Consider the following 137,325-nt stretch of genomic DNA (forward strand, 5'->3'; position numbering starts at 1 on the left):
CGTGTGCAGGGAGTCTCAGTGGGATACTGGAGGTGCCAGTGGGGAGGGATGTGGGTGTTGGGGGTCTGTTGGGAGGTACTGGGGTGGTTGGGAGTCCTGAGGGATGTTTGGGGTACCGGGAGGCCCTTGGGCTGGCCTGGGTGTTGGGGGGGGTCCCGGGACAGTGTTGGGGGTCCCAGGGCAGTGTTGGGGTGTCCTGAGGAGTGCTTGGGGCAGCAGAGGGGTGGGTGTTGGTAGGGTCCCGGGGGGCGTTGAGGCCTCGGGCTGAGCAGGATGTTGGGAGTCCCGGGCGGTGTTGGAGGTCCCAGGCAGGGCCAGGCCGGGTGTCGAGTGTCTCGGGCAGTGTTGGGCTCCCCAGGCGGTGTTGGGGGTCCCGGGACAGTGTTGGGGATCCCGGAGCAGTGTTGGGCTCCCCAGGCGGTGTTGGGGATCCCGGGCGGTACTGTGGGCCGCGGGCGGTGTTGTGGGTGCTGGACAGTGTTCCCGGGGCGGTGTTTGGGGTCCCCGGGCAGTGTTCCCGGGCGGTGTTGGGGGTCTCGGGCGGGTGTTAGGGCTCCTCGGGAGGTGTTAGGGCTCCCCGGGCGGTGTTAGGGCTCCTCGGGAGCTGTTCCCGGGCGATGTGACGGTCCCAGCTCGGGCCGAGCCGTTGCGGAAGCCGGAAGCGGGGCCGGGCCCGCCCCGCCGCGGGAGGAGCCGCAGCCGCAGCCGGAGCCGGAGCCGGAGCCGGAGCGGGGCGGGCGGGGCCGCAGCCGGAGCGGGAGGAGCCGCAGCCGGAGCCGGAGCCGGAGCCGGAGCGGGGCGGGCGGGGCCGCAGCCGGAGCGGGAGGAGCCGCCGGGCGGGACGCGAGCGGGGTGAGGCCGCGGGCGGGGGTCGCGGGGGGCCCGGAGCGGGGGCCGCTCGCCGCGGGCTCGGCCTGGGGGGGCTCCCCGGCTTATGGAGGCCGGGGCCGGGGCCGGGGTGGGGGTTGGGGGTGTCCTGCTGCAGTTTATTGATTTATTTTTAAGAATAACCTCCTGGCTGGGGCTCCTCTGCCTCAGAGGAACGCGGGCGAGGCCGTGGGGCTGTGGCCGGGTGAGGGTCCCTCCGGAGGGATTTCAGCGCAAGGCTGGGACCTGACCCCCGGGCAGGGTGAGGGAGGCGGCATTAAGGGTGTTAAAGCAGATGGGAATATATTTTTATATCTGTGCACATCATTATATGTTCACCAGCAAGGCGAAAGCTTTCCCTTTTAAAGACTCCTCCAGCAGCGTTTCTGTCTAAATATTTACCTTCTGAAGCCTTGGACTAACCACCCTGGGGTGTGTGGGCAGAACTGGGCACTTGGGTGCAAACCCTGCAGGCCAGGTGCCATCACTGTTTGTGGAGAGAGCTGCTGATTCCTCACAGTGTGGTGGAGTTCATTAAAAAACCAGAATAACAGATGGGTTCCTCGTTTAAAGGCCTCTCTCTAAGGGGTTTGCAAGGGATGAGCCCTGCTCAGTGTGTGTGGTGGCAAAGAGGGTACAGTAGCCTGTTGTTATTGTTTTGTCGGTTGTATTGCAGGAATAGGAAGGAAAATAATGGGTTGTTATTTGTTTTTTAAGGCCTCATCTGTTCTCCCAACAGTGTAGGAGCATAATGTAATGCCTTATTTCCTAGCTGGAGGATTGAGTTACCCTTGAATTTGTCAAGGAGCTGGATTGGGTTTTTAGTGTCTGTGATTTACAAGGGTTGTCTGCAAAGGTGTTTGCTCAGAGTGGAGTGTAAATAGAGACGGGTGGGAGCTGGGATATATCTCAGCTGTTGTATCTCAGTAGGATTCTTCTGCTGTTTGGAAAAGGGGAAACCACTGTGTTTGACAGCATTTCTGTGGGGATGTTCGTCATAAGTGGTTCCAGGCAGATCATGCAAGCAGGAGAAGCTTGCTGAATCTGCTGGAATTCTGCACGGGGCAGCTTCACAGGGGAAAGCTTTGGCACTTGGGGGCCAGAGAACACTAGATAATCTTTCAGACCACTTAGCACACCAGTTATAGTGTCCAGGCAACTAGAGTAACCAGAAAAGCTGGAGGGGGAGAAAAAAGGGCCTTTAATATCCTGCAGATGTGCTGGCTCTTGCTTGTTCTATGAATCAGGATATTGCATGAATGAGTTAGGAAAGCAATGGCTTGTTTTTATCATCACGTGCATGGCAGGTGCTTTACAGATGAGAAGAAAAAGTCCTTGTCTTGGAGAGGTTAATATGAGATATTATTGATCCAACCTGCTTTGCTTGCCCATGGGGCTGCTCAGGTGGCAAGATCTGGGACAAATATTTGCATGGAATGCAAGGAATGTCGGTAGAAGAGGGCCAGGAGCTAATTAATCTGGCAATGTAGTGCAGCATGTTCTCCGTTGCACACTCGGGGTTGGGTTGTAATTTGGCATTTTTACCTTTCTGGTGTTTCCGTGGCTGTGGCTAGAAATTTGGCACTAATGTTAATATAACATCTGACATTAACTGCTGGAGTTGAATGCTTAGGCAGCTGCTGACCAAACATATCGGGGTTATTTTTCAGCCAGATAATTTTCCTGATCTGATGCTCCATGTGACCACGTAAACAAGTGTGCAAGGGCAGAACAGGGATCTTGCAGGAAGAGGAGCAGTTGCTGAAGCTGGTAGTCCTGTGAAGCATGGGGGTTTTTAAAATACACCCCAGTGTTGCATTAAAAAGAAGATATTAAAATTGCCATTGCTTGGGGTGTGACTTATAGGAGCCCATGGTTTAGGAGGAGAGCTGTCAGCCAGTTCTTTACAGGCAGATCAGAGTCCAAAGCTGAACTTTATAATGTCTCTTGCTCAATCCATACATTACAGTTGTGGCTGATTTGTGCTGTGGGAGCAGCCAGAACAAATTACAGCTGAGCAAATCTGAGTTTAGGTGCCTTGTTACTCACGGCTGGTCAGGGTGTGCTCAGGTGAGCCAGCAGGTCTGTGCTGGGAGGTGTGTGCAGAGCCCTGTGAACAGTTAGAGTTCTCACAGTGCAGTGGCAGAATTGTGGAGCACAGTGGAGAATTGGGTGGATTCGTGAGCTGGTTCCTGGGGCCAGGAAACTGTAGAGCAAAATGGGGACGGGAGCCTGATTGCCATTTTCAGCTGCGATTATCTGATTATCCATCGTGCTTCATGTGTTTTTATGTGGTGGTCCTTGGGCTGTGCTCTCAGGGCAGAGCACTGCCAAACTCTCTCCCAGCTGGCCCGGTTTGATCAGGTTAGTGTTACCCAGCTCAGAAACAGGAGGCAAAGCAAACCTTTAGAGATTCTTTCCCCCAGGCAGTGCCAGTGTATTTCCCAGGCGAAATCTCTCTTTTACATGAGAGATACGTGATTCTCACATTGGCAGTTTGTACCTTGGCCAGCAATTTCTTTGCATCTTTTCTTGAGCCTGTCAGCTGCTCTCCTAGAGGCCTTTGTGGCAGAGCAGGAGTGGTAGAGGAAATTTTTTTTTTTTTTTTTTTGGCAACTTAATGTTGATCTCTCATGGGTGTGTTCTTATAAGTGAGAAATAATTTGCTGTCAAATGCCATTTTGTCACCCGGCGCAATGCAGTTCTTGCTGGGATATTTAGGTCTGTGGCATCTCTGACCTGCAGGCAGACTTGGAGAGGAAGGTGGGGGCTTTGTTCCTTGCAGAGCAGCTGCTCTCACGTTGCTGTTACTCAATAATCAGTTGGCCTGGACATTAGGTTGCGAAAATTTAAACACGTTGTAAACTGCTGAACTTTGCCCCACACATTCTGCTTGTTTCTCTGTCCTGTCCCTATTGCTGACGGGGGATTTAATGAAAACAAATCTGGGTTAAAATAAGCGACTGAAATTACAGCGCGGGAGGGCTTAGCTGGGCTGCTGCGTGTGATGATCAGCTTTGTATTGTTGGCTTTTGTATTTAGTGAGCAATCGCTTTATGGGATGGATTCATTTGGAATAGATGAATAAATGGAGTTTCATTGATTTCTGGGAAGCTTTGTTCATTTACATAAGCTGCGAATCTCAGCCGGTTCTGCTCTTGTCAGGAAATTTCACGGCTTCTTTGAGTCGGCGGGAGATCCTGAACCAGCAGAGACTATTAGGAGTGCAGCTCAGTGTTGTGCTGTTGGCTGGGAACAGGTTTGCTCCAGAGGAGCCTTCCTTCTTTCCCGGGCACTGCCACATTCCTGGGATCACTGTGCACACGCTGCTCTTGGGTTGTATGGCCGCAGTTGATTCCTGTTAACACACCCAACCTCTCCACAGGGATTTCTCCTCGGGGGCCATGGAGCTTTCAGCCAACGAGCTCAGCATCTATGACAAGCTCTCCGAGACCATTGATCTGGTGAGACAGACTGGCCACCAGTGTGGCATGTCAGAAAAAGCCATTGAGAAGTTTATCAAGCAACTCTTGGAAAGAAACGAACCCCAGAGGGGCCCTCCACGGTACCCTGTCTTAGTGGCTCTCTACAAGGTAAGATGACTTTTGTGCATGAACACAACATTTAAGGGTCAGGGTTCTCCTTTGCACCTGAGCTTTTTATTTCCCATTGCATTTTCTTGATGAATTTTCCAAAATCTTTGTTTAAAAAGCTGTGAAGTGTAGCTTCCTTCCTTCATGCCATGAGCTGCTTTGAGAACAGGAGGTAGCTGACCAAGATTTGAAATTGCTCATGTGTGCTGTAGATTTACCATGTCAACACCTTCCTCTCCCATAAATTATTAAATAATGAGATTTGGATTGATTTTTCAGACTAAGATTCCTAGTGTTGGCATCCTGAGTGGAAATGTGGGAAGGAAAGACACTCTTGAAGTCCAGATTTGAGTAATGAAGTGAACATGGCTCTGTTTCTGACCCTGCCACAAACTTGTACATGTCTTTATTCTCCTTCTGGTCTATGAAATAAACCTATTATCATCATGCTTGATGGTAAAAAAATGTTTTAAAAGCCTTAACTAAAAGATTTTGTAAAAAGTTTCGCAAAGTGGGTGAAGGGATGCTATTATTAGGTAGGTTTGAGATCCCAGACTGGTTTGGGTTGGAAGAGATCTTAAAGATCATCTAGTTCCAAGTCCCTGCCATGGGCAGGGCACCTTCCACTAGACCAGATGTTTGCTACAAGTCTGAAAAGCTTCCCACTGACATAATGTTCAGTAATACTTTAGTGTCATCTTTACAAATCCATTGCAATGAGTTTTATTTGGAAAAAAATTCAAGCTCTCTTCCTCATGTCCTATAAAAAGCTGTAAAATGAGGCAGGAGAACAGGAAACTGCAAATTTGAACTTTCAGCTTCTGTTCTTGTTTTTGCTGTTGATTCAGTTTGACTTTGGCCAGGGGGAGAAATGCGTCATGTCATCTCTTTAAGGCTTATTTGGGATTCTGGTATGGAGGAGGGAGCTGGTGCCAACTCTGCCAAAGTGTTTCGAGGCTTGACGGATGTTTGCAAAAGCCACAGGGTTTTCCTTGTGTAAGAGGCATGGCAGGAGTGCAAGCTTTTATTTGATTAGGTAGGGAGGAAAAGGAACTATCTGTAGATAATCCTGATTGATCTCATGCTGGATTATTTGCAGTGCTAAAATACAGGAACAGAGTTGTTTGTGTGGCTTGGGTTTGAAGGCTGCTTAATTTCATCCTTGGACAGCCCTAATAATAAAACTGGGTGACAACTCTGCGTACATAAATAGCATTGCAGCTGAACAAGGAGACCCAGCAAAAGAGTGTTCATATTGTGGTGCACAGCCACAGCCCTTTGATGGCAGCAGAAGGTGTGTCCCGCTCTGAGGACACCTCAGCTCCCTGCAGTGTGATTAATTCCATGCCTGTTTTCCCTCGCAGGGTCTGCTCACCCTGGGCTTGGTGTTGCTGACTGTTTACTTGGTGATCCAGCCCTACAACCCGCTGCCGCCCGAAGCGCCGCTCTCCAGAGCCCAGGCCTGGGGCTCCCTCGTTGGGCACATCCGGCTGCTGTCCCTGCCCATTGCCAAGAAGTACATGTTGGAGAGTAAGGAAATGATTTCCCTGCTGTAAATTAAGCCTAGCAAGAAATACCAACTTAAATACCAGCCACGCGAGTCACTTGAGCGTCTCCAGGGCACCACAAATGTGTTGCTGGCTTGGCATCATGGTTTTCTCTTTTCCTACCACTGTGCTTAAAAATAGTATCCTGAATTCTAGCTTCACTGGGACTGAAGCATATTTTATCTCTAACTTGATAATTTTGTTCTTGCGTATTCTCTTTTCCTTGCTTTTAATGCCTTGGGTTTTTCTTCCACAAGAGTTCCATTTCCTCTAGAAGTCTTTGCACTTCTGAGAACCAGAACTGAGATGGCTCTGCTGGGGAAATGTCACCTTTGCTTATTTTTTCTGAGTAAGGCAAAACCAGTTCCTCAACCAAATCTTGATATCTGTGAGCAAAGTGTAAAAACCTCAACTTGTGGCCTGGTTTAAGGAAAATGAGTTTTTGCCAAGTGGCATATTGGGAAGGGCCTGGGGGATTGAGTGCTGCTGTGTTTATGTGGCATTAAGGGCAGTGTGTGTGTGAGGAAGTCAGATAAGGGCTCCCTGTGAGGTCATCCCATCATGGGAGAGGAACATCATGGATTTTCCTAGAATGGCATAATAGAAATGGAAAAGTTTGGCTATTTCTCATTCTTGGTCAATCATTTCCACTCACTTAGACTGGCAGGAGGGTGCAAGCCTGGGCTCTGCCTCTGCTCAAACACAAAGACTGTCAGTGATGATAAAGCTGTGAATTATTTTGAGCAGGGATATGGCACAATGTTGATGGTCTGGCAGGTCACTGTAAAAACAAACTTCTGTAGCTGTGCCCTCGTCAGGTTTATATTTAGCTTGGGCACCTCATTGTGTTGGAGTTGTCTCTGTTGGCTCTGACCTTCCTGTCAGAGCTAAAAAGGGCTCCCTGAAATGCCAGCACCATTTTGCATTCTCTCCCTCCCTCTTTTCCAGTGACGCTGGCATGGGATTTCTGTTGATTCCCGTTTGTATGGGTGGGACAGGGTATCCCCCATTGTTCCTCTTCTTCCTAAAAAACAAAGGTGAGGAGATGGCTCTGATAAGCACTTGACATTAGGAGCCTGCTTATCTACTGCATTCCAGCTTTTCCATGGGTGAACACCCCCCTGCTCCTGTATTGAGATGGAATCCAATGGGAATTTTAATGCTCATTTCACTTTTCACAAGGGCCAGGAGTGACAGGACAAGGGGGAATGGTCTAAATTTGAAGGAGTGCAGGTTGGATATTGGAAAGAAATTCTTCCCTGTGAGGGTGCTGAGGCCCTGGCACAGGTTGCCTAGAGCAGCTGTGGCTGCCCCATCCCTGGAAGTGTCCCAGGCCAGGCTGGACACGACTTGGAGCAACCTGGGGTAATGGAAGATGTCCCTGCCCATGGCAGAGGGTAAAGCAAGATTAATCTGAAGTTCCATTTAAGCTCAAACCAGTCTGGGATTCTATCATATTTGTTCAGATTTTGTCCAGAAGGTTGACGGGTTCTTCCTTCAGATACCACAGGGTCCCTTTGGATGAGAAGAGCCCAGGAAAGTTCCCTGGCACAGCAGGTTTGTAGGACAAGGGCTGCCTGAAACATGAGCATCTTCTTGTGAAGATAAATAAGAGCAGGAGCAGTTCTAGCCTACCTTTGGAAAAACCAGCTGAATGATGAGGAGATGGGGAAACATCCAGAGGAACAGGTGAAACGGGAAGGATGGATGGTAGAGGAAGGATGTGGAGTTATTTAAATGCACATAAAATCCCTCATGCCTCCCTTAGTCCTGTAATTCTTCAGAAGCAATGAGCAATAGGGTGGGCAGCAATCCAGTTTTGGGTAAACGAGGAGAGGGGGGAGGCAGTTCCTGCTTGCTTTCCACAGTATTAGGTTGTGGTGGAAGCCACAGCATGTCCCAGTTAACAGATTGACTGGGGTTGGTTGGAGTGACTTTGATCCTGCCTCAGCAAAAGGAACTGGACAAGACCCTGCCTATTTGAATGGGAAAGTGCAGCACCCAGCCTGAACCTTGGCTGGGTTCCTGTGGGAATCCCTCATGTCCTGGCTTCCCAGCAGGCAGCTGCGGCCACTGACGCTGTCCCAGTGACACTGGTGTCACCATCACAGCTTGCTGCTGAGAGGACACTGGTGAAGCCATCCAGCAGAGATCTGGAAGAGGGAATTCCATGGTGTGGGGCTGAGTGCTCTCCCGAGCTCTTTCAGCCCTGCTCTGTGTGTTGTATTATTTTGCCCCTAATTTCGGCCTTGTGGTCTGCTGAAGGGAAGGGGTAAAGCTGCATCTTGTGTCCTGTTTGTTGATGAGAGTGTAAGTCCAGGAGGTCTTGCAGGCAAGTCTGGTGTTCTCTGATCACAGAATCCCAGGATAGTTCAGAAGTCCTTCCTCATGTTGAGGTGGAGCTCCTTGTGTTTTAGTTTGTGACCATTGCTCCTTGTCCTCTTGCTGGGCACCATGGAAAAGTCTGGCACATCCTCTTGGCATCCTTTGGAGATATTTATATGAGTTAATGAGATCCCTTCTGAGTGTCCTCTCTGAGAAGGGATGCTAGCGCTGTGCCTGAGCAGCAGAGAAAACCACTAATGAAGGGACTCGACGTAGAGACTCGTCTTCCTTTCCCTACGTAGGTCCTGGTAGATGAAAATTTTGAGGGGGCTGAGGATGGAGCTTGGAGCTTTCTGTGCTCGGGCACCAGTTCAAAGCCAGCTCGGGCTGTTCCTGTTGAAAGCCACCTGTTGTCAGCTGGAGGCTGCCGTGGCCCACCGGCAGTGCTGGCAGACGTTGCTGTGGCGTGGGCGCACGGGTGGTCCTGCTCCTTCCTCTGTGCCTGGGCAGGCAGGGCCAGCCTGGGCTGTGCTGTCCCTCCTGAGCTTTGGAGCAGCTTTCCTGTGTCCGGGGTTGAGGTTGGAGCCCGGTCCCCTGGGAGATGTGTGGGCTGAGCAGCCAAGTTTGTGTTGCAGAACAAGGGCAGCTCAGTTGCTGGATTTCCCCCGAGAGCCAAGAGCTCCAGTCAGAGTGGTGGTGAGGCTTTGGGAGGAGCAGGGGTGCAGGATGTGCTCCCCTCACCCTCCTGCTCATGGTGACTTGCCCTCCATCCTTGTTCCTTCCACCTAAGAGCCATGCTGTGGGTGACAAGGGCTGCCTGTCTGTCAGTGGCTGTGGGTGGACCTTTGAGCAGCCGAGGTGAGGAGCAACATCCACAAAACTCTCTTGCATTGTTTACAGGATTGAGTCCAAAGTAAATTTCCTTTTTGCCTGTCTCTGTGCTCTCTTGCTTGCTGATTTTTTCCTCCGGATCAATTCCCATATTAAACCTTATGTTCCCACCCTTTGTTCCTTGATAGCTGACTCTTAGACCCTTGGTTTTGGCATCTGTGCCTCTCTTCCAGCTGTTTTCCCAGGGCAAGGTCCCTGTGGTTGGGGGAAAGGTCTGTGGAAATGTGGATTGCATTTGCTCTTCCTGAGCTGGTGTTTATGCAGAGCTTGTGAAAGCCCCGGTGCTGGGTCATGTTGGCTGCTCTGGGCCTGCAGCTCTTGGCACATCAGCCCTTCAATTATAACCCCAGAGAGGCAGTGGGCTGTCAGACCTCTGGGTCTATCTGCTGTAAGGAACACAGTGTGTTTTGATGGGCACATGGGTTAACTCAAGGCTATCTAATGCTGTTCCAGGGAAAAAGTAAGACCTGTGCATTCTGGATTAATTTCTGACATAGGCTGGGATGGACAAGTAATTCCCTCTGTGTTTCAGTTCTCTGGTGTGAAATAGGGGTATGAGTCCTTCCCTCTCTCCTACAGGCATTAGGAAGTAACATATGAGCTCTCAAAGTCTGCAGTAAAGCCAAATGAAAAGGGGTTTTCTATTCTTTTAACAGAAATTTTAAAACCACAGTGCTGGTCACTCTACCTGATTTTTCTTGCCTTCACAGTTGTGTCATCCCTATAGCTTTGTTAATATCTAAAACTGGCTTTTGTTGTAAGCTGGTTGGTAACTGCTCTCTGCCAGCCACACAATGATGTGATGAGCTGCTCATTAAGCTGCACTCACATTAACTCATGTGTCTGCCCATGGTTAGTTCAGTCCTCGCAGCTCAAAAACCTCAGCAGAGCAGGTCTGTCAGTGGAGAACAGGCTGTGGCCCAGCAACGTGACAATTTGCACATTGTACTGGTAGCAGGGATTGTAATGACCTCAAGGAAAATCCAGCTTTGTTTACAATAATGACACTTGGTCCTGGCCACACGCATCCTGCACAGCCCAGAGTCAGCTGGGTCAGTAACTGCTCAGCACACCTGAAATCACACAAAAGCACACATGGATCTCAGTGCTGGAAAAGAGATCCTGTGCAAGTTACCCCCCAGCTTGGAGAAGAAGTGTTAAATACCCCTTTTTGCCTAGACCAGTAGGTCTAAAATCATGTTTATGGGTTTATATGTAATTATTGTAGAGAAAGGAGCCCAGCTGGAGGAGCAGTGTTTAGCAACACCTTGTAAATGGCCTGTCACTGTGTTACTAAAGCCTGCTGGGTGCCAGAGCTATTTGCGGGGATGGGTCACAGCAGGCTGGGTTACTGGGGGAGGACAGCAGCTGGTTACTGGGAGAGGGCAGCAGCCTCTGCCTCTTGGCTGGCCCACCTTGGGTTTAGCTGGAGGCTTGCCTTGGCACTTGGCCAGCTCCTGTCTCCTCTCTGATCTTAACCCTTTGCAGGCAAAACGCTTCTCCCTCTGCTTCTCTCACTCCAGCCTTGGAGTGTGTTTATCCTTGGCACAGCTCTGTGCAAAAGGGGAGCATCCAGCATGCCTGCCTTGCACGAGGACTTGCTGCTTCTTGAGAGCAGCGTGGGCACCCAGGCATTCATCCAGCCTTTCTCTGTGGCTGAGCACCCAGGCATTCATCCAGCCTTTCTCTGTGGCTGAGCACCCAGGCATTCATCCAGCCTTTCCCCACTGGCTGAGCACCCAGGAATTCACCCAGCCTTTCTCTGGCTGAGCACCCAGGCATTCACCCAGCCTTTCCCTGTGGCTGAGCACCCAGGTGTTCATCCAGCCTTTCCCCACTGGCTGAGCACCCAGGTGTTCATCCAGCCTTTCCCTCTTGCTGAGCACCCAGGCGTTCATCCAGCCTTTCCCCACTGGCTGAGCACCCAGGTGTTCATCCAGCCTTTCCCTGTGGCTGAGCACCCAGGTGTTCATCCAGCCTTTCTCTGTGGCTGAGCACCCAGGTGTTCATCCAGCCTTTCCCTGTGGCTGAGCACCCAGGTGTTCATCCAGCCTTTCTCTGTGGCTGAGCACCCAGGTGTTCATCCAGCCTTTCCCCATGGGCTTTGCAGCCCACACTGCGTCTGACCCATGGGGCTCGGGGATTCCTGAGCCCAAGGAGCATAGGCCTGCTCTGAATGAAGGGTTGCACAATGAGGCTGCTTGGGAGGTAAGGCAGGATCTGATTTCTAACTTGTTGCCTCTCCTCTTGCTCTCAAAGGATGTTACTTTTTTTTTCCCTAAGCAAAGTTGAGCTGGTTTTTGCTCTTGTTTTTGTGTGTGTTCTTGTGCACCCGCTTTGAGGGCTGGAGCATTTGGACGTGGTTGTGGGTCACAGCATGTGCAGGGCTCCCTCCCATCACTGCACAGCTGCCAGTTTATCTGATCTTTTGTGTGTGTAAGCAACCCTTTTATGATATAACCTGAGAGCAACCAGCAGACATGTGTTGGCTCGTTCAAAGGGGAAAAAAAACGGCTGACTTTGCAGGGCAGGGTGGTGCCAAGCTGTTCATGCTCTCTGTTCCTTTGGCCTTGGTTCAACCAGTGGACTGTTTATTTGGGTTTGCTGGCAGGAAACTAACCCCAAATCATTGTGGTGCTGTGGAACATAACTCTTCTTTTTACTTCTATATTGTGATGCCTCCAAAATTTCTTGTTTCCTCATTTGTAGAGTGAGTGAATTGTTGCTTTGGACTCGCTTTCCTGGGAAGAGAGTTTGCCATAGGTGGCTTCTTGCAGAGGCATTTAGCAGCCTGGCAGAGCCCTCTGTGCACTAGTGACACAGACATGTCAAACCTTTTACAGGCTGAGGCCACCATCAGGCAGGGAACAGCAGCTGGGAGGGATTTGTTTCCAAAGCTGTTCCTCTGAGGCAGATTGCTCATGCAGTGCAAGCTGTCAGCTGGGGCAGGTAACCAGAGGTGCAGCTGGAGTGGACTTCGGATGCTTTCCTGACAACTTGGTCCCTGCCTTCCATTTTTGAGACTGGTAGGTGCAGATTTCTCCTGGAAATAATGCTCTTTTACCCCAGTGGACTGTGAATTCCTCTTGGGCTCAGCGCAGCAGACTTGATTTCACAATGTCTGGTTGGATCAAAGTCATTTTCGTGCTTTGCTCGAGGTTGACTAATGATCCCTGGGCTGGTGGAGCAGCCGTTACCCATTAGTGAGATGAATGAGTAGTTCTTCAAGCTGTTGACTTCTACCCAGAACAACAATAAAGGGGTTCTTGATGGGTTTTTTGTAGCTGTTATTTTGTTCCTAGCTGTTCCTAAAAATGCTGTGAACCAAACTGGGAGGTACTTTCTTCTCATGGCATAAATATATTCAGTATACCCAGGGCTACAATAAAAGTTCAGTATGAGGGAGGGGTGAGGATCTTGTGCAGAACAGGGACACTCTTTGGAGTATGTATTTAAAACCCCACTGTGATGCAGTCCTTAATCAGGACTTGCAGGCTGTAATTAATAATCCTCATGTTTCCTGCCTGACTTACTTAAGAACCCATCAGTTTAGCCTGACTTTGACATGACATTATAAATGATCGAATTAATTTTTAGCATAGTGAAGAATTTCAGCAAGATGGAGTTTGGGAAACATTGCTTGTGCAACAAAGTGCTCCAAATGCCTCTTCCAAACTGTGCCACCTGGTGACGACAGAGCTTGGAATTTCTACATCTGTAAAATAAGAATGATGGGATTTACCTGTGTCATAGATTGTGCATCATGAATTGATGCCTAAATTGCTCCGAGTTTTTAAATACTGTTTTAGCTTTCTGTAAAATCTGGGAAAGGGAGTGTGGTGATAAGCATATAGTATATCCTGCTGCAATGGCATAGCACAAGTTACAAGCTGTTTACTCAGGGAGTATCTGTGAGTCTGCAGTGGTCCCAAGGCAGCACGTGGCTGGTCACAGGAGGAAGAACAACCTGGCCTGAACGTTCTTTGGCTGTTGAAGCAATAACAGTAGGTTATGAGCTGCAGCTTCACTCTAAGGTTAAGGGCTAGACCTTGCAAATCCCTGCCCTTAAAATAACAGAAAACAGCACTGTAACATCCAGCATCTGGAAGCTGGATATTTCCAAGTGTGGAGAGAGCTGCAGCCCTAATCCTTCTGTGTGTTGGTAGTGATTGGACATCAGAGCACTGGGGGATCTTCATCATGGAATCATGGAATGGTTTGGGTTGGAAGGGACCTTAAAATTCATCTTGCTTTACCCCCTGCCATGGGCAGGGGCACCTTCCACTATCCCAGGCTGCTCCAAGCCCAGTCCAACCTGACCTTGAACACTTCCAGGGATGGGGCAGCCACAGCTGCTCTGGGCACCCTGTGCCAGGGCCTCCCCACCCTCACAGGGAAGAATTTCTTTCCAATATCCCATCTAACCCTGTCCACTGGCAGTGGAAGCCATTCCTCCTCATCCTGGCATTTCATCCCTTGTCCCAGATCCCTCTCCAGTGCTCGTGGATCTTCTTTAGGCACTGGAAGGGACTCTTCAGGTCTCCCCGAAACCTTCCCCTCTCCAGATGAACACACCCAGCTCTCCCGGCTTGGTTCCAGAGCAGAGGGGCTCCAGCCCTTGGAACATTTCCATGGCTTCCTTGGGACTCACTCCAGCAGCTCCGCGTCCTTCCTGTGTTGGGGTCCCAGAGTGGAGGCAGCTCTGTGGTGGGGTCTCACCTAAGCGGGGCAAAGGGGCAAAATCCCCTTTTAATGGAACACCCAGGTTTATACAATGGACCTACAAGAAAGGACAAAGAAATGTTTGGGGAATATTCAGTGCCACAGCCATTCCTGGGAACCCTGAGTTCATCTGAGGCTTGCTGAAGTTGCTTGAATATTCCTGGACTGGCTCCTGGTGAAGTATGTGGGGAATAGTCTTATCCTCAGAAAGAGGAATCTGGGATTTGGAACCAGCCTTTGCAGGTTGTGGAGCTGCTCAGTACATTAACCAGTTCTCTGGGGAGCTTCCTTCCAGTTACTGTGGGTGATGGCAGCAACAGCCCCTACGGACACAACACCTGGGGGGACTGCTAAGTCCTGGGGGGTCTTCCCTGGGACCAGACTTCCCTGTGCAGACCTGGCTGGCACTTGCCTGCTGGAGATTGCTTCAGCCTTGCAGTCCTGAGTGCTGGGGAGCAAACCAGCTTGGTGGGGAGCCAGCAAACTGCCTCAGCACCTGCAGTGCTGCAAGCAGGAGGTTTCGTGTTTTCAGCACTTTGCTAGGGTCAGAAGCAGCCCTTGGCTCTGTGTCCTGCAGGAACAAAAGTTGCCCCTGCTAGCAAAGGGGCTAGTAGCCCCTTTGAACCTGCTGCACTGGCAGATTGATCCTGCGTTCTCCATATGGTCCCTAAAGAGAGCAGGGCTTGCTGAGATCCTGCTCTCAGATCCATGTGGGCAAGTTTCCATAAGTTAATTTGCTTTGCTGCAATGGGCAGAAGCAGGGCCAGGTCTTCTCAGGAACCTCTGAGCTTCCAATCTGATTATCCACACCCAGCATCTCTGGGGCTGTGCATGCACACCCCTCTCTAGTGCTGGGGGCAGCCAAAAATTTGGGAGATCCTCTATGAAAACATCCAAGAAGGGCAGGGCACTCATTTTAAATTGATGGTGACTTGAAAATTATTTTTCTGCATAGTGGAAAGTAGAGTCATAAACTCCTTGTAGCATTAATCATAGATGTGTTTTAAGGGAAGGTTGTTATCTCTTGGTCTGTGATGTGTTAGCAGCTGGAAGTCCCAGCCCTGGCTCTGCTAGGAGCTCTCCTGACACAGTGGAGAAGACAGCTCTTGTTCTGGAGAAATAATAACACATAAAAGGAAATATGAGGTGGTTATGGCCGATGGGGAACTGAAGTTCTGTTAAACAGACTGAAGGCTGCCTCTCGAAAAGGGGTGAGAAAGCGCAGAGAAGTTGGCCACACTTCTGTCGTGTAATGGATAGCTGGATGTGTCACTGCTACAGCTGCTCTCCTGCACTCCAGCTCCACAGGGATAATTGCCCACGCCCAGCACTTCAGCTTTTGGATGGGAGTGGATGGGACCATGGTGTGAGGGTTGTGCTGGGATGAAAAGAGCATCTTCCATTTGCATCCCCGAGCAGCCGTGTGAGTGCACAGACAGCGTGCTTGACTTCCACCGGAACAATCCCCAGGGTGTCTGGCAGGCAGGGTGATAATGTAAAAGGAATGCAGGGAGGGTAAGGAGAGAAAATCAGCATCCTGGGTAAAATCCTGCCCTGGTCCCCAGTGGCAGTTGGCTCTTCAGTGCACCACCTCTCCTCCCGCCCTCCCTGGGAAGGGCAGGCACTACCCGTACTTGTCATGCCAGTCACACACATACTGGTGCACAGACTAACACCCTCCACAATAAATCTAAAAGATTAATTACTAGGGGAAAAAAAAAAATCCCACAACCCCACTTGCAGCATTTAAAATGCGTCTCAACCAGTGCTCTGCTCTGGTTATTCATGGAGAAAAGAAATCACCTCCTGAATCGAGCAATTGAGAATGCAAATATCACTGCCTGCCTCAAAAGAGGAATCAAGGCTCTGTACTGTCAAGCTGATTAGCATCCTATTCCGTGGGGTACTGCCCTGAGCCCATAGGGAAAATTTGGGGACAACTGTGCTTAATGCTTAGGGATGAGGTTTCTGAGTTTTGCCCAGAGAGAAATTACAGTCTTGCTACGCCCCGTCTGATGACACACCATAGCGATGTTTTCTTGTTCTCTTCGTGGCGACTGCCCTTTCTCTGGTGAGATCTTTCAGCCTTTTGTTTCCTGTCACTGACCAGCTGTTTTTTGTGAGTTGAGTTTTTTTGTTGTTGTAAAATTGAAGCTTTCTACAGGCAGTGGAACAAAGATTTTCTTTTTTCTCTTGTGAGCAGGGAGGGAAAGTACGTCGGGGCAGTTTCTCATGGGAGTGGAACTTCTGCTTGCAAGAAGGATTTTACACTTTGTTTTGCCTTTTTTCCCCTTTCCCTGAAAGCAGCGTAGATGCACCGTCCAGAAAGACTAGGAATTATATCCTGATCCCTTTCAGTCCATATCCCAGCATTAGGGTGGGAAATGCAGCATTTGGGAGTTGGAAATACTCAGCAAGAAAGAAGCAAAATGAATCCCAGTCTGCTCCTTGTTGTTAGGTCCCAATGAACATAAATTGTCTGCAATGTTCCTCGTTTTGCCTGTTGCAGATGTCAGAGGAGAAAATAAAACAGGAGCTCTCCTATGAAGTGCTGTTCATCCCTTCTTACCCTTGTGCAGGAGCGTGAGCATGGCTGGAAATTGCGGTGGCAGGAACAGGCAGGTTGTGTGAGGTCTTTTTTCCCCTGAAAAGCTGCTGTGCATCCTTGTTTCCCAACTCGGTTTTTCAGCCAGACTTCACTCTTCTTTCTCCCCTTTGCCCCCCCCTTCGTTTCCTGAGTTTGCCTGCAGCAGTGTCCAGGAGGCTTTGGAGCTGTTTTGACTTGTGCTGGCAGGGTGGGCCTGTCGTGAGGACAGATCCCCGGATGTTTCATGTGAGATGTGTCCCAGGCCTTGGGTTTTTTCCTGACCCACCCTGACAGATGAGGGCTGGGATGGGTTTGCTGCCACTGCCAGAGTTAAGCCTCTTCCATTGGATTAAGGCTGCAGAACCAGGGCTGTCACTACCACAAAATCTGTGTTTGAAGTGGAATTTCCATGAACCTCTCCCAATTCTCACAACCTCCTGCTGTATCTCCAAATATAAAATTAGCGTGTGGGGTATTTAGGCTGGATATCAGAGAGGGGTTCTTCCCCCAGAGGGTGCTGGGCACTGACCAGGCTCCCCAGGGAATGGTCCTGGCCCCGAGGCTGCCAGAGCTCCAGGAGTGTTTGGACACCGCTCTCAGGCACAGGATGGGAGTTTGGGATGTCTCTGTGCAGGGCCAGGAGTTGGAATTTGATCTTTGTGTGGTTCTGTGATTCTGTAAATCAGAGCCATACCCTTTCAGTGTGGTGGCTGCTCTGCAGATCCTTTAGCATAGAAATACATGGGGTGTTCAGCATTGTCCTGCTCATTCCCTGCTGCAACAAGTCCTTTCTCTTAATGTTTCTTTGTTTTTTTTGGGAGAGTTATTAAGTTGGAGGAGGGAGGCTGGATATAGGCATCAAGTTGTGCTTTCATGTAAAAATTGAATTTTTGAAGATGTAAACATATGCAGTGTTCATTGTAGGCCAGTTCAGCTGATTGTGGTGTAACAACAATTTTTGGAATTTAAAGTGGATGTAGCTGTGGTCCAGGGGTTGCTCATGCTGGGACTTTTCTCCCCATTTCATCTTCAAGAAAGATGGGATGAATGAAAACAGCAGCAGCATGTCTTGGTGAAATCCCACATTCCCCAGCATCCTCTGCACATCAGAGACTGGGCAACCATTGCCTGGGACAACGTATTTCTAAATTAACACAGTGGTAAAGAGGAGGGTGGTGATTTCAGGTATGTCCTAGCAGGGTTCATGACACCAGTGCTGACCTTGTGGAAATTACTCTTTCCAGCCTGGATCTTTTTTGGTTTACTGGGTGTTACCTCCTTGATAACACTTTTGGGTTGCTCTTTTGCTTATGGACTTGTTTCAGTTTAATTACACTACATATGATGGTTGCCATCCTTCTGTTGCTCATGGAAGGGTAGCTGAGCCTATGTGCCGCATGTACAGAGAAGTGGAATTTCCATAAACTCTCCCATTTCTCACAACCTTCAGCTGTATCTCAAAAATGTGCTGGAAACATTCTCTCCAGTTCCCTGCCTGGTGAAGCTGCTTCTTTTTGAGTTACAGCCATCAGAAACTATAAGAAATCTCAGTGTTTCACATTAGGGATAATGAGTTTATCACTGAATTTGTCTCCTTTCCATTCCATTTTTGGTCTTACTGAGCAGGTTTCCCTTGTTTCTTCCCCAGAATGCCAGGACTGGTGGGCAGCAGGTTGCAGACAGAACGCTTCCGCACTTCCCGCGAACTGCACAGTCTGTTCTGCTGTGAAAAGCCTTCAGATAGTGACAGACTTCAGAGAACTATCAGAAAAGCTCCAGAGGCATCAGCCTTTTCTAATCAAGGTAATGCAGGGATTTGTGAAACTGGGTGATGAGTCCAGACTCTTGAACAGCACGAGCCCATAACCCCTGCCCAGTATTTTCACCCATGAACTCAAACTGCTTGTTCAGAACGTGTGTCTAAGAGGACATTTCACCCCGGTGTGAAGATGTGGGAGGAGAGAGCTCCCTGCATTGTTCCTCTGAGTAGTGATCTTTGTATTTGGACATTTAGCAATCTACGTGGCTGTTACTCTTGGATGTTTTCTAGTGGGAGGGAAGTGGGAGCAGGGTGCAACCCTGGGGGCACAGCTTTTATCTTTGTTTCATGTTCTTTAAGACAGGGCAGCATCTCTCCTATGAAGAACTGAAGCATTTTCAGTCCCAGGATCCAGAACTGGCAGAGGTTATAATAGAAGAAAATTCAGCTGAATTGTGGAGCTGCCCATTTTTCTTTCCCTGGTGAGTCAGACAAAACATGTGATGGGTGGACACATCCTTTCTGCAGGGGTGCTCAGGCTCTGCCTGTGTGAACCACCAGTGCCTGCAAGTTGCACTTCATCTGGAGGGAAGGAGAACAGGAGTGGGTTACAGGCTGCTTCTGTTCGCTGGCACTGATTTGTTTGAGGACAAGACTTCTGCACTAAAAAATGGAGAGCTGTGGCTTGGTCTCCAGGTATTGCTCCCCTTACAAGATAAAATTATCGCAGTGACTGCCTGGTCCTGTTCTTCAGGCTGTAAATCATCTGGGCTGTGATCTGATCACCTGAGGTAACTGGTTCACATTTCTATCGCCTCTGTCTGCTCAGTGGAAATCCTCCACCACTGGTGCTGACTGAGAAGAGATGCCATGACTTCTGCAGACACTGAGAAGTAATGGAAAGTCAAGGAATCCTGCAATTTGTGTTTGGTCTTGTGCAGAAAATATGGCCAGCACTAATCATGCCCCTGTTAACCAAAAGCAGTTTGCCAAAGCCTTTAAGTGTGAACAAGACATGTGAACAGCTCAGAGCTCTCTAAGGTCTCAACTGGTAGAGGGATGGTCAGGGTACTGAAGAATTAATTATGTCAGGCCCCTAGACAGGGATGTAAAAATACCAAGTCTCACCTGGACTTTTCCAGTTACATTTCCTGGTCTAGAGAACAGCCTTGGATCCCCCTGCCTCGCCATGTGGTTTCAGTTATGGCTGTGTCCGATGCCACCTCTCTGCGTCTTTTGTAATGAATGGATCTGGTCAATGACTTGGATGATTTTAAGTGAAAAGGGGAGGGAAATTAAGTTTAGATATCCATCAGGATATGTTTGTTCCCTCTTTACATGGTCCTGGTGCAGGAGCCCAGAGGAAAGCAGGAAGGAGCACACGTTAACAGGCTGAGGTTGAATTTTGCTCCTGCCTCCCAGGGCTAGTCTGTCATGCTGTTTATCAAGCATGAACGTTTGGGAAGAATTTTATCTGGAAAGTAGCTTTTAAATGCAAACATTATCATTGTATGGTAATTCTTTAATATGGGTTGGTTTGTTTAGGAACAAGCCTGTGAATAAATCTCGGATTCTGCAGGAATTTTTCCCCCCTTCCTCTTTGCTGTCCTTCCCCAAGACAGTGTCCCTGGAGAGCTGCTTCCTCATCCGGCATCCAGATTTGGGGAATAAGGTGAGAAATTCATTCCAGAGACCTTTTCCTGTCTATGAGCTGTCTCCCAGCAGCTCTGAGTTTTTGTGGGATTTGCAGGGTATTTTTAGCTGATACAATCCTGAAAAGGAGCATTTGGGGTTGTATCAGTTCTGTTCACCCCTATGTAAAGTGGCATCTCAAGGTGTCTGTGCCTCCCAGCAGTTGTGTCTAGTTTGGGGAGGGAGATACCCTGTGCTCACCTCCCTTGGCAGCTGGAGACGTCACAGAATCAGAGGATAAATCCCAGAATAGTTTGGGTTGGAAGGGACTTTAAGGATCATCTCATTCCATCACCCCTTGCCTGCTTCATTCATGTGTCTGGCCTTGCTCTATAGCTGGGTGAGGTCTTTTTGTGCATAGTTGGGCAGAATTCATTTAAGAGTTGCATTTTAGGAGTTCCTGGCAGTGAGTCTCACTCATTCTGAGACACTTCAGGCTTCTGGCCTGATCTTCTCCTCTATGTTTTCCTGAGTTTTGAGGATGTGCAGGGCCTGCCTTGCCTTGGAGGAGAGGAGAACCCTTGCATGCAGCTGACCTCAGCTGTGATTCTGTGATCTGCTGGTAACTGGGGGAGCAGCAAACGTGTTGTTTGCTCTGCCTCACCTGCCTGCAGGGCAGTGTCTTGTCCCTACTTCAGGCAGACAGAGCCAAGGAAAGCTGGCCAGGCTTTTGAAATCCTCTCCTCCCATCCTAGAGCTACAGCCTGCACAGCCTCTTTGCTGTTGGAAGTGGGCAGCTCACCCTGACTGTTGCACCTCTGGACATGTGCAGAGGACACTGTGAGATGTTCAAGGTGGAGCTGGAAGCTGGGGATTTGGGTAAGTACCAGAGTGGGGTGTGCCGGGACTGGGAGAGCCCTTGGAATCAGGAGACTGCTTCCAGCTGGGTCTTTTCTGTCTGACACCTAGGATGGTGCTTTGTACCATTGTCACCTCCAGACTGGTGTGTGCCTGCTTGTCACAGCACAGGGAGTGATCCTTTTGGACTGGGAGTTTGTGGCCTGGAACACCAACACTGGGATACCAGGAGATGCTCAAAGCTGAGCAGTGTGGGTACACAATGGGTATTACAAACCCAGTGCCCACTGAGGGAAGTGTCTTTCCAAAGAGCTCCAGCATGACCACATCCCTTCGTGGGAAATGGGAGCACTCACTAAGGGTGGACTCATCTAACAGAGCCTCTCCATTGCCTCTTCCCAGGTTATGCCAGTGCAGACCACTGGACAATGAGCTTCATGGCCAGAGGGACAGAGCCAGCAGTGATTTGTGATGGAGCTGCCAGCTAAGGATGGTGGGGTGGGAAAACAGAGCTGTTCCCAGGAGAAGAAGACTTTCAGCTTTGAAGCCAAGGCAACATCTTGAGAGGAGTGAGCCGGGGCAACTGGGGCAGGCAGCTTTGCCACCCTGCATGTTTACAGTGTTGAAAAATGACTATTTTCCTGACCCTTGAGGTAATTCTTTGCCTTTCCTCAAATGTATTTTGGGAGAAGCTCAAGCTATTTATGACCCTCCCTGTCCCCTCAGGTAAGCCCTGGGTTTGCAGCAAAGGGTTTTCTTTCCAGGAGCAGCAGATGGATTTCTCAGGATGAGATTCACCTTGTGTTCTTTGTGGATTATGGCACTTCTGAAACTTCCTGGGGGGTTTGGGAGTGGATGGGGTGTGTGACATTTCTGTGTACATTCCTCCTGAGGAGGAAGCTTTGAGCCTGTGTAGTCAGGCCAGTTCTATAAAGGGAATGAATTGGTGATGTGTCCCAGCTCTCCCTCACGTCCGCAGCTGTGTGAGCCCTGCAGAGCTGATCTGCTCCTGCTCCTGGGCCAGGGAGAGCCTTGAGCCTGAGGGCAGAAACTCTCACTCACTGCATCCTTCTTGTACCAAAAGAATCCCTTCAGACCTCTCAGTGTTGTGATCACCCTTCTGCAGCTCTCTATCAGCAGGTTGTGAGTGAGTCAAATGATAATTGTGCTTTTCTTCACCTCTACTTCCTTTCCTGCAAAAACACCGACACACACGTCAGTGGTGCTGGCAGTGCAGGAATTCTGGCTGGAGCTGGGGCTGGGAGCAGAGCGGCTCTGTCCAGCTTTCACCTCAGCCACCAAGGGAGCCCAGCCCGTGGTACCTCTGGGAGCACCTGAAGCTCCCTCTTCCCTGGCATATTTTTGCATTGACTCCTTCCAGATCTGGAACTCTGTCTTCAGAATGAACGTTGGTTTTTCCTGGGTCCTTTCCAAGCTGCCTTTGCGTGTTTCCTGCTGCTGGAGCAGTGCTGTCTCCAGTGCCCTGAGAGAGGCTCAGGTTCGGTGTTTGCAGGCTGCGGATGCTCCGGTCCCTTCCAAGTCTGATCCTTTGGGTCTGATCCCGCTGCTGAAGATCACTTACAGATGTGTCTGGCTGAACTCATAGGCCAGGGCTGGAGTTCAGGACATACTCTCACACTTGTTAATATGGAGTTGGGAGGGGTTTTGGTTGTTAGTGAGTTAACTCTGTTCTCAGGAGCAAGAGCCTTTTTCTCTGTAAATATTTTAGGTACGTGTAAAATGACAGATTGGGAAAATGTCTGTCCAGCCTTTGTTTTTGAGGAGAATGGGAGCAAACATCGTGTTAATGTGATTAGGGGCTGACAAAAGCTGCCAAGTGGGATGACCACGTCTGGCTCCTGTACAAGGATAAGGCAGCGGACAGTTCCTGCTCCAAAGAATTTAGTCTGAGGCCTTGACACTACAATCATTTCTATGCATATCCCTTGTTTTTCTCCTGTCAAAACAATGAGAACAAGCCCAGCACCTGTGTCAGTCTGTGCATGGCCCTTGGTGTTGGACACACACCAGATCTAGTAGAACCAAAGGGGGAGAGTCTGGCTCTCTCAGGATAGAAAAGGACTAATATAATTTGTTACAAAATATTAAAGGGAATTGGACTAATAAAACTTCCATTAGTATTCTCACTACTTGGAGTGTATTTCACACTCATGACACTACATGGAGTCTTGTACATGCCAAGACACACACACACACCACCCCTCTCCCTCCTCTTAAAGCCTGGGTCTTAGTTAATGGAAATTTGGGAGTTCAGTGATGGCAGAATTAGGGCCTCATTAGTGGCAGTTGCTATTTACACTTTGGCAGCTTCTCAAATCAAATTCAAAGGCTGACAAGGCTACTTCACCTCTTACTGGTTTTGTATCTGACCCATTTTTTAAAGCATTTGCTCAGAGATGCTGCTGGAGCCATTCTTGCTGAGATTGCGGCGGTTCGGTGACACTGTCGCTGCTAAGTGTCCTTGACTGTAACTTGTAAAAGAGCTGCGGAGACAATTCCCAAGTGTCTGTGAAATGCCAGGATTTTGAGAGTCACACTTAAGCTATTGTGGCTGTCTGGCTCTTTTGGGAAGAAGCAGAGAAAATGGATCTATTTACAGTTGCTGTTTGGACTGGGGGGAGGAGGGGGAGGAAAGGGCAGGTTTGTGCCTGTTTAGCAGAAGTGTTCTCACGTAGTGCTTCTCCCTTCCTCAAAGAGTTGCAGCTGGTTGGACAGGAGCTGGTGAGCCTGGCCTGTTTGCAGAGCAGCCTTCCAAGTGCACTTTATGGGCTCTGCATAAGTTTCCAGCTCTGTCTCAGCGATACATTGCATATATCCCAGCCTCGCTCCCTTTGGAGTTTACATCATTTGTTTTTAAGCTCTCTGGTATATTTTCTCTTCCTTTTCCAAAAGCTGTAAGGAATTAGCTGCTAAACTAAAACAGGAGGGCAGTTCTCCTGCTGATAAAGAGCCGATTTTGGCCGGAGTGCAGAGCCCTGGTCTGCAGCACAGCTTCCAGAGCAGCTCCTGTCTCCAGCTGCCAGAGGAGTGGTGCTCACACCTTCCACATCCCAGGGTGGGTGAGGAGCCACAGTGGGAAACCTGGAGGTGAGGCCACACTGGCAAAACTAGCATGGCCAAAGGGAGGTTTTGATACCTTACCTGCAGTTAAGCCCAGGTCATCTTCCACATGCAGAGCTCCAGCTTCACAGAGTCCCTGGAAAGGCTGCAGGACTTCCCTAGAGAATCTGCCGAGGTGGACCTGGGGGGAATGGGGCTGTTCCTGCAGTTATTGAGGTATCATAGTGACAGCCATGATTAGATGAGTCACGGAGGGGGTGTCCCACTGTGGTTTCCCTCACTTCCCCTTTGGCACTCTCTGTGCTGGTTTGGACAATCTCCCACTCCCACCCTGCCCTGCTCACACAGGTTCCCAGTCAACACATTTTAAAGTTCCTTTATGTGCTTCAGAGCTTGTTCCCTGTGAGCTGGGAGATGGAGTCCTCCCCACCCCACATCCCAAAGGCTGCAAAGCTGCTCTGAAATCACACCAGAAATCGGTACTACCCACGAGCAGGCAGACGTGAGGAGGGGTCACCTCTGCACTTGCCAGGCTGGAAGGACGGGCTGTCCCTGTCAGCTGGGCGGGAGGATCGTGGTTTAAAGCTGCTCCCCAAAGCAGGGATCGCTGACCGGTGCTGTCAGTCAGTCCTGAACTCAGGGTAACTGAAAGGAGGAGAAAGGATTATTATGATTTACTTCAGTACCAGGAAATCAGCAGCCCCCACAGGAGCCAAGCTGAGAGTTTCTATTGATTTTTTTTTTTTGCTTTCTTTGTTCCTTTTCTTCTTTTCCCTGCCCACTGTTATTGCACACATTGATTCCCCCGAGGGGTCCCTTTGCAAGGCCCTGGAGAGCTTTGAGTCAGATTTCCCGTGAGTCTCTAGACTTCAGCTTCTCCCACCAGGCCTGTTTTTGCAATGTTCTGGAGGAGAAGCTGGTTTGTCTGGGCTGGATCAAAGCACCTCCCTTCTCTCATGGCCTCCCAGCTCCAAGCAGCAGCAGCAGGAGGAGGTGAGGAGCAGGAGAGCACCTCATGGTAGAGATGTGAGCTCTGTAAACACCAGTGTCCCTGAAAGGGGATCCTCCTGCCTTGAAACCCTCTCGTTCATCACAGTGATGCTGCTCCAGGAGGGAAGTTTCCACACACCCCAATCCCAATCGTGGCCCCCAAGAGAACTGAACACTTCCTGGGGTGAGGCCGTTTCAGTGGGTGCCCAAAGCTTTTGCTTCCTGCAAACCAAACTTTCTCCTCTCGGTAAATTTTATAGGTAGAACTCGATATCCTCCTCTTCAGGAACCTCCTCCTTGTAAAGAGCAGATTTAGTGTCCTGCTGAGTTAGACAAGAGAGATGCTGGACTTCCCTTTGCTTTGGAGATTCAGACAAATGGCAGGTGATTTATTTTTAGCATTATCTCTTTGTTTTGCGGAGGGGAGCCACATTCTAAAGGCTCAGGGGTGCTGGGAAGTAAAGCTATATATGCATAAAGACTGTTTCAATGCTGAACACTAAATTCAGTGGTGGATTAAAAAAAAAAAGAATGTAAATATGCACTTAATGCAGAATTTTATGGATGGTCCTAATTTAATATATTGCAAACTTTGTAAATACTTGGGAAAAGCCTGTAAAGTGTGTAAATAAATGAGATTTGTATGTAAGAAGAATAAAAAAGTTTTTACTTTTTGCAATTAAATACAAGTGTTAATGACCCTTTTCCCTTTTCCTGATTTTTGTTTTCATGTTGCATGTCAGCTATTTGAGGGGTTAATTAACCTTTCTTAGGGCAATTATTCTAAGGGAAGTGCAATTTTAAAAGAACAGTTTTGTTAGAAAAATGTCATAAGAAACAGTTTGTGAAAAAGGAGAACTTTGGAGAATGTTCTGTGGGTTTTAGCCTGGTTCTCTGAACAAAGTTGATGCAACAGCTCTGCCTGTCCCTCCTTTCTTTTCTTCCCAGTAACAATCTCCATCTTTCCTTCACAATTCAGTTGATTTCAGCCAAACTTTGAGGCGTGGAAGATGATAAACTCCTCCAGAACTCATAAATCCGGGCGAGTAGGGAAAAGAGAGAGATCCCGTTACTCCCACACCAGTGCAGGAGCCTTGTTAGACACCGGCCAGCCCCGCTGGAGCCCCTCGAGATGTGAGTCAGTAGAGCCCAGGCTTGGTCACTTCTGTGCTGCAGAGTGGGGCCTCTCTGGAGCCACCAGCCTGGAGCAGACCCTGTCAGGTGTCGGTGTGTGGCTCCTGTCCCCGTGCAGAGGCCGCTGCTCCCCGGGGTGTGGGGATGGGCTGTTCCTTGAGCAGAAGGAAAGCTGCATTGCACACAGCCTGTCCCTGCAGAGCCGATGGTCAGGTTATTCCAGCCACAGACTCTCAGCTCCCCTGTCTGGGGCAATTTCAGCTCTGTTCTCTGTTCTTCCTCTCCTGCTCCCCCCTCTCCTGATGGCTCAGGGAAGAGGCATCAACCCTCTGCTTTCTCCCGTTCCCAGCAGGTTGGGGGAGCCCGGGGGGCTGTTCCTCAGCTGCCAAATGCTGTCCCCCCCCCACAGACATGGGGGTGGCCGAGAAGGGCTCTGACTCTGAGGAGTTCCCGTGCTGCAAACTGCTCTCAGCAATTGCATCTTGCTGCCTTTGTTTCTAACGCAGCTGCGTTCCAGGGACAGGGGAGGACCTGTGTGAAAACAGGGCTTTGCTGGTTGCTGTGGGATTATTTTTACAAATTGTGGGAAAGTATGGGAAACACTGTGGTGGGTATTTACTACAGGGCACCTGCAAGGAGGAAGAAGTTGATGAGGTTTCCTATGGGCAGTTGGATGTAGCCTTATGGTCACAGGCCCTGGTTCTCCTGGGGGACTTCCATCACCCTGGTATTTGTTGGAGAGACAGCACAGCCCAGCACACACAGTCCAGGAAGCTCCTACAGATCATTGAAAATAACTTTTTGATACAAGCGGTGGAGGAGCCAAGGAGGAGAAGGGTGTTGCCGGACCTTGTATTACCAAACCAGGAGGGACTGGTTGAAGATGGGAAGGTTGGGGAAAGCCTTGGCTGTAGCGACCCATGTCATGGTGAAACTCAGGATCCTGCATGGGGAAGCAAAGCAGTAGCAGAACTAGAATCCTGTTTTTCCAGAGATCCAATTCAACCTCTCCAAAGACCTACTTAGAGGAATCCCATGGAATAGGGCTCTAGAAGGGAAGGGGGCCCAAGAAAGTTGGTCAATATTCAAGACCAGTGTATCCCCACGATCAAGAAATCAACCAAAGGGGGCAAGAGACCTGCACGGAAGAGCAGGGAGGTTCTAGCAATTCTCAAATGGAAGAAAGAAATTTATGGGATGTGGAAAAAGGGACAGGCACATGAGAGGTGTATGGGAACATCTGTGGGGTATGCAGGGATGCAACAAGGAAGGCCACGGTCCGCTTGGAATTGAGTCTGGCAGGGGATATCAAGAACAACAAGAAGGGCTTCTCCAACTACATCAGCAGCAAAAGGAAGATTAGGGAAAATGTGGGGCTGCTGCTGAATCCAGTGGGTGTCCTGGGCACAGAAGACACAGAGAAGGTGAAATTACTGAATGCCTTCTTTGCCTCAGTCTTTACTGCTGAGGGCAGCCCTCAGGAATCCCAGGCCTTGGAGGTAAGAGATGAAGGATGGAGAAAGGAAAACTTCTCCTTGGTCACTGAGAGTTGAGAGAGAGATCAACCAGGCAGACTTAACACCCATAAATCCCTGGTGGGATGCACCCACAGGTGCTGAGGGAGCTGGCAGAGGTTGTTGCTAAGCCACTCTCCATCATCTTTAAAAATCCTGGAGAACGAGAGAGGTGCCCAGTGACTGGAGAAAAGCCAATGTTAAGTCCTGTCTTCAGAAAGGGCAAATAGGAGGATCTGGGAAACTCCTGGCCAGTCAGCCTCACCTCCATCCCTGGAAATGTGATGGAACAGCTCGTTCTGGAGGTCATCACCAAGCACCTAAAAGTAAAGGTCATTGGGAGTGGTCAGCATGGATTCAGCAAGAGGAAATCCTGCCTGACCAATCTGATGCCTTCTGTGATTACACAGCAGGATGGGTTGGTGAGGGGAGAGCAGTGGGTGGTATCTGCCTTGACTTCAGCAAGGTGTTTGACACTGTTTCCCATATTATCCCATAGATAAGCTCATGAAATGTGGGTTGGATGAATGGACAGTGAGATGGATCAAGAACTGGCTCAATGGCAGAGCTCAGAGGATTATGAGCAGAGCAGAATCCAGCTGGAGGCCTGTAGTCTGTGGCATTCCCCAGGGATCAGTACTGGATCCAGTCTTACCCAACTTGTTTATCAACAACCTGGATGAAGGGATAGAATGGACCCTGAGCAGGTTTGGTGGTGATACAGAACTGGGGAAGTGGTTGATCCACCTGAAGGCTGAGCTGCCATTCAAAGGGACCTGGACAGGCTGCAGAGTTGGATGGAGAGAAACCTAATGAGGTTCAACAGGGGCAAGTGCAGGTCCTGCACCGGGGAGGGATAACCCCAGGTGCCAGCACAGGCTGGGGGTGACCTACTGGAGAGCAGCTCTGCAGAGAAGGACCGGGGGGTCCATGAGTTATCATGAGCCAGCAGTGTGCCCTGGGGCCAGGAGGGACAATGGGATCCTGGGGGGCATCAGGAAGATTGTAGTCAGCAGGTCAGAGAGGTGATCCTTACCCTCTACTCTGCCCTTGGGAGGCCACATCTGTGTTCAGTTCTGGTCTCCAGGTTCCAGAAGGACAGGAGTTATTGGAGAGGGTCCAGTCCCATAAAGATTAGGGATTGGAGCATCTCCTTGATGAGGAGAGATTGCTGGAGCTGGTTAGTTTGGAGAAGACAGAGAGGGGATTGCATCAATCCATATAAATATCTCCAGGGTGGGTCAGAAGATGGTGTCAGACTCTTTTCAGTGGTACCCAGCAACAGGACAAGGAGCAACGGCCATAAACTCAAGAAGTTCTACCTCAAGACAAGAAAAAACTTCATTCCATGGAGGTTGGCAGAGCAGCGGAACAGCTGCCCAGGGAATTGTGGACTCTCTCACTCTGGACACATTCCAAAACCACCAGGATGTGTTCCTGTGTCGCCTGTTCCAGGTGATCTTGCCTTGGCAGAGGGGTTGGACTGGATGATTTCCAGAGGGCCCTTCCAACTCCAGCTATTCCAGGATTCTGTGATTTTGAGAAAAGGGGTGGGAGGTAGAAGAGGGGACCCATAACTGAGGGCTTAGGGAGAAAAAGAGGGCGGTGCTGCGATTCTCACGTGTAGCTTAAAAAAAACTTCTTGCATGCTGCGGCAAGAAACTATAATACCACAAACTGTTTGTCTCTTTAATCCATTTTAAGTACATGGGGGGATGGAGAATCAACGTGTGGCCTGTGAAGATTGTGAAGAGTGCCTATGCCAGGCTATATAGAAGCAGTGAGAAGCTTTTAGAGACTTGTGGCGAAGAAAGCCTTTGTGTGCAGGCGAAAATAACTTATCCTTAAAAAGATTAATAACCCCATGTGATGGCCCATGTTTTGCAGTGTGAAGGAACGGTGAGATTCTTCATGGGAGAGATGCTTAATACCACAGCAGATTGTTTGTTTCCGGGTGGGTCTGCTGTTGGTGGCAGTTTGGGAACCACGTGTAACTGAAGGAAAACCCTTTTTTCCTAAAGCATAAGAGAGAGACTTTTCAAGAACTGGAACACTGACTAACATCCCATGTTCTGTTATCCCTTGTGCGAGTTGGGTAAAAGGAGAGAAGTGCTGGAAAGGGAAGGGGGGTGGGGATTTGCTTTAATTTCTTGTTATTTTCTCTTTACTTTTAATTCTATTAGTAATAAAACTCTTTCATTGTACTGCAACTGTTTAAGGTTTGTGCCTGCTTTGCTTTCTCCTAATTCTTATCTCACAGAAGGAAAATAAGTAATGAATACTTTGAACCAAAACCACTACACACGGGTATGCCCCCCTGTGGCTCCAAAACTCTAATAAATACATTTCCTGCCCAGTTTTCAAACTGTTGGGTGTTCCTGGCTCTTGGGAGGTGCTTTAAATCTGACTGCCAGAGCCGTGAGCTGCTGAGAGCAGAAGCTGCCTGCACAATGCTGAGCTCAGGTCTTTGTCCCGTTCTCCTGGTGCTCTCAGTGCTGCAGCTGAGCTGGTCCCTGAGTGATGAAGAAAAGAAGATAATCTTGGATGAGCATAATAAATATCGCTCTGAGGTCGATCCCCCTGCCAGGGCTATGATGAAGATGGTAAGTGGCTTTTATTGCAGGGGAATATTGGGGTGTTTGTGTGGTGCAAGGCTCGATCTTAATGTGAGGAGGGATCAGGGTGCTCCTTAGGGGAGACAGAGCAATTCTCGTGTAGGGTTACAAGTAGGTGTCAACAGAGGGGTTTCCTAAACTGCCTCTAAAGAGAAGAGTTTCCTTTACCTTTGGAGTTGTCTTTGATCATTTCTGGAAGTTCCAAAGTGTGATGTGAGTCGCCTGATGCTCTTCATGAGAGTGATGCAGCTCTCACTCACATGAGTGCCTGCTGGAGCTCCCTCTGATGAGAGGAAGGACTGCTGAGACCCTGCCATGAGCAGGTGCCATGAGCTGGAGACTTTGCCATGGCCATTGCCAAGAGCTGGTGGGGGAATCCTGCTGTGTGGGACATCACACAGTGCTCTGTATTTGCATCAACATCAAACATGCCAGTCAGGTCTGTCAGTTATTTGGGCCCATCATGCTCCTTGACTCCTCCCCATGCCTTGTGCAAAGCTGCCTTGGACATGAGGATCCCCTGTTTTGCTTGGGGAAATTGAGTCAGGTCCCACATCACATGTGGCTGCAGTGGGAGCAAAGCCGAGCTCTAGAGCTGGTGCTGCTTTTTGTCTTGTTCAGACTCTTGACTTGATTAAAAAGTTGGCTATCAAGTTTTATCTTGCACCACATGTGATTTTTCCTCACTGTTTACAAATCATGGGGAGGAGAAGGACAGCTGTTTATCCTGGAAAGTTGGAGTCCTTTCCTCTTTGGGTCACAGTGTGCTTGGAGGACACCTCTCTGCCTGGCCCAGAAATTACCCAGGCTGAGTAAAACCTTTGTGGGCTGGTAAATGGGAGCTTAACAACCAAACTAAGCCAAAAGCTAAATTCAAGGAGAGGAGGCCTGACCAGTGACTGCAGACTCAAAGGGGACAGAGCCAGAACCCTCAGCACTGTGATGGTTTCTCCATGCTGAGCTGAGGATGTTCTGTGATGGCGTTAGGTGAGCTCCAGGAGAGGCTGTGAGTCCTGGTGGTGCCCTGACCTTCTCCTGTTTGACCCATAAACCAAGGCTTAGTTTGTGCTGGGACTGACCGTGGAGCTCCCCTCTCCTGAGAACTGTATTAGGTAGGGATTTGAATTTCTTCATAGATGGGGAAACTGTGGCCAGAGAGCGCAGGGGTCCTTGGTAAGTGCCTTGTTCCTGTTGGAGAGCCCAGTGTCCCTCTCTGTGTGCTGACACCGAGCTCCTTTCAGACCTGGGACCCGGACCTGGAGGTCAATACTCGAGCCTTTGCAAAGCAGTGCATCTGGGGCAAGAACGGTGAACAGAAGGGGAAAAATTTCTTTGCTACAGCTTCAACCCTGGACGTAAAATTGGCCATTGAACAATGGGATGGGGAGAGGGAATTCTACAGCTTCACAACTCACGAGTGTGACAATGGGCAGACGTGTGACAACCACACCCAGGTACCGGCTGCTGGGATGGAGGGGCTGTTGGGAAAGGAGCTGTACCAGTGCCTCAGCTCCTCCCAAAATCTTTGCAAAAGGACGGGGAACCAGGTGGGATTCACAGTGATAGAGGCAGACCTGGGCATGGTGTCAGCCATGAGCGGCCTTTTGGAGAAGCCCTTTTTAGAGACAAGCTCTGCAGCCCTTTTTTTGGCTGCTTAGCAGAGCTCAGTGCCAGCTTGTCTTGGGTAGACAGATGAGGTCTGAGTGTTTCTTCACGGCTTGGGTGGGAGCAAGGAGAAGAGATGGTGGTGGTAAGTATATGGGTGGATGGAGGAATGGATGGAGGGTTCCAGGACCAAAGCAGAGCTGGTGGTGATAGGTAGGAAAGCTGTGGCACTGGAATATATGACCTTTTGAAGGTGGTTCGGACAGGGGCAAGGGGCAAGATCCTGAATGCCAAAGCAACATGGGGATGTGGGATCAGGGGTGTACACTCTGTGGGATGAGGAGGGCATTGGAGCAGCCTTTAAGGGCAGGGGACAGGTTGCCTTCACCCAATCCCCTCACCTCCACTCCTGGTCTTTGCCTTAGATGGTCTGGGCAGACACAACTCGCACTGGCTGTGGGAAAAGTTTTTGTGAGAAGGTCGATGGAATCGAAACAGAGAATGTGCACGTGCTTGTTTGCAGCTATTTCCCCCCGTAAGTTCCAGGCCCCAATGCCCATCCCCTGCTCTGCTCTGAGGGAGGTGAGGGATCTGCTCCATGCAGTTGTCTGCTCTGGCTTTAGCAGCCTTGGGGTCAGGCTGGTGAGTAAATGGCCCTGACAGGCTGTGGCAGGAGACCAAGACCTGTTTTCTGCATTAATCCTGAGTTTTGCCTTGGCTGGGATAGCCCAGCTGAATCAGCCCCCTCTCTGGGATGGGTGTTCCCCCTATCCTCATGCCTTCTTTATCTTGGCATTTTCTACTTCCAGGGGTAACATGAAAAGCAAAAAGCCCTACATGGAAGGACCCCCATGTACAATGTGTCCCACGGGCACAGTCTGTGTGAACAACCTGTGTGGTGAGTGAGCGGAGCCGCGCGTGGCCCTGCACGGGCTGTTGGGCCTCAGACCCCAGGCTGGGTCTGAGCTCTGAGGCCTTCTGGAGCTGTCAGGAAGCCCTTGAACTGCACTTCCAGGGCTGGACCATGAGACGTCAGGAGCAATTCCTGCTCCTAAGAGAGGTCAGCTGCCTCAAGATGAGGAGGGCTGGACAAAAGCCTTGCACCCCATTAGGCAGGGGTTTTTGCCCCTTGTGGGGCAGGAGGTTGCGTGAGGGACATGAGATGTCTCCAGGTTGGGAACCCCAGAGTGGGGGATGGCCCAGAGTGACCTGAGAGGAGCTGGCTGCTGTTTCAGCCCCTCACTGGTTTCTGCTGGTCCTGCTCAGTGCAGGGGTCTGCTGAGGTGAGCCAGCCCTAACCCACAGCACTTTCCATCTCTGCATCTCTTTCATCCACCCCAACCACAACCCTGCCAAAACTCACAGCCACAGCCAAACCAGAACCCACAGTACCAGTACACACCAGAGCCAAACCAGAACCCACAGCATCAGAGGCCACCATAACCACAGCCAAGCCAAAACCCGCAACCACACACCCAAACACAGCCAAGCCCAAACCCCCAACACTCTTCACCCATCACAAGAGCCAAACCAAGACCTGCCATCACACTCCCAATAACAACCCCAGCCAGGCCAAAACCCACAACACCAAAACTCACCACAACTCTGGCCAAGCCAACACCCACCACAACTCTGGCTAAGCCAACATCTGCTGCTACAACACCAGCACCTGCCACAACAGCAAAGACACAATCGAAAACCGCCACAACCACAAAGCCAGAACCAGAAAGACCTGATCCTACTGAGGCAACTGGGATCACTCTTTCCTTTGAGCCCACATTAGACCCAGATTCTAAAGGGTCTAAAGGCAGGCAATGGAGAGCCTCTTAGCTCCTTCACTCAAGAGGATCTTCTCCTCTAACTTCACGTTTTCTTCTTTTCCATCAGTATCAGCCCTGGACACAGAAAACCAACAGATGACAAGTGTGGATCCACCCAAAGCTGGAGCTCCCAGTACCTGCTTGGGGCTTTCGCTCTTCCTTGTCCCCAGTGCCATCCTGGTGGGCCTTCTGCTCTGAAGGGTCTTCCTCAGCTGTCCCTGCACCCCTCACCAAGGCTTTGGTCAGCGCTGGTTGTTCCACAACCCTGGTAGGCTCAGGAGACTCCTTGGACAATTCACACGCTCCCTCCTTACGCTGCCTTCTCTGCTGCAGCCCCGGCGAGCCAAGGGCAGCCGGCAGGCCCGGAGGAACTTGGTCCCCTTCCCGAGGAGACCCGAGGGCAGGAGGGTGTTTGCCATAATGCTGGTGACCTTGGACGCTTCTCCTTTTTCCTGGCTTCCGTTGCATTTCCAGGCTGGAAGTGTTGAGCTCTCCCACCCACCCACCTGCTCGTGTGACCCCAGGGACAGCGAGGTGACTTGGGGACAATGAGACATGGTGGTTGGCTTTGGTGTTTGTAGATGAGACATGGTGGTTGAGTTTGGTGTTGGTCAGGATGAGTTTCTAGCAGAAATGCTCTTTTCCTTCCCAGTGTGTTTCTTTCAGTTTTGGACACATTTTACCTCTTTCCTTCTTGTCCAAAAAGAGTGGTTTTTTTGAGGATTTCTGTTTCCTCCTGGTTCTGGTGTAGCTCTGGCCAGTACTACCCAGCTCTTCTCCCCTCTCCTCCTCACACTCTGCAGCCCTTGCCTCCTCCCTCTCTCCTGCTCTCTGGCACACATCTCCTTCCTCAGTTATTCCAATGCCATGGATTTATTTTACGCGTGTGCCTGCACCTGTGTGCACGCACAGAAGAGAAGAGCTGAGAGCAGCCACCAGCTCCTTCATGTAGCTTTTCCCTGCATGGCTTCATTCTTTGCATAATTTCAGTGTATTTGAATTTAGATACAGATCCTGCTTGACATGTAACTTGTGTGTGTGTGGTCAGGGAGAACAAATCCCCATGTGTGTCGGTACAATCTGAGCTCCAGAGATACAAGTGACACTGTTAGAGGTCACTGTTGTCTCTGCTGCCCGGCAGCACCAGCTGTCCTGCAGGAACCCAGCTGCCTGCGGGGTGTTCTGGGGTCACGGGCCCGTCCAGCCCAACCAGGCGGTGACCAGCAGATGGCACTGGGAGAGGCACCGCTGAGAACTGGGCAGCTCAACTCGCCCCACACACCCTGCCCAGAGTTCAGAGCTTTATTTAATCGCCAGCTTCAGATGTAGTTAAGAATCAGATTAAAAATAACCTCGTGCCCAGGTACTGTGGCTGCTGAACGCTCTGGGAGCAGCTGAGCTCCTGCTGCTGAGCTGCTTTTGGGAGAGAAATCCATCCCTGGGTTAAGGGGGGATAAAAATACAGCCCGAGAGGCTGCTCCTCACCCGTGTGAGGGGAGAGGGGTCGGACCTGGAAGAGCATTTCAGGACCTCATCTGGTTTTGCATCTGGGTGAAGGACAACGTAACACTCCCTAGAAATTCCCAGGAAACACTGCAAAGAGCAGAGAAACATTTCTCCTCCCAGCAAGATCAGGGCATTCAGGCAGACCCTGATTTTTTGCAGTGCTGGATCCCCCACCCTGCTGAGAGCCAGCGGTGCTGCCGGTTAACAGCCACCAACATGATTCCAGGATTGAAGTGTTCTATCACTGGTGTGGGGCTATGAACCTTGTGAGAACTCTTTGAGTTTTGTCTTCCTGAAGGTTTTGACTTGTGGAGACCGGCTGTTGTGCAAGGATCTATTTATAGAGTTCCTTGCAGCAGAAAACTGCAACCCAGAAGGAAATCCGCTTTCCTCTTGCCCTGCTCCCAGGACAGCGGGGCTGAGCCTGCCCACACAGGCATTTGGCGGGGGTTTGGCTTAATCCTAAATTTGGGGGTTTAGGCAAGGGCAGGGTTTGGTGTGGTGCACCGGGGAGGACACAAAACATTCAAGGGAGACCTTTGCAGCATTTCCACTCCATTGCTGGGCTTGGCAGGAAGGGCGCTCTGGCACTGCCGTGACCCTGGCAAAGATTCTGCCAGGTCCTTACAGCCCTGTGGCTCCGTGTGGTGAGAGGAGGAGAAGCATTAACCTTCAGCTGGGGTGACTTGGGTTGAATGGTGAGATCTGCGGTGTTTATGAGGCCTGGCTTCTTTATGAACCTCACCTGCTTGCTTCCCTCCATCCCTGGGGTCTGTTTCCAGCAGGCAGAGGGAGGTGTTTGCTGCTGGTTGAGCGAGAGGAGGTTCCTTTGCTTCAGCTCCTCAATCTCCTGTGAATGCAGTGGGTCAGAAAGGGTGGGGTGAGCACATACACCCTCCTGGGGGATTTGCTTTTGGGGGATTTGCATTTGGGGTTATGCTGCTGGCAGGTCCATCCAGCTTCCAAGTATTCCCTCAGAGTGTTTGGGCTGAAAGTGCTCTCCTTCCACAATGTCCTGTGGGGGCCTGGGAGGACCCACCTTTCTTGATCTTGCTTCCTGGCTGCTTTTTGCTAAAAGAAGGTGTTGTCCATCCCTGCCATTGCAACCAGCTGCAAAACTAAAACATGAGGGCAGTTCTGGTGGTAAGGAATCGATTTTGGCCAAATCTGCCATGCCCCAGTGTGCAGCACGGCTTCCAGAGCAACTCCTGTCTCCTGCTGCCAGAGGGGAGTGGTGCTCCCACCTTCTGCATCGTCAGGGTGGGAATCCCGGAGGTGAGGCCACAATGGCAAAACTCAGATGACCAAGGGGAGGTTTTGATACCTTGGCCAAAGTGCTGCAAGTGAGCCCTTGTTGTTTTCCTCATCGAGAGCTCCAGTTTCACAGATCCCTGGAAAGGCTGCAGGAGGCTGGGACTTCCCGAGAGAGCCTGGTGGTCCTAGTGGCCTGCTGAGGTGGAACTGGGGGGAAGGGGATTGTTCCTGCAGCTATTGAAGCATCCTGGTCACAGACAGGGTGTCCCACCATGGCCTCCCTCACCTCAGCTCCCCTTGGCACTTGCTGTACTGGTTTGGAAAATTCCCCACTCTCACCCTGCCCAGCTCAGACGGATTCCCAGTCAACACTTGTGTCCCAGCATTTTAAAATCATAGAACGGATGAATGAATAGTGTGGAAGACGATAAACTCCTCCAGAACTCATAAATCCGGGCGAGTAGGGAAAAGAGAGAGATCCCGTTACTCCCACACCAGTGCAGGAGCCTTGTTAGACACCGGCCAGCCCCGCTGGAGCCCCTCGAGATGTGAGTCAGTAGAGCCCAGGCTTGGTCACTTCTGTGCTGCAGAGTGGGGCCTCTCTGGAGCCACCAGCCTGGAGCAGACCCTGTCAGGTGTCGGTGTGTGGCTCCTGTCCCCGTGCAGAGGCCGCTGCTCCCCGGGGTGTGGGGATGGGCTGTTCCTTGAGCAGAAGGAAAGCTGCATTCCACACACACTTACCTAATGCCGGCTGGACACGAGTGTCTCAGCTCCAGGGTGGGGCTTGGACCTTGCACTGCTAATCTTGATGCTTCAGACATTGGCTCCAGAATGAGCCGTCAGAGCAGGTTGGGAGTTGAGAAATGGCCCTTGCACCCCTTTGGAAGCCGCCCTGCACTTGCCGAAGGCATCAGCTCTTACGTTTCCCCATGAGCCACATGTCCTGGTGATGACTCCTCCAGAGCTGTTTGCTCTTCCCCACAAGCTCTGCGTATCCCATTTTCCATCATCCTTGTTGCCACGCTATCTCCTGCAGGGCGCAGCCAGGGTGCTGTAGTGCCAGGGGCTATGTGGAGCTTGGCCCTGCATCTCCACATCACGTTTGAAGAGACCAGCACCTGCACTGGTCTAGTGAAAGGTGTCCCTGCTCATGGTAGAGAGGTTGGAATGAGATGAACTCTCAGGTTCCTCCCAACTCAAACCATTCCGTGGCTCTATGATTCTCAGCACTGCCTTGTTCCTGGTAAGCCAGGCCACGGTGAGCTGGCCAGCAGGAGCTGCAGCCCGTGTTGATATTTTCTAGATGTTTCCCCAGGTCTCCAGAGATGCAACAGCAAATGTGTTGAGGTGTCTCCATCATGAGACAGATCTGCCTTAGCAATACATGGGAATCTCTGGTTTGACCGGCCGAGTTGAAGAGAAGACCTGGTGAGATCTTGGCCTCAGACCCCACTTGCAGAAATTTTTGGACAATTGAGGGTATGGCTGACCCCAGAGCTGGTGAAGGACAAGGTAATACAAAAGTAAGAGATCTGGGGAGCAGTAGGAGAGCTGTTGAGGTGAGAGAGGTGATCCGTGTGGTCTAAAACAAGAGGAAAACCAGCAAAGCGTTGCCTGGGGAGTGGGGAGAGGAGGGGGAGGCAGAGCCGGCAGCGTGTGATTAACTTGGCTCTGCTCTCCAGAGCTGCCCACCCGCTGATGCTCTCTAACAGGCTGTGATCCCAGCGGAGCTCCTGGAGCGGGGCCGGGCGGTTGCACAATCGCAGATGGGGAGCCGAGGCTGCAGCAGTGCGGGGGGCTCGGCCAGAGCCGCTCCGGCTGCGGGACACGGGTGCTGAGCCCTCCGGGTGACTGCGGGGACGGAGCACAGCCTGTCCCTGCAGAGCCGATGGTCGGGTTATTCCAGCCACAGACTCTCAGCTCCCCTGTCTGGGGCAATTTCAGCTCTGTTCTCTGTTCTTCCTCTCCTGCTCCCCCCTCTCCTGATGGCTCAGGGAAGAGGCATCAACCCTCTGCTTTCTCCCGTTCCCAGCAGGCTGGGGGAGCCCGGGGGGCTGTTCCTCAGCTGCCAAATGCTGTCCCCCCCCCCACAGACATGGGGGTGGCCGAGAAGGGCTCTGACTCTGAGGAGTTCCCGTGCTGCAAACTGCTCTCAGCAATTGCATCTTGCTGCTTTTGTTTCTAACGCAGCTGCGTTCCAGGGACAGGGGAAGACCCGTGTGAAAACAGGGCTTTGCTGGTTGCTGTGGGATTATTGTTACAGATTAGGAGAAATGGGACAGGAGGTAGGAGAGAGGACCCGTAACTGAGGGCTCAGGGGATGGCTGAGGTTTGGAGCAGCAGAGGTTTGGATGAAGAATGCCAATCCAAGGATTAGGATTCAGGCACGGGGTCTGTCCCAGGGAGAGGACCCTGCATGTTCGTTGGCACTGCTGCCTCTCCATCAAGGCTGATATGTGAGATGGGTGTGTTCTGCGTGGCTCCAAAACTCTAATAAATACATTTCCTCCCCAATCTTCAAGCTGTTGGGTGTTCCTGGCTTTTGGGAGGTGCTTTAAATCTGACTGCCAGAGCCGTGGGCTGCTGAGAGCAGAAGCTGCCTGCACAATGCTGAGCTCAGGTCTTTGTCCCGTTCTCCTGGTGCTCTCAGTGCTGCAGCTGAGCTGGTCCCTGAGTGATGAAGAAAAGAAGATAATCTTGGATGAGCATAATAAATATCGCTCTGAGGTCGATCCCCCTGCCAGGGCTATGATGAAGATGGTAAGTGGCTTTTATTGCAGGGGAATATTGGGGTGTTTGTGTGGTGCAAGGCTCGATCTTAATGCGAGGAGGGATCAGGGTGCTCCTTAGGGGAGACAGAGCAATTCTCGTGTAGGGTTACAAGTAGGTGTCAACAGAGGGGTTTCCTAAACTGCCTCTAAAGAGAAGAGTTTCCTTTACCTTTGGAGTTGTCTTTGATCATTTCTGGAAGTTCCAAAGTGTGATGTGAGTCCCCCGATGCTCTTCATGAGAGTGATGCAGCTCTCACTCACATGAGTGCCTGCTGGAGCTCCCTCTGATGAGAGGAAGGACTGCTGAGACCCTGCCATGAGCAGGTGCCATGAGCCAGAGACTTTGCCATGGCCATTGCCAAGAGCTGGTGGGGGAATCCTGCTGTGTGGGACATCACACAGTGCTCTGTATTTGCCTTTTCAGGTGAGAGTACTTTTATCTATTGGAGGGAATGTCAAATGTCAGTCAAGGTCTTTCAGTTATTTGGGCTCATCACACTCCTAATCCTCGCCATGATTTGGTGTCTTGAAGATGCAGGATCCCCTGTTTTGCTTGGGGAAATCAGTGAGATCTGAAGTAGGAACAACAACAAGCTTAGTGCTGGTGCTGCTTTTTGTCTTGTTCAGACTCTTGATTTGATTAGAACTTGGCTGTCAAGTTTTATCTTGCACCACATGTGATTTTTCCTTACTGTTTGCAAATCACACAGAGAAAGATAATTGTTTATCATGGAGAGTTGGAGTGCTTTCCTCTTTGGGTCACAGTGTGCTTGGAGGACACCTCCCTGCCTGGCCCAGAAATTGCCCAGGTTGAGTAAAACCTTTGTGGGCTGGTAAATGGGTGCTTAACAATTAAAAAAAGCCAGAAGTTAAATTCAGGGAGAGGAGGCCTGACCAGTGACTGCAGACTCAAAGGGGACAGAGCCAGAACCCTCAGCACTGTGATCCCATTGAACCCAGCAGGCACAGCAAACTCAGAGTATCAGGGCTTTGGAGCCAAAGTCTTAGAGAAAGCCTGAGGGAAACGATCTCTCAGGATCCTTAAGTCAGTGCAATTCCAAACCTGTGAGGGCTGCTCGCAGCTGAGTCTTTGATTGCAGCCCCTGTGCTTTGAGATGCTCCCTCTGCAGCTTCTGCTTCTGCTTAAACACACGGGACCCACTCATGGTCTGGAGCCAAAGGCTTTTTCATTTTGAAACCCAGCAAATGTTTAGCTCACAGCAGCCCTGACGATTCTTCAGTAGAGGTTTTCCATGAGAACACCGTCCTCGCCTCCCTCCTGGGACCTTTGCTTGGGCTGTCTTTGCTTCTGGCTTCACCTGCTGCCATGGCACTGTGCCTGGCTGAGGTCACCCCATGCTTCCTTTTGGGACATGGGGTTGGTTGCTTTGGAAATATTTAGTTGAAGGGGGGGATCTGTAGTCTAAAGCCACTTTTCTTTACTAATGAGGCAAATCTGCAGCTGTGAGTCCCCCATTTATGGAGCCCAGCTCCATGCCAGAGGGAGAGGGCTGTGTGGTCCCCAAAGTGGGTGTCCAGCCATCACTGTCAGTGTGGCTTGGGGCCATGGTGGGAGATGAACCAACACTCTGTGTCCCATCCAGGTGTTTTCTCCCCCCAGTGTCTTAGGGCCCGTCCTCATCCCCTCAACACCCCAATGGTGACGTGCCCTCCTGTATGTCACCTTTTGGATCCAGCCCTGGCTCTGTCCAGGAAGATCCCCCCTCAGGATCCCCTGTTTGCAGGGCTGCCTTCCAGCAGCCAAGCTGCTCTCTCCATCAAGGATGGTCCAAACAGCTGCAGTGTAGGATTCCCCGTATGCACCCCTGTGAGAGAAACTCTCCTCCTCCTCCTCCTTGTTCTCCTGCTGCACATCCCTGTGGCCAGGGGCTCAGCTGGTGGCGGGGCCGCTGCCGCTCCAGAGGGGCTCCTGGCCAGCAGCCATGTCTCGGATCCAGGCAAACAGATGATGTTTCCCAGGAGCGTGTGCTCCCAGACTTTGTACAGCTGCCAGGAGAGATGTGTCCCATTCCCCTCCCATCCCCACCCTGGGCGAGGAGGGATGGCCCCAGGCCCCTCTGGCGTGACCCAGGGTGGGTTTCCTTCCTTCCTCCACTCAACTTCATGGTTTCTCCATGCTGAGCTGAGGATGTTCTGTGATGGGGTTAGATGAGCTCCAGGAGAGGCTGTGAGTCCTGGTGGTGCCCTGACCTTCTCCTGTTTGACCCATAAACCAAGGCTTAGTTTGTTCTGGGACTGACCATGGAGCTCCCCTCTCCCGAGGACTGTGTTAGGTAGGGATTTGAATTTCTTCATAGATGGGGAAACTGTGGCCAGAGAGCGCAGGGGTCCTTGGTAAGTGCCTTGTTCCTGTTGGAGAGCCCAGTGTCCCTCTCTGTGTGCTGACACCGAGCTCCTTTCAGACCTGGGACAAGGAGCTGGAGGCCCTTGCTCAATCCTACGCAGAGAAGTGCATCTGGGACCACAACAAGGAGAGGGGCCGACGGGGAGAAAACCTCTTTGCTATGGCCCCAACCCTGGAACTAGAATTTGCTGTGGAAGACTGGAATGGGGAGAAGAAATTCTACAACTTGACAACATCCACGTGTGTCCCCGGGCAGATGTGTGGCCACTACACCCAGGTACCAGCTGCTGGGGTGGAGGGGTGGCTGCTCAGCAGAGCTGGGTGCCAGATTTTCTTAGACAGAGAGACGAAGTCTGAGTGTTTCTTCACAGCTTGGGTGGGAGCAGACATGGTGGTGGATCCTTGAATGCCAAAGCAACATGGGGATGTGGGATTGGGGACACGCTCTGTGGGATGAGGACGTCTTCAGAGCAGCCTTTAAGGCCAAGGGACAGGTTGCCTTCACCCAATCCCCTCACCTCCACCCTGCTTTGCCTTAGGTGGTTTGGTCAAGCACGTATCAGATCGGCTGCGGGGCACATTTTTGTGAGAAGATCAATGGAATCGAAACAGAGAACATGCACCTGCTTGTTTGCAACTATTATCCCCCGTAAGTCCCAGGCCCTGCATGGATTGGTGCATCTCAGTGGGGTTTCTGTGCTGGAAATGCCCTGGCTTCAGTCCTTATGTCACAGCAGGGTTTGTCCTTGGTCAGAAATAGAAGTTCCAAATAATGCTTCTCTTATCTTGGGTTGGTCCCAGAGTAAGGAAGGGTTGTCTGGAGTTCCCAGCCCGTTACTGTGAATGCTGAGGGCTGGTTCAGCTTCTGGCACACACCAGGGAGGGACCTTCTTCCCCAAGAGCTGCTCAAGGCTGAAGTGGCAGTAGCTGAGGGTACAAACAGCTCCCTGCCCTGGGCCTTGTTCTTCCGTGCTGGCAACAGCCGTCACTTGGGGTGGAGAAGCCCTTTTGCAGCAGCAGGAAGGGTTAGACATGGGAGGAGAGCTGGGTACTCCCTTACCAGCCCTGAGCACCAAGAGTGGCTGGTGGCTGCAGACCTTCCTGGGGGTCTGGAGCGGAAGGGAAACAGAATTTCCTGTCCCAATGCCCATCCCCTGCTCTGCTCTGAGGGAGGTGAGGGATCTGCTCCATGCAGTTGTCTGCTCTGGCTTTAGCAGCCTTGGGGTCAGGCTGGTGAGTAAATGGCCCTGACAGGCTGTGGCAGGAGACCAAGACCTGTTTTCTGCATTAATCCTGAGTTTTGCCTTGGCTGGGATAGCCCAGCTGAATCAGCCCCCTCTCTGGGATGGGTGTTCCCCCTATCCTCATGCCTTCTTTATCTTGGCATTTTCTACTTCCAGGGGTAACATGAAAAGCAAAAAGCCCTACATGGAAGGACCCCCATGTACAATGTGTCCCACGGGCACAGTCTGTGTGAACAACCTGTGTGGTGAGTGAGCGGAGCCGCGCGTGGCCCTGCACGGGCTGTTGGGCCTCAGACCCCAGGCTGGGTCTGAGCTCTGAGGCCTTCTGGAGCTGTCAGGAAGCCCTTGAACTGCACTCCCAGGGCTGGACCATGAGACAGGACAACTGCCTTAAGATAAGGAGGGGCTTGCACCCCATTAGGCAGGGGTTTTTGCCCCTTGTGGGGCAGGAGGTTGCGTGAGGGACATGAGATGTCTCCAGGTTGGGAACCCCAGAGTGGGGGATGGCCCAGAGTGACCTGAGAGGAGCTGGCTGCTGTTTCAGCCCCTCACTGGTTTCTGCTGGTCCTGCTCAGTGCAGGGATCCATTGAGGTCAGCTGACCCAGCCCTAACCCATGGCACTTTTCATCTCTTACCAGAACTCGTTGTAGAAGAGACCACTCCGGCCTCTGTGACAACAAAGGCAAGGCCATCCACCCCAGCCACAGCCAAACCAGAGCCCACAGCCAAACCAGAACCCACAACACCCGTCCACACCACAGCTGAACCAGAACCCACACCAGTGTCCACCACAGCTGAACCAGAACACACACCAGTCCACACCACAGCTGAACCAGAACCCACACCAGTGTCCACCACAGCTGAACCAGAACACACACCAGTATCCACCACAGCTAAGCAAGAACACACACCAGTCCACACCACAGCTGAACCAGAACACACACCAGTCCATACCACAGCTAAACAAGAACACACACCAGTCCACACCACAGCTGAACCAGAACCCACACCAATGTCCCCCACAGCCAAACCAGCACCTGCAACACCAGTCCACACCACAGCAAAACCTGAACCCACACCAGTGTCCACCACAGCCAAACAACCCACAAAACCAGTGTCTACCACCACAGCCAAGCCAAAACCCACAACCACACTTCCAACCACAACCACAGCCAAGCCATCACCCACAGCCACACTCCCAACCACAGCCAAGCCCAAACCCCCAACACAGGCACCCATCAGCACAGCCAAGCCAAAACCTGCCACCACACTCCCAACAACAACCCTAGCCAGGCCAAAACCCACAACACCAGCAGCCACCACAGCCATGGCCAAGCCAAAACCCACCATGCCAGCAGCCACCAGCACTGCAGCCAAACCAAAGCCCACCACAGCTGCAGCCAAGCCAACACCCACCACACCAAAACCCACTCTAACAACCACTACCACTAAACCAACAACCACCACTACCCCCAAGATGACACCCAATACCCTGAAACCCAATACAACCACTACCACCAAACCAACACCCACCACACCAAACCTCACCACAACTACCGCCAAACCAACACCCACCACACCCACAACCACCACTTCCACCAAACCAACACCCACCACACCAAACCCCGCCACAACCACAACTACCCCCAGGCCAACACCCACCACACCAAACCCCACCACAACCACCACTACCACCAAACCAACACCCACCACACCAAACCCCACCACAACCACCACTACCACCAAACCAACACCCACCACACCAAACCCCACCACAACCACCACTACCACCAAACCAACACCCACCACACCAAACCCCACCACAACCACCACTACCACCAAGCCAAAACCAACCACAATTATGGCCAAGCCAACACCCACCACACCAAAACCCACTCCAACCATGGCTAAGCAAAAACCTGCTACAGCCCCAGCCAAGCCAACACCCACCACACCATCATCTACCACCACTACAGCCAAGCCAACACGTGCTGCTACAACACCAACACCTACCACAACAGCAAAGACACAACCGAAAACTGCCACAACCACAAAGCCAGAACCAGAAAGACCTGATCCTACTGAGGCAACTGGGATCACTCTTTCCTTTGAGCCCACATTAGACCCAGATTATAAAGTATCTCCAGAGGTAGACACTGGAGAGCCTCTTAGCTCCTTCACTACAGAAGATCCAGCCTTACTAGAAAGCTTGGGCACAGCCTTCAGCCCCAGATCAGTCCCAGAAACAAAGAAAGGTGTCAAAGAGGATGGGAAAGAGAAATCAGCATTTTCCAGTCCATCTCCATCCCTCAGCCAAGTTGTTCCAGAGATTAAGTTAGGTTTCAATAGAGGTGAGCTCATAACCCCCTCCAAGTCAGTGGTCCTCAGCCCTGAAGAGCCCACGTTCTTGCGCTTAACATCATCCTCCAAAGACAAAAAAGGGCCGAGCCCCCATTTCCAGACCTCCCTCTCAGGTAAGGCAAACGTGCAGTTTGTCCTGGCATGGACACTTGGACATTCAGGGATCCCCAAGCAGCATGGAGAGGGCTTGGGAGGAGCAGTGTCAGACTGGTCCTTTGGATCCTCCTCTTGTATGTGGCACCAAGCCTTTTCCTCACTCTTTGCTCTAACCCTGAGGGGCTGGTTGGATGTCTTGTCCCTGAAGCATGGTCCCATTCACAGCCTGCCCCCACTAACGCACAGCTTCCCTGGACCAGAGCTCTGCTGCCTCAGGGCACATCATGGCACACCTGCATGAGTGGGAGTTTCTCTTCTGCCAAATCTTCCTCTCTAACTCTACATTTTCCTCTCTTCTTCCAGCAGGTGCCCTGGACACAGAAGAACTGGAGACAAACTCGGACCAGACAAGTGTGGATCCACCCAAAGCTGGAGCTCCCAGTACCTGCTTGGGGCTTTCGCTCTTCCTTGTCCCCAGTGCCATCCTGGTGGGCCTTCTGCTCTGAAGGGTCTTCCTCAGCTGTCCCTGCACCCCTCACCAAGGCTTTGGTCAGCGCTGGTTGTTCCACAACCCTGGTAGGCTCAGGAGACTCCTTGGACAATTCACACGCTCCCTCCTTACGCTGCCTTCTCTGCTGCAGCCCCGGCGAGCCAAGGGCAGCCGGCAGGCCCGGAGGAACTTGGTCCCCTTCCCGAGGAGACCCGAGGGCAGGAGGGTGTTTGCCATAATGCTGGTGACCTTGGACGCTTCTCCTTTTTCCTGGCTTCCGTTGCATTTCCAGGCTGGAAGTGTTGAGCTCTCCCACCCACCCACCCGCTCGTGTGACCCCAGGGACAGCGGGGTGACTTGGGGACAATGAGACATGGTGGTTGGCTTTGGTGTTTGTAGATGAGACATGGGGGCTAGGTTTGGTGGATTTTTCCAGCAGAAATGCTCTTTTCCCTCCCAGTGTGTCCATCTCAATTTTGGACAAGTTTTACCTCTTTCCCTTCTTGTCCAAAAAGAGTGGCTGTTTTGATTTCTGTTTCTGGAGGATTTCTGTTTCCTCCTGGTTCTGGTGTAGCTCTGGCCAGTACTACCCAGCTCTTCTCCCCTCTCCTCCTCACACTCTGCAGCCCTTGCCTCCTCCCTCTCTCCTGCTCTCTGGCACACATCCCCTTCCTCAGTTACTCCAATGCCATGGATTTATTTTACGCGTGTGCCTGCACCTGTGTGCACGCACAGAAGAGAAGAGCTGAGAGCAGCCACCAGCTCCTTCATGTAGCTTTTCCCTGCATGGCTTCATTCTTTGCATAATTTCAGTGTATTTGAATTTAGATACAGATCCTGCTTGACATGTAACTTGTGTGTGTGTGGTCAGGGAGAACAAATCCCCATGTGTGTCGGTACAATCTGAGCTCCAGAGATACAAGTGACACTGTTAGAGGTTATTGGTGGCTCCTGGGCACATCGCAGGACTGCTGGCATTGTCTGGGACACTGTGTTTTGTTACCCCACGGCTCTCCTCCCTTCACCTGAGGATTCCCAGTCAGGTGTGTTAAATATGTGACAAGCTTTGCAGACTGGTGGAAGGAAGATAACAGGGAGATACAGCCCCTTCTCTGGTCATTGCAACCTTTCATTTCTTACAGATGAGGTGGAGGATGACCTGAAGGCCATTATTCACATCCTCCACTGCTGCTCTGTCCTGTGCATCCCCAGAGCATGCACTGAATAAATCCAGTTGTGAAAGTCTGTACAGTGTCTCACTGGGGGTCTGGACACCGGGAAGCCACTTATTCTACCTGTAAAATGCTCTTAATTGTGTGCTTACATAGAATTGCTAAAAGACAACATGATTTCTGTGGGTCCTGAAGGGTTTTTTGGCTTTCCAAAAGCATCCCTGTGCTGCTTTCTGTAAGGGTGTAACTAAATGTTTTTAAACCTGTGTAAAACCAGCAGGAGGAGGGGACTGAGGATGACGTAGGGAATTTTTCTTGAGCATCCAGCTGAGTGTAAAGCAAAAATGTGTCCCCACCAGGAATTTTTGGGCAAAGAAAGCAAGAGAAAAAGAGTTGAGAGCAAAAAAAGAAATAAAAACTAGGGCTGGAGCCCTTCTGGTTCCCTGTTTTAGGAAGCCCAGCACAAGCCTCTCACACCCTAAACGCACACAATTTCATCTTTGCAGCACAGAAAAAAGTTAAATACAAGTGTATGTCCCCAGATTCTGTGTTTTTGCAGCATTTTCACCTCAGAACATCCATCCAGGAGCAGCATGAGGGGAAAGGGCCTCGCGAGGCAGAATCTCAGCGCTGGAGTGATGCTCGTATCTGACTTTGCCTTTTGCTTTTCCCCATCCTCCTGCCCCTGCTTTTGCCAGCAAAGCTGCCCTGCAGCTCCCCACTTCCCTTCTCCCGAAACGCTGCTGCAGGAGCCCGGCAGCACCAGCTGTCCTGCAGGAACCCAGCTGCCTGCGGGGTGTTCTGGGGTCACGGGCCCGTCCAGCCCAACCAGGCGGTGACCAGCAGATGGCACTGGGAGAGGCACCGCTGAGAACTGGGCAGCTCAACTCGCCCCGCACACCCTGCCCAGAGTTCAGAGCTTTATTTAATCGCCAGCTTCAGATGTAGTTAAGAATCAGATTAAAAATAACCTCGTGCCCAGGTGCTGTGGCTGCTGAACGCTCTGGGAGCAGCTGAGCTCCTGCTGCTGAGCTGCTTTTGGGAGAGAAATCCATCCCTGGGTTAAGGGGGGATAAAAATACAGCCCGAGAGGCTGCTCCTCACCCGTGTGAGGGGAGAGGGGTCGGACCTGGAAGAGCATTTCAGGACCTCATCTGGTTTTGCATCTGGGTGAAGGACAACGTAACACTCCCTAGAAATTCCCAGGAAACACTGCAAAGAGCAGAGAAACATTTCTCCTCCCAGCAAGATCAGGGCATTCAGGCAGACCCTGATTTTTTGCAGTGCTGGATCCCCCACCCTGCTGAGAGCCAGCGGTGCTGCCGGTTAACAGCCACCAACATGATTCCAGGATTGAAGTGTTCTATCACTGGTGTGGGGCTATGAACCTTGTGAGAACTCTTTGAGTTTTGTCTTCCTGAAGGTTTTGACTTGTGGAGACCGGCTGTTGTGCAAGGACCTATTTATAGAGTTCCTTGCAGCAGAAAACTGCAACCCAGAAGGAAATCCGCTTTCCTCTTGCCCTGCTCCCAGGACAGCGGGGCTGAGCCTGCCCACACAGGCATTTGGCGGGGGTTTGGCTTAATCCTAAATTTGGGGGTTTAGGCAAGGGCAGGGTTTGGTGTGGTGCACCGGGGAGGACACAAAACATTCAAGGGAGACCTTTGCAGCATTTCCACTCCATTGCTGGGCTTGGCAGGAAGGGCGCTCTGGCACTGCCGTGACCCTGGCAAAGATTCTGCCAGGTCCTTACAGCCCTGTGGCTCCGTGTGGTGAGAGGAGGAGAAGCATTAACCTTCAGCTGGGGTGACTTGGGTTGAATGGTGAGATCTGTGGTGTTTATGAGGCCTGGCTTCTTTATGAACCTCACCTGCTTGCTTCCCTCCATCCCTGGGGTCTGTTTCCAGCAGGCAGAGGGAGGTGTTTGCTGCTGGTTGAGCGAGAGGAGGTTCCTTTGCTTCAGCTCCTCAATCTCCTGTGAATGCAGTGGGTCAGAAAGGATGGGGTGAGCACATACACCCTCCTGGGGGATTTGCTTTTGGGGGATTTGCATTTGGGGTTATGCTGCTGGCAGGTCCATCCAGCTTCCAAGTATTCCCTCAGTGTGTTTGGGCTGAGAGTGCTCTCATCCCACAGTGTTGTGAGGGGGACTCACCTTTCTTGATCTTGCTTCCTGGCTGCTTTTTACTAGAAGAAGGTGCCCGTCCCTCCCTGCCATTGTGGTCAGGAATGATGTGGCTGCCCCAGTGCCGTGTGCTGTGGGATCCTGGCCAGTGAGTCAGGTGGGTGTCCATGGGTATAAGCTCAGCCTGCTCACCCTCCTCCTGGGCAAAGCTGCCCTTTCCTTTGTGCCAGGAAGCACTGGAGTAATTAAATATTACCTGCCCTGGTTTCTTAGCCCTTGATGGGATTTATTTGGGTTAGCAGGCCCTGGAAGTCCCTGTGTTCTCTTGCTGGTATCACCATTACAAACATGTTTATAGCAAGGACTATCCAGGGCAGAGGGAAGCCCCACCTGCAGCCCTTGAAGCTGACTGAGGGTGAGGAAGCAGGTTGGGCTTCATGTAGAATTTGTGGTGAAAATTTGTGTCAGGAAAGCACCTGCTGACAGCCAAAACAGATGGTCTCAGCTGCTTGGCCAACTCAGTCTGCCCCACATCCTCATCCTGTGGCTTCCCTCTCACGCCCAGGATCTTGGTCAGTCAGGAACAGTGGCCACCCCTCTCAAGGTTCCAGTTCACCAGCCAAGATCAGGGCAATAAAAAGACTCTGTTATGAAAAAGTCAAATCAAGTTTATTTTCACAAGAGAATATCTCCAGTCATATTTTATTCATGGTTTCCAGCTCACACAGCTCCACTGCTTGAGATTCTCTGCAGGAGTATTGGTGCCATGCAGGGGGACTGAATGGATTCCATCTGGGACACATGGGATTAGCTCTTTTCCAGGGGACACCTCTCCAGATGAAGTGGATGTGCCGCCCTGTTCCCATGCTTGTGGTGCTATTTTGGTACCTTCCAAGCAATCTGCGGGTGGGAGCCCTGCCCCTGAGCAAGCAGCTGGAGGATGATAATGCAGCTCAGAGGACCAAGCTGTAGTTTTGCACAGCAAGTCGCCAGGACTGCTGAAAAGCCAGATTTATGGAGAGAGGGCTGCATTCCTTCGCTGCTTGGAACTGCAGCATCCCCACCCACCAGCTGTGTCCCAGCCTCGCTGCAGCTACGCCCTGTCCCAGCAGAGGAGCCTGAAATGAGCTGCTTCATTCTGGGGACTCCCACGGCCCAAGCAGCCAGGTCGCGCTCTCCCTGTGCCTTTGCTCAGGGTGAAATTTGAGGGCTCCAATTTCTCTTTGCTCTCTCCCTCCTACTTCATCTGAGAAGGTGTCCTCTGCTTGCCCTCGCTCCCTGGTGTCTCGGATCTCACGCGTCTCCCTGGCAGTGAGATGGTCACGATAATGGCCTGAAATGTCCTTCCTGATGCAGCCCTGATCATGTTACAGCTCCACTCGTGGTCTTGATCCTACTTACTTTGGAAAATGGCAGAGGGATAGCCCCATCTGCTCCTAAGAAAGAGAAGAATTAACAATTCCCTGTCCCTTGCCAAGGGCCAGAGCTCTGAAGCGTGACGACTTCTCGCATGTCTGTTGTCAGGTGACGGTGCCTGGGAGAACCCAGAAGGATTAGAACTTGTTCCCTTTTGGCTCATGGCTCTTCCCTACCTGTCTCCACTTTAGGACAAGCTTTCAGTCTGAATCATTGGCTCATCCTATGTAAATACCCAGGAGCCTTAAACTTCCCCGCCTGGGTTTGCATGTGAGGGAGTTCAGTTGATAGGGATTATCAGATTAGAAAGAACCACCCTCTAACTCTGTTCCATGGGACAGGCTGGGAACTTATCCAAAACAAAATGCGCTTCCTGAGCAGGGGCCAACCAGCCAAATCTGATCAGCTCCCAGGGCTCTGGGTCCACAGGCTAAGCTTGCCCTTGGGTCTGGTTCTGAACCCAAACTTCAGAACTGGGCACAAGAAAATCAAATCATGAGCTCAGATCTGTCCCATTTATACAAAAGTATCTGCTCCCCTCCAGACCTGAGGACAGACCAGAAAAGATCAACACACTTAAAACACTTTACAGCTTGAGCCCATCTCCTGCAAAAAAACCCCAGGATTGAACACTGGGAGCTGCTATGCAGACTCATTTCCCTGGTTCTCTCGCACCTTAAAGAGAGGTGGGTTCTCTGGAAGCAGGTGGCTCCATGCTCCAGTGCCTGAGGCATGAAGCAATTCCTGGAAGAATGCAATTCTGGATGCTGTAAGAGAAACACCCACTGAGTTGTTTAACAATGCCTCGCTGCGTTTTTGGATCCTCAACAAAGGAAGCGAAGCCTCAGGAGCTCCTCCGGTGGTTTTGCTGCTCTTTAAGGAAGGCAATAGACTGTATAGTTATCACCTGAAATGGGATCAAATCCCTCCCACCAAACTATACAACCTACTACCTCACCTCCACAGAGCACAACAGACGGATCACAGGCATGGATTTGCTTTACTTGCACCCCCTGCCCCCACATCTGGTGTAGAAGTGGATGAGGAGACCTGAAGACCTGACTGTCTCCTTAGGAAAGACAGTAGATTGTATAGTTAGCTCAGAGGGAGGACCGGACTCCACAACTATTCAATCTACTACCTCAGCCTCAAGGACAGCTTGGGACCATGGCAGCCTAAGGCACTGAGATGATCCTTATCCAGGCACTGGGATGAGCCTTATCCCAGCATCGGCTGCTCCACAGGTCCTGTGAAGAGAAATGCATGAAAAATCATCAGAATTCGTAATGTCAGGGGAGAGGAGTCATATCCAACCTTGTCCCGCAGCTCTTTCTCCTTCTTCAAACCTCCTTCAGTCCATTTGGACTATACCTTGTGCTTGGCAATCACACTGGCTGCAGACTTCATGCACCCAAGGGTGCAGAGAAGCAGCAGCCCTGCTCTTGGAACCTCGGGCTACACATGGAGATAGCAGAGCTCTCGGGAAGCTGCAGCAGTGCCAAGCACACCCAGCCAGGCTGACCTCACCTCCTGAACACACAGCGTATCTAGAACAAACCTGCCAGACCAGATAAGAGAATCCATCAATTTAGCTGCTGTGCACTCCAGGGAATTGAGCAGATTAGAAATAACTGAGTACAAGGAAGCTTTTAGGCTGCAAATGTAATGGTATCGAGTACATCAAGGCAGATCTTATTTCCTAAACAAATGAGTGCAACATGCAGCCGTGCTGTCCCTCTAATGCTCCAGCCCAGCCAGGCAGTATTAGCATGGATCCGAGACAGACTGGCTTCCCCCCAAGCCCTTGGCTCACCTTCTGAGGCTTCTTCATTCTCTGTACACCCAAATACAGAGGCGAGGTATTAATCTGCTAGTTTGAAAGAAATGTGTGAGGTTCTTTTGCAAGGAGAAAGAATTCCCCTTGGAGATTAAAGGAAGCCCTAACGACGAGGGAGCCACGCCAAGCAGGCTGCATGTGCAGCCCAGCACAGACCCAAAGGACAACTTCCCATGGGAGCTCAGCAGGAGATGTTCCCAACCTCTGCAAGCGTCTGCCGAGTGCAGTGGTGGGAGAGGAGGGGGCTCAGGCAGAAATCTCCAAAGGAATAAAAGCTGCCTAATGCTTTGTGCTTCTGCAGCTACCAGGCAACAGCCTAAATATTCCCAAAGCTTTGGTGAACTGCTGTAGTGGAATCCTTGTAAGAGTTTAGGATGGCCTCGGGTACAAGAGTATCTTTGCAGCAAGGTTTGGGAAGTGCCCTTTTCCAGAGCTCTCCACAGGCTCTCCTCACTGGCATTCAACACAGTCCAGGTAATTCTCTTAATTTCCTTTGACAAACTGATCCTTCACAGGGAATGACCCACTGTGCTGGACCATCTGGCCCAGGCCTCTCCTGGTGTGACAGGGTATGAACAACGTCAAAAACCCAACGTGGTGGGACTGGTTCCTACAGCATTGAAGTGCCCGGCCTATCCCCGGTGCCAAGTGCATCCCAAACAGCCTCCTGATGGGAAATGCCATTTTTATCAGCTTAGAAAGAGATGCACAGGGGTTGCACATCCCTTCTCAGCACATGCAACACCAGCCAGAGCTTCAGTGAGGTTACAGCCAGGCCCAAGGGTCCATCAGGTCTGTCACTGCTCAGCTCCTTGGGGACAGAAGGGTTAGTTTAGACTAAAGTGTTTCAGCTTCCCAAAAATTAAGCTGCTGCCACAAGCATCGAGCAGGAGGGTGGCAAGAAAGCCAGTGGATGCTGCACTAGTCAGGGACTGGGAGGGTGGTCCAGGTGATTCCTGAGTGATGCATAGAGGCAGAGGATGCTCATCTTCTCCAAAGAGACTTTTAGCAACTGACCTGGAGGAACAATTTTTCCTGATTCCCTATCTGGTGGCTTATATTACTTTAAGCACATAAACCAGATGTATCAGGCAGGCATGCAAAAGGTCACTTTTGATACCATTGCAGACAACAGGCATTTGGGCCAATCTCAAACTGTTGGTGGGAAATTACATTAAATAACTCTGAGTTCACATAGATGTAATTATACATGGAGAGAGAGAAAAAAAATCCCCTCTGACTTCTATAAGTAAACCTGAAAACAGAAGACTTAATTATAATAATTGTCTTAATGAGTAAAGGTATTGGGAATACCCAGCTGCTGACTCTGGAATCCTGATTTTAGCAGGATCTGTGAAGAAAGGAGTCAAACAGGAGGATTTATGGATCAAACGGGGGGTTTTTTTATGCCCAGTAAGGATGACTAAGAGCATCCTATCCTTAGTATTGCTGTCACACTTGTTTGTCCTACACAAATTGCAATGACAGGAATTCCCCCTCCTCATGGCCCGAGGTCTAAACCATCAAGATAAAAGATGAGGAAGGAAGGACATGTGCCCAAATTTGCCTGGATGTGATGTAGCTATGCAAAATTCTGGATAAAATATCCAACAGGGTCTGTAGGAGTCAGAGGCCCACACCCAAAGCCTCTCACTGCCTTCTGAGATTAAACCCAGTTTTGGAAGATTTCTGGATATTTGATTGCCAAGAACGGGACCTCTTTGAAAAACAGCATTTTCTGTGCAGGCCTTAAGGCAGTGGCCCTGTAATTTTCACTGTCCAGATTCATATGGATTCCCTCAAAATTGGTCAGATTTGATTTTTACAAAAACACTTGATTGGTTTCTGCAAGCACGAAGGTCCCTGTGCAGAGTGTGTCACTACATGGTCCCATTGTCTACAGGTGCTTGGAGGTGTGGGGAAAATTGGCAGATACAGAGTATGTTTTTTCACAGCAAGATCCTCCAGGCTGGAATAAAAATGGCATTTCCAGTCCAGCTTTCAGACTTGTTTTTGGGATCAAGAGGTGACCTAAACTGCTCCTCATTTAACAGGGCTCCGGGTGGCTTGTGATGACCCCAGCAGAAAACCCAAGATGATGCCCCCCAAATTTTGAAGCATCTTCACGCCAGAGATTCCTGAGCACAGCCAAGTATCTGCGTTTAAAAGGAGCCCACCTCGGAGAGGAGCTGGAAAGGCTCCGAAGCTTTGAGGAGCTGATCTGGTTTATTAAGGAGCACTGAACGAAATGGAGGAGGGGGGAGGAGGAAACCATAAAACAACAAAGTCTCTGCTTTAAAAGCAGACACCGCTTTCAGCCTTTGTGAAGCCGCGGTCCCGTGTCAGTGCCAAAACATGCCGGGGACAGGGAGGGCTTCTCAGTGGGAAATCAGGACCCTGAATCTCCAAGAGGATTTTCAGCCTCCTGGAGCTGGGGCAGAACCGGCCCCGACTCCCTGGAACAGCGGCACTGGCACAAAATGGCCGAGTGTGGCCATTTTGTTCCCTTGGCTTCATGTCCTCCCAACCTGGCAGGGATGGCAAAATAAAAACCAAACAGACCCAAAAAAATTGAAAAATCAAACCCAAAATAAGCCAAAAGAAGCGTGGAAGGTTTTCAATAATTCCCCAACATTGTGGGGACCCACAGCGCCGATTGGAGCTGCTTATCCTGGCAGCAGTGAGGAACCCGCTCACAAGAAAAGCAGAAAACAGACCAAAAACCCATCTTGGACACACCCTGTGCCATGGGAAAGCAATAAAAAATGACATTTGCCAAACTAGCCATGAAGACAAGTTGTTTGTAACTTCTCCCAGGCCAGGCAAACCTCTCAGCAAAGCAAGGCCAACCATCTTCCCAAACACCCCATCCTAAAGTCAATATTAAATAGCACACTTTGAAATAGTTAATCAAAAGTACCGTGAAGAGGGAAAGAGAAATGGAAGTAAAAATATTTACAGTTCAATCCTGCAACCGCCCCTGTCTCTCAGCAATGCTTTTACTCCACACACTTTTAATGACATAGGGAGCATTTCACATCAACTTTGTCATCGCATTTATCATTAAACAATTAGCAGGTATCTTTATAAATAGCTGCTCATCACTTCGGGGTTGAGTCCTATCAGATGTTTCTAAACATCTGGATCATTATTAATGAATCTGATCCTGTCATCTATAGTGCAGGCATCTGTAACCTGCTTGTTATATGACTTATCTTTTATTAACCCTTCCTAAACGCATTATTAGAGGTGGCCATAAAGGTCACGGTTTTTCTAAACGTTTGTGTATTTTCCTTATAAATTTGTATATAATTTACTGTCTCCTGAAGCAAAATTTTTTTCATAAAAGACAGGCGCTACTGATATTTCACAGAGTAATTTCACTAAATACTAAAAATAAGAGGTAAAAAATATCCTTCAGGCTTATTTTTACCTGTTCTGTACTCGATTCTATAGGTTAACTCAAAAATCTAAAGAAAGAAGATTTCTTTTTCTGTAACACTCTATAAAACTGTTCTATTAATACTGTTTTCCCTCTCAATGTTCAGTTCATAAGCTGCTCATGAAAGGTGTGCAGGTAATGTCTACCTCTAACATAGATTTTGACCAAATAATTAAATTTGCACCGTGAAGCACCCGCCCAGCGCCCGCCTGAGCAGCCCCGGCTCCGGGACTACCGTGGCCCTGCCACTCTCTCTATTGTCTGTTTGCAAACAAGCCAAGGGGATATGGAGGCAAATCAAATACCTTTCTGTGCAAGAAAAGCCATTTCACCTCTTTCTGCTCTCCTTCCCAGCTCCGCTCTGGAAGGGTCTGCTTCTCTCCACATGTCTGGAAAGCCACTCAAGGAACGGCAGGACGATCATTCCAACACCTTATCAGAGCCTGATCCTCCCCGTGCCACAGGGCAGGGATCTGCTCCTCAGAGTGTCCACGAACAAAGCGACGTGGCTACTAATGCCAAGACATCCAGGCTACTGAAGGAAATGCAGAATCACTTAAAAAAAAAAAAAAATCACTTTTATTTGGCGCATGTTCTGGTGTTTTTGCCCCGCTTCTGCGCAGAATTTTATGGTAACGCCACCAAGTTCCTTTAAACTTTCAAGGCGTGTTCCTGTTGATGGTGTTTCTGTTGTGTATCACACCTTAACGTGTGCAGGATACACACAGAGTGCAGTAAACAGCTTGTGAGCACAGCTCCAGCCTTGGGAGAAAAGCAAGGGCTTAAAAAGCTAAGAACAGCTATTGCTTTAAATATTTAAATTAAGATGTTTTTATTCCTGAGATGAAAACTTTCAAGGCAAGAAGGCAATAAACAAACAATCCCTAAAAAAATATCCTCCGGATTACATCAGCTAAATCCAGGCAGTGCCAGCTCAGTGGAAAGGTCAGATCCCGTATGCACCAAAAACAAGAGGACACACAACAGGTTAAAATGATACCGTCCGGCAACGACCGGCTCTGGTCATACCAAGCCGATGTGTAAAACCATCCGCCCGTCCAAAAACAAATTAAGACAACAGTGCTCTCTGGTACTTTATAAATCCAGAAGAAAGGAGGGCTGTTTTATTGAATATAGCGAACAAACCTTTCCATCCGGCTATTCCGTGCAGCCCCGCGGCTCTGCGTGCACCGAGTAGCCCTTACGCTGCTCATACAAAAGCTCAGTTTGGCAATTCCAGGCATTTTCAGTGCTCAACATACGCCAAAACTACCCACTCTCTGCCTCTGCCTTTGGTCTCGTTCCAAAATGTCCTTTTTTTTTTTTTTTCTCTTTTTTTTCCCCTTTCTCTCTCTTGCTACAGCTGGTGCCACGTAGAGACGGGAGAGCTGGGCTCGGACATGGCCGCAGCCTCCAAAAAAGAGCCAAGTCCCAGCGTCCCGGCTTCCCCCTTCCAGACGGGAAACAAAATGGCCATGGAGCAGCCATTTTGTTTGCTGCGGGATGGGAGGGAGAAGGGAAGGGAGGGGAGACGCAGGCCAGGCGGGAAGGATGAGGGGGGAGAAGGGAGGGCGTCAATTCGGCAGGAGCCCAAAAGCTCTGCAGCCATGCCCGGGCGTGTCCTCTTTCCTCCTGCGGGCCCCGTCCAGTCCCACGGCAGGACTGAGCCGGAGGGATGGACACGGGGTTGGTTTTCCAGCCCTCCCAAGCCGGTCGAGCCTGAGTTGTCTGGCCTGACACGGGTTACACTTCCCTTCCTGGGCCTGGCTGGCACCTCCATCCCGCCCAGAGGGTCCGGCCCGGCTGCTGCCAGGCTCTGCGAGAGCTCCTGAAGGGAGCCGGGCAGGAGAGCGGAAACCAACCCAGTAACGTCAAACTCCTGAACTTCCCTGGGCAGGAAATGGTGTAAATAACACCCGCAGGGAGGGGGAGAGGAACCCGGCCTTGGGGACAGCGTGGCCTCTACAACACGGATCCCAACGGCACCCGCGGGAACAGTGGTGCGAGCTTTCCTTGCTCGCTCCCGTCAGGATGAGCCTGCCTCAGAAACAGGGGCTCTCTCCAGCAGGACCTTGTGCCCACAAAAAGCCTCGTGAGCTCCAAGACTTTTACCTTCCTGCCCTTCCACAGAGCAGCACCACAGCTGCCCATCCGAGCAACGCACCCATGGCTTGAGGAACCGGAGATGCCTCTCACTGGACCCTCTTCTCCCAAAAGCACAGGGCTGAAGTCTCAGTTAGCATCCAACAAGACACACAGATGAATCTCACCCTCCACCACAGATGTTATGTTCCTCCAAATCCTGACCAAAACCAATGAGAGGTTTTTAGAGCAAGGCAAACACCTGACAAACCTGTTTGGGAGTACCTGGCATGGGAAGACACTTAGGAGGACACAAATCAAACACCCCTGGGCTTTCTGCTTCTGTAGGTGGGACAAGCCATGAAAATCAGGAGTATTCCCAGGATTTAGGACTGGTAAGATCTCCCCATTACAAGTCCTATCCCTTAAGGATATAGGGAACTGGAAATGCCAAAAGGCAGCACAGCTTTGAAGCTGTTACAGGACCTGTAGGAAAATCCTGTAAGGAAGGTTGTCAATAGATGAGGCACTTTGTGCTGTATTCACATGGGATAAATTTAAGTACAGGCAGCTGGACCTGCTCAGCTTTCTCGAGTCAGTGGGGAGGGTAATTTCTCTGCAGAATAATTCAGAGCAGAATCATAATGGCAACACCTTGAATTATCCTGTGAAAAAGGTTAAATCTTTAAGATTTTTTTAACAACCCCTATTCCTCCCTACCTGATCCTCACCAATTTCTGGTAAAGTAACCTAAGATCTTCAGGTGAAAATGGTTATGGATTTATTAGTAATTTGCTGTGATTGATTAGGCTTATTAAAATGTCCCTGAAAATAAGCATCACCTGTAACAAACTCCACTGAGAGCCTGCTCAGGGTATCCTGATTTCTGGTATGGGTTTTATGTGGAGCCATGTGACCCCACAGGTAGGTTTGTGCACTTTGATTTAAACTTAAAGCCTGGGAAATTTGAAGGTATTTGAGAGATCCAAGTCTGGTTTATTTTACTAGGCTTTGGGAAGACAAGGCTTGCTTGAAAATGTCTTTGCATGGAGAGAATAGTGACTTTCTTGTGTAATATTCTCCCAGGAAAACCAGCAAGACAGGTTGGAGAATGATGACCAAAGGGCTCTGGATGTATATAGGAACAGATCAGGAATGGCCACATGCAGCATGTCAGGCTGAAGCTAAAAATGAAACCAAATTTCAGCTACTCTGGCACCAATAATCTCTTCTAGAAACCCCCTGACAACATGGGGAACTCTCTTTTGACCCTTATTCCGAGTGAAAGTGAACAGAGCAGGACAAGACACATTTACAAGACACGCTTACAAAATGGGGTGTTTTGCCTTCCCCAGTAACAGGGCCCCTTGCATCAGCAGCACCTTCCTGGTGGTCCTGAGATGGAGAAATATGGAACTGGGGATATGCACAGGGCTGGGATTGCTGAATCTACCAGTAGCACACCCAAAATTGCACGTAGCACCTCGGCTCTAGCTGGTTATTCCATAAATCTTAGTCAAATGGGGGTGCATGGGGGAAAGATGGGAATACAGAGAATAAGCAAAGGGGGATGTTTGGGAAGCTTATAGAGGGGAGGGTGTCTGACGTGTAAGCATGGGAATGAGACCAGGAATGCACAGGTTTTGTGGACCTGGGAGGGAGCTGAGATGGTTTGTGTCAGGAGAGGGAGGTGTGAACATGATTAAAATGCTGGAGCTTCACAAAGGACAAGGGAGGATTTGCTGAACGGGGATATTTTTGTAGCCTCCAATCTGGGCTGCTGTGGGCTCAGTAAACTGGTGGTAGATTAAACTGTGGTCGTGAAAGGAGTCCCTTCTACAGGACAGGCCACTTGCTTTGGTGCCTTCTGCTTCTGTGACCTCACCAGGTCCCTCATTCAAGGCACTCCCTTGACATTCCAGTGTTGAGGAGGGCTGTGGTTGCCTGGGCTGGTTGGAAGCCAGCAGACTGATCAGGCACGTGGCCCCATAATTAAACCCCGTGAGATTCTCCTCCCCAGGGATGTATCCCTGCATGCAGGAGTTGGTTCTCATTCCTCTGCACACACATCCTTGCTGCTGAGAATTCTCATTTGAGAGTAGGTAGAGCATGGAACGCCTTCAGGTCAGAGCTGGGTGCAGAGAATAAGCCTCCCCTTTCTGTTGGGGATCAGGGCTCGTGAGAAAGGGTCTGTGGTGCTGTCATGGGTCTTGCAAGCCAAAGAACTCTACCCTTGTGCTTCAGCTCAGGGTTTTTTCCAACCACGTAGCAAAGCTGTGGAAATCAGCTGCTCATCATCATGTGTTGGAGTCGAACAACTTCCTCAGCATCAGCGTTTCCCCTCTGGCTGTTCGTTTGAATCTCTTCAGGCCTTATCCTTCTGCTCTGATCACACCCCAGCGAGCCTGTACAAACACAGCCCCACTGTCATTCCTCGTGTGCTCTCTCCTCCCCACATTGGCCATTTGCTCATGAAATTCAGAGTAGATGAAAATGTGAGTGAAAAGCCAAGGTGGTGAGAAAAACTTTCCTTGAAAATAAGGAGAAGTGGTTTTGGTTTCACTCCTTGGTTGGTGCATGTGGGTGAAGCAAATTGCCTCCTCTGAGTATTGGGATGGATTCAGTTCTTCTCAGGTTTGTCCAGTGGTACCTTCCCTCACTGGCCTGAGCACTCCCTCGGGAGTTTTTAGGACTCCTCCATTTCTGTCTCAGGGAATTTATGTGCATAAGGCAGCAGCAGCAACAACAAAATAATTTGGGATGGGAAAAAACAGACTTAACAGCTAAGCTCCTGCATCCAGTCTTAGTGAGTCACTTTGCCTCTGTTTCCTCCTTTGGGAGACAGATATTCCCTACCTGGGATGCTGAGAAGGTTATTAGTTAATGTACTAATTAACCGAATGTGCTTTGAGCAATGGAATTGCTTGAGGCAGTGGATCTCATGAAGGTCTAAGTCTAATACTGGCTTTAACAAGACTGGGCTCCCAGTTCTTATCAGCTGGGACACCTTGCCCTCGGCCAGGGAGAGAAGAATTGAACTCCTATACATTATTCATACTGTTGGCACAGCACTTTCGAAGCACAACGGCCGGAGTCCACCCAAGCTCTTTCCTGCCCGATTCTCCCACCACAGATGAAGATGGAGCTGCCGATGGAGCTCTGGGGCTCCAGACCAAGGAAACACAGAAAAACCCCAAGCCAGGGTTTTTGACAATATTGCTGATCTTTTCAGTACGTGCCCAGCAGTCTGTTTGTGACCCACATCCCACCCTGCTCTGGAGCTCTTCTCACACCCAGCGCAGTTTCTCCTCTCTCTTCCAGAAGCTGGATGGTGGCAGAGAACTCTCTGTCCACTGAAGTGAGATGGCTTTGCTTTCCATATCACTGGAACCCATCCCAGGCTGGATTTGGAGCTGCAGCTGCCATGAATCCTGCAAGCCAAACCACTTGAGACTTTGGCCAGTCCTGAGCTCATCCAAAAGCCATTTTGTCCAGCTTCAGGCACCTTATGTGTCTATTGAGGCAACTGAACAGGGATGTCAAAACCCATAGTGGAGATTTTAACCTACTGAAAGGTTCCAGTCGAGGCTGATGAAGGTTGTTTGCCTTGAATTCATGTTTGGTATGAATACAATCCTGCTCAACCCTGCACTGCATCAGGGTGCCAAAGTTACCCCTTGAGAATGACACTGTCCCCAGGCCTGGGGGGGGCTGAAGGAAGAGAAACTGAGACGGTTTAGATTACTCAGGGAACTGAGTTTGATTTCCAAACGTGGAACTAAATTCTCCTTCCACACCAGCTCTGCGAGCTCTGAAACCCTGCAGGTTTAGCTGGTTCCTCCCCAGCTGGAACAGAAAATGCCAGGCAATGTCACAGCTATTTCTTCTGCATCACATTTATACAATGCAAAGACTGAATTGTAAGAAGCTGAAAATCATAATTAGGCAGGCAAGAACCTACAGTCTGAAAAATTCATCCCTCTTTAGTCTAGTCTGAGGCATGTATTGTATGAGGTTCTTAAGAGCTGAGTTTTCAGAGCTGCATTTTCAGAACTGAACTGCTTCTGCAAGCAGGGCCCCTAAAATAAGCAAGATTAGCAAATGTTCCCACCTCCAGCAGTTCTGACGATGACACCAACAGACAGATTTTCATCACCCTTTTGGCTGAGCCCTTCTGGAACTGTGGACATATTTTCTACAGGCAGAATCCTTTCTAAAACTCCCCCTTTGCAACATAGAAACTGTACAGATCCCTAACTGCAGCCAAGTTTGACCACAGATCCAGCTCTCGGCCCTCTCTGTGGATGCAAAAATGTTTTGGAGAAACAATATCAATATGGCTTTGCTAATTGATGGTCTTGTGTTGGCTTTGACCCATCAGTTGATTGACCATCCTCAACTGTCATTTCCTAAAACCCAATTTTTTTTCTGCTTGTTTATCTTCCCCGGCCTTGTTTGCACACAGCCACCACCCAAAAAAACCTCTGTCCAGGGAGTGGGATTTATCACTCCTATTTCAGTAGCAGCAGAGCACGGAACAATGTAGGGCCTATGAAAACAGGTACTGCTGTTTTCTTTTGCTTTTCATTTATTCCTTATGGTAAATCAGTGCATTCCAAACCAAACAAAAATCAGAAGATTTAGGACGTGAAGAGCAGCCTGGAGCAATAAAACAGGGGCTGAGGACAGGTTGCATTTAGAAATGAAGCAACAAGTAGCCCTTGAAAGCAAATGAAATGTTTAACCTGTGCTGCATTCCTGACATTGTTCCTGGCTGTAGTGACACTTTGGCACTCGGCACATGGCAGGAGCTCAGGTGCCTGGATCCCTGAACGCTGCACACAGGGCAGGACTGGGCTGGGCACGTAAACTCCCCAAGGTAGGGACCATCTTTATGTGGACAGCACTTGGTGTGACAGGTCCCTCAGGACACTCCAGTGACCACCAGGAAGAGCTGTTTAAGTGGAGGTTGACACCCTTTGGGTGTACAGGACACCAGGACTGGGAATTGTAACCTGTAGTTTTGTCCCAACCCTGTCACCAAGCTCGACCTTTCAGAAGACCCTAAAGGACCACACACGCTTGAGCCACTGCACTACAAAAAAACATTGATCCACATACCAGCTCCTCTTTTGATTTCATTTCAGCCCAGGCTGGTGCATTACCTGATGTTTGTAGCCCACTGCAGGGCTGTCACGTTTTTTGCACAGTCGGACAAAACTGCCAAGGAAAAGAAATTGAAATGAACCCTCAGGATCCTGCACCAGCACCTACCAACTTTACCAGTGTTCTTACGGAGCAGGACTGAGAGCCCAGTCCCTTCCCCGACCATAAGGGGACCGTGTGTCCTGTGCTCAGGATCCCACGGGATGAACAAGGCTTTAAAGCCAGGCAGCCAAACATAATCCACCTTTACCTGCTTGTGGTAAAGCTGAGCTGCGATGAGCAGGCAGAGTCTGGAAAGCTGAACTTATCTGTGTGTCACAGCGATCCCTTTGAACTTTGGAGCCCTTTGGAGAAGCCGCCCTCCCCCCAGAGCAGAGGCTTTTCCTGGGCTGGGTCCCGCTGTTTGCTGGGATCCTGTTGGCTGCAGCTCCCCCGGGACTGCCCCAGCCCGGCCCAGGCTGCCGAGCCCGGCGGGGAGCGGAGCAGGCGCTGCCAGGCTCAGAGCGAGCCTTGTTCTCAGCGTGCCTGGAGTGGCCGTGGCAGACAGGGATGAAAACAGTGCCCGGGAGGCATCTGCCTGCAATGGGGCGTGCGCAGCTGATGCGCAAGGATGAACAGATGGGTTGATTACACAGGGAGAAATGGACACTAATCGTATCCAGATTCACCAACTGCAGGATTTCCTCCTGAGCCCTAAAGTACAGGAAGCCCTTACCTGCTTCGTTATCCTGTCTCTGTTCATTAGCCCCTTCCCCCGCCCTGGGAACCGCATCTCCGCTAATCCCCCGAGCAGGGGAGGGCCCGGACTGCAAAGCTGAGATCCAGATGGGAACTCCTACCGTGCTCAGGCACGGCTGGATCCAGCCGCAGGTCAGGGGCAGATCCTCGCTGCCAGCTCCAGCACAGCCAGGCTCCATCAGCTCAACTTTCCCTACTCTGTGAGGTTTTTTTGCCAGGCTCTTCTTTTGCTGCTGCCTCTCTGAAGAGCCAGGAAGATTTCAGGATTAGCAAGAGCAAGGTGAACAACAAAGACTGTCGGGGTTTGACACATCACTCTGTGTGTCTCCACATCTCTGCTGAGATGCAGCCGCTCCTGGGGTGGAGTTTGGTGTGTGTTCACAGCACGTGGCTGTTGGGGACAGGGAGAGAAGGAGGTTTTGTGGATTGAAAACAGCAGAGGCAATTCCCCAGCAGGCTGTAGGATGACTGGCCAGACTGAATTGGGAGGTGATTTTGGAAACCTCATCTGTATTCTTGTATCTGGGAGACTGAAACGTGCTGAGTGGTCGGGTTTCACCACCTGCTTGGATTTTCTGCAGTGCCACCTTGGAGAAAGGAGCAAAGCCCTTCTGGACACTTTAATCCATGTCCCCCTGCATTCATCCCAGCTCTCTTCAGAGGCACTGATGTGCTCCCAAAGCACAGCAGCTGGAGGGATGATCCCAGGCATCCTCCCTGTGGGGCTGCTCAGATCCAAGGGTCTGAGCCCAATCCTTCTCCCACAAACAGGAGTTCTGGGAGCAGATGTGCAGAAACTGAAGCTGTTGATCACGTTGGCATCAGCACCTGCCCTGACTTTTGGTGGAGTCTCTATGTGAGGAGTTTTCTGCTTGGAAAACTGTAACCCAAGTTGTTTCTCTGAGTTGGGCTTTTGGGACCTTCTCTCCTTGCACGCCCAGGGCGCCTCCACTGCCAGCCTGAGCTCACGTTTCTGTTGTCAAACTTGATGCAAGCAAATTAGCCTGCTCCCATCCTTGTGCCTGCTCCCATCCTGCTTCCTGCTCCCCATCCAGATTCGCTCTGGCTCCACATGCCAGGAGTGCTGCCCCTGCAACCTCTGTTCCCCTCATCAGAGCCGATGCCCAGTGCCAAGCAAACCAAGACTGAAGGATGGGAGAATCACTCCCTGAAGTCTTGGTGTTACTCGCAGAACCTCCCAGGCCTTGCAAAGCCACTTCAGGTCTCCACGCCTGGCACTAAAACACCAGCATGGACCATCCTGTGAGTCCAAACCAGACCTGAAGATTGAGATGAAGGTGGCTGTGGCTGCCCTGCAGAGCCCTCAAGCTGCGGGGAGGAGGAAGAGGAGGAAGCACAATGTGTGTCATGGTCTTGCAGATGAGGAGAAACCTCCTGCCCAGTCCTGCATGAGCCTGGGATGCATGGCCACCTCCCTTGGGCTGGGCCTCCCAAGCCCAGCAGGATGATGATGTGCTGGCAGCAACCACAGAAGAGAAAAGCACTGGTGCGGGAATGAGCAGGAGAGGTTCACATGAAGCTACCACCCCACAGACCTCCCAGAACAGGGGGATATTTGGTTGCCTTCACCTCAACAACACAACCCCCCTCCTTTCTGACTCCACAGATCTCACCTCACACAGCGTGTTGGTTGTGTCCTTTGCTGGGCTGCTTCTCATACATTTTCTGTGGCCAAGACTATCTGGAGAGCAACCTTAGCATGCCAACCCTGCGTGTTTCATGGGCTTTCCAGCTGCAGAGCCAGACAGCACAGCTCAGTGCCCATGAGCAACCCTGCAATAACAAACTGGTCACCTCCTAGCTTTGTCCTCCCAGACCTCACCTTTCACAGCAGCCAATTATCACCAAAGTTAAACAATAGCTACGAGCAACTCCAACATAAAAAACCAGTACCACAGAAAAAAGCTAGAGAGAAATTAGGGACTGAGAGAGGTGTCAGAGAGAGAAAAACACTGCAGGGAGAAAAATAAATGGTATTGATTCTTCTGAGGCCCAGCTGTGGGGTGGTACAGAGGGTGAATCAGATCTGGATGTGTTTGGACACCATCTTCCCCATGGTGCACGAGGCTGCCGGCATCAGCTCTCCCTTGGATGGGCTTCTACAAGGATCTCATGAAACTTGTACCCCCAAATCCCTTGGAACAATTAGTGGAAAGGCTGAGGGTGAAGCCCACAGAGGTCAAATTAGTCTCATTGCCTTTTACCCCTTCTTTCCCCACCAGAAGTGGTTGCTGGAGTGGTGAAGCTGCTTACATGGATGGTCCAGCATGGGGGAAGCTTCTCCCCTCAGGTCTGGCCCGTGGAGACACAGAGCTCATCATTTTCTGCAGCTGTAAATCAGGCAGTTCCCACAATGTAAATTTTGCTCTTAGTTCTAGGGCATTACAAAAGAAAAAAAAAAAAAAAAAAAAGAGGAAAAAGAAAAAAGGAAATCACAATTCAAACTCTGCCTTGGCCAAACTTGGTCCTTTTAAGGAAAGGAAATTTCCCAGAGCCACCCTCGACAAACCTGGGGGCCTGATCCTGCTGTGAGGAATGTCTGTGCAAATCCAGAGTGGCCCTGCTGCCTGCTGGGGGTTACAGCAGCTGAACGAGGCTCCAGCCTTGGAGCAAAGCTCCTGGTCTCTTGCCAGGAGATGGAGCAGAGCTCACACCAGAGCAGCCTGAGAGCAAACTGGGGATTCAGAGGCAATAAACAGCAGAAAGATCTGACTCCCCCTTTCAAGAATTCGCCCTTTCTGCTGAGCCATGTTCTGGAAGCACGAGCCCTGTTTTGCTGTGAGCTGCATGGAATAAAACAGCTGTGTCCCTTGGCTGGACGGCTCTTCCAGGGGTGCCAGATGTTTTGCTTAGGACACGTCAGAAGAGCCTTGCTTGAGTTCAGACTTTTTTTCGTCTCAGGCTGCTTACAGGAGCTTCAGTGGGTTTTTGGAGGTTTTTTTACATTTGCTCTCCACCACATTTTTACAGGAAAGCAATAGGGATTGGGAGCAAATTGGGAAAGGTCTAGTTTCACCCCAGCCCCTCTTTGTACAAATAATCTGCAAGGGAAAAGCTGGAATGATGAGTGCTGCCTTTTCACTGGAATTAAGGGTCTGAATGTAACCTGCTGTGTCCACACACTGCTGAAGAGACCATCCTGGCACATTTTGGGGGTCAGACCCCACGAATGCCTGACTGCCCTGAGCTCCACAATATGGGAATTTCAGCTGCCAAACCAACCGTGGGGTGTTGTGGAAACGGCACAAGCAGCAAGATCCAGGACTGGACCCCAGGGTCCCAGCCACCAAACCAGGGTGCATGAGGCCACACAGCTCCCTGCAGGGTCAGGAAGATGTGAAATGCCGAGGCCAACATCTCTGGGAGGCTGTCACCATCCTGGTGGGTAAGGCAATTTTGGGAATGTCCTCAGAGCACAGCTGATACAGCCAATGCAGGCTGGTGGGTCACGGAGGCAATCGAGGGCCGGGGCATGTGGGTGCTTTGTGGCCAGTTCGAAGGTTTTACTGTAGGGCCATGTGTCACTCACTGAAAAAGGGTTTTTTTCAGAGAAAGGAGGAGGAGCAGAGAGGCTGGGCAGGGGGGAAGAGGAGGAAAAATTTGGTGAAGGAGGAGGGGTGGCTTTCATGGCTCCGAGCGCCTGCGGAGTGCACGGCAGCCGGGAAGGAAGACCCTGCCCTGCAAACAAGCTGCTTTTGTTGTGTCCCAACCAGGCCTAAATTAAGTTTGACAGAAAGAGGGCAGATTCCCCCGCGCCAGGACAACCCCTGGGCTCGGGTAGGGCCGGGCCGCCCTGAGGACCTTCGGCTGTGCCAAACCTCGCCCCGGTGCGAGGCGCGAACCTGCACGAGGCCGGAGGAGCCGCACGGCCCGGGAATATCCCGAGCCTTCGCAGGGCTTCCTCCAGCAGCACCCGGGAATATCCCGAGCCTTCGCAGGGCTTCCTCCAGCAGCACCCGGGAATATCCCGAGCCTTCGCAGGGCTTCTCCAGCGGCCCCAAGGCCGCTGTGGCTCCTGGAAAAGCTGCCTCCTGAGCACCCCGTCCCGCCCTGCTGCTGGGCATCTCCCAGCCCCGCGCCCGCCCGGGCACGCCGTGCCAGTGTGGGGAACCAGCCAGCTTCTAAACAGTTAATGCTGACAAAACCAGGCGGCTTGAGTTCCCTCCTTCCCGGACCGCTCCTGGTGGAACTCACCCCCTTCAAATGAAATAAAATTATCCTCCTGCTCTGACCTCAGCCGGGTGTCCTCCCTGCTGTTCTCTCGTCCTCCCTGTCCGTCCATCCGCTCTTGCCGTGCCCCCACCCTGCGCTGGCGCGGCCGGGAGTGCCCGTGCCCAGCGTTCCCACCACATTTGCTCCGGCTGCCATGTTGAATTGCAAATCCGACATGATTCGACAGATTTTCCCCCGTCGGTGGTGCTCGGTGGGGAACTAAAGAGGCACCTGGGCGACAACGCCCAGCCCCAGGTGGCTCTTGGGGACGTCCCGGGTGCTGGGGCGAGGGCAGGGAGAGAAATCACCCTCCAGTTCTGCTCCAAACGCTGCACGTAAGGACCTGCCTATCTGCTATACATCCCTCTCTAGGAGACCGATTAAAGTCGGGTGTTTTAGCACCAAGGGCCGGAGGACTCGGCGGGAAGGGATTTCGGGGAGAAGGCAGGTTACAGCAACAACAAAGCAACGGAGCAACTGGAGGAACAAAACGTTATTTCAAATCAAAGGCAAAAAAACCCCAACCGCACGAGCAAAAAAAAAAAAACAAAAAAAAAAAACCAACCAAAATTAAGAGTGAGGTTCGATTTCGTACCAAGGCAGCAAGAGAGACGCACCGTGGAAGAGAGTGGTTTTGTTGTTGAGTAGTGGCTGGATTTAGCTCCGCTTATCCGGACAATCATCGGGGAAGGATCCTTTTCCGAGAAAGGCCAGTTTGAGTGAGACAGCTTTTTTTTTCCCTTCTCTCGCTCGCTCTCTCCCCTTTCCTTCTCCTCGCAGCTCAACGCCAAGAAATGGGCGGTGCCTGGATGCCAGGCTCCATCTGAACGAGACACCCAAGGCCAACGGAGGCTGGCACAAAGGCGAGCTGGCAGGAATTCCTGCACTCGGAGCCGCGCGCCTGCGGGACGAGCCCGCCGCCTCCCAAAAAATCAACCTCCGACACCGCCCGCTCCGGAAAGTTGCCCCATCAGGCTCGAAAACACCCTATGAGGCTCAAGCACAGGGCAAAAAAAAAGGACAAGGGGAGGAAAACCCCCCCCCAAGACCTCTCTTTGCATCGACACAGGTTAAACAAAAGGCCTGGGGAGGTGGATTATTTTTTCCACCCTCCCCATGCTCCTTTTCCCGCCTTCCCATCCCTCTCCTCCCTCCTCTTGTCTTCCATCGTTGTCTCCCTCGCCCGCCGCCCCGGCGTCCAGGCAGAAATGAGCCCTTGGCTCCCTCCTTCCTGGTTTTAGCACAACAGGAGGTGGTGGGTCCTTGAATAGGAACACACACACCCAACATGAGAGGGACCCGATGAGGGGAAAAAAAAAAAAAGAGGACAAAAAATATATATACACACACAAACAACAACCCACCCGCCATGGAGGACGGTTGGGAGCAGTTGCTGCCGAGGGTGGCAGATTGGGGGTGGTTTGGGTGCCAGGAGGTATTTTTGGCCTTATTTTGTTGCTGCCCGAGCACCTGGGTCATGCCGATTGTAAAAGGGAGTCGCAGCGGGTTGGGGAAGGGAGCGGAGGGGGGGGCAGCTGGGGTTGGTAGCGCTGCTGGGGAGATGCCAAAAAACCAAAACAAAACACGTTTTCATTTTGTCTGCACCAGCCTGGGCGCAGGCGAGCGCGGGAGAGAGGGAGGGAGAGGGAGGCGCACGCCAACAGAAAGCTGCCGTGCTCAGACGCGGGCCTGCGGCCACGTCCCTCCGCAGCCGCCCCAGCAGCCGTTCCCGCTCCCTCGTCCCCCTCTCCCTGCCCACCCGGCTTCGCCTGCCAAGTCCGAGTTGGCACGGCTCCCCCGGCTGCGCCGAACAAAGCCGTCACCCATCCCCGAGCCGGCGCTGACAGTAAGCAAAGTGACAGGCGCATCTTCCGCATGTTAATCCAAACGGCGAGAAGGCGAGCGAGCGGCAGAGGCCCCCCCGTGCCATGCACACACACACCCCCCCCCACCGAGCCACGCACCCCACCCTTGGCACCCGACAGCCCCGGTGGCCTCGTGCGGGGATGGCGAGGCCCCCGCCGGCGGGAGCACTGAAGCCTCCTCGTCGGCGAGGTTTAAATTGAGCCGAAGCCCTGCTCGGCGGGCAAACGAGGCCACTCGGCATCTGCTGTACCTGTTCCCGCTGCCTTCATCTCGCCTTGGAACCGTGACAAGAGCGCACTCGCCTCTGGTGGGCTCTCAAAGCCGCGGGTCTGTAACCCTTTGCAGGAAGTTGGCACCGATCCCAGGTAGGACTTTACTCCTCGGCTCTCGCTCTCTCCCCCCACCTCCGCCTCCCGCTCCCTCCCCTCCGCTCCCCCACCCATCCTGTCCCTTGGGCCCCTCTTGCGTCCCCCAAAACACCACCCGGCCCCCACTCCCCCTCCGCTGCTCACCCGCCTCGTTGGCCGGGGGTAGCGCGGGGGGCGGCCAACGGCTGCTGGGCGCCCACCGAGCCCTCGTGCCCACCGCCCTTGCACACATACCCTGGAAGGATGACCTGGGCAAGACAGAGAACAACAACTTCCTGCTCCGGCTCCCTAAAACGCCTGTTTCCACGCAGGGGTTAGGCAGCGCGGCGAGACGGGGGGAGCTGGGAGGAGGTTTGGGGGTTTGTCGTCATTGAACCAGGCTTTTTTTCTTTTCCTTTTTTTTGGGCTTTTTTCTTCTCTTTTTTTGCCCTTTTTCCTTTTTTTTTTAGCCTTTTTTCTATTTTTTCCTGCCTTTTTTCCTTTTTTTTAATGCCTTTTTTTTTTTTTTTTTTTTTTTGAAACATATATTTTTGCCCGGCAGTCCAAACCCAACGCGAAGTGAAAGGAGGGGAAGAGAAATCAAATGGGAAGAGAATAGCTCCAAGTCGGCAGGACAATGCACGGGAAACGGAGAGATTAGCGTAGCTCTCGAAATCCATCACGCCCGCCCCGTTTCTGAACCGTTCGCCCCCGCGCCTCGTCTTTTTTAATTCTCCCAGCTCCTGAATTATTCCAGTCCACGAGCGGGAGGGGAGCGCACAGTCCGGAGTCCCTCAGAGCTGCCAAGAGCATTGCAACAGGAAAGAAAGGAAGCGGGAGAGGGAGAGCCAGGCAGAGCTCTCACAATCGAGCAGCGAGAAGAGCAAGGAAAAATTAACATCCAATTAGTGCCGTGTTTAACGAGGGAGACAGAGGCGGCTGTTGTTTTATTGCCCTGTTCTTTTCAGGCGCATCTGACAGGCAGCAGGGAAGGCACCCCTGCTCCGAGTGACGTCATCATTTTTTATTTTTTAATTATTTCCCCCCCCCTTCCTCCCCCGTCTTTCCTCCTCTAAGTTTCGCACAGACGATCTCGGCAACTCGGCCAGGGAAATTCGGGACTTTCTCGCATTCAAGCCACCGGCTCCCCCCCTCCACATCCAGCCTCCCCCCATCCACCAACACCAATCCCGGAAAAACAACAGCGCCAACCCACCCCAAAGTCTTTGTTCTTCCAAAAAAAAGAAAAAAAGGAGGAAAGAAAAAAAAATCAACGTTGGGATGAGAGCTGGAGGGAGCCTGGAGGAGGTTTCTCCGCGTGCGCGTCCGAGCGTGTGCGTGCGGCGGTCGGTCCCTCTCCCGTCCCTCTCCCCAGACGCTTGCTTGCCTTGTAAAACTTTGCTGCATGTGACGCTGCTCCGGCCTCCTCTGGCAGCCTGACAAGAGCCGCCCGGCCGCAGAGCGCAGGCGGCTTTTCAGGGAGAAACTCCATTCCGAGGGATGAGAGCATTCCCATGTTTGCAGCAAGGGCCGGCGGTACCTCGAGCCAGGGCCGCAGCGATGCCGGCCCTCGCCATGCCGGCCTGACCCTGGGATCACAGCAGGGGGAGAGGAGCTGAGTTTAAAGCTGGGGAGACTTTTCCCCCTCCTGTTTCTCCCCTGGGATGGGGGGCCCAGCATGGTGTAAGTGCTGAGGGAGGTGTGCAGGGGTCACGGTGGCCGCAGGGAAAGGAGTCTCGGCTGACCTCATGCTGCCACCTCTTCCCCAAAAGACCCAGATCCCTTCAGGGTGGGATGAAACACCACCAGCTCCCCCTGCGAGCACTGCCCAGGAAGGAACAGGGCAGCTCAGTTTAGGGGGATTTGAGGGAGTTTACCCTAAAAAAAAAAGCCCACAGCAGGCAAGCAGGAGCATGGAAAGCAGCTTCCCCACACTCTTCCCATCCTCTTACCAGCCGTGAGTGATGGACGGAGCTGTCACTGTCAGTGCGGCAGGTCAGGCCACTGTGCTGAGCTTTGCCACCGTGCTCTTTTTGGCCTCTTCTCCTGGTTTCCAGACAGGATTTCCCTTGTCCAGGGGGGAATCCATGAGGACCTGGCTCCTCCATAATCCATTTCGGGTGAAGGCCGTCCCAGGGGACGGGGATGTGTGAAGACAGGGACAGGTCCAGGGTCACTATGCTTCTGGTGCCTGAGCATTTCCTGGCACCAGCCGGTCCCACCAGCCCGGCAGCGGGATCTCCTCTGTGAGGGTTATTATTTTTACATATATATGTATTTTTTTTTAAGGAATTATTTGCCTACGTGGAGCTCGGCGCTGCGGGAGAACAGAGCAAACAGCCTTATCGAGGGCAGCTGTGCCACAGGGCACTTCCTCATGTGTGGCTGCAAGATGGGGCCCTCCATGGCTGCGGGGGGGCTGGCAGCCCCTAGCCTTCCCACTGACCAGACACCAGGGACACACCAGGCACTGTCCAGGCATCAGGAGAGCTCTCTGGGATGTTTCCCTCCCGGTTCCACGGCGGGAGAGCAGCACAGCCACGAGGGGGTTTGGACTGGACTGAAAGGTCTTCAGCAGGCCGATTTGCAGGGGAAACAGTCGCTCTGAGCTCAGCTGCACCTCCCTGGGCACAAAGGCTCATCTCGTTGCTTCCCAGATCCTGCCAGACTCAAGTGCCCAAGCCCGGCGGAGAGACAGACCAGCCTTGACCTGAGATTCCCTCTCCTGGCTGCTGCCGCTGCCTCCCTTCTCCCCCAGGCAGCTGGGAGCAGATGAGGCCAAAGTCCCAGCAATCTCAGTTTTCCACTGGAGGCTGATAAACGGCACGGGCACGGAACGGCAGCGATCCCCACCCAACCTGGCTTTGTGCAGGAGAGTCAATATTTAAACCAGAGTTTGTTTCCTGGGCAGACAGGGGAGTGCCAGTGGGAGAAATCCCCGGCTCCATCCTGGGCGCCAGACCCAAACCTCCTCCTCCACCCCTTCATTTGTTCTCCCGACCACGTTCCACCCTGGATCCCCTCTCCTATGGGAATGGGGCCCCATCCCCTTCAGCTGGGATACCTGAGCACTGACTAATGGGCAGCAATTTAAGGGAGAGGGATGCCCAGCCAGGGTTTGGGTTGTCTCCTTGCCTGCTCCTGGTGGAGATAATTTGTCCCCTCAAACGAAGCATGGGACAACAATCAAGGATAGAAATAGGAGGTGAGGAAATATTCAATCATGCTAAGAATGGCAGCCCCTGCTTCAAAGTAAGGCAGTGCACTGAAAGCTTTGAAACCTGGTTTTCATTTAAATTGAGCAAAAACTATAGTCAACTGTTGAGTTTTCAGCCAAGTTTGTGGGCCCTGATGAAATGGGCAGAAATTACTGGCAGGATGCATGCACTGGTGCAGCTTTAGGTAAATTCCTTAGGTAAATTCCTCAAAGGACAGGAAATAGCACCTTTCCATGCAGTAGCTGCAGTCAGGCAGTGCAGAGGCTGCATGAGGTTTCACAGGCATGTGACCAGCAGAAGGTGGCTTTAATTTGGAGGATAAAGGTCCATGCTCCTGAGCAGGTGCTGTGTGACCTGGGAGATGCAATGCCCTGTGTTGGAGCAGGTCATAAAACAAGGTGATAAAAGGCCAGTGGGGAAGGATGGAGCTGTCAGGGGGAAGATGGAATGGCTGAGCCCAGATGACGGGTCTGGCAGCAGCAAAGGGTCTCCATCACCCCTTCCAGAAGACCTGAGGGTCAATTTTAACTCCAGAAACCTAATTTCACATACATTGTTTGAAGCAGCCAGGCGCTCTGCTGCCTCCCCGCTCACTCCAGGTGCACCCACTGCAGTTTGCTCAGCCTAAATATGCCCACCTTCCATGGAGGTGGGGAAAATCAGGGGGGAAATGAGTTTTAAACAGCTGGTTTAGCCCATGCTTTGGGGAAAAAACCAAAAGAAGTGCCTGTCTTAAACTTTCTGTGAGTGAGGAAGCACATTATGCAAGAAAAAAAAATCAAAAAAAAAAAAAAAAGGAAAGACCCAATAATTGTTTTATAGCTGTATTTTGGAGCATAATTAAATCCTCTTTGAAATCATCTCTGGTGTTAGGGAACAGGTCCATGCATTATTTAACTGTAACACAAACTGGGAGGGAGGGAGGACAAACAGGACCAATTTCACAACACCGAAGGGAGCTGGGTGGGGGCTGCCAGTCCCAGCACATACCACCACCGTCCTGCAAGCCTGGCTGGGGGTGTGCATCGACCCTGCCTGCTGGAGAAAAAACCCCCTGTGATGGCAGGACCCCAGAGGACCGGGATGAGATGTGACCCCAGCTGCTGCTGCTGCAGCACATGGGAACCTGCTCAAGGAACCCTAAACCTCTTCCCAGGGAGTACAGCATCACCTCTGTGCAAAAGACTGCTTCATGGGGAACTGAAATGGGGGAAATCTGCCTGGCTGCCATCACAGCACAGACTGGTGCAAAAAAACTCTTGTCTGGCAGCTCAGCATCAATCAAACCTCTGCCACTGGTGAGCTCTGCTACACACACAGAGCCAGCCTTGCTCCACTGAGCACCAGGAGGCCTCGACCCTGATGCCTCGCCAGCCTTTGGCCAGCTCAAGGTTTATCCCTTTAGTGCAGACAGCCCTGGATGGCTGCCCCTGCTGCAGGAGAGCCCTTTGTGTGCAGCTCTCCGATCCCGGCGGCTCCGTTTCCCTCAGCAATGGGAGCAGGAGCCCAGCAGGGCTCGTGCTGCTGCTGGCTGGGAGATGCCCCTCAGCGCAGCCAGGCCAGTCCAACCCAGCACCCACCTCCCCTGAGAGTGTGCAGGCTGCCTGCCCAGCCCACAGCTCTGCTGGGTGCATCCTAAGCACAGCCCATTCCATGACTGAAATCCTGCCCAAAGCAGCACCGGTGGCAGCGCGTGTCCCTTCCCAAGGGCTCTCTCCGTGTCCACAGCCCAACGCTGCCCTGAGCTGGGCCAGACCCGTCTCTTTGGGACTCTGCTGTTCTCTGTAGTGGGAATCTGTTTCCCTTCCCTGTTTTGATCCTATAATTTCCTAAATTCACACCCATGGGAGGTGGGGTGCTCCCGGGTGTTCAGGTACCCTCAAACCTTAAATATGGATGCCAGGTTGATCTTGCCCAGGATGAGCTACCTGCCAGGCAAAGGTGCTCTCTCCAGAAAGGATGAGGCAGGAGGCTGTCACCTGGTATAACCTTCCCAGTGAGATGACCTTGGATCTCCTGCTGCTTCTCAGCTCAGGCAGAACAAAGCAGTCTTTTGTTCCCGCAGCTCAGGGCTGGCTCTTTTAGTACCTGGGCATTTTCTGGATTCCTGGACTTCCCCAGCAACTCCAGAGCTTACAGCCTGGACCAAAGGGACAATGCCTTTCTGCTCTCTCTGCTACACATCCCAGTCAAGACAGCCATGAGGATGGAGCTTTGGTCCAGCTGGAACCTGAAGCCAGATGTCCAGAAGTCTGTTGCTGGCCTTGCTGGAGAGGAGGTGTCAGTTCTGGCACCATGGACTTTGGATCAGAAAATAGAAATATACAGATATCGAAACAAGCTTGGGGTTTCTTGAGGAGTCCAAGTTGATGAGCTCTTCCTGCCGAGGAGTCAGTCAATGGGGAAGGAGGCGGCTGGGATGGGCGCCCTGCGGAACAGCAGGCTGGAGCCACGGAACAGCTGCCCCTGAGGAGGAGAGCACGGCGTCAGGGCAGCCTGAGACCTGGCCAGGGAACTAAAGCTGCTTTAGCAGGGCCCGACTCCGTGCCCATGGCAGGGCTGCAAGGCCTGGGCACCCTGGGCTGCTCTGCAGGAGAAAGTGGGGATCCAGCCCCGTGGGTGCTGGAGCTGGGCATTTCCCCCAGAGGTGACAGATGGAGAGGGGCACAGACTCTGCTGTGTGCAATGCACAGGCTGAAAGCTCGCGGGATGCGAGCTTGGGGTGTGCAATGGGCAGAGCAGCACTGCCATGCTGGTACCAGTGCCACAACTGGAGGGATAGAAGCAGGCTACAGGGCACGGCAAGGATGCAGCACAGGCACATTTGGGGAATGCTGGAGACTTGGGGAAGGACCAGAGGGAGCCCAAAGCCCAGTGTGTGCACAGCTCCCTCACCTGAGCACTGAGATGCCTCCAGCAGTGGATCCAGGATGCAAAGGCGGGTGCGTAGGGAGGGAGGCCGGCTCGCAACCTGCACGGCAACAGGGAACAGCTGAGGTGGATGTGTCACCTTACCCACACAGGTAACACAAAAGCAGCAGGAAGTGCCAGTGAGGACACGGCAGGAGGGGGGGGGGGGGCCGTGTCCACACCGGGCCGGTGGCCAAGTGACAGCTCGTTATTTACAATGCAGCAGATCTGTAATTTAATTACCCCTGGAGTGCACGAACGAGGAGCGTTACCTGGAGACGTTGAGAGTCCAGGACTGTATCTACACCTTCAAAAGCCAGCAGACACTGAGAAAACACTACACCAGACTCAGATCCCACCCCGTTCCCATGAGCACAAATGCAGAAGACTTGCAGCAGTGGGACTGGGAAGGCAAGTTGGTCCTGCTCCTGTCTGCTCCCATTGCTGCCGTAAGAGCTTTGCTTCCCTCGTGCTGCTCCCTGGAGCCAGCACGGTCCCTTTGATCCCTCTGCCTCCAGCCTAGCTCAGATCGGACCACACCACCACAACTCTCCCTATTTCTCACCACCTAAGCTTTTCTGCTGCTCGTGTCTGTGCCCTCTGATCTAAAATTATAAGCAACCTGGGACAGGAAACGAGCCAGCTCTGCGAGGTGCCACAGAGTTTACAGGGCTGTAGGAAAGCTTTACGGTCGTTAGCAGCCCATTCAGACAACGAGGGGCTGCAAGAAAGGAAGGGAAAGCTTTAGATCTCAGTGTGAAGGACATACCCACAGTTGTTCACTGCCATGAGATCTCCCACGAGAAGGAATGGGTACGTCAGCATGCTCACAGCGATCTGAAAGCACAGAAAACCAGGAGCCTCTCTAATGCTCCCAGTGTCAAAAACGCTGTTTCCAGCTTTTGCATGTTAGCAGAGTTATCCTTGGGTAAAGGATGTAAAGTACAGAGCAACCTGTACCCCCAGAGCATGAGCTCTCAGCCCAGAGGTAGCAGGAGGAGGGGAAAGGACACGGCAGCTGCCTACATACCCCCATCACGAACTTCGTGTAGCTCCGGATCACCGATGCCTGGCTGAACTGCAGAGAGAAACCAAAGGCGTTGTGGAGCAGGGGGATGACACCAGGCTGGCACAGTCGTTTTGTGACACTCCCTGAGCCTGAGGCGAAGGGCTCGGGGCAGGGGACAAGGCAGAAAGCAATTTAGAGCGGGCTGCATCCCAGCTGAGAGTCTGGGAAGGCATTTGCTGTCAAATGTGATCCCCCAAAGTGCAGGTGAAGCACAGCCCCGAGCAGACACAGCACCTCCAGCACTCTAACAGGGATGCCCCCAAAGCCCGGGGTCTGTATTAAATCAGCCCCTGCTCCCCAGTAACTCCTTCCCACTGCAGGTGGTTGGTCCAGACCCCAAACCGTCCCTCAGGCACTTCCACTCACGTTGTCATCCACCGCGTAGGTGTTGATGAAGTGAGCCAGGAGGTTGCAGCACCAGAGGAAGATGACATCCCCCAGGATGTGAGGGACTAACCCACTGCAAGGGCAAAAGGAGGGGTGTGAGGTGCAGGAGGGTCCCGGTGCCACCTCCCGAGGTGCCCAGCCCTCCTTCCCTCCACCAGCACACAGAAACTCCACTCCCACAAAATGAAACTTTTACTTTGGCAGGAGCTGAAAGGAAGATTTCAGGGAAGAGCTCTCCCAGCCTTCAAACTTGGTACTACATGTGCTGCTCTGGCTGGGAAGTTTTTGGGATCTGTTTTTTGGGCATGACTCAAGTCCCCTTGCTCTATCCCAAATCCCTCCCTGGCCCAGCTCCTGCTGAGAAACCCAAGTGAGACACAGATGAAGTGGTTTCCATTTTTGCAGATGCTCTTTTGGATGCAGAAGGAGAAGTTCATCTCTTTGTGGAATCTCCCTTCTTTTAGAAATCAAAATGACAGGGGTTGTTCCTGCACAACCTACTCTACTGAGAAGTGGGAGTAACTGGGGGCAACACTCATGTCCCTCTGATTTTTCCCAGTCCCTGCTGCCCCCAGGAGCACAGTTCTTTGGTTAATGCCTCCCACTGACACACTGGAACTCCCAGCAGCACCAGCACCCCCAGCTTTTGCAGATAATGGCACCAAAACTTTTAACAAGATGTTCCAGAGGGTTTCTCCAGTTTGTTGGTGCTTCTGCAGCATCTCCTGCACCAGTGCAGGGTCTCCTGCTTTTGCAGGGGTTGTTCCACTGCAAAAGGATCCAGGTGGGTGTCAAACCTGTGTTTCAGCAGCAGATGTGGTCAGTTCTGAAAAGGAGCCTGTCAAGAGCCACATGACTATTTGCTGAGCTGGGAGAACCACCTCCAAACACATTAATCTGAGTCATTTGTTTTTTCCCAAACACGACACTGCCTCCTCAGAGAAGGGACCAGTTTGCTTCCTGCTGTGGTTGCTGCAGCAGTAGAGCAGCAACTGGGACTGTTTTTGGGAACAACCTGTGTATTGTTAAGGCCCCAGCAGCCCCGGGGCTGCAGCTGAGGTCTCAGGGGCCAGGCACAGCAGAAACCTTCAACAGAAGATCCACTGGCTTCAAAGATGTGATACATGAGAGCAGCAGACAGGACAAAGAAATCAAAGCTCTTTGGCCCCAAAGAGATGTTCTGCTTTGTGTTTGGCTTTCAGCCTTTGTAAAAAAACATCCTTTCTCTAACTCAAAGTCAAGTCTGAAGCTCCTGAGCTGCTGCAGATACAACGGGGGCTTAATAAAGTCCAGAAGCAAAGGGCTGGGCAAGGGCAGCCCCATAAGGAAAACCTCACCCAACTGTTGATAGAAGTCAGATTGTTTATTCCACTTCCAGTAAGGATCCCATCCCTCTCTCCCCTCCAAAGTAACAACAGCTGCTGGCCCTGAGCTGGATAACTGGAAATCAGGGATCTGAGAGCTGCAGAAAGGAACTAAAAAAACCCAACAAGCCAAAGGCATCAGGCCTGAAAAACCCCTCCTGGAATTCCAGAGCTACTATTGACATAGTAAAGAGAGTGCTACAATTCTCACACCTGCTGAGATGTCAAAGATCTGAACTGGGAGTGTTTTTGGAAGATGATGAAAAGCTGGAACAGCAGGCGGCAGAGAGGAAGCCTGAATGATGTACAGTGATGTGACCCAACAGAAGAAATCCCAGTGCAAGGGCCCTGGGGCCAGCCACCCTCAAAATGACCATGCCCAGCAGTTTTGGGGCTCAGGGAACACCTTTCTGGGCTGGCAGGAGCCTGCTGCAGATATGAGGGGAAGGGAGATACATCCATTCTTGAAAAGTCTTTGTCTCTAGCCAGGCACACACCCAGAGAGTGTGTGCCACTGTTATTGCTGGGGGGGTTGTAAGGCCATGAGACACAAGTGCACTGCCATGATTTTAGGGGAGTGGATGTGCTGGGATTGCACCAGGAGGGCTGAGAGAAGAAAACCAGCAGTTTGGTTCTTCAGATGCAGTTTGTGCTCCCCTCACAGCAGTGGGATTTCCTAACAGGGTTATAGAGCATGTAGAACTTCAGAGCCCTCCTGAGACAATCTGGGTTGTGTTAAAGCCTTTCCTGTGAACCACTAAGTTTCATTAGGCTACCAGCAGTGTTTATGTGGATGGAAGGGAATGTGGCAGCTTCTTTCAGATCACTTCCCTGGCAGGTGGAGGGTTGTGAGCAGCCTGCTCCAGCCATGCCCCACTCACAGGGACCATCCCAAAGGATCCTATATTTAATGGAGCAGATTTGGAGCTGCACAGCTCAGCTGAGAAACTGTGGGCTGCCAAAGGAAGAAGCAGTGACACACAATAGGTGGGGTCTCTGCAGACCCTGGCCATTTTCCCTTGGGGAAGGACAGGGCATGACCCCCCTGTGATTGTTTCCCTCTTCCTGATGCACTCAGGTTTCATCTGGAGGCCCGTATTTTGTGACTGCAGAGCCAAAGGCATCCTGAAAAGCCCTCCTGAAATTCCAGAGCTGCCTTTACTATTATTGACATCATAAAGTGAGTTATCTCCCCACCACGAGCGGGGACAGCAGGTGGTTCTTCTTTTATGCAAGAAAGAAAGGCAGGAAGCATTAATTACGGGTTCAAGCAAAAAGGTGTCCACTAAACTTCCATTTCAGTGATGCACCGATTTGCCTCTCTCTGTAAGCAGCTGGAAACACCTTTCAGCTCCTCCTGGTCCAAGCTCCAATCACACAGGTAAACCTGCTCGTTACAAGCACCCAGGCCCTGGCTTTCATGTCAGCAAAGGATCTTATTGTGGCACTTGATCTTGGTGCTTGTTGCAAAACAAATGCTTTAAATGGCCTGTCACTGAAACACAAAGAAGCATCAAGGGAAAAAGAAAGATAAGAAAAAATAAAGCTTCCTCTGTGCTCTGAAGGTTTGACTGAAGGTAAGATCTGGGGCAAACTTAATGGTCAAACATCACGGGAGTGATGTGGGAGTCCCTTGGTCAGACAAGGTTTCAGCTCAGTGTGACTCCAGCTGGGGTTGGCAGAGCAGCCGGGCTTCGGTGCCTTCGGGCTATGGGAGAAAGTATTTAAATAACAACTCACGTACACAAAGAATCCCAGGATCCCTTCTTCCTTAAATATCCTGCCAATGGCACTGAACACACCACTGCCAAGAAAGGAAAAGAGCTGTGAGTGTGCACCGTTGTTCCACCTCTGTCCTGTGCAACCACACACGAATCCTGCAGCCCCCAGCCATGGCAGTGCCTCCCCAGCCATCATTCCAGCAGAAGGCAGCTTGTTCTGCTTATTCTCCTCAGACCAGGAAGGTCTGAGGGAAGGAAGGTCGTGTCTGTACTCTGCCAGTCTGCAGTAACACCCGGGAGAACACCCAACCTGCACACAACTGTTCAATGCTGAAGGTACAAGAGCTCTGTGAGGCTTTTGTGAGTGGGTACAGATGCTGTGTGATATGGTTTCATTTGGCTGATTCTAAAGCCCAAGAACCCTGTCCCACCTTTGGGGACTCGAGTTGGCTGTCGTGGGCTGGCTGTAATCTTGTCTAGCGTGCCTCCATGTTGCTGCACAGGCAGTTTTGTCCTGCAGAGAGGCAGCTGGTACTGCAAAAGGCTTGGAAAAATTTTACAGACTAAGCAGGGCTGCAGCAAAGCTTTGTGTTATCTACTCTGCCTCCCAGCTGCCTTCCCTTTCCATTACTAGCCAAAGGAAAAAGGCAGGAGACTTGCTGTGTGATCAGCAAGGGGTGATACAGCCCCAAATCCCCACGGGCACAAGGTAGAACAGAAGCATGTCAGGGACAGAGCCCAGCTTTCCCACATCCCTTCAACCCCCAGTCACTCACCCTCTAACCACAGCTCAGATTCACTTTTCAGTCTCTCAAACCTCCTGGATAAGCCTATTCCCCGTGGCACGGGAGCACCTGGCACCCCTGACCCCCAGCTGCAGCCACTCACCTGTATTTGACTTCCCGGCCTACAAACTGGACCATGCAGCGCATGGAGATCACTGGGAGGAAAGAAACACAGGGCTGCTAGAGAAACAAATCCAGTTTGGGTTGCAATGGATGTGAAAGAAAATGAAACGTGACCCTTCTGCTCTCCCTCAGCTCACAGCATCTCCAGCTCCTCTCAGTGGTCCTCAGCACTGCAAGACTCATTAGAAACTGGGGCCTTTCCTGAGCCTGTAAGTGGGGGGAAGGATTTCAGAGGATCACAGAGAGGTTTGGGTTGGAAGGGACCTGACAGATCATCTTTTTCCAAACCTCCTGCCATGGGCAGGGACACCTTCCACTATCCCAGGGTGCTCCAAGCCCTGTCCAACCTGGCCTTGGACACTTCCAGGGATGGAGCAGGCACAGCTTCTCTGGGCACCCTGTGCCAGGGCCTGCCCACCCTCACGGGGAGCAATTCCTTCCCAATATCCCATCCAACCCTGCCCTCTGGCAATGGGAAGCCATTCCGCCCTTGTCCAAAGTCCCTCTCCAGCTCTCCTGGAGCCCCTTTAGGCACTGGAAGGCTGCTACTGGCCCTAACCCCAATGGGATCTCTAGGACAAGGTCCTGGATGAATGGGAAGAGAGAAGCTCATTACTCAGCATCACCCCAGCATCAGCCTCCTATGATAGAGAAGTACGGTAAGCATCATCCCCCGACTGAGCAGGGTTTTGGGGTGATCCCCAGTCTGGAGGGGGCTGCCAGCCAGGGGACAGGACTCACCGTGCAGTGGGTGCGAGACAACCCGGGACACACACTGCATCATCATCTCATGGGATGTCTGGGAAGGGAGGAGAAAACACCTGTATGAAAAGCTGTGCTGCTCCTCCTGCACAGCCCAGGCCCTTTCCCTTAGTGTGGGGAAAGCCATTTTGGGTCCCTCTTTTGAAATCTGTTCTTGTGGCAAACCTCTATTCCTGTGAGTTATTTCATGGATGGACACAGAATGGCTACTAAACACCACAAACTTCTCACCACAGTTTCTCTCCAAGTCACCTCACCCATATCCCCAGGGACCTCCATGATCACTCATTAATGGGCAATAGCCACTTCTCACCTCTTTGACCACTTTCCTAAGCGAAGTTTTCACATCATCCTTGTTAGACACGTGCTCCATGTCTTCCAGTGGAAAAGCCTGAGTGGAGAGGGAAGAAACATGGTCAGAACTGCTGGAGATGCTGAGCCACAGTGTCTGAGGACAGGGGGAAACCACGAAAAGCCATACTCTAAATGCAAGGACAAGACAAACAGGCAAGAAGGAACACAGGAGAAGAAAGGATGGAAAGTAAAATAGAGGAATAGAGGAGTCACAAAACTGCTGACAAAGGATACAAGACAAGGGGACGCCAAATAAAATTAAAATGGTTTATAAATAAAAAACCGCTTTGGGGCTAAGGGCACTGGAGGACTATTCCCTTAGGAGGTAGAGAGGGATGGGTGCATCAGCCCTCCTGTGCAGCCCTGGCTGGCTGCAGGCACTTGCTGCAGTAGCACTGACCCTGCAGGTGATTAATGGAGAGAGAATCTGACCTTTACCTTCTTCACACTCCCCCTGGTGATGGTTGATAAAGTGCTTGAGATGAGGCGAGGAGTCAGGCCACGGAAGAGGCCTCTTTTCCCATCCACTTCCACGATGTGTCTGGCTGGGTAGGACAAAACCAGGCTGCTGTCAGTCGGGAAGGGGACAATGCATGGAGAGCACCTCAAACAGCTCCGGGGTTCAGCCGAAACCACGCCAGGCTTGGCTCGGCACGGCACAGTCCCACAGTACGTGATTTATTCTAACAGTCCTAAATAAGCTTCATACTGGATGCCAAGAATTCTTACTCTCTGTCATCTGTCTAATCTGGAAGGACAGCTCCAGTATTCTGGACTATTTTCTGTCTGTTGATACTTTTGCTCACCTGAAAGGGCTCCAAAGCAGTTTGGACTGAACCAGGTCAGGGGGGATCATCCCATGTGCTGTGTGGTGTCACCAGGGATCATCCCATGTGCTCTGTGCTGTCACCTCCTCCCTCCACCCCAAAAAGGTCAGACTTAGGGTTAATATGGATCTCACAAACCCATGTTCAGTTCCTGGCCCACCACCTTCTCCCAGGCAAAATTCCTCAGGTCTCCAGTCTCAAAAAAAGCCAAGAGATCCCATTTCTCCCACATATAACAAGGTGGGATAGAACCCACTATGTGCTGGTGGGTCCTGACTGCTCCTGGTCCCTGTCCTGTGCTGTCCAAGAGAAGCCAAGCGGGCTCTGCACCCCTCCATCACCCAACACTGCCCATCTGTTTGGAAATTGCATCTTCCAAAGGGCAGCACTGGAGCATTTCCAGCCCTTGGTGTCCCAGGATGGGACAGTGCTCTCATACCACTCCTGTGCTGCTTCCACCCCATGGATACCATGGCTGATTGCAGGATTGGCCCAGCTCGGCTTTCAGGACTGTGCATTCCCCTTCCCCATGCAAACCCGCTGTGACAGCAGGTCACAAAGTATTCACCCACCTCTCCCATGCTAATCCGCCCACAAAAAGAGGAAAATACGACTTTTTTGACTTCTAAATGTATTACCTGCCCTTTTCTTGGTATTCCTGTCTCTTTAGGGCTCCATCTACAATACAAATGAGCAGGGCAGGGGGCAGGTTATTGCAGGGCTGTTTTGGAGCAGAAGAAAAGTACTTTGCAATCTCCAAAACACACAAAACCCTCCTGCAACAAACCTCCATCACCTAAAACCCCCCCAAACCCCTCCAGCACGGTGCAAACCCAGAGCAATGTGCCAGGGGAACAGGGTGCAGCACCAACACTGTGGCCACCAGCGCCCTCTCCCCAGCAACAGGTACCTGAACCTGACAGCCTTGCAAGGAGCTGTAGTGGTTTATGCCTCACTGCAGCCTCGGGATGATCCCAAGGGGATGTGGGAGTGCTGCTGCAGGTCAGCTCAGGCTGCCTGGCAGCTCCCAGGCCTGATTCCCCTAGGGCTGGACCTCATGCTGGCAGGGAGGGACAGTCACTCACCGTAGGTGAAGAAGCCGGGCAGGTACAGGACCTTCCTCCCCAGCACATTTCTTCCAATGGTTGGAGGTAGTGGCTCATGCCCAACCTGAGAGAGAAACCTTGTGAGCAGGTCTCTGTCCTGGTGCTCCCAAAGTCCCTGGGATGAACAGCCTTGATCCCATCATCCCCCCATCACTCTCAAGACCGGCATGCCTTTCCTCATTTTATGGGGTCCCTAGATTACAGGGGGTCCTCCACCCTTCCATTTTAGGAGGTCCCTGTTACTGAGAGGATCTTGGGATTCCTATCATAAAGGGGTTTCCCATCCCTCCTCAAATGGGAGGCCCCATTGCAGAGGGGTAATTTTATAAGGGTTCCCAGATTACAGGGTGTCCCCATTCCCTGTCATAGGAGAGGTCTCAACGCCCCACTACAAAGCACCCCCGCTGTACAGGGGGCCTCACCCCTCCATTACACGGTGTTCCCTATTCTCTATGTAGGGTGTCCCCACTGTAGAATGCATCCTCATCCTTCTATTATTGGGACTCCAGTTTTATATAGGGACTGCCAGTGTATATGGGACCCCATCCTATTACATACGGGGAACTCCATTAGCCAGATGTCCCTCATTCTACCAGTGCTCAGGGGGTCCCGTTACAATGGGGGGGGGCGGCTGCATACACAGTGATCCCAGTGCATGGAGGCCTCCATAGGGGCACTAAACAGGAATCCACTTCCACCTGTTATACAGGTATCCCGATCCCCTGTCATACACAGGGACTCCATCCTCCTACATATGGGGGTCCCATTGTAACAGGGGGGCTGTATACACTGTATATGGGGGTCTCCATAGGGACACTATGCAGGAATCCCCCTCCGGGGGACCCCTACTGGGGTCCCGATCCCCCATTATCCACTGGGACCCCATCCCGTTACACACGAGGGTCCTCATTACACAGGGGTCCCCCATCCTAGAGGTGCCCCCATCACACAGGGGGCCCCGTTATAAGGAGGAGCGTTGTACGTACAATCACCCCCAGCGCACGGAGGCCTCCATGGGGGCATCATTCAAAAACCCTCCCGTTATCCTGGAGTCGCGACCCCTGTTACACACGGGATTCCCACCCCACCGTCGCGCCGCTCTCCCCCCCCGCTCCCGCCCCGAGCGGACCTGCACGAGCAGCTTGACGTAGAGCAGGGGGTGGCTGGCGGCGGCGAGCCCCGCGCCCAGCAGCACGAACAGGCCCTCGGCGCCCTCAGGCCCCGCCGCGGCCCCCGCGCCCCCGCCAGGCGGCGACAGCGGCCCCGGGGGCAGCGCCGCCATGGCCGCCATGGCCCCGCGTCACCGCGCCGCGCGCCGGCCGCCACCACCGCGGGACGGGGGGAGCGCGGGAGGAACCACGGCGGGAGGAACCATTCCGGGAGGAACCATCATTCCCGGGAGGGGCGGTCCGGCGTGAGGGGCGGGAATGGCGGCGCTGGGAGGCGGGCGGGAGAGGCGGAGGGGTTTTAGGGATTTGCAGAGTCGAGTGTTAGTGCCTGACGGGGTTTGTGAGCACGCGGCAGAAGGGTTTGGGGAAAGGGGTGGGGAAGGGGAGAGGGAAAAGAGGACGTGAGTTAAAAGAGGGAGAGAGAAGAAAGGAAGGAAAGGAAAAGAAAGATGGAAAAAGGGAGGGGAGGGAAGGAAGGAATTCGGAAGGAAAGGAAAGGAAAGGAATTCGGAAGGAAGGGAGGGAGGAAGGAATTCGGAAGGAGGGAAGGAATTCGGAAGGAAGGAAGGAAGGAAGGAATAAGGAAGGAAGGAATTCGGAAGGAAGGAAGGAAGGAAGGAAGGAATAAGGAAGGAAGGAATTCGGAAGGAAGGAAGGAAGGAAGGAGAAAATAATTTTATAAAAGGAAATAGAAGGAAAAGAGGAAAAAGGAAAGGAGGTCTCCAGTCCTGGTTCTGGCGTTGGTCCAGCTGGTGTCCAGGGTCCTGGGGCACAAGCTCTGGGATGGGTTTCTCACTTCCCATGCAAATTGGTTCTCATGCACAGTGCACTCTCAGACCTTTCTGGAAAAGTGTTGCCCCTTCTCCAGCCACATCTTGTTCTTTCTCATGGTTGTTACCAACAATCCGTGGTTGGCCCCACAGCCATCCAGCTGCTGGTGTTTGAGACAGACACATCAGTCCTATCTGGGCACCAGGGTCTTGCCAGCCTGTTCCTGGCCCCTCTGGCCATCAGGACTGTCCTGCCTCCCACCCTGGTGGGAAACAGCCCACCCCACCTGGGCTGCACAGCCAGCGGATGTACCAGGTCACACCTCCTGCCCTGCACCGCCCCTGCTGCTGCTCTGGCCTTGGCTGTGCCACCGCTTTGATCCCTCCCAAACTGAGACAATTCCCAGTGTTTTCTCAGCGTTTCTCCTACCCACAAACTGTGCTTCCTCTTTCCTTTTGAGGCCAACAGAGACAAGCTCTGCTACCACAGAAAGGGCAGCGGGCGGGCTTTGCCTCGTGCAAATCCTTGTTCCCAAACTGCAGCCTGGGTGCCAGAAACACCTTGGAGCAGAGAGGGGAACAGAGGAAGGAGCTGCAGCACCCAGCACCAGCTCCTGCAGCTCCTGGACACCCAGGACCTGCTCCCAGCCTGTGCCATGGAGGGAAAAGCAGATAATCAGCAGAGTGTGGTGAAGCTGGTGGCTGCGTTTGAAGAGCACTGGTAAGGAGGGAGGGCTCTGGGTGCTGAGGGTGTGTTAGGGCTCCACGTGGAGTGGGTTTGGGAAGGAATGAAACCCGCTGTGGAGGTGGTTTGGAGCCTGTGGAGAAGCTGACAAGGTGATTTGCAGTTCTTCACCACTCGGGTCTGCCTCAGTGTCTTCCTCCAGCTGCGGGTCATGAGCAGAAATCCAAAAACCTCAGTGGGGTGTGAGTGGTTCTGCCTGGCTCAGGGTTAGGCTGTGGCAGCCCATTCCTCCCCCTCCACTCAGCATCTTCACACTCAGCCTGGCTGGTGCATCCTGCTGCTGCTACTGGGAAAGAAATTATGGTTTGCAAATATGTCAGCAGGGGTTTCCACTGGGAATTAACTGCCTGGGTGTCTGGGAGGGTCCCAGCCTCAGACTATCCAGTTGTTTGCAGAGATGTGGCTCCTAGGAAAGGAAACATAAAGCATTATGTTAAGGGAGAGAGAGAATTCCTTTCATGAAACAGCTCCTTCCCTCGGAGTGTGAGCTGGGACCCTCAGACAGCATGTGCCGGGGTCTGAGCGAGGGGTTCTGCCCCAGCTCTGGTGTAAAAGTAATTTTGAGGCTTTGGGCAAGTTATTGTCAGGGCTGTGCCTCAGTTTCTCCATCTGTTGAATCAAGATGTGGAATCCTGCCATTCCTTGTACCCATGAGATGCTCTCAGTGAGCCTTAGAGAGGCTGGGTGGTTGGGCAGGTGAGTTTTGCCCCAATTCCTGAAGATGCTCAGGCTCGAGATTTCCTTTCATTCCAGGAACTCCTATGTCTCTGCTGTGTGCTTTTCCCCAGGCTTTGTGGTTGTCCCCATCATCCCACAGGGATGTTGTGTTGGGAGCACTGCAGTGTTTCATCTGCCCCCATGTCACTACTGCAGTGTTGTGTGTTGTTTGCAGTGGAGAGAAAGTTTGATTTAGAGGAAATAAAAGTAACTTGGGACTTGCAGAGGAAGCTGGGGAGCCTGGGAATGAGCAGACAATGGAACAGACAATGGTTTGGCCTAAGTCAGCGTAAATAGAAAGAGAGAAGTTCCCTGTCAGGACTCAGGAGTGGCTTTAGGCTGACACAGGTCTGGGAGGCACCAGGAGAGATGGAAAAAGCCTCTTTGTCTCTGAAGGGTTCTGCCAGCCCCCCTGGACAGAAGGGGATTTGTGCATGGCTGGGGATGCACTCCCGAGCTCACAGACATCCTGAGCATGGGATGGACCTGACATCCTCTTCAGATGAGTCTCTGCCCCTCAAGTCACCTCCTGTCCTCAGCTTTGGAGTTTGATGTCAAATTCCTTCATGTCTTTCCCATCCTATCCATCCTACTCCTATCCCCAGGCCAACAGTGGATGTCTTCCCAGTGTCTGCCCAGAGCAGTTTCCTGCAGGGACCAGCTCTTGGATGACAGAAAAGTCGCTTGATATCACCTTCACAGCCTGGCTTCTCCCTCATGCCTGCTCTGGACCTGCTTGCTTTGTCTTTGCCAGAAAAGGGAAGAGAGAACACCACCAAAACACAACCTGTCTGCAAAACCACCTACACATGGCCTGCTCTTGGCTCAAACTCTTGGCTATTGGGCTTCTCCCTGCTTTTCTCTGTGGTGGCAGCAGGCAGAAAGCCAGAGCTGTGGGTGGGATAAACGGCAAGATCCTGCTTTTCTAGAGCAGGAGAGGGACTGGCCCCAGCAGCAGGAGGCACTGGGAGAAGAGAGGCTGGATCCTGGCCCCGTGGAGGATGCTGAGGATGTTTGTAGTGCAGGGCTGCAGCAGAGCGGAGCAGTGCCAGCTCTGGGGAGCTGCTGCTCCTGTCCCTTTTGGTGGCTTTAAGCTGGGCCTGGGGGCTGTGCTGGGGGAATGGCTGAGCTGATCACATTCCTCTGTAGCAGGGACAGCAAATCTGCCCAGAGGGGCAAGCAGGCTCTGACCAGTGCTGCAGCCAGCCAGCCCCAACAGCTTCCAATATTCCCTGCCAGCCGGAGCTGCTCCCTGGCCGGAGAAGAGAATAAGGAGGAGAAGGATCAGCAAGGTCGGCGCGGACTCAGCTTCAAATGCCTCCGTTCTCTGCGATACAAAATCCGTGAGGACGACTGGAGGAGGCCACAGGGCCCAGGCCTGGAGCCTGGCAGCCAGGTGAGCTCCAGAGGCTGCTAGGTGCCCACACTCAGGCAGGGCTGGCTTGGGGTCTCATCTCTGCCCACGAGACTGAGCCCTGCTCCCCATGCAGGAACCAGAGGAAAAGAAAATAGCACTGGAGCTGCTGGAGACAGAGCAGGCTTATGTCAACCGCCTCCACCTCCTCGACCAGGTGAGCTGGGGAGTGGAGGTACCAGTGCAAGGGGATTTTGGAGAGAGTGAAGCTGTTAAAATGAGAGACACGAGGGCTACTGGTCTTTACAGCCAGAGATTGGGTCTGGCCTTTGCCTTTCCTACACCGCACACTTCTGGGAAGCACCCTTGTCCCAGCAAAGCCTTCCATTCCCCTCTCCTCTTGGGGCCTGGGATTTCCCTCCTGTGCAGCCAGGCCTTTCACTGGGTGATGTGCCAGTCTCAGAGAGGGAATGGGATCCTCAAGTATCTTCCTGGCCCTTTTTATTCACCCTTCTTTCTTCCAGGTATTCTATAAAGAGCTGATGAAAGAAGCCAAAACTGGGAAGATGATCCCAGAGGAGGTGGTGAAAATGATCTTTTCCAACATCTCCTCCATCTACCAGTTCCATGCTGAGTTCTTCCTGCCAGAGCTGCAGAAGCGCATGGAGGATTGGTGAGCTGTGGGAGGGGAGAGCAGGACACCTGGGTGGCTTGGCCAGAATGGTGGAGCAGCGCTTTCGGGCTCCCACCAGGACCAGAGCTCAGCCTGTGTTGCTCCAAATGTCTTGTGCTGGAAAGCACTTCCTTAAAACACTCAGATCAGAGTGTGGAGAGCAGGGTGACATCTCAGGTGGTTTGAGGGTGTGCCTGGGTATGAACAGCCCAGGCTGGCTGCAAGGTGGGGACATTGCTGTTCTGGAGAGCAGGAAATGGTGTGGGGATGTAGAAGGTTGCAGCAGGCAAAACCTCAGTCCTCCACCGTGATCCTTCACTTCCATCCCTCGCTGTCTGTCCGCCCCACGGACTGAGGAAGTGGCCGGTTTGCGGTTCCCTCCTGCAGGAACCGCAACCCCCGCATTGGGGATGTGATCCAGAAGCTCGCACCCTTCCTCAAGATGTATGGGGAGTACGTGAAGAACTTCGACAAGGCCGTGGAGCTCATCACTGCCTGGTCAGAGAAATCACCCCCCTTCCAGGAGCTCATTGCTGACATCCAGGTAAGGGCAGGGCAGGGGAATCTCAGCAGAGCTCCCAAAATCTCCTGGGAACAGGGAAACAGCAGAGGGTGGGAGCTGCCTTGGTCACTGTTCCTCTCTCCGTGCCTGGTGTCCCTGCCCAGAAGAGGAAGGTCTGTGCTAACCTGACACTGCAGCACCACATGCTGGAGCCTGTGCAGAGGATCCCGCGCTATGAGCTCCTCCTGAAGGATTATGTCCGGAAACTCCCGCCCCAGTCCCCCGACAGGGGCGATGCCGAGAGTAAGGGCTCTGGCTCTCCACGGTGGGGAGGGCAGGGTGGGTGTGTAGGGAAATAACAACTCCCGTTGGTTTTCCCCATGGGATTCACTCACCAGCTGCCCTGTGCCCTTGGATAAACCTCTCAGTCTGATCCTCTTCTAGCAGGGAGAGGGATTAATCTGTCTTTTCAGGAGCTGGGGAGCGGAAGGATGGTGTGTCAGGGTAAGGGTGGTCCCTCCACAGTATCCCCTTAAGAGATCTGTAACAGCTGAGGGAGCTTTCAGACCGCTGTGGAACAGAGTTCCCAGTCGTGCTGGGATGGAGGGATACAGGAGCGGGCTCTGTCCCCCCAGGACCCCTCCATGTGCAGTCCAGCCGTACCCCGATTCCTGCACAGTGTTTCAGGGCCACTTGGGGTGTGTTCATGGAATGGCAGCAGCTGCTACACATGGGAATTCACAAGGGGCAGAGCCAGGAGCTTCCTCCCACGGCTCCAGAGCAGGTGTTTGACCTCCAGCCTGTCTGTTCTCATTGCAGAGGCCCTGGAGATGATTTTTATGGTGGCCAAGCACTCGAATGCAGCTATTGCCGAGATGGTGAGTCCCTGTCCCAGCTGGAAATGCTTTGCAGCTCATGGCACAGTGATCCTGAAGGGGACAGGAACCCTGTGGGTTCAGCTGAGCAGCTTAGACCCTGCCCTTAATGCCCAACCCCACCACCCCAAGCCTGGGGAAGTCACATCTGTAACATCAGCTGGGATGTGACTGGCTGGTCAAGGCTTGGGAGCTGCTCCCAAAGATCAGTCTGGGCTGAGAGAACTGTGCCACCTCTCCCAGTACTCAGCAACTGGCCTGGGAGGTGGGGATGGAGGGGACCCAGCAGTGACAAGGTTGTGGCTGCTCAGCATCCCACAAAAATAGGTCCCTCTGCCTCACCCAGGAACGGCTGCAGAATCTCTGGGTGGTCTATCAGAGGCTGGGCCTCGAGGATGACATCGTGGATCCCTCCAACGAGCTGATCAAGGAGGGACCAATCCAAAAAATCTCCACCCGCAACAACAGCACATCGGAGAAGTACCTGTTCCTGGTGGGAGCTGGGATGCCCAGGGCAAGGGGAGGGAGCAGATGAGATGGGGATGGGGAGAGGGGCAGCACAGCCTGGCCAGGGTGTTGCTGGGTCAGCTTGACACAGAAGGGATGAATTTAGAGCTGGGAGGGTTTGACCCCACTCAGTGCAGGGCACCCTGTGTAGGACACGGTTGGGAATCTGCTGATCCCTGGGCATGGCAGCCCTGGGAGATGCTTCACTTTTGCAGGGTGGGAGGGGGCTGGGGCAGAAGCAGTCACGTTTTGGGTGGGATTCTTCCCAAGGACCAGCTCAGCCCTGGCTAGTGAAGGACCCCAGATCCCAGGGAAGCCCCCAGCTCGGAGCAGGCAGTGCTGGGCTCCAACCCACCCTCTTCCCCCCTCCCAGTTCAACAACATGCTGCTGTACTGCGTGCCCAAGGTCATCCAGGTGGGCGCCGAGTTCCAGGTCCACCTCCGCATGGATGTGGAGGGCATGAAGGTCAGACAGGCACCTTGTCTTTGTGCTTCTCCCAGCCCCTGACTCCTCCAAAAGCCCCTGCTCTGGAGTATGGCTGCTGCCCGAACTTCCTCGGGAAGGAGGGAGGAGCTGGAGCCAGGGGTGGCTTCGTGAGGTGGGTGGGGTTGATACTCTGATCCTGTGAAATGCCAGTGAAATCTTGTGCATGTGGGATCTGAGGGACATCCCTGTGCCCCACATCATGGAGAAAGGTCCAGGTGTGCTGGAAATGGGTTCAGCGCCACATCCCTTCTCTGGTCTCCCTCAGGTGCGGGAGCTGAAGGACATTGAGTTCCCTCACACCTTCCTGGTCTCGGGAAAGCAGCGGACGCTGGAGCTCCAAGCCAGGTACGGGGAAGGGTGACATCATGCAGACTCTCAGGGAGGAGGGACAACAGCTCATCCACCTCCTTTTTGTACCCAGGTCTGGGGAGGAGATGAACGCCTGGATCAAGGTACCACCGAGTGCTGGGAGAGGGGGCACAGCCTCCCCATCCCAGCTGCATGCCCTGGCTCAGGGCAGCCCCCAGTGCCCCTCCAGCCCTGCCTTCCCCTCTAGGCCTTCCAAGATGCCATTGACAGGAAGGAGAAGAGGAGTGAGACCTTTAAGACAGCAGTCCATGGACTGGAGACAGACACCCCTGCAGTGAAGGTAACCCTCCTGCTCTCCCTGTGCCCCACCTGCCTCCAGCTGCTTGGGAGAACACACCTTGCTGTGCCTCAGTTTCCCAAGCTACTCTGATCTGGGGGGAGGCTGAGGAGGGGAAGGGGTGAGGCCAGAGGGGCTGGGACCACCCAGACTATGGTCTCCCACCCCCAGACAGAGGAGCTGGGCCGCCGAGCCCCGCAGTGGGTGCGGGACAATCTGGTGACCATGTGCATGCGCTGCAAGGAGCCCTTCAACGCCATCACCCGCCGGAGGCACCACTGCCGAGCCTGTGGATACGTGAGTCACCTCCTGCCCCCTTCCCTCCCTCCTGGCCTGCTCAGGTGGCTGCTGGGGCAGGAGTGCACCTCTCCTACACCTTGTACCCCTCTACCAGGCTTAGGGCTGCTTCTGCCCCTCAGCTCCTCATGGAGCTGTCCCTGGGTCCCCCAGCCCTGCCCCAGTGTCACCAGTGTCCCTGTCTGGTGGCTGCTGCAGGTGGTGTGTGCTCGCTGCTCTGACTACAAGGCCGAGCTGCAGTACGATGGGAACCGCCCAAACCGCGTCTGCCAGGAGTGTTACATCTTCCTGACCGGCCACACGGTGCTCGAGGACCGTGAGGGGAAGCACAAAGGCATTCTGGAGGTGAGCTCTGCCACTCTCTGCCCGGCCTCCCCATGCCCTCTGAGCATTGCCACCCACCCTGCTCTCCTGTCCAGCCACCACTTCTGGCTCTTGCTGTCCCAGTCTGGCCCTGCACCTGGAGCAGGAGGGGTGGGAGTCACTCCCACAGCAGTCAGAGGGTGCATGTGTTTGTTGATCTCTCTCCCTCCTGCTCCAAGCCTTGGGACCAGGCATTCAGGGTTCCCCTCACCACAGGATGTCAGCAACACCATCATAGCCAGGACAACCCCTCACTTGCTTCTGCTTTGGGGGGTTTTCTGGAGTGGGCAGGGAATTCCCCAGGAAATGACCTCAGCTCAATGCCCTTTCTACCATCTGCTCTGGATGTTGAGGGATTTGTTGGGTTTTTTGGCAGAAAGGAGCTGCAGAGGTATCAAGCAGGAGTTTGCTCTGCAGTTCCCTGCAGCTGCTGGACAAGAATGGCAAGGGGAGCACGCGGGGCTGGTTCGTGATCCCGCAGGACGATCCCCTCGTGCTCTACATCTACGCAGCCCCCCAGGTGAGGCCTGGCTAGGATCCACCCCCGAGGGACATCCCGCTGTGCCCATCCCCTGCCTCCCACCACTGTCTCTGTTCTTGGCAGGACGTCCGAGCCCACACCTCCATCCCCCTGCTGGGCTACCAGGTGCGGGACATGCCCCAGAGCGAGTCCCGGCACCTCTTCCAGCTGGCACAGTCCCGGCAGGTGTTCACCTTCGTAGCTGACACTGAGGAGCTGAAACGGCGCTGGATGAGGGCCATGGCGCGCTCTGCTGCGGGGATCACGCACCCGGAGGAGGAGGAGGAGGAGGAGGATGCAGGCCCCTGTGATGAAGCAGAATGAGGCCATTCCCACGCAGGGGCTGCCTGGGGTGTCCCAGCTCCCCTGCCTGCCCTCACCACTGGCTTTGGGCAGACCCCTGACATCTCTGCATTCTGGTTTTCCATCGTGATAGGGGCAAGATGGGGGCACGTTTGCCACCACAAGGACAAGCTGGATTCCCCTTCTCCTCCCTCCTCTCTGTCCGCGCTGGGCAGAGGCGCTGGGAGTGGAGGGCGCGGGGATTTTGGGGAATCCCCCGGCCCGCAGCCCCCGGCCCCGGGCGCTGTGCGGTGCCGCCGGCGGCCACGCGAGGGCAGCACTGCCCCGTCCTTCGCAGCCGGCGCGGGGATAACCCGAGTCGGGAGCGTCTGTGGAACTGGGACTGCTGAGATAAATCCCGCCTGCGACCCCTCTCTGCACTCCGTGCAGCCTTTTTTGGGCGTGTATTTTCCAGAGGGCGCCGTGGGATTGTCCCCGTGGCTCCACATTGCCGTGTATGTCACAATTACATCAGACACCCAGCAGGGACCCAGCTTGTAGCTCAGCCTCACAGCTCAGGGACCCCCGTGCTGGATTCAGGATGTCCCTTTTCCAGCTTGTCACCACTCCTGGCCTCACACTGCAGTCCCATGGTGTGGGGGTTAACCACCCTTAACCACAGACAGCCCTCACCTGCCTCACTGAGCCAGCCCTCATTCCTGCCCATCCCAAACTTGCCCTGCAGTCCCTCCGGCCCACAAGCACCTTCCACCCTTGTACCTCCCTCAGTTACATTTCCTGGAGGAAAACACTCTGGGACAAGGTCGTGTCCACACAGGTGCTGCTGCGATGCTGGGGAGACACGGGGGATCCCCTTCTCCATTATCAGCAGAACGAGCACCCCTGTTCATAACACAGTGCTTTAGGCTGCAGCCCCACATTTTTCTCTCTGCATCCTCTTTAGCGCCCCAAAAATGTTGCCCAGGCAGAAGTTGGCGCTTCCTGAAATGGGATGCAGGAGCCTGGTGCAGAGAGCTGGAGGAGCCCACGATCCCTGGCAGGCAGGGGTTGCTGCCTGTACCTGGGCCATGCAGCAGCTCCAGCACAGCAGCCTTGGGTACAGCCCGGGGGTGCCACAGGCTGAACAGATCGGTGCGGGAAGGGAAGGGAAGGGAAGGGAAGGGAAGGGAAGGGAAGGGAAGGGAAGGGAAGGGAAAGGAAGCAGGATACTGCAAATGGGGACAACGTTTGGGGAAAGGATGGGGAGTAAAGATGAACCACAGCTGTCACCACTCGGGGGGGCTTTGGGGAGACAGGAAAAAGCTGTGGGCAATGTCCTTCCTCAGTCTACTCAACTCAGCTCATCCCGGGAAAGGGCAAACTGTGGTGGTTTTATCCCATCAGGGAAGGGGGAGAGGAGCTGGATGTCAGGGCGGGAGAGCTCTGCCAAAGCAATTGCCCCTCAGGGTGCCACAGAGCACGGGGCTGAGCCCAGATGCAAACAGCACAAGCAGGGCTTTCCAGAAACACCCCAAAACAGCCCTCACCTCCCACCATCACCTCGTGGGAAGGGGAAACCCCAGCAGCCCTGGAAAAGCCGAGGAGTGCAGGGTGCTGCTGGGAGGAAAGAGTGAGCAAGGGGAAGCCCGCGGGGCTGGAAGGTTCTGCGTGGTGGCCCTGCCACCTCGGCGTCACCCCTGTGTCAGCGAGGAACAAAACAAGCCCGGAGCAGGGAGCTGCCCTCAGCCCTCGGCTCGTGAATGGCCTAAGAATAGATTTCCTGTTTACCCAGTGAGGAATCACTCCCGGGGCAGAGGGCACCTGGGGCTATTTTTACCAGCTGCTGCTCTCCTCCTTCCTGACCCCCAGCACCCTCAGGAGCACTGCCCCACTGCAGCACCCATGTGTGCCTCGGGAAGGGGGCTGCCACGGAGGAGAGGTAGCCCAGGGATGGAGGGGGTGGCAGGGCGCTAGGGCAGGTCACTGCCGTGGCTTTGGCATCGTGCCATCCTCAAAGACAGGGAGACAGCATCACTGCCCTGAGCATACCCCATACAGGAGGCTGGGAGATGGAACTTTAAGGAGTTTTCATGATTCCCCACCTCTGGTTTCCGACAGAAAAAAAAAAAAAAAAAGAGATTTTTGCACGTGCAGAGAACACACTGATGAATTTTCTCTGCCCATCCTGTCTCAATCCCCAGGCAGTGGTCAAACACAGCAGTCTGGCCTCTTGCCTCCAGAGCAGAAAGTGAAACCCCCGTGCAGAAGTCACAGTTTCCTATTCTTGAGAATGGGGAAGGCTCGCAGGCCATTTACTGACATCCCCCGCGCAGGCCCCCCCACGCCTCTTCTCGTAAGCACTGACCAAAATACGCTGTGAAACCCACACTGCCTGTGCTGAGGCCGGGACACCCATCACAGACAGCACCCAGCCCGGGCCAAGGGGAACGTGTGTCCCTGCAGCTGCTGCCCTGCAGAGGCTCCACTGTCCCGTGCTCATCCCAAACCCAGGCTGGGTTCCACACCTCCATCCACGCTGCGGGAGGGGGTAGCAGAAGGGTTCAAGGGCATGAGCGAGCAGAGGGGGCTGGCAGGGACACAGTTGTCGTCCCCCCTTGCAGGGTCTGTGCGGTGCAATCTCCCCCTGCTCCCAGGAAGGGGCTCAGCAGGGCCTGGGCTGCTGCCCCTCCAGGTGTGGGGTGGGATCAGGACCATATGGGCCTATAGGACCCCACACCCCCAGCCTGCAGGGCTGCTCTGGGAGCTGCTCTGTGAGGGGAGCTGTTCTGTGGGGTCTGGGCTCTGATCCATGGGGACAGGCTCTATAGGGGAGTTCTCTACATGGTTGGCACTCGCTCTCTATGGGTACTGTTCCACTGGGCATATTCTCTTGCTCGCTAACTGCAGGTCCCTCTGCACTACATGGGATGGGTTTCATGCTCTGTAGGGACCGTTCTTTAGGGGTCTGCTTTGCTGAGGTGGCAGTTTTTGCTCTATAACCCCTGGGCTTTGGTTGTATGGGAGCTGGGCTCCATAGGGCCCAGCCCCACACGGTGGGGGCTGTTGCTTGTAGGTGTTGAGTTCCATAGGGTCATTCCCAGTAGGGCCTGTGACCCACAGAGTCCCTGCTTGGTGACAGAGCATCCCTCACTGTGGGGCCATGAGGCAGCTCCCCCTCGCTGTGGGATTTTGGGCAGCACGGTTCTCGCCGCAGCGCCGCGGTGCCGGAGCTGCAGCAGCTCAGCCTCTCCCACCATGCAGCCTCTGCAGCCCACCGGGGCTTCCGCTGCTCCCGCCAAGCACTTTAAATAATAAATAAATCGAGTTCAGAGGCAGCCACAGCAGAGCCCTGCCCCGGGGCATCGCTCCCCGCTGTGCCAGGGAGAACCCTGTGTCCCCTGAGGCTGGGGGCACCCCCTGCATGCAGGGATTTAAGGATGGGAGATGATACGAAATGATGTAAAATATCTGTGATATTCCCTCACCTCCCCAAAAAAACCCCCCACAGCCAGGATTGTGTAACCTTAGGACTGGGGTACCCCATCCTGTTCTTCACCCCCCCACGTCCCTCAGGGAGCAACTCAGATGGGGAGGGGGACCCCAGGATCCACCCATCTGCACCGCACCTTTGCAATGCACTGGCAGGACCTCGCTGTGGGGGTGTCCCCATGTTTGGGGGAGCGTTTTCTGGGGGGGAAAGCTTCCACCTGCTTTTCGGTGGCACCCGCAGCTGCCGGCAAAGGGTATTTCGTGCAGTTGAGAAGCAGGTCGTGCATCCCGGCGTCTGGCGAGGCGGGAGGTGTTTCCCGGTGGCGCAGGAATTTGCTGTTTGCGCCTGTGTTGTTGCAGGAGGTTGGGGGAAGGAAGCAGGGGCGGAGGTGGGGGGGAAGCTGGCAGTTGTTATTATTTAATTTTATTTTCCTGCCTCCATCCAGGAATCTCTGCAATGTGCCGGCTGGCCGTGAGTCACTGCTGCCGCTGGAACGTGACTCAGTCCTGCTGCTCTCCCGGCAGGACATGACCAGACTGCCAAAACCCGGGAGAAGCCCCAGCTCCGACTCCCGCCCGCGCCGGCGGGCGAGGACACGCGAAATCCCCTCGGGAAGCTCAGCCTCCCACTTCCCAGGGAGACGGCAGCCCCTTGCCATGGGGCAGAGCTCAGCATGGGAGACAGAATGGGCTTATTTGTTTTTTTATTTTATCTTTCTCTCTTTTTTTTTTTCCCCTCAGCGGGGAAAACACTCTCCACGCACTCTGGCTCACCCATCCGTGCGTTGCCGTGGGGCTGGGGGGAGTCCCTGGGGTTTTGCTTCTCCATCTTCCAGGCCCTGTGGGTGAGCAGGGAAAGCTTCTGGCACGGTTCCTGCCCCAGTTCCCGTGCCTCAGTTTCCCCATCCGGTGGGGAGTGGAGATTTCCCCATCGGGGAGTGGGACGGGAGTTACTTCAGGCTGTGCTTTGAGGTCAGTGAATAGCAGCTGCAGGGGGTTATTATTAATATTAATTAATAGCCAGGCTCGGTCAGGGCTCAGGTGGCAGGGAGGGACGGGAGGACGTGAAGCAGCCCTGAGTCACAGGGCAGGAGTAGGGGATGGCCCAGCCCTGCGCTGAACCCCGACACGCTGCACGCCAGAGTGGGACAGCTGGGGGCTGGGTGATGCCAGCCATGAGCCCTCCTCATCCTCAAACTCCTGCTGCATGTGGGAACGGGCTTGTGGAGCAGGAGAGCAGCGCAGTGGCCACGGGGCAGCACTGAGCACTGGGATGCTCGCCCCACCTCAGGCCCGCCATGCCCCGTGGCCGCAGCTGCCTCTGTAAGCCGTGATTGAAAGCCAAGCCGGGCTGGCAGGCCTTCTCTGTGATCTTGTTAATTAAGAAATACATTTAATTAGCAGCACCCCAGCTGTGACTCAGCTAATCATCGTGATCGAAACAGGAGCCGGACTCCAGCGCTGGAGCATGGAACCACCAAGGCCCCGCACCTGCCGTGAGCCCCTGGCTCTGCCGGGGGACCCCATCACCTGCCAGGCACATCCCGGTGCCCTCCTGGGGTTTTGGGGTGGGTTTTCCCCTGGGCTGGAGGCAGGTTGGGTGTGAGACCGTCCCCATGCAGCACCTCACACACGCTGGTGTGGTCCCCACCCAGGGCAATTACCCATTGCCACACTGCAAATAATCGTATTAATAACGCATTTACCAGGCTATAAATAGCCTTGATAATAACACCCTGGGTTTTCCAGGAACAGATTGTCAAAAGTGTGGGGAAAGCCATTCCCTGTCGCCTGGGTTGCGGATGGGGAAACTGAGGCAGGGCTGGTTTCGGGCATGACTCTCACCCACTGCACCGAGTGTCTGCCAGGCAGCTGTGGAATTTGCTCCCGAATAAACCGTCATGTAAATGAACCCTTATGTATATTTATAGGAACCATCCTGCCAGCTGGAATCTAATAGGGGAGAAAATAAACTGGGAAACTGCCTGGAACAGGAGGGCGGCGCTTCACACATTGGCCCCATGCCCTGCTGGCACTGCCAGGGGTGAGTGTCTGTCTGTCCCTGTCCCCAGGATGTCTGTCCCTGGTCCTGGGAATCCTCCCCTGCACACTGGGGTGCCTAGCTCTGGTCCCGGATGCTGAGCCCTGTTTCTGGGTGCCCAGCCCTGCACCCTGGGATGCCCAGCCCTGGTCCTACGTGCTCAGATCCCCATGTGCCCAGATCCTGTGTACCCACACCGAGTGCTCTGCACCTGCTGTAGGCTGTAATGGGCTTTGGGGTGTGGGAAATGGGGATAAAAGGATCACAGGAGAATAAAACTGCAGAACGTTTGGGGGAGGGGGCTGACACAAGGGGTCCCTCCCTGCTCAGCAAGGCCTGGGTGGCACCTCTGTCCCCAGAGCTCATGGTGGGTGCTCTTTCCCTGCCAGGGATGCACACGGGTGTGTGTGTACATGTGTGCCCGTGTGCGTGTGTGGCAGTGCCACGTGGGTGCTGCGGAGCACCCACCCATGGGGACCGAGGTGGCCACGGCAGAGGGGCGGGCAGCAGCACCCACTGCAGGAACAGAGCCGTGCACCCGGGGGTCCCTGGCCCGGCTTTCCCGCAGCGCTGGGAGTGGCAGCGGGCGGCAGCGGCGGAGCGAGGCCGATTAGGGATGCAGACAGTGCTGCTCTCTAATGTCTTCCTGTCTCGAGCAGACAGCAGCAGCCTGCACAGCTCCTCTGCAGCCGCTCTCGGTGCGTGCCCCATCCCAGTCTGCAGCTCCCGCTTTTTGGAGCACATGGGCAGAGGGTGGCACAGGGACCCGGTCCCTTGGGTCCCAGCAGGCCACGAAGGGATGCGATGGTGCCAAGCCCAGGCGTGACCCCGCAGCCATCCTGGAGCGGGGTTCCTCCCTGGAAAGGGTTTTTGGAGCAGGGATGCTGGCAGGGCTTCGTGCTGCAGCACCTTTCCCTCCCTGCCTCCCTTCTGCTGCTCCCGAGCCCTCGCCGCCGTGACTCCCTGCAGCGGGCTAAAAATATCCCTGGGAGCTGCCGCCGCACACCAGCACTTGGAGCTGGTTATAAATAACCCGGGGGGAAGCTCACACTGGCCCTTCCTGGTTGCTGCGGGCAGAGGTCAGAGCCCCCGTCCTCGCCGTGCCCCTGGAGGGGTGGATGGACACATGGAGGCACACAGGGAAACAGGGATGGAGCAGCCTCTGCCCCTTGGCTGCACAGGGAAACTGAGGCACAGGTGGGGCTCTGCTGGCGGGGCGAGGGGAGATGATGGACCTGTTTGCCTGCAACACCGGGGCGGGAGAGGGGATCAGCCCAGGGCTGATGGCAGGGCGGGGGGGGGGGATACACAAAGCCCTGCACTTGTGTCACTCTGAGTCACATCCCTCTGCATCAGAGCCATCCCTTTGCAGCAGCTCCATCCCCTGCAGCAGAACCAGCCACCCGCATCCGATCCATCCCTCTGTGCTGGATCTGTCCCCTTGCAGCAGCTGCATCGTTTTGCTTTGGCTCCTTTGCTTTGCACCAGATCCACCCTGCTGCCGGGCATCCATCTTCTCCATCGGATCCAGCCCCAGACCCACACCACCCTCCTCAGGGTGTGGGACAAGCTCTGGGGACCAGCTCGGGGATCTGCCCCCTTCTCTCCCACCTCTGCATCCCATGGGACCCCATTCCTGCCTCTCATCCGTGGACCGACCTGGGCAGTTCTCATGCCCATGTACCTCGGGCAGCTCCACATCATGACTGGCTTTCTCCAAAGCCACGGAGAACAGGCTGCAGGAGGGGGGTCCCATTCAGGAGGAGGGTCCCAGTTCAGTCCCATCACCCTGCTGGGGCCAAGCATCCTAGGGGAGCCCCTTCCTGCCGTCCCTCCCTGCTCGCTCCCATTCCTGCCACGTCCCAGCCCACCCCGGCGGAGCTGCCAAAGCACAGGGCAAACGGGGACAAGCCGGCAGAGAGAGAGTGATTTTTGTGAGCGCTTATTTTCCTCCATCAAAACCCACCAGCCGGAGAGAGCAGCGGGAGGGGGAGGATGGGGAAACCCATCGGGGTTCACGGGCCACGCTGCCGCCCCCTGCGCCGTGTTTGTCCCCCCTCCCTGTACCACATTTCATGTCGGCCCCGTAGCGAGGCTGAGTAACAAATATCAGTTGCTGGGAAGCGGTGAATCACCGCCCGCTCCGGCGCTGCTGCTGACACACCGCGGCCGCGGCACTCGGCGCTTCTGTCCCCAGCCTGGCCCCCCGCCAGCCCGCGGAGCCCTCGCTGTGCCGGCCCCACGCCGCAGCCAGGCCACCGGGCACTTTCGGCCACGGCACAAACACGTTTGGCCGCGTTCTCCTGGCTCCCGTCTCTTACCAGTGCCAGGAATCAGCTCCAAAAATCCATGGGGTTTGGGAAGGCACCCGCTAGGCAGTAACATTTCGCCAGCTGAAGGGAGGCTGGGGGAGATCTGGGGGTGCTCCTGCCTCCCTGAATGCTGCGGGTGATCCTGTGCCAGACCCCATGGTCGTTCTCCCCCTCTCCAGTGTGTCTAACTGGTTCCAGTGGGCCATCCAACCCTCATTTTCCAGCACCTCCCCCAAACACCCCTGACACCCACCAGCTCCAGGTCCTGCCACCTCCCTGCTGCCTGCACCCATCCTGCAGCCTTTGGCCCCAGCCAGCCAGTCCCCATGGGATGGAGGGGGACCTGAAGCTGGCTCTAGCAGCTTCCCTCCCTTCCAGGTCAGCATGTCCTCAGCTGAAGAGCCGAAGTGACTCAGCTGTAAAGTACAACCTCTGGCAGGATGCCCTGGGCTCAGAGGGCACCTCCTGCCAGCCCCCCGGCACTGAACCGCCTCCAAAGCAGCTCCCCAGGGACCCCAAACACACCCCAGGCCCCAATCACAGCCTGAAACCCACTGCTGCAAGGGGCCCAGCACATCTGGGAGGCACATCTGGAGCCGTGCATCCCCCCAGCCCAGTGTCACACTGGTGAGTGACACAAGTGCCACCATGGAAGCCGCGTGGTCCCGGGGAATTGGAATTCAAAGTCCCCCAGAGCGCCTGATCCCCTCCACAAGTTACAGAAGGTCCTTGGACCTCGTGAGCAGCTGGTGTGAAGCTGTAATTACCTTAATTAGCTCTGGGATTGCATTCCCTCCCCGTGCTAATTTCGTTTCTACAGTAACCAGCCCAAGAGGTGTGCGTGCGCTCAGAGCGAGATGGAGACAGGAGCCTCAGCAGCCACACCAGGCACCCTGAAACCAGCCCGAAACCAGGGGCCACCTCCAAATCCCCACACCCCAGGGGCTCAGCCAGCCCTGTGCTCCTCGTGCACAAGGTCCACAAGAGTCCTCCTTGTTTCCCAACATCTCAAGGGAGTAATTTGTTGCTGGGAGCGTCCACCCGACTCTGGGGGAAGGGACTGGCTGGGGGGAGAGGTACCGGAGGCTGGTGGTCCCCAAATGCACCAGCAGATTCAGGAAGAGCAAAGCCTGGGCTCGTTCCTTGCTGCTGGTATTTGCTGTAACCCAATATGCCCCTGATGTAAGAGCCATTTGGGAGGAAACCATAAAAGCTTCAGGAAATGGGTATTAATTCACCTCGTGGCAATAAAAGCGAAGGAGGGCTCCCGGGCAGTGTGGCCACCTCGGGGGAGTGAAGGCGAGTGGGGCTGGGATCACTGCCCTGGGCAACATCCAGACAATCTTGGAGCCATCCCCCCTTAATTGGGAATTAACCCTCCCGGAGTGTTTTCAGATGGAAAGGGGGCGGCTGCAAGGTGGGAGCACTGAGGTCTCACCCGGGTGAATCATCGCCGGCCCCTGGAGCCGAGCATTTGTTTGGAGCTGGAGCGTGACTTGGGGCGATTTTCTCACCCTGGAAATTTGGAGCTGGTCCAGCTCTTCCCTTGCAAACACCAAGCCCTCCTCTGGCTGCATCCCTCCCTCCCCGATGCCAACCAGCCTTGGCATGGAGAGGGCAACCTCTGAGCATGGGCAGGGCCTGGGGCTGCTCCTGACCCACAGACTGAGCAGGGGGCAGTGAGAGTGGGGCAGCCCCACGCTCCCACCCTGCACAAGGGCACGGAGCAGGCGATTCCGCTGCCACGCTGCTCCGGTCCCTGCACCGCGGCCACCGCTGCAGTGAGCACCATCCTGACATAAAAATGTCCCTGGGCCACGCAGAATCCATTCTGCTGCTCGTGGAGGGAGCAGGGAGATGCTTTGGGGAGCCCCGGGGGGTGCATGCGGGGTGCCCCGGGCTCACCACGCACGTGGGGCTATAAATAGCTCGGGGAAGCAGGTTGCGATGCTCCCATGGCTCTGTGGAAGATTCGTCAGCCCAAAAAGCCAGCGGGGCCCGGGGAGGGAGCCTGGAGGGTGTGGAGCAGGGCTCACACTCCTACCCCGTTCCAGGCATCCCAGAGCAGCGTTTCCCGGGACGGATTTCTCCCCAGCGGCGGGCAGCAGCAGCAGCAGGATGAGCAGTGGAGGCAAATTTCGCTGAGTGGTTGTTTTTTAAAAATAACTTTGCCTTTGTCAGCAGGTCAGGGTTGCTCCAGATTGAATAATCGCAGCCGCCCAGCCCTCCCCTGCTCCCGGGCGCTCGCTGGCAGCCCCAGCCCGGGATGTGCCGGGTGGATGCTGGACCACGACGCCTTGGACAGCATCGCTGTCCCCGGGGGTTGAACGTCTCACAAGGGACACGATGCACTGCAACCCCCACCCTGTTTCCCCCAAAAGCTGCTGCTGCTGCTGGGGGTGCCCTGAGCTCACATCCCCAGGGTTGGGGGGGTGGAGGGGGGGCAGTGGGGGGAGCTGCAGGAGGAATGGGAGCGCACAGGGACGGAGCCATCGGGTGTTTGCCAAAACGGCTGAGTCACGCAGCAATTACTCCTTAAATGTGAGCACGTTCGTGCAGGGATGAAAGATGCTCACATGAGCAGAGGCAGCGAGCTCGCCTGCTCTCCCCTTGCTGAAGGGAAGGAACAGATCCAGCCGCCTTTTGTCGGGAGCAGGGAACATGCCCCAGCTTTGGATGGACAGGAGGGAGCATGGGGGCGATGGGAGAAACCTGGGGCAGAACAGAAAAGCAGCAGGGGCAGGAGAGTGAAACCCTGCAGAGCAAACCCTGATGGCAAAGAGTGGTGCCTTCAGGTGAAGCAGCAATGCCAGCAGTGCTTGGACCAGGTGCGGCATGGGGACACCTGCATGGCACAGTCTGAGGGCTGAGCTGACTTCCAGGGGGGCAAATTTTGGAAAGAGATGAAGCAATTCAGCAGTGCTGGCCTTGCTGGGAACCTACAGCACTGGGAGGGAGAATAAAGCACGTGGGAAGGATGCTGTGCTACCTTAGGCTGCACCACACCCAGAGGATGCTGAGAAAAATGGGGAGGAGGGGACTGAAACCCCCAGACACCTCCCCTGGCCTGTCCCAGGCAGGAAGGGGACAAGGGGATGGGCCACTTGCAGAGAGCAAACTGCCTCTGGATACCCAAGGGCTCCCAGAGAGCCCCTGTCCCCATCCCAGTCTCTCTTCGGGGCAGCTTGGGGGCAATGCTGGTGTTGCACAGACAAACCCTGGTCTGGGAAGGGAGCGGGTGCAGTGCAGCAGCTGCCGGTGCCTTATTGCCCCCTACAAACACCTGCAGGGCCCTGGCGGGTGGGGAGACACCTGCTCGGCTGGAGCTCCATCAGCGGGACTTGGGAGGGTGGGAAATAGGAGAAACACAACCGAGAAGGAGTTCAGGCTGCCAGGAGCTGCCGTTCAGGCTCCCCCGGGCTGTTTTTCCCCACAGCAAGAGGTGCGGCACGTTCAGCATCCTCTCGCAGACGTCCTCGCGCGCCCTTTGCCGGACCGGCGGGGACACAAGGTCTCCCCGTCGCGACGCTGTCACCGGAGCGAATGCCAACAGCGAGGGCCAGAGCTTGCAGAGAAGCCCTCAGCCTTGTTCAGGTCTGATTTACACCCCGGAGACGCCGCCGCGCTCGGAGGAGCCGGCGCTGATTGATGGCAGCGTGACAGGACCCACCCCGCGCCATCTGCACCCTCCCCCGGCTCCCGGGGACAGCCCCGCGTCCCCCGCAGCCCCATCTGCCCGCCACGGCATCGCCCCACGGAGCCTTCCCCACCTCCGGGGTGCAGGGAGGGTGCTCGCCAGCACCCTGAGGCACCCCTGGCTGCCTCCGTCCCCGTGGGACTGCAGTGGGACTGTGCATCCCGATCCAATCTCTGCCTGCGGGAAGCATCACCAGGGTCCCTCAGCCCTCCTGCTGCGGTGTCTGGTGGGTACCAGCTCTGCCAGAGGCTGATCCAGCCACTGGGGTCTTTCCACATCCCCATCGTTCATCTGCAGTCACACCCTCCCTCATGGCAAAACGCCTCCCTGATCCCTTCCCGTCAAAATCAAACCCTTTGGTGTGTTTAGGTTTGGGGTCAGTGTTGGGGTTGGGGTGATTCTGGCCTCCCACCCTCCTCCTCAACCCCCCAGGCCATTTCAGAGGTGAGAAAGGAAATTGAAGCCTCGGTTTTCTTCCTTTTTTTTCCCTAATAAAGGGAGCAATTTGGGATTGTGCTGCTGGCGGCGCGCCGGCGCTCTCCGGGCTGATGGGGGAAAACGGGGAGGGGGGATATAAAAGGTTTCATGCGGTGAGCCGGGCACTCAGGGAAGAGGCTGAAAGGGGGTGGTGAGTGCTTTGTATTTCATGCTTGAAGGCACTGAGGCTTTTACCAGCCTTCCTGCAATGATTTAAGACCAGCTCTGCAGTTCAGGAGGGGATCAGAGCTGTGTTTGGCAGCTCTGTGGGACCCCCCAGGTGTGCCCAGGATTTGCCTGTCCTGACTCAGAAATGCTCCATTATGGGCAGGGACAGACCAGGGGCGTTCATGGGGCAGCTACAGAGTCATTGAGGGCATCTCCAGGACATGAGCCTGGTTCAGGCACCTGCCCTGGGTTATGCTTTATGGCAGCGATGACAAGCCCCGGTCCCTGCTGTCCCTCTGTCCCCCACCTGCTCAGCGCCTTGTCTGCAGCAAGAGGGGTCTCATCCATCTCTGCCCACGGAGCTCATTCCTTCTCAGGGTGTTAATCCTATAGGGGATGGTGGACATGGGCTGTGGGCTCCTCTGTCACCCCCAGATCCTCCTGAGCTGGGACCTCAAATTAACCTGCCCCCCAAAGCAGGTTCTTGCCTCCTCAGGCTGTGCAGAGGGGCAGGGAGTGTTTGCAGCCAGGTGCTCCCTGGCACGGGGATCTGGGGTCAGTCAGCCACAGCCCCCAGGCCCGTTTGCTCTGGAGCATGGGGTGCAGCCCACGTGTTGGGGAGCTCAGTCTCAGGGTTCAGCCATTTGGGACTGAGGGTTTTGCTGTTCTCACTGGTCAGCCCAGCAGTGTGAGCTCCATCAGGTGGGTCCATGCCCTGGGACCGGCTCCCTTGGGACCCCCAAGTGCATGCCGGGGCAGGAAGATCTCCTCTGGCCCCCCTATTCCCCACAGTCCATCTCAGCCACCCCCTCCTGCAGGTCCCACAGCCTTGTCCCATCCCATCTCTCCAGCCGACCTGAATCCAGCCTGATCCCCCTCTTTCCACCCACTCACGTCTGTATAACCCCTGAGCAGCCCCAGCTGATTTTCTCCTCTATGGATTTTGGGTTTTTTCTCTTTTTAAATTTTTTTTTCTTAAATTCTGCCTTAAGCCAGGCCTGTGGATGCTGTTCTCCTGTGCCAAGGCTCTTGTGCTTCATCCTGGGCAAGATGTGGATGGGAAAAGGACGAAGAATGCTGCAGGGTCAGGTCAGATCACGGCAAGTAAATGGTGTGAGCAGCAGTGCAAGCTCCTGCCCTGGTGACGTGCGTGGCTGGGTGATGTCAGGGGGTGAGAGAGAAAAGAGGCTGCAGGTCTGTCTGCAGCTCTGGGGGAACTGGGAAGGAGAAGTGAAGGTGTGAGGGATGGTCATGCAAGGCCTGAGGTCTCCTGGGGAATGGAGGGGAAGAGTGAGCTCCGAATCCAGATTTGAGGGTGAGAGTGGCCAAGGATGGGGCTGAGCAGGGATACAGGTGGGAGCATTGGCCTGAGGGTGCAGGGAAGCATCAAGGGAGCACCTTGGCTTGGGATGCACCAGGACTGGGAGTGGGAACAGTTCAGCACCATGGGGAAAAGCCCCTTGGGATCCCCCCAGCACTGCTGGCTCCTGGCAACCTGGAACACGGGGGCTTCAGTGCACCCCAGCTTTGGGGCCCGGCCACGGCCGTGCCTGGGGTGATGCTGGAGTGGAAGGAGCCCTGTTTGCCACAGCCATGCCCAGGGCTTTATTGAGGAAGTCCCAGAGGAATTAAATGCCAGGCTGCTCCTGGCCAGCAGCTCAGCAAGTGGGAGACCCCCCCCCTCCACCTCAGCCCCCTGGGTGGCTCTGCAGGGTGGGGACACAGGGACCCTCTCCGGGTGGGAATGGAGCCTGGGCAGGGGACAGGCAGAGCTGATAACCCCTGGCTGCCCTTCCTGAGCAGAGGGAGCTGCAGATAAAAGCTCTGCAGGCAGAGCAGGGCTCAGCTCCAAGCCTGGCTTGGGCTGATACCAGCCCCAAAGGGCGACCTCTCCCTTGGGCTCAGCTCTGCCCCACAGACCGGCCAGCTCGCCCTCTTCACCCCAAATTCCCCCTGATTAGCAGCTTGTATCACTCTGATGGAGCCGGGCGATACCCCAGGCGTGCCCTGCCCTGCTCCTGTTCAGGTTTGACCATACTTTGGGCAGGAAAAAATCTTGTTTATTATAAAACTGCAGCAATGCCCAGATCTGCTTGCAAACCCCTGCTAAAGCCTCCAGCACCGCAGGTTGGGAGGAGCTGGAGTGGGGGGAGCAGCTGCTTTGGGGATTATTAATGAGCAGCAAGTGATGGGAAAGGCGAGGATCAATTGAAACAAAGGAGTTCAATGGTAAAAAGAAACGTTTGCGGAGTAATGGGAGTCCATTTCTCCAGCCGACTGTCGGAAACGCATCCTGTTAAACATCCATCAATTATCCCAGCTTGCAAATGCATTAGAGTAATGAGGAATTATCCATCAAATACACTTAAAGGCAGTGCCCCCCTCTGCCAGCCGCCCTGCAAAGAGCCACTTCAGTAAGGAAAAATAGCCTGAAGGTGGGTGGAAATTCAGGGGGGGCAGTGAGGAGGCTCCCAGGCTGCATCCTCTGGAGTCTGATCCAGTCCAGAAGATGCTTTCCCAGCTCCAGGGGCAATTCCTGGCCTTGCTGGCTCCTTCAGTACCTGTGTTTTCTTCAGAGAGCTGTGATGACATCACGGGCAGCCCAGGTACCTGCTCTGTGCCTCAGTTTCCCCATCCTGCCTGTAGTGCTGTCTGTGGCCACCCATGGGTGCTGCTCATGTCCCTGTCACCTCTCTTCCCAGGAACAGAAGTAGTGGTGAGCGTGGTGTGTGGTCTGGCAGCTAAATTCCCAGAAACTCATGGTCTGCCACTGCCTCCCCCTGCACCCCGGATGGCCCTGGCTCAGCAGAAGGAGGGTGTGGGGAGGCAAAGGACCTTGCAGCCCCTTGAGATGCCAATCTCTGGGCTGGGCTGGATGCACCAAGCAGAAAATAACAGGGTCTGGAGGCAGGATCCTGCTCGGCCATCCGGGGAAGGGAAGGAATCGTAGCCCCCATTGCCCCAGCGGGGTCTGAGGGGCTGCGGGTCCGGTCCCTGTGTGCTGGGATGAGGGTTTGGGAAGTGGCTGGAGTGCTGCAGGATGTGAGCAAACAGGAATATGAGGGATGTGACTCAAAACAGGAGGGTCTGGGGTTGGTGGTCCTGGGTAACTCAAAGGGTTTGATCCCTTTGGTGATGGTTTCAGGACTGATCCAGGAATTTTCCAACCTTGGTGATGCAACCTTGCAGCACCTCCTGGTCTGAGGTTTCGGTGCTGTGATCCGAGGGCACACGTCCTCCTCCCCAGGAACGGGGCTGGATTTATCAGGGCGTTCCCCTGGCAGCAGGATTTGGGGAGTTGGGATGGCTGTGTGGTGTTTAGGTGTGGATTCTCTGATGTCTGGCGCTGTGGTTATGGGCAGGTCCTGCCTCTCCCATCGTGTTGGGAGAGGATTGAGGAGCAACAGTTGGAGTTTCTCCTGTCTGTACACCTGCCTGGTTCTTCTTGGCTCTGCATGCACCTTTGGGTGGGAAATAGAAGTGGTCAGCAGGTTCAAAAGTCCCTGGGAGGAGACAAAAGGACACCCAGCACAACACAGCCTGCATTTCTGTAAGGAATGGGGTGAAGAAACAGCTCCTGGGCTTGTCTTTCCCAGGGCTGATATTTTCATCTCCCAAACCCCTCTGGCAGCCCTGTCCAGGCCCAGCAGTACCAGCCTGGACTGGGAACAGAGCATTCCTTGACCTGCAGCTCCACGGTGAGATGAGCCTTCCTGGGAGAGCGCCGTGTCTGATAACAGCAACTGCCATTAGGTGTCACAAGAGCATCAGGTCTTTGCTCTTCCTGGGAGGATGAGCAGCGGTGTGGGACAGGAGGGATGGGGTGCTGAGGTGGCCCTTGGGGTGGCACCTTGGGGACAGAGATGACCCAGACAGGGGAGATGAGCTCCGGCACCTGGGAGGGCACCACGTGTCCTTTACGATACCACAGCCTTCCCTGGAAGTCACCATCCTTCTGCCCCGAGCTGATCACCCTGTCACCTCCTGGGTGTCCTGTCCTGGTGCTGGGGATAGGCAGGAGGTGGCACCAGGTTCCTTCTGTGGCACACTTGTCCCTTTCAATAACCTGCTGTGTTTTATTGCATGGAAGCAAAGGCAGCGGCTGCTCTCGAGGAAGGTGCTGGTGCCTCGCTCAGCATCGCAGCTCCCACTGCAGCCAGAGTCCTCCAGTATCGTCCCAGTGCCCCGGAGAAGCCCAGGGCTGAGACATCTTTGAAAACACAGCACGTTCCTCCCCGTTCAGGATGTATCCAGCTGTGGAGGCTGTGAGGGCACAGCTGGGCAGGCTCTGGGTGTTCACCTACAGAAGGGATGGATCCTCTGGGATTTGTCTCCTCCTGGGATTCCCACTCCTGGCCCCATGCCACCTCCCACTGCCCCACACCAGGCACAGGTGCCATGCTCAGATAACCTTCCAGGAATTTGCAATTCTTCCCCGAAATGCCGTTTGCCTCTTTAATTTTGCAACATGACCAGAAACAAAGCAGCGTCCGAGGCTCAGCGCCTTGATAAGGCGCCGCTGGGAAAAGCCTCTCTCTCCTCTGCAACGCCGGGCACGAGTCTGCGGTGAGCTGATAAAGTCGAAAACACCGGCTCCCCTGGGGGAAGGACCGGAGCAGGAGCCGCCTCCGGGATCCCCCTCCCCTCCCGCTGGCCGGAGGGGACGGAGGTGGCCGAGCAGGAGAGCCCTGAGCGCTGGGCTGGGACGGCGTCCCGGCCCCGGGTGACCTCCCAGCATCACGTCACCTCTTCCCTCTTGGAGAAGCTGAGTTCATGTCTGGCCTGCCCGGGGCTGGGGATCGCTCCTGGCCTGCCTGCCCTGTCCCTGCCCGTGTGCCGGGGTGACGGCCACCACCGCAGCGCCCGGATCGCGGCGAGGTTCAGCCGCTGGGTGGGCACTGCCTGTGCCCCGGGCTCCTCTGCGGGGTGTAGCGGGGTGTAACGGGGTGTCCCGGGCACTGCGCACCCCACAGCTCGAGGTGCCGGGCTCGCAGCCTCCGGTCGCCAGCGGCACGGAGGCACGGCGAGGGGCCGGCGGCGTGGGGATGCCTTCCCGGTGACTCACGGCATTCCTCGCAGGTCAGCGGCGGCCGCAGGACACCCCGACAGCCCTCGCCGCCCCTGGCCGCTGCCTGAACTCCGTTGGCAAAGCAAATTTCCCCCGCGCCAGATGCCGGGGTTCCTCGGCCCCGCAGCTGCGGGGGCAGGGGGAGGCAGTGGGGTCCCCCCGGGTGGCCCCCGACAGGATGAGGACAGGGGACAGAGCTCACATGAGTATCTGCGCTGGCAAAGTGACCTCTCTGTGGCCTGGGTGCTTTCTTCTCTGCCAGTTCTGCAGAACCCCGAAGAGGAACGAGCTCCCCACAAACACCCCCGGTGCAGCCCCGACTCCGAGCACTCCCCGAGCACTGCCCAGCTCTGTGACTCAGTTTCCCTTTGTTGGGGTGAGGAGAAGCAGTGCTTACCCCTCTGATGCACAGAGATGAGAGGGTTCCCACTGCTTCTCCCCACCAACTCTTTTTGGAAACATCCCAGCCCATCTACTGCTTGGATTTCCCCTCACCCAAAGAATTTCCCTTTATCTTTTCAACTTGAGCCCTTTGAATCTGCTCTTGGGGACCCTCAGGGTGTTTTCCCAGCACAATTCTGCATCTTTCTGCATCCCACCACGCTCATCCATCCTGTTCTGTTGCCAACCATGTTTCATGAGTGGATCAGTTCTCTCAGTCCCAGCTGGGAGCGGGACCGGGGCCGGGGCAGGATGAGTGCGGAGGAGCAGAGCTGGCGGCAGCCAAGTGGCCCCGAGGCACGTGAGCCCCCGGCGTGGCCGTGGCCGTGGCCCGCCTGCTGCCCGGTGCTCAGCACACAGGAATGCCGTGAGTTTGCAAAGTGGTTTCAGCGAGACGTTATCTAATGGAGGAGGAGGAGGAGGGTGGGTTAAGCCAAACCCACAGCACCGGCTTTCAATTAAACCAAGTGAATTTACGGCTTCTCTGGACACAGTAAACACACGCTGACGGGGTCCTGACCCGGCATTTCCCCTCCGTGCCCTTGGCAGGCAAAGGGAGCAGCCTCCCGCGGGTGCTCTCGTCCTGTGGCATCGAGGAACCCTCCGGGCTCTGCATTATTCATCACCACGGAGAGGGCAGGGAAATGTGGGTAATGCTGCGGTGGGCGCTGCGCCCCAAAGCTGTCCTTGCTACAGCCTGCAGGGATGGGGAAGGGATGGGGGGAGTGATGGAAACCTGGGAGAAGAAATAGCCCTGCAGCATCCACTGGCTGGGAGTGATGCAGCCCTGGGGCTCTGGGTAAAACAGCAGCACCCTGGGACCGAGGATGCTGGGGTCCCGTGGGTGGGTGATGCTCGGTGACTTTCCCTCAGCAGCTTCACTTCATGTCCCTGCATCAATCCTGCCATCCCCGTGCCTCAGTTTCCCCCTGGGAGCAGGGAAGGCTGCTGGGTGTGCCGGCAGAAGGGTGAGCTGGGCAAGCTGGATGAGCCAAGACAGGATCTCGCAACCGGGGCCGGGAGCATGCCGGTGGCGCTGCAGACCAGGGCTGGGTGCGAGGTGCTCCCACAGTGTGCCAGGGCATGCCTGGCATCTTCTGCCAGCCACCTCTGCTGCCTGAGCCAGGGCAGTCAGCAGCAGCCCCTCACCCCTGGCCCACTGCAAAGGGGTCCAGCGAGGCCAGGGGCTCCCCAGACCAGCACTGCTGGGCACCTGAAGACCCCCAGCCCTTTTGGCTATGTCAGAGGAGCCCTGGGCATCTGCTGGTCCCTGGCTGTGGGAGAGGAGGCTGTGGGTCAGTGACACTTTGAGCAGCGCTGCCTCCCACCCCCACTGGGCCACAGCAGCACCCCGGATGCAGGCACCTGGCCAGGAGCGTGACGGAGGAGCCCAGCAGGGCTGCTGGGGTGACGTCCTGGCACCGCTGCTGACGTCTAACAGAGGGAAAAGCTCTCCCTAGAGCAAATAAGCATCGGGGCTGTGCAAACCCAGCTTGGCGGTGTCCCTGGGCAGGTATCTGGGTCCCATCTGGTCACTGTTTACCTGCCCGCTGGAATTCACCCTGCAAACTTCCTCCTTGGACGGGCCAGATAAGGCCAAGGAGCCAAGCTCGGCCATGCACCGGCCTCTCAGGGGGGACCCTGGAACCCCAGACCCCAATGGTGATCCTTTGCCCCTACGCAGGGTAGTGCAGAGTGGATCCTGACGGGGTTTGGGAGGATTTGAGCACCAGCTCCTGCCAGGTTTCCAAGCCCACAGCCAAACCCTGTCAGTACCAGCCTGGCTCCATGCAGCCCCCAGAGCTGCAAACCAGTGTCCAGGGAGCAGGCAGGGCTGCTGGGTCCCTTTCCAGAAGCGTGCAGGCAAGTCACGGCATTCCCACCACTGCCTCAGTTTCCCCCTCAGCCTGTCCCTCCCTGACCCGTGGCCGTGGCTTCTGTGGCATGCAGGGACCTGCCCCCTTGCAGGGAGGGGACAATGCCAGGTACACCTGACTGAGGCAGGGCCCTGCCTGCCATTCCCCTTCAAAGGCAGCTGTGATTTCTCAGCCCCTCAGTGCACACAGGAGCCACTGGCTGCTCTGCCCCAGGCACAGGGGGACCAAGAACCCCCCAACTCACTCCTGTCCCATCCTGCACCTTGCACTGAGTTCCTCCCAGGGAACAGGAGGACCAGAGAGTGCACGGCCACAAGTGCAGCTCCATGGTTCAGCATCGCTGAGCCCATGAGCCCTTTCCTGGGTGCTTCCAAGGTGGTGAAGGACCCCCTGCTTCTCCTCACTCCCCAAGTCCAAGTGCTGCAAAGGGCATTTCCAGTTTCCAGCACAGCCCTCGCTACTCGGATGGATGGGTGGATGGATGGATGGATGGATGGGTGGATGGATGGGTGGATGGATGGATGGATGGATGGATGGATGGATGGGTGGGTGGATGGATGGATGGGTGGATGGATGGATGGACGGAGAGCTGAGGCCCAACACACTTCATTACACCCTGCAGCAAAACATATCCACACTCTCACTCTTGCAGTGCTCAGGGCTGTGTTCACACCTCTGGAAAGGGAGGAAACTGAGGCAAAGAAGGCAGGTGATGGAAGCTGAGCAGTTAGGATGGTGACAGAGCAAGGAGTGAGCCTGGCCCTGGCCCTGCACTCGTGTTGTGAAAGCAGCTGGTTATCAGAGCATGGGCGTCACACTCAGAGCGAGCGGCTTCCAGGAAAGGAAGGAAGTGTGGGGTCACCCAGCCCCGCTGCCGCCCTTTTCCAGCAAACAGCCCAGGCCTGCTGATAATGGGGCCGTGCCACTGGCCACCCAGGAATTCAGAGCCAATGGCCACACACAGTGCCCTAAATGCTGGATTTTCCCCCGTTTCCTCTCCCACAAAAGCAAGAGATCGAACAAAGGGCAGCAGCGGATCGTGCTGATGCCACCTGACTCCTGTGCAGGGTACAGAGCAGCATCATGTCAGCAGGACCCCACTTCCAGCCCAGTGACTTACTGGTAGGAACTGGGAGTCAGCGGGCTGGGTTTGCTCCTGTGCCATGCCAGGCGTGTGGAAAGGTGCTCTGGGATGTGTTTCCTGCTGGACTGCCCCGGCACAAGGTGGATAACCTCAGTGCAAGGCTGGATGGGGATGTGGGGTGTGATAGGGAGCTGCTACTCCCACATGCCCGGTCCTCTCCCAACACCTCCTGCTGGACACTGAACTGGAGCCCATAAACCAGTAGGACCCTGGGCAGCCCCACCAAAATAATGGGGCCCTGCAGCAGCAGCAAGGCAGGATCCAACCGCCTGGCACCATCCTGCCATGCAAAGTGGCCCAGGAGGAAGCAGGAGCCTGGAGCCTGCTCCTCCCCGATACCGGGAATAATTACATGATTATGCGATTGGGAAGCAAAGCGCAGATTAATCTCTGATCTTGTTAGTCCGTGTTTTACCATCTGCTTTGTGCAGGCAGGAGAAGCCCTTGTCGCACGCTGGGGAAAGGCAGTGGGAACCCCTGGGGAGAGATGAGTCCCACAGAGCAGTGGGTGCTTTAGGAAACAGGTGGATCGGGACCCGAGCACATCAGGACAAGCGGATGCCACCCAAGGCACCAGCTGTCACCCACAGCCGCCCGCCCCAGCCCCGATTCCTGGAAGCCAGGCTGGATCCGGCTCGACACACACGGGGCTGGGCTGCGCTGGGACTCCTCCTTTGGCCAACAAGGGCAGGCGACATCGACGACTGTGATGGCCCGGGGGGGGCTGCTGGGAGGGAGATGGCAGAGTTCAAACCGCAGGGAGAGGTTTGTTATAGTCCAGGTGGGATTCAGAGATAGAGAGGAGGGACAGAATGCAGCGGGGCTGTGGCAGAGGACGAGATGGCCCCGCATCTCCTGGGCTCCTTGGAGGCTCCCCCCTACTCCTCCACTCAGGAGGTTTTTGCCAAACAGGGAGGGCAAGATCTGCCTTTTATTGTGCTCGTGCCAGGAGATTTTCTCCTGCCCCAGCAGCCCAGGTGCAGAATGAAGCCCAGCCTTTGCAGCAGCATCAGGACTTGTGCAGATGGGAATGGGTTTCTGCTCCGATCTCTCCAGGATGGGGCAGCACCAGTTCGAGTCCCTCTGGCACTCAGAGCTCTCTGGGGTGACACCGGGACAATGACCTGTACCCAGGAACCTCCGTGTCACCAACTGGGCTGAGCCACCAGCCCCGGGAGTTGGTACCTGTGTGTCACGGGCACTGTGGGGTGTGAGGGTGCCCCTTTGCCCCACTGCCCTCGCATGTGGTGGGTCCCAGTGACCCGCTGAGCTGCACAAGGGGACGAGGGCCAAACCTAATTGCCCATCGCCCATCCTGGGGGTCACCGCAGTGACCTGGCCAGCCCATCTCCACACCATCCACCTCATGCGGCGATTCAGCCTCCTCCAGCTTGGAAACAGCATCCGTCCCTGCAGGAGCCTCCCGGGAGCCTCCTCTTTTCCAGCTGCAGACAAAACCCTTTCTCGTTCGCCCCACGCGCTCCCCGGCCGCGTGTCGGCGAAGGCCCGGGAGAAGATGAAAGGGATTTCCCGGCTGACCTCCTCACCCCGCACTATTTGCACCTCCTTTCCCGCACGCAGACAGGCATTTTTCCCATGCTCAGGGGGTCAGGACCCTCCCTGCACTCCAGGACGGAGCAATGCCAGGAATGCACCTGGGAATAGGCAGGGTTTTGCAGGGTGGAGGGGGAAGAGCAGAGCTGAGCACCCTCCTGGCCACAGTTAGCCACCGACATTTGTTTTATAACCTTTAAAAGGTGCTTTTCTTGTGTAAATGCTCTGCAGGAAGAAACCTGTTAAGAGGGGCAGGTGGGACTGCACTCAGCCTGAGCCTCGAGCATCGATGTTATTTGTGCCCCGCAAGTGGTGCCAGTCCACGGTGCAGTCGCTGGGCCAGGTCCATGTCCCCAGGCACGGTCAGGGGTCTCACCTGGGCACGAGGCCTCACCAGAGTGGCCAACAGTGCAGGTGCACCAGCTCAGCCTCCTCCAAACAGCGCTCAGCCGATTCCAGCCACGTCTTCCCCTTGCCCTTTCATCCCTTTATGAGATGGAATAAGCCCATTTCCCCACTCCAGCCTCACAGGGGCTTCCTGGCCCCTCTGTGCCTCAGTTTCCCTGGGCTAAATCAGGGAGAGCAACCTGTCCCAGCACACACCCCCCGGAAGTGGAGCCCAGCTGCCCACAGCACATTCCAGTGTCTCTGCCATTATCCCAGGTTGGATCCCACAGTTTCCCTGGGCCCAGCTTGGAGGCTGCACTTCCACGCTGCAACAAATCCTTTCCCAGCTGTCCTAACAGAGATGGAGGATAATATGGAATAACACAGGAGAAATGTGTTTCTCTTCACTCTTCCCCATCTTGACCTTGCATCACCCAGGGTAACAATAAAGTGGAAATGAAAATGAAGTGTTTTGGGACAAAACCTGGGCCCCAGCTCAGGAGGTGGTGGGATGATGCCAGGAGATGCTCAGGTCTGGGGGCTGCTCCCATCACCCAGCAGGGTACAAGCCCCATGCCCAGGCACTGCCCACAGCCTGTGTCTCTGTGCCCCCTCCCCACTCCTTGTATCCCTTCTCCCTGTTCTTTCTCCGGTGCACCCAGTGGGTGACACAAACCCTCTCGTGGATTCTCCTGCCTGTGCACAGGGATGATCCCGGTGTCTGCAACTCAGAGCGACAGAAGGATGGGAAACCTCCTGGGGCCATGGGAGGACAGCGTGGGGAAGCCAGGCAGGCACCCCAGGACATGCCACGTGTGCAGGGGACCGGCTGCTGGGACGCCACTGATGCTGGGGAGGAACGCTCTCAGGGGCTGGGGGTGATCGCCCCGCTGTGCTTTCTGGGGAAGGGATGTGGGTGGCACATGCCCTGGCATCCCCACCGTCACCCCGATGCATCCCACTTTCCCCTGTTGCTCTGGGTAGGAGGGTTTGCTTGTAAACAGCAGCCCCTGGGTAACACTTCTAATCCCTCTCTTGGCTATTATTCATCCCCAGCTAACCTTAAAGCCTCCCCCTTTTTCTCTGCGAGGCACCCCCAGAGCAGAGGAAATTCCTCAGCCCTGACGTGATGTGAAACACGAGCGGCTCGGCCCCAGCCGCCCCCTTCCCTGCCCCAACCTACCCGGGCCATTTCCCAACCCAGGTTTCCCTGTAGCATCCCACTCCCCCCCTTCTTTTTTTTTTTTCTTTTCTCTTTCTTTCCCCAACCACCCTTTTCTGCTTTAGACATTGTAACCCGAGAGGCTGGAAATGCAGCTCCTTTCATCTTCCATTTCCCACATCCTGAGAGTCTGGGGAGAAGGAGCCCACCCAGATGATGGAATCCCAAATATGTGGCTCCTTCCACCTCCCCGATCCCCTCCGCCGCCCCCCGTGAGGCTCCATTCACAAAGCAGATTAGCCATGCTGCCGCCTCCCCGCACACCTCGCCCCAAAAAGCCCGCGAAAAAGCCAACATACAAAAAGAAATTTCAATTATTAAGAAGAAGTCCCCACGGTTGCTCCTCTCGGGGAGCAGGATGGGTCTCAGAATCTCCTGTGCTGTTCTTGGGTCCCATCACCCTCCTAACTTTGGAATTGGCACCCAAAGTCCTGGTTTTGGGGTGCTCCAGCACTCCAGCCAGGACCTTTCTCCTCTTTGTCCTCGGGTGTTTCCAGCCCCAGGATGTGGCGTGTGGTTCCCAAGCTGTCACCACCGTGTTGGGAGTCTCAGCTGGGTCTGGGGGGTCCCTGAGGATGAGGAGAGGAGAGAAAGCAGCACCCAGCCATCACCCTGTGGCTGCACTGGCTCCCAGCATTCGCGACCCAAACCCACGGGATCCCAACCCTCCTCTCTCCTGGGGGGACAGTGTGACACTGTGTACTCCAGGATCGCTCTCATCCTGCAGGGATGTCCATCACCTGCACTGCCAGGACACTGAGGAACGCACACACATTTCATGGCATTTCCAGATGTGAGACGCCAGAGCACCTTTCCGTGACTGTAGAGGTGACTTTGAGCAGGTGATGACACACTGGGGGTGTCCCAGCAGTGGCACGCACTGCCTGCGGGAGGGCAGCGCCCGCTTCCCGGCCGGTGCCACCAGGGATTGCTCACTGCGTGTAGGTGGAAGCATCCTTCCTTCCCGACTCTCCTCACCTCTCCCTTCTCCGGGTTCTCGCTGCAGGCTGGGACAAGCCCTGAGTGGGCAAAGGGCTTCGTCCCCTCCTCATGGGAGAGTGGGCATTGCTGAGATGTCTCAAACCCCTTTTTTCAGGCTCTGTCAGGGGAGGTGGAGATGGCCGGGTGCCCGTCAGAGCATTGGGAGGAGATGAGGAAGGTTTCGGGCTTTCCCCGGGGACCCGCAGGTTGGTGCCGTGCTTCTCCCCACGCCCTGGGCCAGCCGGTTCTGCGGGCGACCGAGCCCGAGCCGAGGGAGCCACGGGCGGACTCAGACAAGGTCACGCAATGACTCAAAGCTCCTGGTGGAAAACCACAGCCCTTCTGTGTCACGGCGTTAATGGCCCCGCATCCTCCCCTCCCTGGCCCAGCCACGGCCCCTCCGCCCGGGGATGCTCGTGGGGCTGATACGGGGCCGCGCTCCCGGCGTGGCATTGACCTTGCTGTTTTGTTTCAGGACATCAGTGGAAACCTGAATTATAACCCCTCACCCCAGGCGCTCCTGGGGAGCAAATCGCCTCTCTCTCCCCGCTGAGTATCGCCCTGGCCCTCCCCGTTTTCACCTATTTGCTAATTGTGCTGGCGGGGAAGGCGAGGGGGAGGAAATACAAAAAGTAAACTGCGAAAGCAACACTGCAGCTCCAAGGGCCCAGCACAGCAATCAAGCGATAAAGCAGTAATTAAGCCTGATTATCATGCAAGGCAGCCCCGGTTAGACTGGAATGCCGCTGAAGAGCCTGAAAGCTGCCGGGATTGTTTGCAGGGCTCAGAACTGATCTTTTGATGTCTGCTGGGAGCTCCTCTCCCCCAGACCTGCCATCAGCTCCATGTGCCACCCCAGGGTCCTGTTTCTCCCCGGGCATGGTCCTGGTTGGGTTTTTCCTCCTTGCAAGCCCTGTGCAGTCTTCTCTGGGCTGCAAACTGTTCCCCGAAGGCTCACGTTAGAACTGGGGTTGCTCCAGGGATGGACAGGGGCAGCCCTGGCCAGGGCAGGACCTGCAGGGCATTCCTGTGTCCATGCAAGAGCAAGGTGTACTTGTGGATGTGGGCTGCTCTCCTGCACTCACCATCCTCGGCGGCTTTCATCCCGGGGGAAGAGGGTTGGGACAAGAAGTGATCCCTAGGGATGAGGGCAAAGTGGGTAGCAACAGGATGGGGTTTGTTTCATTTTAGTTTGAATGTCTGACACATCCCGACGGCCTCACCCGGGCTGGCAGGGGAAAGGGGAGTTCGTGGGATGGGCTGAGGGGAAGAGGTGAATCCTAGCCCTGGTTTGGGGTCATTTTGGGAACAGGAATGCATCTGGGTGGGTTATTCTGGAAAGGGATGGATATGGCCGGGAAATGTGGCCGCCTCCCTGCTCCACGCGGCCGGGGCATGGAGCAGTGAGTTCCCCTCGGCTCCAAGGCGGGGGTTTGCCCCAGTCCAGAGGGGACCCAACCCCTGTGCGCCAGCAGGAAGAGACGGCCGCTGACTCAGTCCCCGGGTAAACGAGCAGCTGGGCAGGTTTACGCACGAGGATGATTTTGGCCCCAGATCATCCCGGCTGCAAGACACGCTGCTGCCTCCGACGCTAATGAGCAGGTTTGGGCAGAGCTGCTTCTCCTGAGGAGTCAGGGACAGGCAGCCCCCGGGAAAGCCCGGCCGCTCCGGGCGAGCTCTGTTTGTCAACAGGTTTCCAGGGCAGCCCCTTTGGTGCCTTTCATCATCCTGGCAAAGAATTTGATAATGAGTTCGGGGCCAAATGCTAAGTCACCTCATCCCACGGCTGAGCAGCGACTGGCAGAACCAGTTGTCCCAAATATGCCCAGGCGTCAGGTGGGAATAAGGCAGGAGAAAGGCGCTGCCTGCCCCTCTGCCCCACTCTCACCTTGCATCACCTCAAATTGCAACAAAAATATATTAAAAACCATTTTTTAAAAAATAATATATTTTAAACAAAGAGGAATGGAGGCGCTGCATCAGATTTTCCACACTTTTCCCTAAATAAAAATGTCACTTTCTGGGTAAAACCGAAGGTAGATTTTCCAGTTTTTGGTTGTCTCAGTGCCTGAAAGAGGATGTGTCACATTCTGGGTAAATCTAAAAGCAGCAGTGGTGGTGGCGAGTTCTTCCTGGCCGGTGCGAGGGCTGGGCTGCAGCTCCAAACCCCAGTTTAGGGGGTGCATCTTGGTTGTATTTAATCCTTTTTCTTAATACTAAAGGGGATAGGATATCACCAGCATTTCCAGTAAACCCCATTCGATTTCAAGCAATTCATCCCACAAGTATGTGTGGGATGCCAGCAACTCCTCGGTCTTGTTTAGGAGCAGGAGTCCAGATGGGCTTTGTCTGGAATAATTCAGCTCCCAGTGGCTGGAGCTCTTTGCTCTAAATGCTAATAGAGTGAGTAATCAGAGCTCTCCATCCAGTAAATTATTTATCTTATCTCTGGAACTCGGGGAAGCATCTCAGCCAGCGACTTCTGCGGAAAAAAGAAGTCGGGGAAAAAAAAAAAGCCTAAAACCCAGGGATGTTAGTCAAGAGTCCCCAGCTGGAGCGGCCACATGGCCACTTTTTACTGGAAAGGGGAAAAGTTCAGGCACTGGTTGGCCCGCGGTGAAGCAACAGCGGGGTGAGACCGGGGGATGCCGAGCACCCGGGGAAGTTGCGCTTCCCGGGAAAAAGAAGGAAGCGAAGGAGCGGCTGCAATCCGCGCCCGGGGGCGGGGGCGGCCGGGGGTCCCGCGAGCGCCGCGCTGCCGGGGCCGCTGCGGGCGGGCGGGCGCCGGGACCCGCGCGCGCGCCGCCGCCGCGCCCGCTCCCCATTGGCCGCCGGGGGCGGTGGGCGTGGCTCCCCAGCCCGGCCCCGCCCCCCGGGCCGCCCGGCCCCGCCCCCGGCCCCTGCGGCTCGCGGGGCCGGCAGGGGCCGCGCGCCACACGCGGCCCGGCCTCGCGCGGAGCGGCCGCTCGCGCCCGCAGCCCGCCGGCTCCCGCCCCGCGCGCGCGCGCCGCCCTCACGCCCGTGCCCAGAGCGGACCCGCAGGTGCCGCCACCGGCCCCGCCACCGGCCCCGCCACCGGGATGCTGCTCTCCAAAATCACCTCGCTGGCGCATCTCCGCTCCGGGACCGGCGGGGAGCTGCACCCGGCCAAGCTACAGCCAGGTCAGGGACGCGCTGGCCCCGGGGGTGCCCGTCCCGGCTCGGGACCGGCCGGGGCTGCGGGCGGTGCGCTGACGGGCGGGTCTCGTCCACAGGGAAGGAGAAGGAGCCGCTGGAGCAGCTGTACCGGGTGGGCCCGTTGCTGGGGAGCGGCGGCTTCGGCAGCGTTTACTCGGGGATCCGCCTCTCGGACGGCGCCCCGGTAAGTGGCGGAGCCGGCGGCGGGCGGAGGAGGAGGGGGCTCGGCGGGGCGGGCGCGGAGCTCATCCCGGCGCCGAGCTCATCCTGCCGTTCCCCTTGGCTCGCAGGTGGCGATTAAACGCGTGGCCCGGGACCGCATCTCGCAGTGGGGCGAGCTGGTGAGTGACCGGAGCCAGCGGGGGATCCTGGGGCGTGACGGGCGGAGATGAGCCGAGACGCGGGAGGGTGGAAACCGGGACACCGCGGGGGGAGCGGGTGTGGGGTCACCGCGGGACGCGGAGCATCCCTGGCCGGGGAATGCCCAGCACCGATGGGGGTGGGCAGGAGGACACCGGGATGCCCAGGACCGGTGGGAGCGGGCAGGGAGACAGCGGAGCATCCCCTGGGCGAGGGGATGCCCAGGACCGGTGGTGAGGGCAAGGGGACACCAGAGCTTGCCGCGGGCAAGGGTAGCTCAGCCCCGCTGATGGCAGCGTGGTTTCCCCGCAGCCCAGCGGCAGCCGTGTGCCTCTGGAGATCGTGCTTCTAAACAAGGTGGGCTCCGGCTTCCACGGCGTCATCCAGCTCCTGGACTGGTTCGAGCTCCCGGACAGCTTCGTGGTGGTGATGGAGCGCCCGGAGCCGTCGCAAGACCTTTTTGACTTCATCACGGAGCGGGGATTCCTGCCGGAGGAGATGGCGCGGGGGCTGTTCCGTCAGGTGCTGGAGGCCGTGCGGCACTGCAACAACTGCGGCGTCCTGCACCGCGACATCAAGGACGAGAACATCCTCCTGGACCTGGCCACGGGCGAGCTCAAGCTCATCGACTTCGGCTCCGGCACCTTCCTCAAGGACACGCTCTACACGCAGTTTGACGGTGAGCTCACAGCCGGTGTCGGGCATTGCGCGGCCGGGCCGGGCTCCGGAGGTTTCCCCGTGGCGGGGGGGGAACGGCATGAATTCTGCAGCCGCTGCCAAGTTGCTGTTTGGCACGGGGAGGATGTTGTGAAACAGGAGCCGGCTCCCGGCCCTGCTGACAGTCTCCGTCACCCACACTGGCTCGGGTTGGGGCGGGGGAAGCCAGCGTGACAAAAACACCCTGGGGAGGGGGGAGCAGAGGGGGTTTGCAAAACCCGAGCACCGGCCGGTTTGGCTTGCAGGTGCGGAAGGGCTGGGGCTGTTTCGCTCCCCTTATTTGCCTTGGTTTATAATTTTATTTTTTTGCCATTGCGGGGGGTGAAGGCGTGGTTTTTCCCCACCCGTGGGTGGGTTTTTTTCTCGCATGTAAGGGCCGGGGGCCTTTCCCGGGCCCTGCTGCCCTCTTCTGGCACCGGCGCTTTGCTTTTACAACTCAAAGTTTGTAAACAAGAGTCACGTGCTGGCGGGAAGGCGGGCGGGTCACGCCGGGTGCCAGCGACGCCCAGGGATGCTCGGGCGAGGGGCTGATGAGCTCCTGTATCCCGCAGGAACGCGGGTGTACAGCCCACCGGAGTGGATCCGCTTCCACCGCTACCACGGCCACTCAGCCACCATCTGGTCCCTGGGCGTCCTGCTCTACAACATGGTCTGTGGGGACGTCCCCTTCGAGCAGGATGAGGACATCATCCGGGGACAGCTCTTCTTCCGACGGCGCATCTCTCTGGGTGGGTACCCGGCACGGGGACATGGGGGGGATAATGGGCTTTGGGAGGCGGCAGCTCACAGGGAGCTCTGGATCATCTGGAGCATCCCGTGGCTGGCTGGAGGAGGTGGCACGTGTCCTGCCGTCCTGCTCGCCTCCCAACCAGAGGGTGGATCGGGAGGGTTGGGCACAGCTCGGACGCTGCGGACGGTGGGACAGGGTGGACAGGAGCCTGCTCTGACTGACCGGTGGTTGCTGGTTTCTCTCCCCAGAGTGCCAACACCTCATCAAGTGGTGTTTGTCCATGCGCCCCTCGGACAGGCCATCGTTGGAAGACATCTTCAACCATTCTTGGCTGCAGGACATTCACCTGGAACCAGCTGAGATCCACCTGCACAGTTTGATCCAGGAGCCTGACAAGTAACAGCTCCATGCAGTTCCTGATCATAAGAAGCAAAGAAAACCAGACTTTTTCATTTTGACCACAGCACTGAGCAGGGATCCTCAGATGTGAACGCGCACATCTTGTCCTGGAGCTGGGCTGGAGACCTGCTCTCTTCCAAGTTCTGGTAGCCACCATCCAAGCCAGCTGTCCTGGACTGCATCTGAATGACCATGTCTTTGTAGAGATTTTGCCAGTAATTTTTTTGGACAGGTTTTGGTTCTGGTTTTGGAGGCTCTCAAGTGTCATCTTGACCTGCTGAATTGGGGATGGCGAGAGGATTGGAAACCTGATTGCAAGAAAAGCTTCAATGGGGGAAAACTGTGGGGAGGGCAGGGCCTGTGGCCAAGTGGCTGTCCCTTCTCACTGTCCCTTCTCGCTGTCCCCGTGCTCGTGTGCCTTCTGTTTGATCTGAGCTGTGCTGGAGGAAGGACTTAGCTTTTCCTACAGTGCTGCTTTTCTGAGACTTGCCTGGGCCTATAGTTCCTTTTCCCTTTTCAAAAAGAAAACGGGTCAGAAGATGCTTGGGAACCAAGTGGGTTATGCCTCGCCTCCTGTGCCTCCATCCCACGTGGGTTTTCTGGGGTTCTTTGCTTCTCTGTGCCCCCACGAATGCACAAACAATGCAAACCAACAGCTGTAAATGTGTACATAGTTCTACAGGAGCAAAGCTTGATGTACAGTTGTGAATAGTGATAACATTTTGCCTTTTTTCTCATTTCCAGTTTTTGTTTTTAATTTATTTTCATGAATTTGTTGTTTGTTTTTTAAAGGAAGCGTTCTAGCCGCTAGGATAACTTATTTATTTATTTATAATTCATGTGGGTTTCCAGCCCATGCCTTGCTTCTACAGCTGCTGATCCCCCGGGTTTCCGTTTGGGTTTCCCTCTGTTTCTGTCCTGTGTCCATCCTCGGGCCCGTCGTGTTTCTGTTGGATGTCTGGCGGAGGTGTGGGGTGGCTGCTTCTCCCCAGCTGTCTGTGTACATAGTTCTGGGTGCTGTTCTTTCCTTGCCACATGCAGATCTCGGTTTGCAGTTGAGTTTGGGTTTTCTCCACGGGTGTCTTGTTTGGGGCTGGGGAGGGGGGAGCTGGCCCAGGCCGTCCGCACTGTCCAGTCTGTACCTGTAACCAAGTGTGTAGCCGGCAAGTTTTGTTAATAGTTGATATTGTACAGGGGAATTGAGAAATCTTATTTTTTTTATGCGGTTTTAAATAAAAACAAAACACTTGATGTGATGGATCACATTCCTTTGTTGCGGGGCAGGATGAAGGATATGCTGTGAGTTGTGAGGTACCAGTGACCACACCATGGCCACTCCAGGGACTTTGTCTCCAGTCAGACTTGACTCCAAAGATTCCACCCTAGCATTAACCAGGACCAGCCAGTCAAAAGCATCATGGGGACAGCCAGATCCCTCCCTCCACGGGGTGTTTCCAGAGCTGACTGCTCCTGGCAGCTCTCCTGGGTGCTGAGCCCTTTTCGTTGCCATTCATCCGCAGGCTGGTGCGGAGCGTGTGCTGGGGCTGGCGAGTAAACAAACATCAAAGCGACCTTACGAAACGCAGGATGTTGTCAGCCAAATTCAATTTTGGTAAGGCAGATCCTGTTGCTCCAGCTCTGTTGGGTGTTGCATGCTGGGGGCTGGTGGGTGCAGGAAGCTGCCAGCGGGCTGTCCCCACCTCCAGCTCGGCCAACGCAGAGGAAGCTGATCTTCAGATTACGAGAAGTTGGTCGCTATCAGTCAGCAGCGGTTGAGTTTTCTACCCTCCAAACTGTCAAACCCCATTTCCAGCTCTGCGGCACTTCAGGGATGTTTGTTTGTGTGTTTTCTTATCTTGGTTTGGTTTTTTTTTTAATTAGTTTATATGTGTTGAATTTTGGAGCCCTGTTTCTGCATGACCTCCTGGAGCAGCTGCTGCTGCGTGCACAGGGCTGTATCTGCTCCAAGGAAGGGGCAGCTTTCCCTTTCTATAGGTGGCTTTGCAAGCCCCCAGCCCAGATCTGACACAACAGGACCCTCCTTTCCTTGGCTTGCTCCAGGGCTTTTTCCTTAATATCCCCATGTCCAGTGAGCAGTCCCTTCCCCCAGCTCACCGCGGGCTCTCCTGTCCTGCTTTCTACACCATGGGGCTGCTAGGAGGGGGGGATCCTGGAGCCACATCCCAGCCTTGTGGAGTGGCTTGGTATCACCTCTGCACCTCTGCCTTGGCAAAGAAAGTGTTAAGTTGGTTTGTTTGTTTTGCTTTTTTGGTTTTTTTCTTGGTTTTTTTATTTATTTTTCTATTTCACTCAGCTGCATCTTTCATCTCCTTGGGACTGCTTGAAGCAGGAAGCACAGCTCCAAACGCTGTCAAAGTTTAGGCCTATTTTGAGATGTGGTTTGTATTTACCCTCCTCTCTCTCTTTTCCCCTCTAGACAATCCAGGAAGCTGCTCTTACACGAACACAAACCTCCCCACCACACCTCCTGCTACCCCGTGGAGCCTCTGGGCCCCTTGGGTGGCCACTGTCCCCCCCAGCACCAGCAGAACACTATCGGGGCCTCCCTGCGGGCTGGGCCCGGCCCACCCTTCCCGTAAGCACTCGCCAACTGTTGCGGTGTTTCTTAGAAAACTGAGCAGAAAGGCTGAGCAGGTCCCTTGTGGAGCTGGGTGCTGATAGTCCTTGGCTTCCGCCTGTGGCTGGTGATTCTGTCAGCCTCAGGCTTGTGCTGCAGGAGGGGGACAGAGCCAGTGTGTCCCCAGCAAGATCCTGCTGACCCAGGGGACCGTCCTGTCCAAGGGTTGGGTGTTGGATTGGTGTGTGTTTGATCCCCAGTGCACCAACATTCCTGAGCAGTAACATATTCACAAGTCTGAGAGCCACCAGATTCGTGTCCCAAGCCTCTTTGGAAAAGGATCAGTGCGTGTTTGATTCCCTGTGCACCAGCCTTCCTGAGCAGTAACACCTTCACCAGGACAAGGGCCACCAGATTCACGTCCCAGGTCTCTGCCACAGGGAAAGGATCATGGGAGGCGTGACGGGAGACCAAAGATGGGCAGTTACAGCATCAGTTGCCTGTTTCGCCCTCTAGGCTGCCCATCACCATTGCACTCAAGGCCTGGAGGAAAGAAAAGCCCTTTTCACCCCTCATTTCTCCTCACTGGCAGGACGTTTTCCGCACTTTGGGGCCATCAGCTATGACAGGAGAGGATGAAAACACAGGAGTTATCCATTGGGACGTGACTCAGAGGCAGCACTGCTCTCCCACCTCCCTTTCCCAAATTTTTCTTGCTCCCCTGTGTCAGCAGGCAAAGCACCCACAATGCAGAAATTTAAAAACACCCAGTGAAGCAGGACCAGGAGGAGATTTCAGGTTGTTGGAACTCCAGTTGTGGGAGCACTGGAATCCCATGGATGACTGAGGTCTTTCAAAGGGCCAGCACTCATCACACCTGTGCCTTTCTGCACACATCCATCCCCAGCTAAAGTGCTCGGTGATGCAGGAAAGACCAGCCAGGGGAACCCGGAGCCACAGCAAAAGGGACATTTATGTTTTACAGGTCCCTTTGTGGGAATGGGAGATGAGCAACAGCCGAACTTATGCCACGGCTGGAGAAAGGCAGTTGAGCACCAAGGAGAAAAGTCACCTGGGGAGCAGGGGCTGGGCTTGCCCCAGGGACCTGAAGAGCCAGAAACTCGGAGGTGGCACCTCACCACCTCCCTGTCCCAAGGAAAACATCCAGCTGCCCCCGAGGTGCTGTCTGAAACCCTTTGGCCTTCTTGGCACAGTGAGTCACAGGAACTATTTTCAACTCTTGCCTTAGGATGAGGTGAATTAAAACCAGGTGTCCCAGGGCTCCAGCTCCCCGGGAATGAGCCCTTGTGGCAGTCAGTCTCCGAGCGCTTTGCCAGTGGCCCGTGTGGCAATAGCATCATCTCCATGTGGGGAAACTGAGGCACAGTGACCCAACTCGCTGGAGATCTTTTGTGGTGGAGCCTGGGCTCACCTGCTTTCCCCTGACCTGTTTCCTCAGGCTGAGATTTGCTGCAGGAGCTCCCAGCTTTAATCCCCCGATGTCCCCACATTCCCCGGGGCAGGGGATTGAATCCTGCAGGAGCTGAGACCAAAGCCCTGCCCCCTCTCAGTGTGAACCTGGGGTGAAACTTGTCCCTTTCCAGGGTGCCTGTGACACCCCCCACGGTGCTGGGACAGCGAGGGGGGCCAGGTGCTGGTTTCAGGCACCTGCAGCTCAACTCAAGACCAGAATCTCATGTTTTGGGGTTTACAATGACTGTTCCAAGAGCAGGCGCTAACCCTGCCTCCGTGACACATCGAAACTGCATCACTCAGCCTGCGAGTTGGTGGGGGTTTTAAAGAGGAAAAAACACTTTATTCACCATAAAAAACCCCAAACCAACCGCAAAACCTTTCCAGCATGTAAAGTTGAGTCAAATTTAGCAGCTTCAGCTAGAGAAACATATTTTGAAAGCTGTAATGGGAGTGTTTCTTTCATCTCTTTCCAAACATTTGGTCCCCTACCTCCAGGGTAATATTTTTGTGTCTTTACTCACTGGGTTTATTACAGTTAGGAGGGGGTTAAGCAACTCCAAAAAAATGAAACAACAGCCCCTGTTACAAACTACAGCAGCCACATCAGTGGCCCTCAAATACCACAGAGGCACGTGTGTGAATGCGAGGGGCGAGCAGTGTCGGGATGGAGATCTCACCCGCTGAGAAAGCTGTGAGAAAAACAGAAGCGGCAAAATGTTACTTCGGGTCACCCAAAATTCTTCATCTCTCTCCCTGAAATGGGCAGGCAGGGCTGGGGCCCTCAGCATCAGAACCAGCCCCAAGGGAATCCAGCCCTGCTCTGCCAAGCGTGCAGCACGGATGTGCCGTGCAGCCCTAATCTCAGTGCCAGGCTACTCCATGTAGTAGATTGCTCGCTGTAGGGTGCACACACTCGCAGGGGTGCATGCACATGCTCAGGTGGGTGTAGATTCTTCCCTCCCCTCAAAGTGCACAGATTTGGCTCCATTTAGCTCAGTTTGGCTCCTGCCCTCGTTAATCAACACCTGACCGTAATCAAGATGCAACTGTGAATGCCAAGGACTTGGATCTCATCCTTTCCCCGCCCTCCGGGTGGGTTTTCTCACCTTTTGGGAGCGGAGCAGGATGTGGGCAGAGCAGACAATGAGCCCCCTACTCCCGCCAAGGCGGAGGGGTCACTCTTTTGTTGCTCCAGCAGGGTGTTTCCAAAAAAACCTTGATAAAACCAATACGTGAAGCAGGAGAAGATGATGTGTGAATTGCCATGGAAAAGCGGGAGGGAAAACTCCAGGAAGGATCCAGCCCTCAGGCTGGGGAGGAACAGCAAAGGCAGCCCAGCCCGCCTGCAAGGAGGGGACAGCAGGATCCGAAGAAGCTCTGCAGGGATTCACAGATGCTGAAAGTGACTCTCGGACAGATGGACGGGCTGTCCGCGCTCAGCTCCCGCGGGGGATGGCTTCCATTTCCCAGAGTTTGCAGCCGTGTTACGGGATGAGGGGATTTGTGATAACATTGTTGGATGTCTTATATATGATAAATATCCCAGAGGTTTTGACGTCCGGGTGGAAGGAGCGGCGCCTCCACCCAGCTCCTTCCTGGAAACTCTGCTAGTCCAACACAGCCCCTCTGACCCGGAGGGCAGTGCTCTCCCTGCAGCTCGGTACCCTAAAATCTGCTATTTTTGCCAGCTCTGAAGTTTCTTTTCTCCGCTTCAGCTTCGGGATGGGAAAGGGAACTGATTCTTCTCTCTCGAGTTTCATTCTCGTTCAGAATCGAAAGCTGCTGGAGATGCTGGGCTCGTTGTCAGAGACCCAGGGCTCGCCCTGCCCCCCGAAATATCTCCCTGTGCCCTGGGAGCAGGTGATGGAGAGGGGAAGAGCAAAAAGCGCTGGGTCAGGGAAAGCCGGCAGGTGCCGGTGCCGCTGCTGAGGCGCCGCGACGAGCCCGTGCCGCCCTCTGCTGTCAGTCCCAGCCTCCCCGAACGGGCGGGTTTGCAGAAATTCCCCTCATTTTGAGTATTTCTTCCTTTTAAAAAGTGCTTCCAGCCCTCCCGTATCCCGAAAGGCTTCTTCTCCCCTAGGGCTTGGTCGACCTCGCCGCGGGCAAGGCGAACTTTGTGTTCAGGAAAGGACTGGCCTCAGTTCAGTGCTCTGGTCTAGTTGTCAAGGTGGGGAACAGTCAAAGGCTGGATTGGATGATCCCAGGGGTCTTTTCCAACCTAAATAATTCTGTGGTTGAATTCACTTGTGGCACATTCCTCTACACCCAAAGTGCAGGTGAGGCCACCAGGCTCTGGAAGTTCCCCCTTGGCTGGGGGCAATGGGATTAATTCTTCATCCACTGCCAAGTTGCTGTTTGGCAAGCGATGGATGTTGTGGAACGGGAGCTCCTGGCTCTGCTGACAGCCTCTGTCACCCACACTGGCTCTGGCGGGAGCTGGAGTTGGAGCCAGCGTGACAAAAACCCCCTTGAAGGGGCAGCAGAGGTGGGTTCAGAACCTGGGCTCTGTCTGGTTTCATTTGCAAGCAAAAAAGGCTTGGGCTGCTCTTCTCCCCTTGTTTGCCCTGGCTTATGACTGGGGGTTTTTGGCCAGTGAAAGGGAGGATAAACACAGGTTTTTCCCCACTCGTGGGTGGGTTTTTTCCTTGCATGTGAAGTCCAGGCCTTCCCCAGGTTGCATTGCCCTTTCCCAGCACTGTGAGCTTCATTTCACACCCCAGAGTTTGCAACCAAGACCCAGAGGAAAGACAGAAGGCAGTGGGTCCTGTCATGTGCCCCGGGGCAACTCCTGCATGCCCAGGGATGCCCAGGCAAGGGTCTGGAGTGGCAGCATCCACCCCAGGAGCTCCTGTATCCCGCAGGAACGCGGGTGTACAGCCCACCGGAGTGGATCCGCTTCCACCGCTACCACGGCCACTCAGCCACCATCTGGTCCCTGGGCGTCCTGCTCTACAACATGGTCTGTGGGGACGTCCCCTTCGAGCAGGATGAGGACATCATCCGGGGACAGCTCTTCTTCCGACGGCGCATCTCTCTGGGTGGGTACCCGGCACGAGGACATGGGGGGGATAATGGGCTTTGGGAGGCGGCAGCTCACAGGGAGCTCTGGATCATCTGGAGCATCCCGTGGCTGGCTGGAGGAGGTGGCACGTGTCCTGCCGTCCTGCTCGCCTCCCAACCAGAGGGTGGATCGGGAGGGTTGGGCACAGCTCGGACGCTGCGGACGGTGGGACAGGGTGGACAGGAGCCTGCTCTGACTGACCGGTGGTTGCTGGTTTCTCTCCCCAGAGTGCCAACACCTCATCAAGTGGTGTTTGTCCATGTAGAATAACTTAATAAATGAAATAAATTTAAAAGAATAATTTTTGTGTGTAATCGGAGTGGCTTTTTTATCCTTTTTATTGAATCCCAGAATGGTTTGGGTGGAAAGAGACCTTAAGTTCATCCAGTTCCACTCGCTGCCATGGGCAGGGACACCTTCTAATATCCCAGGCTGCTCCAAGCCCCGTCCAACCTGGCTTTGGACACTTCCAGGGATCCAGGGGCAGCCACAGCTGATCTGGGCACCCTGTGCCAGGGCCTCGAAATCCTCCCAGGGAAGGATTCCTTCCCCATATCCCATCCATCCCTGCCCTCTGGCAGTGGGAAGCCATTCCCCCTTGTCCTGTCACTCCATCCCTTGTCCAAGATCCTTCTCCAGCTCTCTTGGAGCCTCTTTAGGCTCTCAGCTGTTCCCAAAGCCTTCTCTTCTCCAGCTGAACATTCCCAGCCTGGCTCCAGAGCAGAGTGGCTCCACATTTTAACGCCTTTTCCCGGCGATTCCCCCTTCACAGCCCCCGCCTCGAGCCAAGATGGCGCCGCCGCGGGCGCTGAGGCGGCCGGTGGTCCCCGCGTGCCCACTCTGGGCGCTAGGCGGCGCCAGCGAGCGCGCGGGGAGGGGGGGGGGGGGGGGCTGAGCCCTAGTGCGCATGCGGTCTTTGCTCGTGCAGCAAAACTACAACTCCCGGCATGCAGTGCAAACCCCGCCGGGCCACCCGGCAGCCTGGAGACGAAAGACTGCAGTTCCCGGCATGCTCCGGGGAAGAACACGCGAGCACGTGACTCCAGGCTGCGCTGCTTTCTGACCCTGCGGGGACACCGTCCTGTCCCACGAACCCGGAAGTGCCGCTGAGCCTCGCGTGGGTCCCGCATGGCGTCGCTCCGCTCCGCCGCTTTCCCCGGACACCCCCGGGCCCCGACAGCGCACCCGGCCCTCTCCGCCCCCCACGGCGAGCCCCCAGCGCCCGTCCCACCCTGTCCCCATCTCTTCTCCCTCGGTGTAATGGCAGCGCGGCGCTGTTCGGCCGTTCCGCTGCTGCCTTGACTCACGCTGGCCCCGCTGCCGGCAGCACCATCATCAGCCATCCGTGCACAGGGAGGTACCTCAGCCTCCCTGCCCGCACCTGGTGCTCCCCATAACCCCCACCGGGGGCTCCTCTGGCCCCGATCACAGCCGGAGCCCGGCAGCGACGCGCGTCGGTCGCTGGGCCCCTCAGTGTGTGTCACCTCCCTCACACCCTGGCCCGGGACAAAGCGAGGACAGAGGGGCTCTCGGGTGTTGGCTCCGTCCTGGGGCAAGCGCGAGGGAAAAGAGCTGCTCCAAAACCCACAGAGAGAACGGGGAGGGGAGGAATCCAGCTGGGGACCTCCGCGGCTGGAGGGCTCTGCTGCTAGGGAACAAGTGACAGGATGAAACAGCCTCAGGCTGCACCTGGGGGGGTTTAGGTTGGATATTAGGGAAAATTTCTCCATGGAAAGGGCTGTGCAGCCCTGGCGCAGGAGTCACCATCCCTGGAGGGGCTTAAAAGCCGTGTGGATTTGGCACCTGGGGACGTGGGTTAGTGGTGGCCTTGGCGGTGCTGGGGGATGGTTGGACTCAATGATCTCAGAGGGCTTTTCCAACCTTAATGACTCTCTGTATTTTGTGGATCCAGCAATCTCTCTCCAAGGTAATTTTCCTGTATCCAGTTTCCAGACGGTGTATCCATTACAAGGACAAACACTTCCCCCTCTGACTGCTGCCAAAAACACTTCTCTGGTTTATTATCCCGTATTTTAAAGTATTGAAGTATTTATTATATTTGTTGGTATTTGCAGTTGATTTGCTTTAATAAAAGACATAAAGCTTTGCTTGTGTTTCCTCACCAAACCGATTTTGTGAAGATAACAACTGTGTTATTTCCACATGGCTGCAATGTGTGCTGCAATGATTATGTAAGGATTTGTCTGTAATTACAGAAAGGAGAATTTCACACATTGGTGCATTTCTTTGGTATTTGTTTTTTCCCTTGTGCACGAAATTGTTTGTTGACAGTTTTAAATGTGTAACTGAGCACCAGAGCAGCTGCCTGGGAACCCTGCAGAATTCCCAGGCATGGGATTTTCTGCAAAAGAACTGGAAAGGCAGGGGAGTAAAACTTCCGAAGGCACTTCAGTGGTTTTGGGTAGCTGAGGTGGTTCCCAGCCAGGTTGTCAGAGCATCCCTGGGACTGGCAAACCCAGGATAAGCCCCCAGTGCCCCATGCTCCCTGGGGAGCGAGACAGGTTCCTTGCTGAAGGCAGCAGAGCCCTTTTTAAAGCACAGCTCTGAGTGCCGAGAGTCTCCAAAGTGTGTTTGGTGCCTCTACCCAGGATTTGCTGGGGCATCCTGGTGGGACCGTGCTTTCAGAGGAAACTGGTGCTGTTTAAACTGTGGCGTTTTGGGGGCAGCCTGGCTGGGTTGAAGGCTGTGGGGGCATCGTGAGAATGCCCAAGCGCCCTCCCCGCACCTTCCCCACTGCCCACAGCACGAGGGAGGCTTTGAGAGTATCCAAGATCAGCAGATTTGGGCACCCTGTCAAATGTTCTCATTGTCTGACCCTTGTCCAGATGCCTGTAAAACCCTTTGGGACGTTCCCCCTCCACCAAGCGCACCGGCTTTAATCAGGAGAGGAGTGTGAGGTGCAGAGCGCTGCTCCTCCTGCCTCTACCCTCGGCTGCCACCCCGGGGGACACCGAGGGACGGACACCCAGCCTGCCTTCGATGAGCACGGTGTCCTAGCGCTGCACGTGGGCAGCGCCGCAGGCCCTGGGCTGGTTCCTCCTAAAACATCCGGGTAAAGAGCGTGAACAGGGTCCAATAAGTGTAAAGAAGTGCAGATCAGGGCAAACGAGGGCGAAGAACCGCCGGTAACGGTGAACAAGGGTCAGTACGGCCGGTCGGGGCTGCACCACCGCCGCCAGCCACCAGAGGGAGGCAGAGCGCGGCCGCCGGCAGCGGGAGCTGCGGCCCCGGGGACCCGGGGGACACCGAGGGACACTGCGGGACACTGCGGGACACCGGGGGACACTGCGGGGCACCGGGGGACACTGCGGGACACTGCGGGACACCGAGGGACACTGAGGGACACTGCGGGACACCGGGGGACACCGCGGGACACTGCGGGACACCGAGGGACACTGCGGGACACTGAGGGACACCGAGGGACACTGCGGGACACTGCGGGACACTGAGGGACACTGCGGGACACTGAGGGACACCGAGGGACACTGCGGGACACTGCGGGACACCGGGGGACACTGCGGGGCACCGGGGGACACTGCGGGACACTGCGGGACACTGCGGGACACCGGGGGACACTGCGGGACACTGAGGGACACCGAGGGACACTGCGGGACACTGCGGGACACTGCGGGACACCGGGGGACACCGCGGGACACTGCGAGACACCGAGGGACACTGCGGGACACAGGGGGACACTGCGGGACACCGGGGGACACCGCGGGACACTGCGGGACACCGAGGGACACTGCGGGACACCGGGGGACACTGCGGGGCACCGGGGGACACTGCGGGACACTGCGGGACACCGGGGGACACCGGGGGACACTGCGGGACACTGCGGGACACCGAGGGACACTGCGGGACACCGGGGGACACCGGGGGACACCGCGGGACACTGCGGGACACCGAGGGACACTGCGGGACACCGAGGGACACCGGGGGACACCGCGGGACACGCAGCGGTCACCGCGCCCCCTCCGCTGCCGCCGGGACACGGCGGAGCCCGGCCGAGCCCCCCGAGGAGCAGCAGCGGGCGGGGGCGCTGCAGCGCCGGCTCCGGCCACGGGAGAGCGCGCGGAGCCCGGCCCGGGGGTCGCAGCGCTCAGCGTCGAAGTTGACCGAAAACTCCCCATTTTACACCTTCCGACGCTTCCGCAGCTCACACGCACCCCGGGAAGTGTGCCCGAACGGCATGTCTGTCACGGGGGGGAAAGGGTTGATGATCCCGATGTTATAAATAAAGTATGTAATTCGTGCTGTTGTGTATAAAACTGAAATGTAATAAAACGATGCAGAGACAGAGTTTCAAAATCCCCCCCAGCGACCTGGCTGAGAGGAAAATTTCACAACACTGGAGCAGCTGAAAAGGAAGTCCTTTCAGCACAGATGTAATCAATAGGTGAGGATTCCACCCCGGGTGGGGTTGGATCTTATCACCGGGACATTCACACTATGATGACTTGATCACTATCTTCTGATATCTACATCTCAGCTGATAAGGAATTGAACATTCCGGGAACTAAAAATAACTATTCCAGGAACCAGAGATGGACCATTCATCATCCAGGATGGACAATTCATCAGACCCAGGAAAGGCTTTGTGCAGTCCAGCTTCAGGAAAAGAATGGAATTAATTCGGACTCTGCCCAGGAACTGTATAAGAAGGAACCAGCCGAAGCAGCATCCGTGAACTTGGGAGCTCATCAGATCTATGCGTGTTCACCCAGCTCCGATCTCGGGCTCGGGGCTGCTTTTCTCGATCGTGGCTTTCTGTGTGACCGATCTTTCGGCCGCGGAATAAAATCTATTTTTTTATTAAATTTAATTTGGCTGAATTTCTTTACTTCACCGAGAAGACAAATTCACAGTAAGAGGCTCCTTCGCAGCCACCCACGTGTACTCAAACCAGGAGAAGTTTCCGTAAGAGGCACTCCCAGTAATCAGCAGTGCTGATCCCAGAGGCATCCCTGCTGTGCCTCGTGCAGAAAATCTGTGTTAGTAAAAGACTGAAGCTACCAATCAGAAGTGTCCAAGGCCAGGTTGGACGGGGCTCGGAGCAACCTGGGATCGTGGAAGGCATCCCTGCCCATGGCAGGGGGTGGAACTGGATGATTTTTAACCTCCCTTCCAACACAAACCATTCCAGGATTCTGTGATTCCTTCAGCTTGTAACAGTGTAAATGCTGATGGCACTTGGTATTTCTCCTCTCAAACACTCCTTGCTCTTTCCTTTCCTGTTTGCTCCCCTTTCTATGTTTGCATGCTTCCTTGGAAAAATATCACTGAAATGAACACTTCAGGTCACGTTGCTTCTCTTCCAAATTGGTGCTCAGAGGCTTACCCTGCAAAACTACCAAAGCTGC

General features: G+C 54.3%; 6 protein-coding genes and 2 long non-coding RNA genes across 12 annotated transcripts; 6 read left to right on the plus strand and 2 right to left on the minus strand.

Annotated features, from left to right (window-relative positions):
* The first annotated feature begins 806 nt into the window (after positions 1–806).
* C24H6orf89 (chromosome 24 C6orf89 homolog) lies at positions 807–25,556 on the plus strand. 2 transcript variants are annotated; one of them, XM_048328055.1, is made up of 8 exons: positions 807–852; positions 4,253–4,460; positions 5,825–5,990; positions 18,181–18,335; positions 18,652–18,773; positions 19,837–19,963; positions 20,679–20,802; positions 21,184–25,556. In XM_048328055.1, the coding sequence occupies exons 2-8, from the start codon at positions 4,272–4,274 to the stop codon at positions 21,267–21,269; spliced, it is 969 nt and encodes a 322-aa protein (XP_048184012.1). In that variant the 5' UTR covers positions 807–852; positions 4,253–4,271; the 3' UTR covers positions 21,270–25,556. The 2 variants fall into 2 exon arrangements, with proteins under 2 accessions (XP_048184012.1, XP_048184011.1); XM_048328054.1 differs by lacking the exon at positions 807–852 and adding an exon at positions 1,106–1,129.
* Positions 25,557–29,923: 4,367 nt separating this feature from the next.
* On the plus strand, positions 29,924–46,873 carry LOC125337568 (peptidase inhibitor 16-like). Of its 2 annotated transcripts, none has more exons than XM_048327405.1 (6): positions 29,924–30,103; positions 31,357–31,569; positions 32,146–32,255; positions 32,530–32,618; positions 33,608–34,139; positions 46,046–46,873. In XM_048327405.1, the coding sequence occupies exons 1-5, from the start codon at positions 29,951–29,953 to the stop codon at positions 33,736–33,738; spliced, it is 696 nt and encodes a 231-aa protein (XP_048183362.1). In that variant the 5' UTR covers positions 29,924–29,950; the 3' UTR covers positions 33,739–34,139; positions 46,046–46,873. The 2 variants fall into 2 exon arrangements, with proteins under 2 accessions (XP_048183362.1, XP_048183363.1); XM_048327406.1 differs by lacking the exon at positions 46,046–46,873 and adding an exon at positions 37,564–37,575 and having other exon boundaries at positions 33,608–34,054.
* On the plus strand, positions 38,840–46,873 carry LOC125337567 (peptidase inhibitor 16-like). Of its 2 annotated transcripts, XM_048327404.1 has the most exons (5): positions 38,840–39,060; positions 41,495–41,713; positions 41,976–42,085; positions 42,837–42,925; positions 45,502–46,873. In XM_048327404.1, the coding sequence occupies exons 1-5, from the start codon at positions 38,908–38,910 to the stop codon at positions 45,642–45,644; spliced, it is 714 nt and encodes a 237-aa protein (XP_048183361.1). In that variant the 5' UTR covers positions 38,840–38,907; the 3' UTR covers positions 45,645–46,873. The 2 variants fall into 2 exon arrangements, with proteins under 2 accessions (XP_048183361.1, XP_048183360.1); XM_048327403.1 differs by lacking the exons at positions 38,840–39,060; positions 41,495–41,713; positions 41,976–42,085; positions 42,837–42,925 and adding an exon at positions 44,483–45,155 and having other exon boundaries at positions 45,505–46,873.
* Positions 46,874–49,575: 2,702 nt separating this feature from the next.
* LOC125337570 lies at positions 49,576–70,461 on the minus strand. The gene is made up of 2 exons (XR_007208100.1): positions 70,308–70,461; positions 49,576–56,175 (listed from the first exon to the last, which is right to left on the minus strand). It is a non-coding gene; the product is annotated as an uncharacterized LOC125337570 (long non-coding RNA).
* Positions 69,427–76,403, plus strand: LOC125337569. The gene is made up of 2 exons (XR_007208099.1): positions 69,427–70,070; positions 72,342–76,403. It is a non-coding gene; the product is annotated as an uncharacterized LOC125337569 (long non-coding RNA).
* MTCH1 (mitochondrial carrier 1) lies at positions 74,082–85,984 on the minus strand. Its single transcript, XM_048327402.1, has 12 exons — positions 85,808–85,984; positions 84,658–84,742; positions 83,184–83,290; positions 82,705–82,782; positions 82,371–82,428; positions 81,610–81,661; positions 80,745–80,804; positions 77,616–77,709; positions 77,211–77,258; positions 76,950–77,017; positions 76,166–76,241; positions 74,082–75,736 (listed from the first exon to the last, which is right to left on the minus strand). Exons 1-12 carry the CDS (start codon positions 85,967–85,969, stop codon positions 75,662–75,664), a joined length of 963 nt encoding a protein of 320 aa, XP_048183359.1. The 5' UTR covers positions 85,970–85,984; the 3' UTR covers positions 74,082–75,661.
* Positions 85,985–86,900: 916 nt separating this feature from the next.
* On the plus strand, positions 86,901–95,025 carry FGD2 (FYVE, RhoGEF and PH domain containing 2). Of its 2 annotated transcripts, none has more exons than XM_048328508.1 (16): positions 86,901–87,338; positions 89,229–89,475; positions 89,570–89,650; positions 89,958–90,106; positions 90,494–90,650; positions 90,773–90,911; positions 91,428–91,486; positions 91,830–91,976; positions 92,364–92,456; positions 92,743–92,822; positions 92,899–92,929; positions 93,034–93,126; positions 93,295–93,420; positions 93,619–93,765; positions 94,160–94,303; positions 94,388–95,025. In XM_048328508.1, exons 1-16 carry the CDS (start codon positions 87,274–87,276, stop codon positions 94,625–94,627), a joined length of 1,998 nt encoding a protein of 665 aa, XP_048184465.1. In that variant the 5' UTR covers positions 86,901–87,273; the 3' UTR covers positions 94,628–95,025. The 2 variants fall into 2 exon arrangements, with proteins under 2 accessions (XP_048184465.1, XP_048184466.1); XM_048328509.1 differs by having other exon boundaries at positions 86,902–87,338; positions 89,319–89,475.
* A 27,410-nt stretch (positions 95,026–122,435) lies between these two features.
* On the plus strand, positions 122,436–126,077 carry PIM1 (Pim-1 proto-oncogene, serine/threonine kinase). The gene is made up of 6 exons (XM_048328273.1): positions 122,436–122,605; positions 122,698–122,804; positions 122,911–122,961; positions 123,293–123,659; positions 124,249–124,425; positions 124,676–126,077. The coding sequence occupies exons 1-6, from the start codon at positions 122,524–122,526 to the stop codon at positions 124,825–124,827; spliced, it is 936 nt and encodes a 311-aa protein (XP_048184230.1). The 5' UTR covers positions 122,436–122,523; the 3' UTR covers positions 124,828–126,077.
* Positions 126,078–137,325: the final 11,248 nt, after the last annotated feature.

This window comes from Corvus hawaiiensis, chromosome 24, assembly GCF_020740725.1.
Source record: "Corvus hawaiiensis isolate bCorHaw1 chromosome 24, bCorHaw1.pri.cur, whole genome shotgun sequence".
Taxonomy (NCBI): Eukaryota; Metazoa; Chordata; class Aves; order Passeriformes; family Corvidae; genus Corvus; species Corvus hawaiiensis.

Coding starts and splice junctions, on each gene's coding strand:
- C24H6orf89 (XM_048328055.1), top strand. CDS start 4,272: ATGGAGCTTTCAGCCAACGAGCTCAGCATCTATGACAAGCTCTCCGAG. Junction 19,964..20,678: donor ATCCAGATTTGGGGAATAAG/GTGAGAAATTCA, acceptor CTCCCATCCTAG/AGCTACAGCCTGCACAGCCT. Junction 20,803..21,183: donor GCTGGAAGCTGGGGATTTGG/GTAAGTACCAGA, acceptor GCCTCTTCCCAG/GTTATGCCAGTGCAGACCAC.
- LOC125337568 (XM_048327405.1), top strand. CDS start 29,951: ATGCTGAGCTCAGGTCTTTGTCCCGTTCTCCTGGTGCTCTCAGTGCTG. Junction 30,104..31,356: donor CCAGGGCTATGATGAAGATG/GTAAGTGGCTTT, acceptor AGCTCCTTTCAG/ACCTGGGACCCGGACCTGGA. Junction 32,619..33,607: donor CTGTGTGAACAACCTGTGTG/GTGAGTGAGCGG, acceptor CTTTTCCATCAG/TATCAGCCCTGGACACAGAA.
- LOC125337567 (XM_048327403.1), top strand. CDS start 44,543: ATGGCCAAGCCAACACCCACCACACCAAAACCCACTCCAACCATGGCT. Junction 45,156..45,504: donor TTTCCAGACCTCCCTCTCAG/GTAAGGCAAACG, acceptor TTCTTCCAGCAG/GTGCCCTGGACACAGAAGAA.
- MTCH1 (XM_048327402.1), bottom strand. CDS start 85,969: ATGGCGGCCATGGCGGCGCTGCCCCCGGGGCCGCTGTCGCCGCCTGGC. Junction 82,429..82,704: donor TTAGGAAAGTGGTCAAAGAG/GTGAGAAGTGGC, acceptor CTCCCTTCCCAG/ACATCCCATGAGATGATGAT. Junction 77,259..77,615: donor CCTACGCGGTGGATGACAAC/GTGAGTGGAAGT, acceptor TTCTCTCTGCAG/TTCAGCCAGGCATCGGTGAT.
- FGD2 (XM_048328508.1), top strand. CDS start 87,274: ATGGAGGGAAAAGCAGATAATCAGCAGAGTGTGGTGAAGCTGGTGGCT. Junction 89,651..89,957: donor GCCTCCACCTCCTCGACCAG/GTGAGCTGGGGA, acceptor TCTTTCTTCCAG/GTATTCTATAAAGAGCTGAT. Junction 90,651..90,772: donor AGCTCATTGCTGACATCCAG/GTAAGGGCAGGG, acceptor GTCCCTGCCCAG/AAGAGGAAGGTCTGTGCTAA.
- PIM1 (XM_048328273.1), top strand. CDS start 122,524: ATGCTGCTCTCCAAAATCACCTCGCTGGCGCATCTCCGCTCCGGGACC. Junction 122,606..122,697: donor CCCGGCCAAGCTACAGCCAG/GTCAGGGACGCG, acceptor TCTCGTCCACAG/GGAAGGAGAAGGAGCCGCTG. Junction 122,962..123,292: donor TCTCGCAGTGGGGCGAGCTG/GTGAGTGACCGG, acceptor GTTTCCCCGCAG/CCCAGCGGCAGCCGTGTGCC.